Source organism: Gymnodraco acuticeps, unplaced genomic scaffold, assembly GCF_902827175.1.
Source record: "Gymnodraco acuticeps unplaced genomic scaffold, fGymAcu1.1, whole genome shotgun sequence".
NCBI classification, from domain to species: domain Eukaryota; kingdom Metazoa; phylum Chordata; class Actinopteri; order Perciformes; family Bathydraconidae; genus Gymnodraco; species Gymnodraco acuticeps.
In genome coordinates this window covers 3,198,123-3,342,301 of record NW_022992222.1, presented here as the reverse complement: position 1 = coordinate 3,342,301, position 144,179 = coordinate 3,198,123, and the positions used below count along the sequence as shown (strand labels likewise).

General features: G+C 40.0%; 8 protein-coding genes across 12 annotated transcripts; 5 read left to right on the top strand and 3 right to left on the bottom strand.

The window, feature by feature from the left end:
* Positions 1-1,730: 1,730 nt before the first annotated feature.
* Positions 1,731-4,288, bottom strand: kcnf1b (potassium voltage-gated channel, subfamily F, member 1b). Its single transcript, XM_034206026.1, has one exon. The coding sequence runs from the start codon at positions 4,286-4,288 to the stop codon at positions 2,969-2,971; it is 1,320 nt and encodes a 439-aa protein (XP_034061917.1). The 3' UTR covers positions 1,731-2,968.
* Positions 4,289-5,783: 1,495 nt separating this feature from the next.
* Positions 5,784-31,275, bottom strand: atp6v1c2 (ATPase H+ transporting V1 subunit C2). Its single transcript, XM_034206015.1, has 13 exons — positions 31,217-31,275; positions 30,786-30,983; positions 27,607-27,674; positions 26,994-27,079; positions 23,476-23,570; positions 22,892-22,979; positions 22,707-22,803; positions 22,164-22,232; positions 21,102-21,194; positions 20,923-21,010; positions 8,612-8,709; positions 8,377-8,506; positions 5,784-6,675 (listed from the first exon to the last, which is right to left on the bottom strand). Exons 2-13 carry the CDS (start codon positions 30,912-30,914, stop codon positions 6,586-6,588), a joined length of 1,131 nt encoding a protein of 376 aa, XP_034061906.1. The 5' UTR covers positions 30,915-30,983; positions 31,217-31,275; the 3' UTR covers positions 5,784-6,585.
* Positions 31,276-32,100: 825 nt separating this feature from the next.
* On the top strand, positions 32,101-56,783 carry nol10 (nucleolar protein 10). The gene is made up of 21 exons (XM_034205975.1): positions 32,101-32,328; positions 32,813-32,858; positions 32,949-33,047; positions 33,145-33,222; positions 33,309-33,346; positions 34,405-34,541; positions 34,710-34,775; positions 35,423-35,483; positions 37,343-37,428; positions 38,006-38,084; positions 40,778-40,927; positions 42,132-42,198; positions 43,500-43,552; positions 48,821-48,947; positions 51,021-51,100; positions 52,429-52,527; positions 53,673-53,765; positions 53,899-54,075; positions 54,696-55,009; positions 55,281-55,383; positions 56,055-56,783. The coding sequence occupies exons 1-21, from the start codon at positions 32,263-32,265 to the stop codon at positions 56,286-56,288; spliced, it is 2,253 nt and encodes a 750-aa protein (XP_034061866.1). The 5' UTR covers positions 32,101-32,262; the 3' UTR covers positions 56,289-56,783.
* A 14,851-nt stretch (positions 56,784-71,634) lies between these two features.
* Positions 71,635-77,262, top strand: odc1 (ornithine decarboxylase 1). Of its 2 annotated transcripts, none has more exons than XM_034206010.1 (11): positions 71,635-71,891; positions 72,801-72,950; positions 73,176-73,307; positions 73,677-73,850; positions 73,986-74,158; positions 74,254-74,470; positions 74,553-74,636; positions 74,759-74,921; positions 75,175-75,290; positions 75,391-75,605; positions 75,694-77,262. In XM_034206010.1, the coding sequence occupies exons 3-11, from the start codon at positions 73,212-73,214 to the stop codon at positions 75,830-75,832; spliced, it is 1,377 nt and encodes a 458-aa protein (XP_034061901.1). In that variant the 5' UTR covers positions 71,635-71,891; positions 72,801-72,950; positions 73,176-73,211; the 3' UTR covers positions 75,833-77,262. The 2 variants fall into 2 exon arrangements, with proteins under 2 accessions (XP_034061901.1, XP_034061903.1); XM_034206012.1 differs by lacking the exon at positions 71,635-71,891 and adding an exon at positions 72,687-72,705.
* A 1,472-nt stretch (positions 77,263-78,734) lies between these two features.
* Positions 78,735-86,274, bottom strand: LOC117539750 (G-protein coupled receptor family C group 6 member A-like). The gene is made up of 6 exons (XM_034206028.1): positions 86,206-86,274; positions 85,079-85,367; positions 84,177-84,989; positions 81,547-81,747; positions 81,345-81,462; positions 78,735-80,008 (listed from the first exon to the last, which is right to left on the bottom strand). Exons 2-6 carry the CDS (start codon positions 85,331-85,333, stop codon positions 79,083-79,085), a joined length of 2,313 nt encoding a protein of 770 aa, XP_034061919.1. The 5' UTR covers positions 85,334-85,367; positions 86,206-86,274; the 3' UTR covers positions 78,735-79,082.
* Positions 86,275-87,850: 1,576 nt separating this feature from the next.
* On the top strand, positions 87,851-103,241 carry LOC117539745 (matrilin-3-like). Of its 4 annotated transcripts, XM_034206020.1 has the most exons (15): positions 87,851-88,271; positions 89,000-89,671; positions 92,173-92,292; positions 93,258-93,377; positions 95,624-95,743; positions 95,889-96,008; positions 97,397-97,516; positions 97,733-97,852; positions 98,665-98,784; positions 99,236-99,355; positions 99,501-99,620; positions 100,108-100,233; positions 100,366-100,485; positions 101,921-102,022; positions 102,268-103,241. In XM_034206020.1, the coding sequence occupies exons 1-15, from the start codon at positions 87,938-87,940 to the stop codon at positions 102,318-102,320; spliced, it is 2,487 nt and encodes an 828-aa protein (XP_034061911.1). In that variant the 5' UTR covers positions 87,851-87,937; the 3' UTR covers positions 102,321-103,241. The 4 variants fall into 4 exon arrangements, with proteins under 4 accessions (XP_034061911.1, XP_034061912.1, XP_034061914.1 ...); XM_034206021.1 differs by lacking the exon at positions 95,624-95,743 and having other exon boundaries at positions 87,852-88,271; XM_034206023.1 differs by lacking the exons at positions 93,258-93,377; positions 95,624-95,743 and having other exon boundaries at positions 87,853-88,271; positions 89,000-89,575.
* A 450-nt stretch (positions 103,242-103,691) lies between these two features.
* Positions 103,692-126,263, top strand: wdr35 (WD repeat domain 35). The gene is made up of 28 exons (XM_034206027.1): positions 103,692-104,073; positions 104,186-104,303; positions 105,963-106,034; positions 106,241-106,333; positions 106,419-106,547; positions 106,721-106,854; positions 107,765-107,930; positions 108,026-108,171; positions 108,399-108,524; positions 109,561-109,746; positions 109,895-109,930; positions 110,020-110,080; positions 111,527-111,671; positions 113,180-113,249; positions 113,476-113,529; positions 113,618-113,727; positions 113,855-114,074; positions 114,587-114,667; positions 114,811-114,947; positions 116,372-116,575; positions 117,143-117,289; positions 118,526-118,658; positions 118,772-118,882; positions 119,866-120,030; positions 122,282-122,422; positions 122,511-122,667; positions 124,072-124,303; positions 125,930-126,263. Exons 1-28 carry the CDS (start codon positions 104,050-104,052, stop codon positions 126,078-126,080), a joined length of 3,549 nt encoding a protein of 1,182 aa, XP_034061918.1. The 5' UTR covers positions 103,692-104,049; the 3' UTR covers positions 126,081-126,263.
* Positions 126,264-128,978: 2,715 nt separating this feature from the next.
* LOC117539716 (potassium voltage-gated channel subfamily S member 3-like) lies at positions 128,979-130,307 on the top strand. Its single transcript, XM_034205979.1, has one exon. The coding sequence runs from the start codon at positions 128,979-128,981 to the stop codon at positions 130,305-130,307; it is 1,329 nt and encodes a 442-aa protein (XP_034061870.1).
* The last annotated feature ends 13,872 nt before the right edge of the window (positions 130,308-144,179 follow it).

Sequence of the window (144,179 nt, the reverse complement as noted above, 5' to 3'; positions counted from 1 at the left end):
GTCAACACCTATCCATGCTGAATGATGCTAAGATATTATTGATTGGGGTGTGGCCAAAAGTGCAATATGCTTCAAAATGTAGCTGACAGAGAGCAGTGCTTTTGTCAGAGAGCACTGTGCCCATGGATTTTATTTTATTTCAAGATTTTTAATTACGTCGCTAAACTCCTTGAAAAGGTCCTCTTCCTTTTCTCCAAGGTACACGACAAGGCAGCGGATGGCTATAGTTCTCTGCATACTTCAATTGTTTTGTGCTATTTTTGAAAAAGGAAAAAAAGAGAAATGACCTAAATGAATATATTCTGAATGGGTGACTGCCAACAACTTGCATTTCAATGACAACTCTAAATAACGATCCTATCTCAAGAAGCATGTCCTTGATCTGCTTCACCGAGATTCATTTTGAGTAAAAAGTGATATCACAATAGTAACCAAAGTATTTTTACTCTCACAGTAGCCTCTACCACTTTGTACCCTCTCATATAACTATTCACAGTTCAAAGGCTGCTAATTTTGGTCAAACAGCAATTTGCCTATACAGTGCAACTACAAGGCTATCTACTGTATTTGAATGACAAAAGATGACACTCACCTTGAAATGTCCTTTGTATATTTCTATTTGTCTTAACTGTGGGAACTTGTCCAGGCATGTTAAGTGGGAGTGGACTTGAAATCCTTAACTCAAGGTGTAGAACAGGGGTCTTCAACTAAAATTCAACGAGGTCCAGTTAGAGAAAATCTCCCCATGCAAAGGTCCGGAACATCAAAATGTCTAACTTGCTTCATGAATTAGTGTGATATATATTGAAGTGACCTGTAGCTTTATCAACGTCTGCATGTAATCAACAACTGACTGCCAATCAAATAAATAAAGTACAATTCAAAAACAACAACATTTATTGTCAATTAACATTGAACTATACAGATATACAATACTGTGGCTATGTGTAATGTTCCTCTCGGGCTGCATTTACAAATAAAATAGAGAAAATAAATAAAATAGCGTAATATACCATCTGACAAAGGCCTGCGCTATAATGCTTCAATTAACTGGCTATTCTTTATAATATACTCAGATCAATAGGAGACAGAGATGTTAAGTTATAAATCAAGGGTTTTTATTATTATTTACAGAAAGGGTGGGGAACCTTTTTCCTTTAAATTTGTACAACATCCTCCGAGGGTCGTACAAATTATTGAACTCAACTTTTGCTTAAAAAAACTAAAATCACAGCCCATTAATTTCGCCTTTCTTTCATGCTGTGCAAAGAAAAATCAACCTCTGAATCCAGATATCTCACCATGACTCACGTATGCATGCACGTGCACGGTGTGGCATGACCACCAAAACAGAAAGATATGGACACAAGATGTGTGCAAATGTATTTAGTATCTTATCCATGTGAACATGATTTAAGTGGGGGGGGACCTAACCTCCTCTAGGGGGGTCCGGGGGCATGTTTTTTTTCTGCAGGGAGAAATGTGAAGATCACGTGACATAGACGCCAGCCATTGGAATGAATGGTGAAAAAAAACGTAGGGATCTTACAATTTCAGAGGCGTTTTTGTAGAAATACTACGTCCTACGTTGTGGATCAACGTAGTTATTACACGTTTTTTTATGAGACTGGGTTGGGGGGTCACAACTAGTGATGGGAATTATGGCTCTTTGAAGGGAGCCGGATCTTATGGCTCCGTTCCTTTCAAAGAGCCGTTCAAAAGAGCCGTTTTTTAAAAGGGGGCGGGGTTACTAGGTTTATCTGCGAAATAATCACCAGGATAATGATTGATTGTATTGCCAGACCTTATGTCAATAATCTGCATTGTAAACATGACACAAGGTGGCGCCATATCCATGTCATATCCATGTCATTCATGTCAGTGAATGTACTTTGAATGTACCCTCTGTATGTGTTAAGTAAATAAAGTTGCCTTGCCTTGAATGAAATTCACGCATTTCTTAATATTAGATACTGTGTTTTTAAGTGGTGATGGAGATTATTTGTTGACCCTGCTTTAAAGGATATGTTGCCTTTACAAATGGTGCGCTTGCTGCCTGGGTTTTGGTTGAAGTGCATCCAAGTGCTGCTGCGTTTTCGCGTTTGGCTCATTTTCCATCCGAAAAACACGTCGTCTACCTGTCCTGTATACCACTTGTTATGACTTCTCTCTCGCGCATATTCCGTTAAGACCCACCCCATCTCACTCTTCGTGCTGAAACCTACCAATCAGAGTAGGGGCGGGTCTTCACAGAATACGTTTGGGGAACAAAATCAAGCTTTTTAAAAGGCGAGTGAATTTTGGCAGACAGTGAGTGCGGACCAACGATTAAACGATAACAAGAACGGCTCTCACCAAGTACGACTCGGTTCCCCTCGTTCGTACCAAAGAGCCGTTCAAAAGAATCGGCTCGTTCGAGACCGACACATCAAACGCCTTCTTGACTTTAAGAAGTGTACAACAACTTGTATAAAACATTTTTCTAAATATATACAGTTGGCTTATAACTCATGATTGCATTGCCTTTTATAAATGACATTTTATTAAATGGTTACTAAAATGGTTTCAAAAATGTTATAAGCATAGACGTGATACGGGCAAGTGAAAACCAGAACACAAACTAATCCCTCTCTGGTAAACTGCTTCGTTGTGTAGTTAAAAGGTATACAGTTACAACAAGTTAACAATTTGTCATAATAGTCATGAAAGTTTCTAAAATTAACAGGAAAACTCATCTCTGGTGCAACATTCACAAGAAATAATCAAACATTCTCAAAATCGCTCATTTTACGTAAACTTCCTGCAGTTTTAGTTTCATTATTTGTACGAACTGTACACTCTATCCTTATTCTGTAATGTTGTTAAATATATCATGAAATATCCATTGTATATGTCACTTAGTCAGTGGTCATCAGTTTACCTAAAGATGGAAAAAGGGCCCCCTTAGGAGAAAAACATTTGGGAACCACTAACTACTGCATTTTCTGCGCACGCCCCTGCCATTCTTCAGCTCCATCAGCTCCACTTCGTGCTTTGCTGCAGTCTCCAACACCCTCTGCTTATTGTAAACCACCACAAAATTATTGATGATGGGGTGGATGGGCAAGGCGATGGCTATGACTCCACATAGAAAGCTCACGGCTGCGTTGCACCTGCCCAGCGTGGTTTTGGGGTAGATGTCTCCGTAGCCCACCGTGGTCATGGTGATGATGGCCCACCAGAAAGACTGCGGGATGCTGCTGAAAAGCGTCTCCGGGTGGCTTTGCTCCATGGTGTAGGCCAGCGCTGAGAACACAAAGATGCCCACCCCCATGTACATGAGGAGCAGCCCCAGCTCCTTCAGGCTACTCTTGAGCGCGTAGGTCAGAGTCTGCAGCCCGGAGGAGTGGCGCGCCAGCTTGAAAATACGCGCGATACGCATGATGCGCAACGCCTGCACCGCCTGTTGGACGTTAGCCAGCTCCATCATGGACGCGGTGCCGAGGGAGGTGAGGGTCAGGACCACGTAGAAAGGCATGATGGCCAAAAAGTCTATGACGTTCATGAAGGAGAGCGTGAAGTGCAGCTTGTTCGGAGAGGAGGCGAGACGCAGCAAGTACTCCGCGGTGAACCATAACATGCAGGCGGTGTCGATCCCCTCCAGGGTCGGGTGCTCCACGAGTTTGTCGTCAGCATTCTTCACCTGGAGCTCCGGGATGGTGCCTATGCACATCACCAACGCCGAGACCAGGACAGACAGGAAGGATATGATAGCAATGACGCGCGCCGGCAGAGAGGACCCCGGTTTCTCCATCAGTCTCCATAAAAACCTCTGGCACCGCTGGGTGCGCGTAATGCACCGATCCACCTCCAGGTCCTCCAGAATCACTTTGACTTTGTTTGCGATCTCTGTCAGCTCCTCCTCCTTCTCGCTGAGGTAACTTTTACAACATTCATCCAAAACGCATTGGTCTATTTTCCAGAACTCCATCTCCTTGATGAAGCAAATGGGGCAGATGCCGGGTTTGATGTGGATTTCGTCTAAGTAGTAAACGTTGATGATGCACTTGAAGGCATCGGGATCTCGGTCGAAGTAAAACTCCTTTCTGCCCGGATCAAAGTCATCACAAAGCGACGATATGACTTCGTGATCTTGGGTGGCGCAGTTCAACAACTCCGCCAGTCTGCTCTCCGGGTAGCGATTTAAAACATCCCCAAAAAGCTCCACCCGTACTCCACCAATGTTGACAGCAATCTCCCCCTCGTCGCACGAACCTCTTCTATACTTTGGTTTCGGAACTGTCCACATTTTCTAAAAAAAATTGAATGAACAAGTAGGTGGAATATCATGTTAAAGTAAAGCGCAGTAACCAGGATTGATGTCCATTATATCTGCGCGTAAAGGTTTCCTCTAGTGTTTCATGCACTGTGAGCACGGCTTGAGCGGCCAGCTTTCCCTAACACTTCCCACCTCTCTCTCTCTCTCTCTCTCTCTCTCTCTCTCTCTCTCTCTCTCTCTCTCTCTCTCTCTCTCTCTCTCTCTCTCTCTCTCTCTCTCTCTCTCTCTCTCTCTCTCGCACACACATACACACTCTGTCTCACACGCACACATCCAGATGGATCTTTTTCACTTGTGGGGGATGCAATATGTAGCCTGTTTGGCTGTTAATTCAGTAATTCATTAAATCATTAGTCATCATTTTTACATTATCATTCATTATTAACAAGCACTGCACTCTTTAAAGGGCCCTATCATCATTTGGGGGAATTCTCCCTTTTCATAGTGTGTTAGGCCTATAAAGGTTTTTGTGCATGTAAATGGCTCTGCCTGAATCACCTCCATAGGACTCCTTTGTTTACTTCTGTAACATAGTGACATCACTATTTATCAGTCGCGCTTCTATTGGCTAACGCTCCAACACATTGTAAGTAACAGATTAAGGGGTGAGACATCCAGCCGAGCCAGCTAACCAATCAGAGCAGACTAGGCTCTGGTTTCAGACAGAGGGTGAAAAGAGGTGCTGCAGCACAGGCAGTATGAGAAAAATAAGGACCTTTATGAGCATTAAAGCATGTCAACATGTCACAGTAGAGGCAATAAATACAAACATAAACCTGAAAATGAGAAAAATAAGGCCCCTTTAATACTTACAAAATGTTATCCCTTCCTTATAGTGGTACGTTTTTTTCATTTGAAGGTGCATTACCAATGGAGGATTGGTAATATCCAAAAGATTCCTTACAATATCGAACATATTAAGTCATCAAATATATTTTATGAGGCCAAACTCAAGCTGTGAACATGCACAAAACACGAACAGTGCTCTCTGGTGATCAGAGACAGTATAGCATTTAGTGGTGAAGTAACCAGTGATGGACAAAGTGAACAGATCTTTTACTGAATCAAAAGTAAAAACCACATTGTAGAAATACTCTGTTACAAGTCCTGCATTCAAAAAGTTAATGTACAAAAGAGTTAGACTTCAAACTCTTATTTCATGATAAGATAATCAAAGGTTAGAGAAAAGCAAAACAAATGAAACAATTATGTGCAGCAAATATGTTTTTTTTTTTATGTGTTCCCATACCTCAAAAATCATCTCATGGTCTATAAGAATACTGCACATGTTTAGCTAACAGTGCTATAATAATTGTTGGATCATCTTTTAAATGTTTTTAAAAATCTTAAAAACAATAGTCAATGCAGCGTAACCAGAGAAATATTATTTTATTTCATACATTCTTCTTTCTGACATAACCCACAATGCAACTCAACAAATGACAATTCCGTTGACAATGTGTTATGCTACTAGCGGCTAATGTAGCTACAAGCAGAGACGAGCAACGGGCTACAGAAGTGAGCTAACTTCTTTCTAACTCCACCCGTAATTGTATTAAAGCCCAAGCCAATGCTGACTCAAGTGACATCATTATGAGGCAATTTATCGGACTTCACAGCTCCCTCTGGAGCTGCAAAAGGCTTTACTGGTTTTTTAATGCAATGACAATGGCAACTGACAATGAAAACTACCCTTGGGTTATTATATTTTCATTGAGTGACTATTGTGGTACTTAATTAACTGAGTTCTTCTTCCACCATTGAAAACATTACATTAAAAACATTCAGATTAAATACATGTTAAAATAAAAGTGATATGTACATAGTCGTTGTGCAATGTTGTATAATGTGAAACCTGCATGAAAGAGAAACACTATACCCCACCGTGATGGCTTTTTGAGGTTACTAGGAAGATAAACTCAATTAAAATGCTTTAAGCTGTACATCAACATCCAAATAACAGTGTGTATCATTGTATTATTAAATTATTCCGCAGTTCCATGTGCACAAAAAGTAGTCCATGTGCAGCTGATTTTGTATTGAAAAGAAACTCAAAATGCATCTACTGTTCAATGAGTATTTACACTTGTGGGAAGCTGGACTGTTATTTCTGCGTCCAAAGAAAGATCTTCTCGTGGATCACTGGATGTGTTTTATTCTATAGTTGAGGGTCTTTGTCTCCCCGGCTCTGATTGGCCCACTCCACCAGATGATCGACAGGACTCTCATTGCTTGGTCTTTGTGTGGCTCATCTTTTTTGATTAATGTTAGCTGAGCTCCAGCAGGTTGGTGCTGATGTAGAAGCAGATGTAGGAGAGGTACTCAGGCTGACAGAGTCCTGGGATGTCAAAGCTCACCTGCTCGGCAGAGAGAGGAGACCTCAGAAAACAGCATGTGACAAACACTTTGACCCAGAGCTACAGGAGTATGTTCATAGTTCAAATCAGGCAGTTTTTCTTTATATCATTTTTAAATTGTGCAAATCTTGGCCTTATTTGAATGTGTACATGTTTTTGCTGTAAATAGCCCTTTTTTGCCCAAATGAATAAAATAAATACAAATTTGGACAATATTTTGCTAAATTCAGAATCTGATTGATTCTTATCCATTACCGTTGAAGATAAAAAACAACAACAACATAGACATGCTTTTTTAATGGACTGCTTTTTATCAATAACCTTGGTTTAAAAAAAACAAGGTTAAAAATAAAAGAATGGATTGTCCGATCAAAGACTATAGTAGTTTGTATCTGAACATTCATTATTTTCTTGCCCATAAAACCACCAAAACTACAAACTCTTTTTTTCTAAATGTTACTATTTCTGCTGTTACTGCTCTCTGTCTTTGCCCACATTTCACTGGCAAGACAGATGTCATTTAAAGTCAGTAGGTGGTTGACATGCTCATCTCACATCAACATTTAATCTGATTTGACAAGTACTGTGACTTACTCTTGGGTCTTGGTGAACAATTATCAAAATTGTGTAATTACTACTCACCACATTTAGCTTCATTCTCACAAAACTAGATTTAACAGTGATAACACATTGTTCTTTTTACTCCACTACATGTATCTGATAACCTGGACATTACGTTGCATGTTCGGATCATTTATACATAATACATTTAACAAACAAATGATGATGTTGTATTGGAGAACAGAATGAACCCCACCTCTACCAGGTGCAACTGTAATGTGACGAGTCCTAAAACCCAGAAGTGAGTTAGCATTTTACCACTATTGGTTCCCTCGTCTCAGAGTCAATGGGATTTCTCCATAGGATTTTGGAAAAAGCTGGAAATAAGGTCTGTGTTTGACACAAATGTAAGAGACGGATCACTTTTTGTTCTACGACATTAAATACATCAGCAGTGACCCCACTGGTGATTTTTGAAGAGTTTACGTGTCTGAAAAACGATGGTTGTTAACAAGTGGTTGAATAGGACCACAGAAGTTGCCGAGGACGTTGTACTTCATTACGCCGAACTCCTCTAAGTTTGTTTGCCCCTGTTCTGCTTGAAAGCAAGTACCTGCACTCTTGCAAACTGTTAAAACAAACGCTTCAACTTGTACACTTTTTAATCTGTATTTTTGAATATGGATCTTAAGTTGGCGTGACGTTGAAGTCGAGCGACCCTGCTTATTCGGCTGTAGTTCGTTTATAGCATAACATTTCTTCTGGCGATTAGATTTATGATTCGAAAATTATAAAAGTAGGGTAGACATGTGGATATTATCCACATGAACAAAACGTGCATTTATCAAACAGGTTCGTTTTCTATAGACCTTATTTCGAGCTATTTTCCAAAATCCTATGGAGAAATCCCATTGCTTTTAAATTATCCCTGCACCTCTATTCTGGGGCATAATGAGTAATTATTTTTAAAATGTAAATGCCAATTTATTTGCACTTTTACTAAAGTAAAAATCTGAATGCAGGACTTTTACTCCATACAGATCTGAATACTTAGTCCACCATGACATTTCAACATTACATGATAGCTGAAGGAACAAGCTTAAATGAACTTGGTTTGTGAAGATGTATTTGGTCTCTTACATCAGTCTTGCTGTTAGAGGCAGTGGGGTCCAGATGTTTGAACAGTGACGCGAGATCCTCTCTGAGTTTCTTTGAACGCTTCTTGTCCGTGTGCAGCAGAAGAGCCTGATAGTTCACCGGTAGTCCATACCTAGCAGGAGACATCATCATGAGTGTACTCATAGTAAAATGATTCAAATTAAATGTTTCAAGAAGGTTAAAAGAGAAAATGAAAGTACATCTCATCAGCGCTGACCTGAGGACTGACTCCGCAAACACTCGCAGTGCTTTCAAGTGAATCCAGGCAATAAACACCTGGCTGAAATTCACCTTCAGCCAACGCACAAAGCTTCCCTATGGACAGGAAGCAATGACATTTAAAATATACATTTTACACACATCAAGTATCTAAACTAAAATTGCAGTTGTATGCCGCCATCTAGCAGTCAGGTTGCAGGTTACATCCATCCCTGTCCAAAATGTCATCACTTGTCCTCATTCTATCCTATTAGTCATGCGGGTAGTGTTGTCACTATTAGCAAATTAAAGCCAACAATTTGTCTTGCGAGGTCACAGTAACTTTGACCTTAGACCATATATTCTAATCAGTTCATCCTCGAGTGCAAGGCGAAGTTTGTGCCAACTTCTGATTACATTTCCTTTACCTTGTTCGAGTGCGCTCAAAAGAGTGTTAAAAGGTAAATGGACTGCATTTTATATGTTGCTTTTCCAGTCTTTGCGACCAGAGCACTTTTAATACACAAGTCAGCATACACATATAGGCCTACCTACATTCATATTGAGGCAGAGAATACGATGGGCCACCTGCTCAGGAATGATAAATATTCACAGACAATCAGACAATCCCCCCGCCCTCCTGTTGACAGTTCACGATCGTCGGCACACTGATCACACATTTTCTTTTTAAATGGCACTTCATATCAGAAAGGTTGCCGACCCCTGGTTTACGCCAATCAGAATGCACCAAAGTTCATGTGGCGTCGGTGTGTAGATATGCCAAAACAATGTCGGACACCGTAATTTTCTCTGGTCCCCTCCCCAATCGGATCAATGACGACATGTATAGCCGCATGTCATCATTTCAGCGCTGGTTGTCTTGGTGGTGCCCAGCAAACGATGTGGGCTTCGTAAATAATTGGACAGACTTCTGGGGAAAACCTGGTCTGATTAAGAGAGACGGCATTCATCCTACTTTGGAAGGTGCAAATCTCATTTCGGCAAACATTTCAGGGCTTTGTGGACTTAATCCATGACAAACTGGAGTTGAGACTATGGCGGAGTCGCAGTCTTACACGCTTCTCTGCGCTCTCTCCAATACAATACCCAATATTAACGGTGTGTGTGTCTGCCCAAGGACAATTTAAAGTAAAACCTAATAGAGGTGTCATACATAATAACCTAATAAAAGTAAATGTAACAACTACTACAGAGCAACAAAACAGGAAGATTAAATGTGGACTCTTAAACATAAGATCTCTAGCATCTAAAGCAGGGGTGGGGAACCTTTTTCCTCTCAAGGGCCATTTCAATGTTTTCAACATCCTCCGAGGGCCGTACAAATTATTGACCTCTGCTTAAAAATACTAAAATCACAGCCCACTCATTTCACCTTTCTTTCATGCTGTGCAAAGAAAAAGCAACCTCTTAATCCAGATATCTTGCCATGACTCACGCATGCATGCACGTGCTCGGTTGTGGCATGACCACCCAAACAGAAAGATATGGACACAAGATGTGTGCAAATCTATTTAGACTCCTATCCATGTGAACATGATTTAAGTGTGGGGGGGGGGGGGGACCTAACCCCTAAAGATTTTTTTTTTGAATGTTGAAGTTAAAAGCATCAATCTGGTGCACTTTGAGAGCAACATTAGGAGATCTATGGATACATCTCTCAACACCCATATGAAACAGAACTGTAAACAGATTTTCTTTTTCTTTATGGATATTTTACAAATCACTCCCCTTTCAAACTGTATTCTTGTTTATTAATAACAAGTTATTTTTACTGTCATATAGTATTTTATACCTGTTTACTTTATTCTCTTGTTTTTTTACAACTATAATAAAGATGTGCCTTTACCTCACTGGTTGTAGAAAAAGCTTCTTATATTCGTTAGCATAGCTAGCTAATCAGATGCTAATAACAACAAAGTTATTGACTGTATGATCAGTATGACAGATCGCCACTGGGCTTACAACTAAGACACAGCCACGCAAAAACTACGGCATGTGTACGGCTCCTTATGGGTATAGGCCATAAGGTGAACCCTGTTATCGTTTCATCCCGCTCCACAGAAGTGGAACTACACAATCTTTAGTTCATAAAAAAGAACGAGTCATGCCTATCCACCAAAAAAAAGTTCGTCGCTAAAATTCCTGTCAATTCTTCTAGGCACGTAATTATTGGCTGAACTAGTCCCTTCAAAGCGTAATAATATCTTGGTCAAAAGTAGTGCCACGGTCCGTCACGTGATCGTGCTACACCAATTGGGTAGCTGCATATACCGGTATCAAACAGATTTGGAAAAAATGGCGACCGCCATGGTTTCATCGAGTAGCGGGGACGAGGAAAACGCACCAGAAAGTCTCAAAAAGTCAAAATTATCAACAAACATTGTTACATGCATATTACGTCTGTGAAGCACGAAAAGGTTGATTATTTTACCAATACAAGATGGAATACGTACAGGACAAGCTTACAACGGTGGCATTGATTTTGAAGTTACAAATACAATATTATCATATTACAATAATAATAATAATAATAATATAATATATATATATATATTATATATATCTATAATAATAATCTATATATATATCTATAATAATAATCTATAATAATAATAATAATGTAATTCATCAAATTATTATATGATGAATGAGTAAATAAATGAATCAATGGTCATTGGTATAAGTACTGTATTTTATTGATCTAAATTACTTAACGTAACAAGTTAACCTTCTTCTTGGACGCAGCTATGTATGAAATCAAGTCATGTTTATTTTAAGAGTGCATTTAACGTGTACAGGGTAACAATAACAACAGACAGACAGACAAAAAGTCCTCAGTCTAATGGAATAATCCACGAGCTCAGCCAATGAACCTAGCGATGCGAACATGGTAGTCCAGGAATGTTGTTGTAGCTGGAGTTGGCTGATAAACGCTGCTAGCCAATGTTGATTCGATGGTCAACTCTGTTCCCAGATAGTAAAACCTCTCACAAATACCGCGTATATAACGCAAATACCTCGGACTTAGTGATGTATTAAGACATATGACAAAACATGACATAAAACAAGCATACAGCACTGTTTAGAATCCATTTGGTCTGGTTTAGCGTAACCATGGAGGCGGCCATCTTTCACTTCTGTTGACAATATGCAGCTACCCAATTGGTGTAGCACGATCACGTGACGAACCGTGGCACTACTTTTGACCAAGATATTATTACGCTTTGAAGGGACTAGTTCAGCCAATAATTACGTGCCTAGAAGAATTGACAGGAATTTTAACGACGAACTTTTCTTTGGTGGATAAGCATGACTCGTTCTTTTTTATGAACTAAAGATTATGTAGTTCCACTTCTGTGGAGCGGGATTTCTTTTATAAAGGACTTTTCGAGGTTCACCTTGCGGCCTAGTAGGCTACTCCAATTTTTGGAAGTGCCGGAGCGGAGCGGCGTTCTGGTGCTCCCCGTCAGAACTACACCCCTGTCAGACGTAGTGATGGGTCGTTCGCGAACGATTCGTTCTTTTTGAACGAATCTTTGAAGTGAACGAGATGAACTGATTCCTCCCACAAAACGATTCGTTTTTCCTTCCGCCAAAAGCTAAAGAGAAGCTGTTCGCGAACGACGAACTTAAAGAACTGGCGGAAACAGTTCAGAACTGTTTCCTACAGTGTACTGTAATCAGAGCCCTCTCACCTGAGCTCCGACACACACACACACACACACACACACACACACACACACACACACACACACACACACACACACACACACACACACACACACACACCCACACACACACACACACACACACACACACACACACACACACACACACACACACACACACACACACACACACACAGGAGCAGGACATCCTCCTCAACCTGTCCGCAATAAAGAGGACGGATACCTAAACCGTAGCGTCCAGCTAGCTTATAGCGATAAATACACACATCGTTGTATTCTCCTCCCCCTGTCGGCCCTAAAAGCTTCAGATGGTGGATACCTGAGCTCCATAGCGTCCCGCTAATGTGAAACACACACACACAGCGTTAGCGGGACATTCTTCTCCCCCTGTCGGCACTAAAAGCTTCAGAGGGCGGATAGCTGGGCTCCGTAGCTAGGGTTGCCAACCGTCCCGTATTAGCCGGGACGTCCCGTATTTTAGCCAAAAGGGGCGTGTCCCGTACGGGACTTTGTTTGTCCCGGACTCCCGTGTAAAGGGAAAAATAAAAAATATTGTTCTGTTTGCGCGCAATGCAGTGTGTCTGGCTGCGTGCCTGTGTGCTGTATGCAGGGGCGGCGCCAGGGGGGAGCTAGGGAGTGCTGAAGCACCCCCCAGGATTGCCAAAGCACCCCCTAAGCACCCCCAAGAAATATGTGTTTTTTTTAATTATTATTATTATTTTTATTAAATTAAATTAGAAAAAGTATTGATTACATCAATGCAAATGTGAAAGAAACACATTTTTGACCAAAAACATAAAGCCAACACAGGTGATATGATTAGGCCAATGGCCAGCACCCATTCGATTTTTGACCTACCCATAGGCTAAATAACTTTGTGACACTTGAGTGACTTCCTGTTAGCTAGAGCGCCACATTATTTGCTAACAGCAAAGTGAAACATTTATCGTTTTTTAGTCCTTAAACGTCCACGTGTGGACACTCAATCAAAACCGCCTGAAAGCGAGAGGGATTCTGCACATAATAGCATAGCCTCGTGAGTACAAGTAGCTTACTTCTGGGTCTCTGTGTTTAATTCAAGCTCTGCTCTGTGTGTGTGTGTGGCACGAGCCATTTTGGGTGCGTGCGCGAGCGAGAGAGCTCGCGCACCGGTGGGTATCTACTGGAGATCGTTGTGGTTAGCATCTGGTGCTAGCTAGCCAAGCTAACGGATATAAGGAGCTTTTTCAACAACAAGGTGGAGGAAGAACTATCTCCTGTCAGACTGAGAGTCTCAGATAACCTCAGCTCAGGTGAAGTAAAGAGGCGCATTCACACTGCGGTACTTTTCCCACAAAGGTTCATGTGAACTTAGTTCATGTGAACTCTTTAGTTCGCATGAACTAAGTACAGATCGCGTTCATACTGGAAAAAGTCCCTGGGGGTGGATTAGGTAAATGAAGCTGCTGACGTCACTTGTTCTTCTTCTGCTTTGGGCTTAATGGCAGGCCGCAAACCACTTCACGGCGTATACTGCCGCCCAAAGTCCCCGGCCGGAAGTCCCCGGAGTTGGGGACTGGCTTCAGTAGAAGCTGCTGGGACTCCACCCCCCACTTGTAAAAATAGCACTTTACCCCTGCTTACACCTATATGCCGTGAGCTGATTATCGAGCCTTCATTGTAACAGTCGCGGGTACACTGTGTGTGTGTGGGGAGTGTTGCAGTAGAAAATTCAACTGTAGCGCTGGTGCATTAATGGGAAACCCTTAATGTTTGAGCACCCTCTATGAAACGTCCAGCTACCCCACAGCACCCCCTAGAGAAAATCTCTGGCGCCGCCACTGGCTGTATGCGAAGGGCACTGGGACCGCTCAGTTGACAGGGCAGGCACAATGCTCGCACGTGTGTGTGTGAGATTTTCTCCGGTGGGCCGCGGGAGCGGCATCATTGTTTGTGTGGCATGTCAGCCTTTTCAGTCGTATGGGAAAATGAGCGCTGCCGGTGGAGGAGGTGATAATGAAAGAGGAGAAGAGAGAGAGGATGTGGTTCTGGGCCCTGGCCCTTCTAAAAAGAAAAGACTTGTGTCTTACAACAAACAGTGGAAGAAAAACACAGTTGGGTAAAGCCTGTGAGTGGAGATCTGTCTCGGGTCTTCTGCGTGTGTGTGTGTGTGTGTGTGTGTGTGTGTGTGTGTGTGTGTGTGTGTGTGTGTGTGTGTGTGTGTGTGTGTGTGTGTGTGTGTGTGTGTGTGTGTGTGTGTGTGTGTGTGTGTGTGTGTGTGTGTGTGTTGTGTGTGTGTGTGTGTGTGTGTGTGTGTGTGTGTGTGTGAGAGAGAGAGAGAGAGTCAGTCAGCTGATTGCTGGGGAAATGGTTGGTTGAAGGATAACATTAAGTCTAATAATAATGTACCGTGCATGTTCACATCATGTATACTTTGCATTACTTAATACCATTTTTCAAATATTTATTTTTTAACATTTTGGACAAAATATCCAATTGTACATCGAGGTGCCCATATGTCCCTAGTGCCCACCTATCCGATTTGAACATGCTGATGTACAATGTGATGTAGTAGCCTAATGCAGGTGTAAGATCATTGTGTTTGTATTGTGTTAGGTATGCATAGTTTTCTATGCATTTTGAGGGTTTTGGGGGGTTTGATTCCTCGAACCCTAGGGGGCTGGCTCCCCCAAAATAATTAAATAGCATAACCCTAACCCCGAAATAAAGTAACAACAAAAAGTAACTAAATCCGCCAGAAACCCGAAAATCTTCGCGCGCGCGGGGGACACATGCATGTGTCCCGTTTATCCATTTCTGGAAGTTGGCAACCCTATCCGTAGCGTCCAGCTAGCTTAGCCGCTAGCTTAGCGATAAATACACACAGCGTTGTATTCTCCTCCCCCTGTCGGCCCTAAAAGCTTCAGATGGTGGATACCTGAGCTCCATAGCGTCCCGCTAATGTGAAATACACACACACAGCGTTAGCGGGACATTCTCCTCCCTGTCGGCCCTAAAAGCTTCAGAGGGCGGATAGCTGGGCTCCGTAGCGTCCAGCTAGCTTAGCGATAAATACACACAGCGTTGTATTCTTCTCCCCCTGTCGGCCCTAAAAGCTTCAGATAGCGGATACCTGAGCTCCATAACGTCCCGCTAATGTGAAACACACACACAGCGTTAGGGGGACATTCTCCTCTCCCTGTCGGCCCTAAAAGCTTCAGAGGGCGGATAGCTGGGCTCCGTAGCGTCCGACTAGCTTAGCCGCTAGCTAAAGGTAAACATAGATGGGTACATACTATAGAATATGAATAAATCGTCACCGATGGAGAGGATATATTTTTGTATTCACTTTGAATTCCGCCAAATGGAGTTTAATGCTTTGGGATTTAAGTTAGGCCACATAGTACGTGCATGGGTTTGAAAGTATAACATGCTAGCCTGCTGTAATACATCGTATAGTCAGGCACACATTTATGAGAGATTTAACAATGGCCAATTATATTTCTTAAATAATATGTAGCCTATTCCCAGAGCATAATTCATGGGGCAACAAGGTGAGGTGTAAAATGTGTTTTAATATCATAAATGTTACGCCAGCAAACTTCTGGTACGGACTTCGGCAGTAGTGAGGACTCACTGAACGAATTAAGTACAAAGACTAATCGTTCGCGAACGTGCAAATCACCAGAAGTCGTTCTCGAACCGGTGAACGAATCAGTGAACGAATCTTTCAAGTGAACTGAATCAAAAGATTCGTGTCCCCGAAGGGAATCGGAATTCCCATCACTAGTCAGACGAGACATATACCACGTGATGACACGTTAGGCTTGTGTTGTGTTCAAGGACCCTGACCTTGGCCAGGAAAAACAGGCACTCACTTGTTTATTTATTTTGCGGTCTAGATTTCTTTAATTTTTTTCTTTTTTGTGTGTGTTTATAAATTACCTCGAGGGCCACACCAAATGGTCTCGCGGGCAGTATACGGCCCGGGGGCCGGAGGTTCCCCACCCCTGATCTAAAGCAATATTGGTAAATGATTTAATATCAGATTATAATATTGATTTGCTGTCTCACTGAAACTTGGTTGAGACATAAAGAATATGTCTTCATGTCTCAACCAAGTTCAGGCCTAAGTATACAAGTCACGGCTCGCCACTGGTCAGCATAAATGAGGCCACTCCACCCAGCCATATCAATACTCATATTGCCCGAGGCACAGGCCGAGGAGGTGGAGTTGCAGCAATCTTTGACTCAAGTTTACTTATCAATACTAAACCAAAATTAAATTATACCTCCTTTGAAAGCCTCGTTTTTAGTCTTACGCATCCGACCTGGAACACTTTGCAGCCAATCTTATTTGTTACAGTGTACCGTGCACCAGGTCCTTATTCAGAATTTTTATCAGAATTCTAGAAGTAATTATCGTAGGTGACTTCAATATTCATGTTGACGACGATAAAAATAGCCTTACTGTTGCATTTAACATTAGATTCTATTGGTTTCCGTCAGAGTGTAAATAAACAACCCACTGTTATAATCACACTCTCGACCTTGTTCTGATTTATGGTATTGAAATTGAGCAACTATTAGTCGAACCATAATCCTGCTTTATCCAACAATTTCTTGGTAACTTTTGATGGAAGCCTACTGTTACTTACTATACTACAAACCATTAGTCAAAAGCTCCTGCAGCAGAAACCTATCTGTTAGTGCTATAGCCAAATTTAAGGAAGAGATTCCACCAATACTTAACTCGATAGCATGTCTGCATGTAAGGGAGGAAACTTATACAAAATGTACACCACCCCAAATTGATCATGTTATTGATAGTGCTACAGATGCCCTGCGAATAAAATTAGACTCTGTTGCTCCTTTGAAAAAGAAGAAAATAAAACAACATAGATTAGGTCCATGGCACAATGCCGAAACCCCCAAAATAAAGCAAAAATCGAGACAACTTGAAAGGATATGGCGTTCAACTAAACTTGAAGAATCTTGTTTAATTTGGCATATTACTCTCAATTAATATAAGAAAGCACTGCGTAAAGCGAGAGCAGCTTACTCTTCATTAATAGATGAGAATAAGAATAATGCAAGATTTCTTTTCAGCACTGTAGCCAGGCTGACAGAGAGCCACAGCTCGATTGAGCCTTCTATTCCGATAGCACTCAGTAGTAATGATTTTATGTGCTTTTTTAATGATAAAATTGTTACTCTTAGAAACAAAATTAAAGACCTCTTGCCTTTGACCAGTATAGTGTTATCAACAGCTCCCGGAAACGTAAGTCAATTAGAATGCTTTTCAGCCATAAACCTTGAACAATTTAATTTAATGATTCTTTCTTCCAAACCATCAACGCGTATCTTAGACCCAATTCCAACTAAGCTGTTAAAGGAAGTTTTTCCATTAATTAGCACTTCTTTATTAAATATTATGATTATGTCTTTATTATCAGGCTATGTTCCACAATCATTCAAAGTAGCAGTGATAAAACCTCTTCTTAAAAAGCACAACCTCGATCCATAGGTTTGAGCCAACTATAGACCTATTTCTAATCTTCGTTCCTCTCAAAAATTCTTGAAAAAGCAGTCGCAAAACAGTTGTGTGATTACTTAAAAAACAATGATTTATTTGAAGATTTTCAGTCTGGCTTTAGAACACATCATAGCACAGAGACAGCTCTGGTTAAAGTCACAAATGACCTTCTAATAGCCTCAGACAAAGGACATGTCTCTATTCTTGTCTTGCTCGATCTCAGTGCTGCATTTGATACTATCGGCCATGATATCCTATTGCAAAGACTAGAGCACTTAGTTGGCATAAAGGGAACTGCTTTAGGCTGGTTTAGGTCCTATCTATCTGAACTCTCTCAGTTTGTACGTGTCAACGATGAATCTTCCATGCAAACCAAAGTTAGCCATGGAGTGCCACAGGGCTCAGTGCTTGGACCTATTTTGTTCACATTATATATGCTTCCGTAAGGCAATATTATAAGGAATCACTCTGTACATTTTCATTGTTATGCGGATGATACTCAACTATATTTACCCATCAAGCCTGATGAATCCAATCATCTAAATAAAATTCAAGACTGCCTCAAGGACTTAAAAACGTGGATGACCTTACATTTTTTGATGTTAAAGGTCCCATGTCATGCTTTTCTGGTTATTACCCGTCCCCTTGTGTGTTATGAAGGTTTTTATGCATGTAAACGGTCTGCAGAGTCAAAAACCCTCAAAGTACACCCTGTAGCGAGTAAAACTCTAACACAGAAAAGACCTCCCCAAAACGCCTCGTTGGAGATTTCATGTTTACTTCCTGGGTATCGCTACGTAGGGATACCCAGTAGCCACGCCCAGAGCTATGGCTGCACCCTCTGCCAACCTTTCACGAAACAAACCTTCCCAAACAAGGTATCTACCACGACTGTTTAAATGGGTAAAAGTTTTTTGGGCTACTACGTTGGGATCGCGGAGAAATGCTCTCTCTTTCATCTACGCAACATTGCAAAAATCAGGCATATCTTGCCTCAAAACGATGCAGAGAAACTAGTCCATGCATTTGTTACTTCAAAAAGTCAGTTAAATCGCTTCAGCTAATTCAAAATGCTGCAGCACGTGTACTAACCAGAGTCCGGAAAGATACCACATCATTCCAGTTTTGGCTGCCTTACACTGGCTCCCTATAGAACACAGGATATCATTTAAAATTCTTCTTCTCCCCTACAAAGCCCTTAATGGGCAGGCGCCATCTTACCTTAAAGAACTTATTATACCCTACTTTCGTACTAGGGCATTGCGTTCCAAGAATGCACGGTTGTTGGTTGTTCCTAGAGTCTCTAAAAGTACAATGGGAGCCAGAGCCTTTTCTTATCAAGCTCCACTTTTGTGGAATCAGCTTCCAGTTTGTGTTCGGGCGGCAGACAGCCTATCCGTTTTTAAGAGTACGCTTAAGACCTTCCTTTTTGATAAAGCTTATAGTTGATAAAATAATCTAATAAGAGTGCATTGAAGTAGACACGTTGTGCCTCTTCACCTATACATTTTAGTTCTTAACCAAATGACATACCATCAGTAAGGAAAAATAGTTTGTGTGTAGACGGTGGAAGCAGGGAGAGGCATATACGTGCCTTGATCCCTGCCGAGTCGACGCACAACTGTTGATTGGTGTCAGTGCCAAAAAAAAAAATTTGGAGCAATGCGCTCATGGTATAGATGTGGCGCATACATCTTAGTTCCTACTCTTTTCCCTCAACATATCCTAAGGGAGTACGTGTACGTAGACACGTTGTGCCTCTCCACCTCTGTTCCTTACTTCTTACTGGCTACCCTTTCCCTAAACCTATCCTAAGGGAGTGCATGTACGTTGTGCCTCTCCACCTCTGTTCCTTACTTCTTACTTGCTACCCCTTTCCCTCAACCTATCCTAAGGGAGTGCATGTACGTAGACACGTTAGTTTAGCTGCTATAGGCTGAGACTGTCGAGGGACACCTTACTTCTTCCTTCTGTCTGTCTGCATTGAAGTAGACACGTTGTGCCTCTTCACCTATACATTTTAGTTCTTAACCAAATGACATACCATCAGTAAGGAAAAATAGTTTGTGTGTAGACGGTGGAAGCAGGGAGAGGCATATACGTGCCTTGATCCCTGTACTCTCATGTTCCGAATAACCCAGCTACCCCCAAATTTCTTCTTGGTGTTTATCTACGCCGGGATCCTGAGTCGTGGCTGATCCTGTTGCTGCGGTCCTGTGTCCTGGATCCTGAATCATGTGTCCTGGATCCGGAGTCCTGGATCCTTAGTCCTGAGTCCTGGATCCTGTGTCCTGGATCCTCTATCCTGAGTTCTGGATTTGAGTCCTGGACTTCGAGTCGTGGCTGAACCAGGCACTGTGGTCCTGCCTGACTCTCATCATACTACTTCCCTGATGGCTCCCACAGGATTGTTGACATCCTCGTGGATTCATCCTCTTATTATAGACATGCCTTTCCAAACATTTGGTCTACCTACGCTGTAAAATGTATTATCTCTTCGATTTACACACGGCATCTATTGCACGTCTATCCGTCCTGGGAGAGGGATCCCTCCTCTATTGCTCTCCCATTTTCCCCTTTAAACTGTGGGTTTTTTCTCTGGAACTTTTTCCTTGTACGATGTGAGGGTTAAAGGACAGAGGGTGTCGTATTGTCATACTGATATTCTGTACAAACTGTGAAGTCCACTGAAACAAATGTAACATTTGTGATATTGGGCTATATAAATAAATTGATTGATTGATTATCTTTTTTCGTCTGCCTTTTATCTGTACTACCTTTGTTGCTGTAACACCATCAATGTCCCAGCTGCTGGACAAATAAAAGGAATTTTGATTCTGAATAACTACTTGTTGTCCAGGGTTTGAACACCCGGACCTTCGTATGGTGGATGACCACTCTTCCTACTGAGCCCCAGCCGCTCTCACGTCCTGAGGTTAAGTTACAGTGGTCTTGACCTTTGACCACCAAAATCTAGGTTGTTACCTCTTGAGCCAAAGTGGGCGTTTGTGCTAAATTTGAAAAAAATCCCTCAAGATGGTTCCTGAGATAGGAATGGTACAGACGGCCTGATAAAAACACTTCAGAGTATGATGTTGTACTCACGTATTGTTCCTTTTTGTGAACACTACGCTGCTGCCTCTCCTGCTGCTGCTTCGCCTCCAAATCAAAGCTGTACTCGCGGACGGTGAACCTGTGTGGATCATAGGCTACACCATGGTAAGTGACACCTACAACACAGCTTTGACATGATGCAATATTATCTGGCTATCCATCCTGCTTACTTGCTCTCCTGGGCTTTGGCTTTGAATTCACACACAGCTCTTTTGAAGAGTGTAACGGAGAAAACGCCTCCCTCTCCATCCTCGTACAGCTTCCTGATGTTCACACAAAATAAATAAACCCTGCTTTACTGTGCATCTTATTCTAAATAAGATCATACAATATAAATAAATAACATTATTCTGTATTGGAGAAGACTTAATAGAAGCAATTGAGAACATAAACTCGTCGGGAACATGTTATCTTCGCTATTAATAAAGAAAGTGATACATTGGGAAATGTTCTCATAGACTTCTACAAAACTTATTTTTGTGAAGTCGCCCGCTGCTAGTTATTAGAGAGAATGCAGGTTTACAGCACTTCCTCATATGCTCATATATTTTCAAAGCAACTATTATAGAAATAGCATAATGTCACAAAATGAATGAACTTTACAGAATAAAAAGTATAGGTTTAAGTAATAAAATAAATTACGGCCGAGTTCCATTTCACTATGTTCAAGCACCGATGAAAAGTTGTTTAAGTAAATCAGTTTGTTTTTTTTGCCATAGAAGAGTTGAAATATGAAATAGTAAATAATGATATGAAATCAGTTGCTTCACCAAAGCAAAGCAGCCACAACTTTCAAAAATCTATATAATAAGATATTCTTATATTCACTAACCAGTATTTCCTTTATCTAAAATAAAGACTGTTAATTGTGAAGTTATACAAACAAACGGACAACACTTGATCTGTGGCTAAGGAGAGCTTGTTAGGTCTTGGTATACTTGAACTGTCAGTTTACAAATAACTTTTTCTTGTAAGGCATGCCTTTCAAGTTTTGGCATTATGCCAAAAAGCATTCAACCCCAATTGAATACATTTTTTTCTCTGAAAAAAAACCCCACTTCCTTCCCTGCAACTGATCCAAGCCATGACTCTTACTTTCTGCCGGTAATGGAACACCCGTGGTTACTTAGCCTGACCTTTTGAGAACAGGTTCTTAGAGCTTTGCTGGTGCACTTACTGAAAACGAGTAGAATGGCTTGTCTCAAAGCTAAGAGTGAATAGAGACCACTCACCTGCTAGACCGTGGAACCACGAACTGTGAAAAAGATTCATATGTCCTCTCCCACTGCAAGTAGCTCCCTCTGTGATCAGAAAGACATTTACAAATGAAGAACCACACATGAGTTTGACCATACAATGAAGGTAGAACTTTGCTAACTGTCATTGTCGGTAGAAAAATCGTTAAAATGTACGTTTTATTGGCTTAACAATGTGATCGCATGATTCCTTCTGATATTATTGCAGATCTACAGTAAGCTAGCTAATTAACCTAGCTTACCTAGTCATTTCAAATATACTGAGAAAACACTTAGAATTATGAGACTAACTCTGCAAGAGTAAACGCTGCGCATGTTTAGTCAAATAGGTGAATATTTTCTAAATCCTACGCATGTGTTGCTAAATTGGTGAATATAATTCTTCATTGCATCGTGTTTGGGATCAAATGTGTTTTTTCATTTGCATTGTTTTTGAAAATGCGGTGCCATTCTCCTTATAAAAGTGTTTTTTCGAGCCCTTGTAAAGTGTTTGCCCATGTTGGCCACTGTATCACCCACCTGGTCACCACTACCAGCAGAGTAGTGAGATGCTCCGAGGTCACAAGGTCTTCCTTCCTCACTATGTCATTCAGACTGCAAGTTTGCAAACTCCCACAGGAAAGATAGACATTCAAGTTGAACATTTAATTGACAATAAAGTGATATAATTCTAACTTAATACGTCACTGAAGCCACTCACTGTAGTTTGTACTCCATGCTTTGAAGGCTCGTTTTCACGCTGCTGTACGCTGCAGCTCGGGATTTTAATTCCGTCTCCATCTGGGAAACTTCCTGACACGCATGCAAGTGTTAACAAGACATGTCAACATCAGAACAACATGTGCTGAGCTCAAAACAAGAAAAATCCATAAGCAAATTAACATTTCTCAAATTTGCTAAATTTGTAAAAGTACCTAAACTCCTTTTTTTTTATACACAATGATTAATTGATGTATCAACTTGGCTTTTAGCAAATGTGCCCACTCACACAAAGGATATTAGGATACAATTCCACAGGAAGTTAGCATTACTGCAGCATATATGCATACAGTCCATCCAAAATGTGTTGCTAAAGCTCAAATGTGTTCAAAATCTCTGTCTAGAGGTAAATATTAGACAGAAAAAAAACGAAAGAGGGGGACTTTCACAAACACATTTTGGATCATGGATGTTCCCATAGGAATGAATGGACATCTGTTTGACTCCCATACATAAACGGAGCATTTCTGTCTGTGTTCATAAATGGAAGGTTCATGGGAATATCCTTCTCCTTTCCATTGGTTAGTACCTTGGTGATGATGTCTGCAAGGCTGGAGAGAGGCAGAGCTGTGGGGTACTTGGCTTTGTCCCACTGAAACTTTGTCATGTAGCTCATCAGGTCCACTGAGAAACACACACACACAAAACAGGTAAGAAAATCACCCGAAAACAACAATCGAACAACTGTAAACACACCACACAGTGGAAAACAAGCTTCATTCACACAAGTCAGTGTCAATACATTACTGTAGAAATGCACACTTTGTATCACACAGCACTGCACTCCAGGCAGATCAAATACCCCTCAGAGAGTTGAGGTAAGCTTTCAGGGGCGACACGGTGGCAGTCTGATTCATGCTGTGGTCTGCTTGAGGAAAGTGATCAGAGACAGGGGTTAGCCTTGTTTGTGATGGGTTGTAGTTGCTTTATCTGTCTGCCTTTATGTAGGACACTAACACATTCCCTCGTTTTCACACAGTTTTGTTTAGTTTCCGTAGTTCCCCAGTGTTCAACACAAGGAAACACAGAGATTTCAATTAAGTTGATTTGTCACTTTTTCACCAACAGAAACAGGACAATTATGTAACATTTATCCAAATAAATCATTGTATATGAATGTTATAATGTAAGGCAAGGCAAGGCAAGTTTATTTATATAGCACTTTTCAACACAAGGCAATTCAAAGTGCTTTACAAAAAATGAAAGAGATTAAGAAAATGGCATTTAAAATCAGTCATTAAAAAGAAAAGCTAATAAATAAACATTAAAGAAAAAATACATGGATAAAAGTTACAGTGCAATTAAACATTAAAAGAAAAAAAAAGTACATGGATAAAAGTTACAGTGCAGTCTAAGATATGAATAGTTCAATTAAAAGCAGCGACAAAAAGAAAAGTCTTCAGCCTGGATTTAAAAGTAGTCAGAGTTGCAGCGGACCTGCAGGTTTCTGGGAGTTTGTTCCAGAGATTTGGAGAATAATAACTGAACGCTGCTTCTCCATGTTTAGTTCTGACTCTGGGGACAGAAAGCTGACCAGTCCCTGAAGACCTGAGAGATCTGGATGGTTCATAATTTAGCAGGAGGTCAGAAATGTATTTTGGGCCTAAACCATTCAGTGCTTTATAAACCAGCAGCAGTATTTTGAAATCTATTCTTTGACACACAGGAAGACAGTGTAAAGACTTCAGAACAGGAGTGATGTGATCCACTTTCTTAGTGTTAGTGAGGACTCGAGCAGCAGCGTTCTGAATTAGCTGCAGCTTTCTAATAGATTTTTTAGTGAGACCTGTGAAGACACCATTGCAGTAGTCGAGTCTACTGAAGATAAAAGCATGGACAAGTTTTTCCAAATCCTGCTGTGACATTAGTCTTTTAATCCTAGATATATTCTTTAGGTGATAGTAGGCTGATTTAGTAACTGTTTTAATGTGACTGTTGAAACTCAGGTCAGAGTCCATGACTACACCTAGATTTCTGGCTTTATCTGTTGTTTTGAACATTGCAGACTGAAGCTCAGCGCTAACTTTTATACGTTCTGACTTGGCTCCAAAAACCATTACCTCAGTTTTATCTTTGTTTAATTGGAGAAAGTTCTGACATATCCAGTCATTGATTTGTTCAATGCACTTACTCAGTGTTTGAATTGGAGCATAGTCTCCTGGTGAAATTGTTACGTAAATGTGTGTGTCATCTGCATAGCTATGGTAACTTATTTTGTTGTTCTTCATTATCTGAGCCAGTGGTAGCATGTAGATGTTAAAGAGAAGAGGCCCCAAGATGGAGCCTTGAGGAACCCCACATGTCATATTTGTCAACTCAGATGTGTATTTACCTATAGAAACAAAGTTGTTTCTGTCCTTTAAGTAGGATTCAAACCAATTTAGAACTGTTTCCGAAAGTCCCACCCAGTTTTCCAGTCGGTCTAGTAATATGCTGTGGTCAACAGTGTCAAACGCAGCACTGAGATCTAATAATACTAACACTGAAGTTCTGCCACTGTCTGTGTTTAAGTGGATGTTATTGAAGACCTTTACAAGAGCAGTCTCAGTGCTGTGGTTTGGACGAAAGCCTGACTGGAACACATCGAAACAGTTATTTAAATGCAAGAAATTACTCAACTGTTGAAAAACAACTTTTTCAATGATTTTACCTAGAAATGGGAGGTTTGATATGGGCCTGTAATTGTTCATTACTGAAGCATCTAGATTATTCTTTTTTAAGAGCGGTTTAATGACTGCAGTTTTCAGGGCCTGTGGAAAAATACCTGAGTGAAGAGATTTGTTTACTATATGAAGTAGATCTGAGGCCATGCAAGGAAAAACATTTTTGAAAAATCCTGTTGGAATAATATCAAGGCAGCAGGAGGAGGATTTCAGAAGTTGAATAATGTCCTCTAGGTTTTTATCATTAATCTGATGGAATTGTGTCATGATGTCTGAATTGGTGTTAAGTGGAGATAGGGACAACACATTTGCTGTTCCTGATGCAGAGGCACTGACTGCTTGTCTGATTTTCTGAATTTTGTCAGTGAAAAAGGAGGCAAAATCATTGCACGCCCTGGTGGATAGAAATTCAGAGGCTACTGACACTGGGGGGTTAGTTAGTCTGTCGACGGTAGCAAACAAGGCACGTGCGTTGTTTTTGTTTTTGGTAATGATGTCAGAGAAGAACGATTGTCATGCGTTTTTCAATTCCAAATTATAAAGGCCAAGTCTCTCTTTATAGATTTCAAAGTGAACCTGGAGATTTGTTTTTCGCCACCTGCGTTCAGCTTTTCGACATTCTCTTTTTTCTGTTTTCACGCTCATGGCCTTTCTCCATGGAGATATTTTCTTGACAGACACTTCCTTTAACCTAGTTGGAGCAATGGCATCTATAACATTTTGAATTTTTGAATTAAAATGATCTACTAGCTCATTTACTGAGATGTTGGCAGGGGCAAGTGTGGAAGAAAAATTCTGAGTAAACATTTCCCTAGTGTTTTCAGTTAAATATCGCTTTGTAGTCTTCCACTTGTATTTACTTCGATTCATATGTAGCTGATAACCATGTAAGAACATTTTACTCAAATTTAGAAATGTGTTTAACTAGCTGAAAAGTTTAACTTTGTTGATAAACATACACAATTTGACAAAAAGCGTAATCAAATAAATGTCACTTTTTGGCTACTTTTACATGAAATTAACATGTTAAACAAATGACCATTTTATGGATTCTTCCTGCATCTGCCACAAAAACCTAATTGAGATACATTTTGGAGAAAAAATAAATAACGCAGCAGAGATCAGGTTTCCATAGTAATGAAAAACTTCCGGTTGACTCCGATGTTCACAGAGATAAGTGGAAACAAGGTGAAAGGGATCTCTGAATGTGTGAGTGGGAGTGGATGTCATGTGTAGACATGCATATGGAGCTTGGTTTAAGTAGTTATATGTCTCATCTGCAGTGTGCATGTAGCCTGCTGGCTTCTAAGCACTTACTTATGAGTTCCTACTATGTAATAAACACCCTATGCATGTTGAGTGTGTGTGTTTGTGTGTGAATCACCTCCATTGGCTAAGGCGTTTTCCAGCACTTTGTCATCAGACTGCTCCATCACCTCCCTCATACACTGATGTGTTTTTTTAATCACACTGACCGGGCAACAGAAAAACACAACATTAAATAAAGACTTGTTTGGTCATGTTTCGTTAAATGTTGCTCATTCGGTTCAAATTTGGGAAATACATTTTTTCCAAATGCTGTTAATGACGTCTACAAAGTACTATACATGTCTAACAAGGGTTTTCCTATCCTAGGTAAGATCTATAAAGAGAGATGTAAAAAAAACTAAGGGATAATAAATAAAATACCAGACTAAATTACAAGTAGAAATCTGTGTCGTTTGAACTTGCCAGGCCAAATTTGTACGTTCATTATTGGCTATACTGGCTCTCATCCACCAACAATGAATTTTTAAAATCAGGAGGGAAACTGACCATCAGCATGCCCCTGACCATCAATGAATCATGGCGCAAACCGCACACAAGCTCAGAGTTACACCACGTCTTAACTAAAGACACATGAAGCTACAAACGTGCACGTGACCATGGAAGCAAACAGGTTTCGTGTGAATAGACATATTCTGTTTGTTTAAGCATGCTTGGAATTTTCTTTTTACCTTTCAGTTAGTGTGTCAAGCTTGGAGAGGTCATCTGATACGCTGAGCAGACTGTCCAGTATTCCCACCTGGTCACAGCATAGACAGAACAGTCAGTTTTACCGTGGCTCAAACAGTTTGGCATGTATAATGACTTATGAACATGCTGGCTTTTGAGGCGAGCCCCCCCCCCCCCCTGAGGCGAGCCCCCCTCTGAGGGTATTGGCTTTAATAACATGTCTTCCATCAGACTATAAAAATACTTTGTACTACACTTTGCAAATGTTCTCCTAAATGTACCAGCTAGCATGGGATAATGCGTTATTTGTACATTTAAACCAGTGGTCCCCAAACTAAGGCCCGCGGGCCGGGTACGGCCCGCCTCCACATTTGGCCCGGCCCCCTGAACAATACCAGAGACGCATTATGATTTTTTTATTTATTTATTTATTTATTTTTTTCAGTCTGGCCACGCAAATCCTAGACTAGCCCCTGTCAAAATGTTGTGACCTGCTCTATCGAAATCAGTCGCATTGACCCGAAGACACCTTTTGAGTTGTATACACAGTTGGAAAGAGGAGATTCCTAGCTTTCTAATGATATCAGGATTGTTTTTGTACTTCAAATATTAAGCGAAATATGTCACATTATATAATGACTGTCACCGAGTCATCATTTTGAGAAAAAGGCCTTCAAAGTTGTCTCTTCTCTGGAATCCATCGATCTGATTGATTATTAGCGGAGCAAATGATCAAAATACTACCGAGGGAAGATATTTTCGTTTGGAGGGGAAGCTCGCGAGTGTGTGCGTGTATACGTGTGTGTGTGAGTGTGTGTGCTTGTGTAATTTTGTGTTTGTGTGTATTGTGTTTGTTTCCCGGGGAAAACACTCACGAGAAACACCGGCGCTGCGGAAGAGCAGATTGCTATGACTATGCTTGCACGTCATGGTACCATAGCACCTCCAAGGCGCTAAAAATAAAACTTCAAACATCGCAAAATAAACTGGTCAGACTACTGCTTGACCTTTCATCTAGAACCCACCTCACCTCTGCCCACTTTGACAACCTAGGATGGCTTAGAGTAGACGACAGAGTACAGCTACTTGCAATGGGCCTGGTCTACAAGATACACCACACCTCTATGGTGGTACCCATGTACATGTCAAAATTCTTCCCAAAGGTCAAGGAATACCATGATCATAACACCAGAGGGAGCTCCACAAATCATGTCAAACCCAGATTTGGCACAAAAAAGGGGGAATACACGTTTCGCAATTATGCCACATCAAGGTGGAACGCTCTTCCCACAACTGTAAAGGAAAGTAAAACTATACTTACCTTCAAAACCTCTCTTAAAGAGCACCTTCGGGGGAGAGCATTGCAAAACTGGCCCCGGTAATGGTACAAATCTCAACCTGTCGTTCAATGGACAGCTTCCCCCCCCCCCCCCCATCTATGTATATACTCGCATTTTAGACTCTGTTACTAACTGTATATCTGTAGACTTGGTATGTCTTAAATGTCCGGTTAGGATGTATTAGAACGAAATCTAAAATGAAAATTGTAAACAAGCAATCTGTATGTAAAAAAACCACCTGTATGTAAATTGTAAATAAGCCATCTGTATGTCAAATATGTCTTATATGTCTTAAATGACATGATGAATTGGAAATGGGGGACCCTGATGTAAACAAGACGAAAGTCTTTCTCTGGTCTGCATCCCCTTAACAATTGTATGTTTTGAGCTGTACTGTACTGTACCCAATATACAAGCTGTTAATAAACTTTTCAATCAATCAATCAATTGCGAGTGAGAAATAAATAAATTGGAAATAAAAGTTTCATATTCTGAAAGCCAAGACTTTGTTTGTTTAAAATCAAACAAAACACCCGAACCCCGAAAAAATAGTTTTTTTTACGTAAATCCACGTTTATTTTGAGAGATTCTGCTCTGACAACTAAGCTAAACTTTTACCTGTTAAGATTGTGCACGGCACAACAGAAAGTTACAGTAATTTTCAATGGACTTTTTTTCTGTGAAGAACCCAGAGAGGGTTATTTGGTTATTATTTATTTCATAAATAGTGTTATTTATTTCATTAATAGTGTTATTATTTATTTCCTGACTTTTTTTCTGTGAAGATCCCGGAAAGGGTTATTAATATTTGGTTATGTGTGGCTTTCTAGAAAACAATAAATGTTTACGTTTAGACACCCATGCGATCGTCACACTTTTTCTGTTACAAACTGACCCGGCCCCCATCAGAGAAGGGAAAAGTTATGTAGCCCTCACAGGAAAAAGTTTGGGGACCCCTGATTTAAACTAATGATGAGTAATAGAAAAAATCATTGAATTAATTTTAGTAATCAACTGAGGAATTTTCATGGTGATATTTATTAGTTAGTTAGTTTTAAGTATCAGGGCCTTGTAGTATATTTTTTATTTTAAAACACATATTATGCTTAAAAGCCGACCTTTATAAACATGATTTTTCTTCTTGTGCTGTGCACCAGAAATCTACACTTCATATCTATATTCCGAGGGTTTCTGCAGATTTTATTTTATTCATTTCTGATTCATGGAGTGTTAAAAACAAGAATCCAAACGACCTGAGTAAAACCTTCGACTGTCAACAAAATAAAACCACTTTGCTTTATCCAATTTTTGGACATATTTCAAAAGATAAAGCGTCATTTGCATATTTAATCTTAGATTATCAGAAAACTTGTAAAATAATGTCCTCAATGTTAGTAATTTACTGGGGTTATGGTGATATCTCTTAGTTTTTTCTTTCTATCTTGTTCACCTGGGGTGTCTCCACTTAAGATTCAGCCAGGAGATGGGCACGTATAATTGTATTAATGCTTTTCAGGTTAGAACTCTTGATAGAAATTCAAAACTGCAGTTACAATATGACTTCTGGTAGCCAAGGTGAACATGGATGACATTAAGTGAATTGGGTCGGATGGAAATGTTGCCTCAAACTGTAGAGAGCAACCTGAGCCTTTAACCCTTCACCAGAGAAGGACACCAAACACCGTCATCCTCCTCACCGCACTCTACTGTACTGGGATAAACACAGAGCTAACATACAGTTATTTTTATTTGTTTAACAATGCTATACTTACACTCCCTTAGCTTGTCATAATGTTTGTATTTGATGTTGTTTCATTAGGAGAGACGATACACAGCCTCACCTTGAGTTCTGGAATGGAGAACCTGCAGCAGGAGGCCAGGTTGGTTTTGGCAAGGTTGCGCTTCAATTTCTCCACACTGGTTAAACTGGTCTTGTCCAAAGGGACCGAAATCAGCCAAAAGTCTGTCATGACTCCCAGTGTGTCACATAGAGACCTCCAGTCCAAATCCTCCAAAAATAGGCGTTGGCACCAAAAACACTGTGACCCAGGGCAAAACACAAAGAATGAGAGGAACTCCATCATAGAGACATTTATAGGCTTTCATACTAAGCTGACTTCTTAAAATCATATTTCCGTGATATAATTATTATTCTGTTTTCATTATTCGTTGAGTAATCTTGGATTATATCAACAAGTTTCCTTTGTTATTATGGCTACTAATAAAATAAACTACTAAATAGAATAGAACATTTCAAAGCAATGTTTCTTACCGTCAGGTTACCTTCATGACAGTGCTGTGTCAGTCCAACTGTGAGTGTAGGAAAGTCTGAGCAGCAGCTCCACCTGAGACTCACTGACATCCAGCCAGCCCACAAGAGGCTGTGACATCACTCTAGGTACAGCTGTCACTCTTCATGGACTCTTGGAAAAAAATATATTTCTTTTTATACATATACAGTATGTATACATGTGTGCTGTGGTTTTTGTAATAAACATGTACCACATGGGATTTGCATTTATGTATGGGAACAATATAAATAGAAAAGCCCTAGCCTGTAGCCAAAATACAACATTGTGTTTAAAAAATACAATATGGAGCTGTGTGTGGCATATATATATATATTAGCGCAGTTTAGGTTACCTTTCTTCGTATGTATTTCTGGTTTTACCACAGGTGTCGGCTTAAAAACTATTGTAATGTCATCCTTATTAATAAATAATAAATAAAAGCAGATAAATACATGTTTATTTTTATTTCATTTGAAACAGTGACAGCTAGCTAACCAACCTTATGTCTAGATAAATGTTATGCTAAACAAGTGTGCAACATAAAGATACTCCTTTTGTGGAGTTGCAGACATTTTATAAATAATATTTGTAAACTGAGTCCCTACATTCTTGTATGGATATCATTTTGTATTATTTATTTTATCATAAGGAATTTTAATTGAATACTTGAATGCGCCATAGTGTGTATGAAATAGTTTCGCACACAAGAAAACATCAAATAGAATGGTGACTTTTAGGGCTGGATGCTACTAAAGAATTAACGTGAATTCACAAGATTTCAAATATACCAATTTTGGATTTTAATCCAAAGACTCCATTATTTTTGTATTTATTATTTAAACCCAGACTAGTTTGGAGAGGAGAGGGACCATGCTCAGTCACAGTAGTTTCTAGTCGGACCTATTTCGGAAAACTCACCCTCGCTTCCTGTTTTTGCCCCGGCCGCAGCAACAACGTGGATTCAATGCTGCTTGCCGGTGTGCAGTAACAGTGTTATGTGTGACCAGAGTCTTATTCACTTTCTACAATGCAGATATCTAGTGTGAATGACGTGAAGATTTATAATTTAAGTCATGGAAAATCTCTGCCTGAGGTAAGAAGCACGAAACGCTCGAGCGCACTTAGAGGGATGAAGTTACTGCTTGGCGTTCAATTCAGGAGCTAACTGTTAGCTAACACAGGTAGCCCTGACAACTGTAGCTCTGACAATGTGCATGGACAACGTTTCACTAACGAACAATATTCAAGAAAACACTCACTTGATATAATGTGTCATATAAATAAACTGACATTTCTTGCTTTATAAAGAAAAAAAACATTTGGGAGCACTCATTTTAATTTTCATATCCCACAATGCACAGCTCATTTCAGTAAATGCTCTAACAGTGATATAGACTTAAATTAACCCAGAAGAGAGTAATAAAAAACATAGTTATAAGGTTTGAAAGCTGAAATAAAACCGGAAGAAATTCATATGAAACATAGCTATAAAGTTTGAGCTATACGTGTTCCTGTAAGTATTGTTTTATTGGTTATTTGTATGACAATTCCTAATCACATGTACCTTTTTAATGCAGTGGCTGTCAGATCGGAAGAAAAGGCAGTTACAGAAGAAAGATGTTGGTGAGTTGACCCATTCAATTTAATTATTACAGACAGGTTAATTGTATGTCTTTATTCCAACTAATGTAAGAATAATCTTATTTTTTCCAGACATTCAGCGCAGGATTGAGCTCATCCAGGACTTTGAGATGCCCACAGTGTGCACCTCCATCAAAGTGTCCAGGGATGGGCAGTTCATCCTGGCAACAGGTAAGACAAAGTGTGGACTCTAAAGTTAATGTCATGATAACATGTCATGGTGGATACGAAATAAAAAATAAACACATCTGTTTTCCTTTACTTTTAGGTACTTACAAACCCAGGATTCGCTGCTATGACACATACCAGCTGTCCCTAAAGTTTGAGCGCTGTCTGGATTCAGATGGTAAGTCAGTGGACACACCTTCTTGATTTAAGGCATTCATGTCATCTCCGTCTTAATTAATTAACTTCTTTCTCTGTTTCTCACAGTTGTGGCTTTTGACATCCTGTCTGATGACTACTCAAAGGTAAGACACTCCCCCAACGCTTTATAGACGCTGTTGTAAACGTTTCATTTTATGCATGTTTTGTGTCATGTATCATTGTCATTGTTTATGGTTTGTAAATGCATAACATTGTCTTGTGTGAGGTTATCAGAAACTAGTATTCACGCCATGGCTTGAAATTGCCAACCACTTGTTAAACATTTTATTTGATGCTTAATAAGCTAAGATAATTAGGGGAAATATATACAGCTCTGGAAAAAATAAGAGACCACTCTCATCTCTGCATGTATGGCAGCCATTCCATTCCAATGTCTGTTGAATTCCCACACAGAGAAATGTTGTCAGTATTTTATGAATACAATATAAAAAAAAATCCACTCCAACACACAGCTAGAAATAGTAAAAGCAGAGAAACTAATAATTTTGCAGTGGGCTCTTAAAGGTGGGGTAGGTAATTTTGGAGGAACCAGCTCGAGATCGCTAGAATTTGAAATTACACTACCGGAAAAAATCTGCCACTTCCTTACGGAGCCCCTCCTCCAACACACACGAACGCGCACATGACCAATGAGGGCACGAGATAAGTTTGTGCACAGATAGAAGGCTGACAGGCAGGTAGGCCATCCAGTTACTTTAGCCGGGCCGGCTCAGATGATTGGTTGTGCTTTTTACAGTAGTACGGCTTCCACAGATGACATTTTTGTATGGATTTTTTGTCAAAGCACTTCAGATATTCATTGCTATCGGGATGTTAAGAGCATTCCATGGAATATAACAAAAAGTGTATCTCGAGCCGGTTTCTCAAACTTACCTACCCCACCTTTAATTTTCTCCGGAGCTGTATATAATTTCCCAGCATCACTCATTTTCAAAAATGTGTCTGATCAAATGTAAAGGGATTTGCTGACATATTCTTACATGAGGGGGTATTTAAGGAAACATTTGTTATATCTCTGTGGTAAACAGCTGGTTATGGTTTGTATACCCTGCCTAACCTTTCTTTTGAAATGAAAATGCAATTAATAATTCTGTATTTTTGACACTTCTACCTTTTAATTTCCTACCTGTTTTCCGTACAGTTAGTGTTTTTGCACTGCGACCGCTTCGTAGAGTTCCACTCGCAGCATGGAAGCTACTACAAGACACGTATTCCAAAGTTTGGACGGGACTTCTCTTACCACTACCCCTCCTGTGACCTCTTCTTTGTGGGGACGAGGTGAGAGAGAGTTGTTGACTGTTCATACAGCTGCATAAGTTCTGTGGCGTGAGATACGCAGTATTCTACTCCTGGCATGTTTTTGTATTCCTCCTGTGCGTGCCAGAGAAATAAGCTGTTTTGGTGATACTGCTAATGTTTTTTGTTTTTGTATTTGTTCCTCTTCAGTTCTGAGGTGTTCAGACTGAATTTGGAACAAGGGCGCTTCCTTAACTCACTTCAGACCGATGCTGTGTGAGTATAACAATGTTGTTTACATGTGCATGATTCAATAACACTTGCAGATCTCATAAACCCTTAAATGTTTTCGTAATGTGTTTATCTAATAAGAAGCCTGACCTTGACTACACTGACTGTTCTCAGCACAAAGTTTGTCACCAGAGAGGTGTTTTCACATTCCTCTTATACTGAGGGAGCAGATGTCTGTGCACTTCTCTAAAATAATCATACTCAGTGTTCAGTTTTTGATGTGCAGTTATTGTATATTTAACATTGCCTTCTCAGGAACTGCCAGTTACAAAATTGCTCACCAAAGAAAAGCTAACTACCCTTACTATTCTGTCGTAACGACTAGTCACAGATTTTGGTGCCAAACAGACTCCTCATCAGAGTCAATCACGTACAGCTGAATGTCTCTGATGTTTCCTCTCACACAAGGAAATAACGGCTGCTGAAACTCATTGTGAGCGACATCAGATGCAGGATTTCTAAATGAGATATAAAAAAAAACATTTAACATATTTTTAAATGTATTCCAGATGGTGGGCTTTAACTCTAGTTGTATCCAGAGGAAAACATGTGTGATCTGTTATTAACTGACTAGCACTTAGGTGATTGCTGTCAGCTGATGTTCATGTTGCCTGTTTTTCTGGACTTCTCAGGGAAAACAACGTGTGTGACATCAACCCTGTCCATCATTTGTTCGCCACAGGATCCTCTGAGGTAAGCACCATAGCAAGCAGTTTGGGAATGAGCCACCGGTTACTAGCAGAAACAAGTAGAACTGTGCGTGTGTGGCCGTGCATTGATTGCTTATAGCAGGGGTGCCCAACCTTTTTTGAACCGAGAGCTACTTTTAAAGTTGCCAGTCTGCCGAGATCTACCAGTCCAAATAGAGAGGCGTAGCCATTACTGACAGCCTACTACCAGGTAAATACACACTTCTACTTGTATAAAACTGACCTTTGTATGATTAATACTCCATAAAATACTGCAGATCCTTTATCTTACCTGCTCTTTCTAATCTACACACATACAAGTATTTAACTGAAGTTACACAACAGTGTTGTTGATACAGAGTTGGAGTTTATTCACACGTCACACTACAGTGGGTAATGTTTTCAAGAAACATTGAACAGTGCTGCCACATATGACACAGGAAAAAAAGAAAAGACTCTGAACCCTTTCTTTGCCATTATATAAAAATAGTGTTGCTACAAAAGTATAAATTAGGCTTACTAATAAGACAACTCAGATCTGAAGCTACTCAGGAATCTGCTGCCAAAGTGCAATAAAAAAGACAAAATTAATAGAATCAAACCCTTTTTTTGTTGCATTTTAGTAGAGTATAAAAAGAAATGCCTTTTAAAATAGGATGCAAGCAACACTAGTTTCTTAACCTGAATTGATAATAGACTATAATCAATTTAAGTTTGCATTCTTATACCATTTTGTACAATAATTATAATGAATAAGTTCAAACAAACTAAAACTTACAGCTGATTAATAACGGTATCTAACTTGAGTTTTTATTATATCAAACACCTGTTGAAATGTTACTGTTATTTTTACTGTCCCCCAAAAGCGCGTCGGCACGATAAGATGCTATGGTAGCAGCCTTGCTCTTGTTGTTGGGCCTGGTGAAAATGGACTGCTGTGCATTTAGCTGTCCTTTCAGGCCCCTCCCCTTTTGGAGCGTAGGGCAGAATTAGGAGGGAATTCCGTCTCGTAGCGTTTGTGCACTGTTTTGAAATGCCGCTCCTAAATTACCCTTCTTCGGTAAAGCCACGCTCGCATTGCAGATGAGACAGATGGACTTTGAATTGGAATAGATACAAAAATAATCATCCTCCCACTCGGAGTGAAAATGATATATTTTGGGCTTTTTTGCTTCTGCCGTAATTGCGGTCTTGTGTGTGTGCGGACTGTCACTCCTGTTGACACGGACAACCTCAGCGAAATAGTGCCCACTGCCGACCAGCCACGCCCCGACACATGGGGTCTAGCCGGCCAATCACAAAGCTTTGATGCGTTCAAGTGCATTATTCTGGCACAGGAAGATTATGTTTTTGGACATTAACGATAAAACAGAATATTGTTGTTCTATTTTTAGACACATCTCGCGATCGACTGGGAATCTCCCCGGTCGATCGCGATCGACTGGTTGGGCACCCCTGGCTTATAGCATTGTAAAATATACAAAGACATAAACTACATAATAAAAACGAATAGAAACCCCTGGTAAAGCTTGAAATCTTTGGATTAAGACTTTTTATTTGTTATTGTATCGGAGTGTTCAAATAGAGAGTTCAGTTACACTGAAACAAGAAGTATCAATTCCATTGGCTGTGTTTAATAATCAAGTGGTTGATTTGAACTTATTTGTACGATTGTTCTGAAATGGGCCTGGTTAGATATTGTGTATTACAAACTATCTTGGCTGATGAACATAAGTGTGTGAAGTCATTTCTGAGTGTTAAAATTCAAGTTTTTCAAAACGTTGTATCTCACTTCCAAGGATCTAGAAACATGGGAATTGCATTTATCTGACTATCTCTGTCCTCTCGTCTGTTGATGACCAGGGGAGGGTGGAGTGCTGGGACCCTCGTGTTCGGACCAGAGTGGGCAAGCTGGACTGCGCTCTGAGCAGCCTGGCTGAGGGAGCAGAGTATGTACCATGTGTGCCACACCCAGAACATGTTTCTATTCAGCTAACGATGCACATGTAGCCACATTTCACTTTTCTCCCCCACCTGTTCCTCTGCAGCACAAAAACAAGCTGCGCATTATTACAGTACACTTTGAGATGTCCAGCTTGTATAGGATTCACAGTTTAACCCTGTGTCATATCACCAACTGTGAAGATTACCAAGTGACTTTTTACCTTTTTAGGTCAACTCTATTATATACAACCAATTGTTTAGGATTAAATTAAGCACAACATGATTAATCACAAATAATTTACATGAGCACGACATTGTTAACATATATTGCATTTCAAATGCCTCTCAAAGTACCATAATGATGCATTTACCTGAAAACGATATGCAATTGTATGTAAAATGGTGAATACACCCTCTACGGTGTGTTTTAAAACACTGCAGTGTATTATTATTTTGTTGTTTTGTTTCCCATTGTAAAGCGTCCTTGGGTCTCTTGAAAGGCGCTATTATTATTATTACCATTATTTCATTTTTTAGTATTTTGCCTCACTAGTGTTGTTCTCATTGTGTTTTTGTTGACAGAGTTCAAAGTTTGCCCTCCATTACCGCTCTGAAGTTTAACGGCTCCCTCACCATGGCAGTAGGCACCAGCACAGGACAGGTGAGCCAAAAATGTAGCATTTCTTCTTTGAAATGTCTATAAACCTACCCCATTTTATTTATTGTGTTGAGTTGTGTACTTGCATTATCGCAATGTTTTCACCAATTTTCCAACTTAGAGAAATCTCTAATTTTAATCAACGGAACGGTCAGTTTCATTTATGCCAACCACAAATCTTGGTTGTTTTTATCTTTATATTTCTCCCAGTTGAAGGATTTAAGTCATCACATGTCTGGATGTTAAGTTACCAGAGAAAAAAGCTGAAGAATCATTTGCAGCATGGTAAATGATAAATGGACTGTATTTATACAGTGCTTTTCCAGTCTGTATGACCCCTTAAAGCTCTTTCACATATTCCTACAGACACTAACATTCACACACCCTTGTCCCTGCCCAGGGATACATCAATGTGTTGACTAGATTGGAAGACGACCGCACTACTTCATAGCCACAGTCGTATCCTAACAGAATTTGAGAAACACACATTTTTACCATGAAACGTCTTTATTCAGTATTTTTACCAACTCTAAACCAGGGCTCGAGCTTAAGGACGTCCCGTCGTCCCGGGGCCGAAAAAAATAGTGTCGGGGAGGATAAAAAAGAATTTTTGGACGAATTTGGGACGAGAGTTAAAATAAAAATACCCTGCTAACTCTACTACAAACGGCGATGAAAATGAAACCGACTGCACGTTTTGTGTAGCACACGGTTATTAAACCTCCTTGTCAACATAAACACACACGCACAAAACATTTAGCAACCCGTGAAATACCCACACACACACACACACACACACACAGTACATAGCTAGTGCCCGCGAATTCCTGGCCCGCAAATTCGCGGGTCTAGCTATGTACTGAGTGTGTGTATTTCGCGGGTTGAGTGATGTACAATGGCATCGCGTGGAGGAATTCTGAAATGTTTTACCGTTACATCACAAAAACGCACAGCAGAACCAGACCCTGGAGCGCCGGCCTCTTTATTTACTTGTTCCTCTTCATCCCCTCCATCGTATTTAGTCTTTAGCAATATGCTGCGCCTCTCCCCATGTAGGGATGTGTACCGAGCCCCGGTATTAAACGGGCCTCGGGCCGGAAGACAGTGGTAACGTTAAGCTCTGACGTTATCGGACTTTTTATCGGTACGGTTTTTATATTGCTACGTACACATTATATCGCAGTTTTAGTTTCGCCAACTCCGTTTCTAATATGCAATAAGACTACAACATGCGTCTATGATGTGTTTTCGAGCTTTCCAATCCAGACGAGATCTCTCTCTCCCGTCTGTGTGCGAGGGGGCGGGGCCGTTTGTAAAGATCTCCTGACTGTGTTACAGACTGTCATCCTGGTTAGTGGTTACTCTGGGTTCTGTCTTCAGGACAGTGTTGGATTTTTTTGTTAATTGGATGGGACTTGATTGGATTCAATATTAGAGTAATTTTCTCGTGTGTTTGTTTAAATATATTTGGCCTTTGTTTATGTGATTGAATGATTTACTCAAATAAAAAGGTTGATGAAATATCATCTAATGATTTGTATGATGTTTTATTTATGTTAAAGGCCACTTTGAATGATTTTAACTAATGATAATGTAGAAAAACTAACATTTTAAATTCGGGACGGTCCACATTAATTTCGGGACGGCTTATGGCGCATTTCCACTGCAACGGGGTTCTCCCGTTTAAGCGTCCTCGCTCAGGCCTCGGGCTGCCTCGCTGGCCGTCCGTGGCGCATTCCATTACAGTTTAGGACCTGGGGTAGCAACGCAGTGTAGGCGGGGCGATCGGCTTTGTTTTTGTTCACATTTCGAGTTGTTCCGTCGAGCTCCCGCTGGATTTGATCATCCCCGATGAGATGTAGGAACGTCGTCACCTCCTCGGTCGACCACGGTGTGCTTTTCTTATTAGACGTAGCCATTTTTGTAGCTCATCCGTTTACAAAATGCTGTTTATAAAAATGCTGCAAGCTTGCTTCTAAATATATATGCGACGCTAGGGATGAACTCGCGCGCGATCTTGTGACGATTCTCTCTGACCAATCAGCAGTCGAGAGTGTTGACGTCACTAGTTCAGCCCTGGCCCTGGTCTGATAGAACCACGATTTTATGGGGCCGGAAAAAGAGGGAGAAAGTACCCGCTAGCCGGTACTAGGCTATATGGAAAGGCCACCAAAAACTGGCCTGGCCGCTTGAGGACGGTTAAGGACGCTTAAACGGGGCTACCCGCTGCAGTGGAAATGCGCCATTAGATTGTATTTCGGGACGGTTCCGGGAGGATGGTGAAAGAAGTTAGTCGAGAACCCTGCTCTAAACACTGTTTATAATATTGTTCATGGTATAACCTCCTTACCAAGATGATCCACCATGATCGCACACTACTTCACAACCAACCTCTAACTTTGGTTTTTGGTTTATATAAGATACCCATAGTAGCAGAACATTTTATATTGTGTGTTTCCTGAGATTAGTTTTCTAATAAAGTTGTGGCTGATGTCATTCAGTCTCTAAAAAGCCACACTGTTCTCAAAACAAACTCTATTTTGACTAAAAAGGTCGGGAGCAGCAAGTGCCCTGTGATGTGGCCTCTGTTAATACATGTAGCCATTACTGTTGGTTTGAATGATGGTAGCATTTTTCAGAAGGAAATGGATGCGTGAACTACAGCAGCGTTATAAACCCTTTGCTTTGTCTTGAAGGTGCTGATCTATGACCTGCGCTCCAACCAGCCGCTGCTGGTTAAAGATCACTTCTACAACCTGCCAATCAAATCAATCAACTTCCACGACCCACTGGACCTGGTAGTGTCTGCCGACTCCAAGATTATAAAAGTCTGGAGCAAAGACACTGTAAGATTCAACAACAGTCACTACAGCAGTGGTTCCCAACCTTTTTTTTCCAAGGCACACCTGAAAATATTTCTCGACCCCAAGGCACACCAACTTCTCGTAGATTTAAAAACCACTTCAGAGCTTAAACTACAAACAATAAATACACCATCAATTGGTTTTCAAATGTGTATTTAATTTAATAGAACATTTTATAGAACAAATAATCAAATATAAGTCGTCCTAAAACCATATAATCCATCATATGGAACCAGACGAAAAACCACTTGAGTTATTATTTTGGATTTCAAAAGAGGTAGGCCTATGATAACTTACAATTAATAATAATTATAACAGACTAATCAGTTTAAACAGCAAAACTAAAATAAAACTATGATAGGCACATGTTAGTGCAACACATGTGCCTGCTTTTGGGAGCAGAGTCTCTTTATGCGTGGGGGGATAGTGGACAGTGCAACGCGGAGGTCCTGCTCCACTGACGGCCGGGGGCGGGTCTTGTTTTTGACATGATATGCGAGTGAGTAAACCGCCAGCTCGCACAAGTAGGAGGTTGTAAACGGTAAAAGCACGTTGATAGCACTCTCTGAGAGGGATGGATACTTGTGTCCCACAAGCAGCCAAAAGATATCCAGAAGTAGTTCACCGTGCTTCAGTTTCAGGGAGCGGTCCATAGCTCTGCGAGTGCATCCTGAGCTCTGCTATTTAAACTAGTGGCTGATATTAATGAGAGGATTAAAGGGATCCCGCATCCAATCGAAGTCTTCATTCATAGGAGGGAAATATGACTCAAACCTCTCCTCCAGCACTCTCACTCTCATTACTCTTGTATTATTTTGGCGCGAGGATAAAAAGCTGCTCTGCACGCCGTAAACAATGACGGCTGATGTAAGTCATGAGAGTTTAAGCAGTCGGTATTTAATATTTCTAAATCTGAGCAATATATGTTTTATTAGCTTATCAGCTCCATTGTACATGTAATAAAATAAAGTTTATATGAAGTGAAGTTTAATAAGTGAGAACAAAATGTGGAACGTAAAAAGATCCTACGGCACACAAGTGTGCTGCGGCACACCGGTTGGGAACCACTGCACTACAGAACCTGACCGTTGCTTTATGTGGATGATGATCTGTTTTCATAACAACCTTATCAGGACTGGACTGTCTAGATTGCTGTTTAACTTTTATTTATTCTATCTATTCACAGGGCAAGGCTTTCTCCTCCATACAACCTCAGACCAACATCAATGATGTTTGCATCTACCCTAATTCAGGTGAGAACAGTCCGTCCAAGGATAATAAAACATAAGATCATTTATTTATATCTCTTATTTATTCTTTATTTGATCATGCTGGACAACACAAGTGTCGTTGTAGCAGTTGGATTAAATGCTTTGAAAAGTTTTTTAAACGATAGTAGCAGTTCTATTTTATTGTGGTTCTTCTAGTTGTACAAAAAAGAATGCAAATAAAACATAAAAGAAGGCTTTGAAGGCCAAACGAAAGACTAAAAAGGAGCATGCCGTTGCCTAAGCTTATTTTATGTTTACCCGTTTTACACTTTCTACCTAATATGCATCATTTAAAGTACTACATATAGGCTATACAAACACGAAGCAGGAAACCGAAAGACATTTAGAGTTTTAAGAGTTGAATCAAAGCATAATAGTCATATTTCTGTGCTATTCGTGTTAACCTTATTATTTATTTTTAATATTAAGGGATCTACATGTTCCTTATTCCTTATCACAACCATTCCATAAGTTAACAGATGCATCTATTCTTTGTTTTTGTCCTTTTTAAAGTTTTTAAATACATACGGACTATCTCTCATTTCTAATAACCTCTCCATACAGTAACAAACCTTTTTGTGCTTGAAAAACTTTCTGTGCGGTTTAAAGTTCACTAGATCCTTTTCAAGCATGTAGGGTATTAAAAAGTACATTGATTGATTTACACTACTCAAAGTTCTCCTTTTTAAGCATGAAAATCGGATTCCTAAATACATTACACTTTATAAAATTGAAGAATGGAAAAAAACGATACAAACCAACATAAATAGTGACTTAAGTGTATTGGGACTGATATGGTCCCTTTTATAAATGAGTGGTCGGGAGAAATAGAAGCAGTCTTTCACCTCCAGGGGGCGCCATCTTCCAGTAAAGTTCATACTGTTGGGAGTTTTGTCCTCATTGAAGTTATCATTGAAATCATAAATATGTTTTTTATATTGTTTTCATTCATTATACAAACTGTTGAAAAGCAGAGAGCTACAGACCCCTTCCTACATTTTATTTCACACAAATTCTTATTTATTTTTCCTTTCAGCTGCCTAACAGGTTTAACAGTTTTCTGGTAGGCAAGATTTGCACAAAGTCATTCTGCCCTTAAAAGTCCCATTTACTTCTCGGCATACCAGTAGCGTCCCAAGGCTAATGGGACATTCCGAGTGTTATTGGACCTTCAAATATTCCCGAGCGGAACTAAATTCAGTGTTTACACCACAGATGGCACTCTATTAATATCTTCCCACGTCCTCACATTGTTTTGCCTGCATCCTGTGTCCCCTCGTCAGGTATGCTCTTCACTGCCAATGAGGATCCCAAGATGAACACATTCTACATGCCGGTGAGTCAAGAGGCATCTGCACTCCACACTGTTTACTTAACAGCACGCAGGTCACACTCACATACTGTTGTTTTTTCATATGAATACCCAATTGTGCAACAATAATTGCTCTAAGCAGAACAGGACTGTTTGTATTAAGCTTATTCAGGTGTGTAAAAAGGACATGTGTGGGCGGAATCAAGCAATAGATTGTTGGCAGTTTGTTTTCACACTCAAGATTGTGGTGCTCACAAGGACGCAATATCACGAGTAAAGCTGCTGAAGCCCGTTGTTGTCAACAGACCGTCCTGTGACCCTGATATGATCTGACAGCGAGGTTATTATAGAGTAGGTGTGTGTTTACAGTATACTACAGTTTGCTTTGTGTAAATGGGTTCATTCCAGGAATGATGGACGTGGTCGTTCTGCATTTAATCACATGATATCCTGCATTAAAAGGGTCACAGGAATCATCTTCAGGCCCATGCTTGTATTTTGAGTTTTTGGGAATATGGCTGCATGCTTTAATTGTATTGTATGTCTGATTATACCCGTTTACACCCTCTGCGTTTAAGCACATGTCTCTTTGTGGCTTTGGGTTATAAATTCAGTTTGCCACAGTTCTATACAATACTGTCTTTATTGTTATTTGTTGAACTGGTCATTTGGTTTCATCAAGGGCTGGGCGATATATTGAGTAAACTAAATGAATCGCAGCCTTTTCTACGCACGATGTATGAAATTACTATATCGCGAACAATCGAGTATAAATTGTCCCGTCATTTTTTTAAGCTGCTGACCTGAGACACACAGACAGAAAAAGCTCAGGTAAACGTTACACAAACTCAACTCAATTAGGCTATTTATATAAATGTGTTGGAAATGCATGCTCCACTCACGGAAACGCTGCTGCATATCGAATGAAGCATTACCTGAACTTACAGCCAGACTTCAGCCAGCATTGGAGAGGGTTTATAAAAATAAAAAAAACAGCTCTAACCACCGAGTTATCTGGCAGCCCGAGAGCTTTTGACTTTTAGCGAGCCGTCATTTCACCTCCTTGACCGGAAACAGTTTCTCGTTTGATGAAACTGGGGTTGTGGTCGTATTGTAAAGAAATTAGCCTTTTCCTAACCTCGATGGGGTCAAAGAAAGATGATAGGAGAATTCATTAGGACTTCCGGGCTTTATAAACGTAAAACAATGAAAAATATATTTTTCTTTACTACGGTTGGAATTTAAATAAAAAAGTAAAGTGAACCTTGTAAAAAATCATAATCTTGATTATTTGAGTCAATAATTGATATCACGATTATTAAAAACGATTATCCATTTACTTTGAAAACATCCATTTATTGAAAAAAATGTTTTGAATAGTATGTTTTTAACTGTTGATTACCCAGAACTTTAAGTATAATTCAAATGAAAAACCAATAAAAAAAATTAAATAAATAATAGTTTTATTTCGATGTTGTTTTCATAATCGTTGCAAGCCAAAATCGTAATTGCGATTAAAATACGATTAATTGAGCAGCCCTAGTTGCTTGCACACACCCTCCGGTCCACGCGTATGATTCGACATGAATCCCAATCCGGATATTTAAAAAGATGTGTGTATGATAACTTGATATTATAAGACGTAAATTAATTCCAGTTAAATGTAACTATTCTATAATTCTTATATTTGATACAGATGCATAGGAGTGGTAAGGTTAGGCCGGGGTATCATGAATAGCTCTAAATGTCTTAATATAAAAACCCTCTTACTGGTGTGATAGGTATGGAAAGGGATTATAAAATATCGCCATATCATGTCACCCAGCTCTAGTTTCAACATAACCTTATAAACCTTCGAAAATCAAATGTTTCAAAATCCTTTATCAATTAGGAAATGCTGTTAACAATATGTGGAATAGGCCGTTTGGCTTGGGCATGTTAAGATACAACATATTACTGCATTCTCTGAGAAATGAAGCATATGTGTAGCTATGCGATGAGTCGAGACATTTTGTAATTTGCCAAGTGCTTCATATCCTGAGGGGACTTTTATGTTATTGTTTATAATCTCAGATATCAATTTTCTTGGAAAAAGCCAGGACTAGACAAGCCTGTGCATTTAGGCGTGTGAACAACCTGACATTATGCTTCTGTAATGTTTCTACGTAGAAGAACTGCTCTCACTCACAGCTCTGATTGTGTCTGTTGCACAGCTTATCAGCTGGAAGCAAAGCAGTGATTAAACTAAAGAATGGCCAGGTGCTGGAGGCTAGACTTTGTCCCCAATGTTTGACTTCACATGACGTCAGCATGGTAAAGCATGACTACTCAACTTGACTCTCTCTGTTTGGTTTTATGTAAGCAAAAGTAAGGAAAGTGGCTGGTTTTGTGTAAATAGCTAAACACTTATGGTGTAGCTATTTTCAGCCGGGTGCAAAAAAAAAACCCAGATTATATTAAATGGCAGCCTCCAAAGCTACGATGGAATGCCAGAAAATACTTACATTTCACCCTAAAATTGCAACAAATCGAGGCCTTACTCTGTTTGACTGCCAACTAAGTTATTAAACAAGTGTCCTGTTGATCCCAGAACTACAGCGATCTGCTCAGATCCCGCCTACATTCAGGTGGTGCTATAATGATGGTATTCTGAATGTATCTGAGTTTTGATTATCTCATCAACCCTCGAACCGATCTACTTTAAATTTCACAAGATTGTTGCTGAGGACCAGTTTGAATACACTGCAACGCGGGAAGTTATTTAAATCAGCAGTTCTGTAGAAAACACGGTCAGCCCAGACGGAATTTGGTTCACGAAAAATGCAACATGGCCCTGTCCACTGCAGCACTTTTCAGTGTGTTTTCTTTCGCAAAAAATAAATGCCATTGTGTTACCGGGATAGAAACATGACACACTATTAATGTTGTGATTTTTTTGGGTGAAATGTAGTGTCTTTCATGCCATTGTAAGACACTCGCACTCAACTAGGGCTGAACGATTAATCGATTTTAAATCGAAATCGCGATTTTAAATGATGCGATTATCAAATCGCAAAGCATGCGATTAAAAAAAAAAAATCACACCAATCAGAAGTGCTGTGCTCCACATGTACCAGCCATTGTTAATCAATCAGAAGTAGCCCATAGTAGAAGGTGATAGACAGATTGATCCAATCACCTGCCAAGTGCTTTTGAAAGTGCCTGCCCTTTCCAAATGGCTTCCAATGGAGCTTTCCTATATGGTTTCTGAGTCAGGTTAGTAATGCTCCATCACATGTTTCTATTACAGGGTGAATCTTAAACTGAAGCTTGACTTTAAAGCAACCCAACGGAAGTTTCATGTAAGTTTAGTTTTTTCACTCGTAGCTCGGGCTGCTGGGGTGCTAGAGACGGGAGCACGTTAATACAACCTTCCTAGCCGGAGATATAGCCGCATTTTACAATAAACTTCCGTTGGGTCGCTTAAAAACAAATATCGCAATTCGAATCGCAATATTTGTCAGAAAAATCGCAATTAGATTTATTTATTTTTCAAAATCGTTTAGCCCTACCTGAGTTTCCAGTTAATGTCAAATCCAAAAAGAAACGGAAGTAGTGCCCCTTTTTTAAAGGATAAGATCAAAACCTTTGGAAGTCCATTTTAATTCAACAATGATTCGTTTTTGCACATTGAAAAGGTTATGGCGCACTGTAATCCTCCTTTTTTCAAAGTGACCCCATAATAAGGATTCTAATGTAGGAGATCGGAAACAAAACAATTTGTTCTCCCTGAACAGCATTTCCTTGGTGAGACACAAGTCTCATGTATGTCTGCTGCCGGGACAAAAACTCTCGATCTCAATCGTTAAACCTACGAACAACTAATTGACCAAGATAGCCATTGATTGTAGCTTACTCAGACTTCCCAAGCAGCATAAAAGCTGGACTTTAGCATGCATTTTTACACAGAACAAAGGTGGAGGATTTTACACACTCACTTACAGAGCTGCCCCTTCTCAAGGGTATGTCCTAACATCCAATATGGATATGAGGGATAACTAGAGCGACAAGTGATTCACATTTTCATCTTAAGTGAACATTAACAGCCATTATTTAAAATTGCAGCAACTGTAAGGTGCACGTTTTATCCTGATAAAAGTGTTTACATTAAAAGTAAAACCCATGTCCCGATGATGACGATGATAAGCATCTGGAGGCAGCGGTCAAGTTCGGTACTAGCCAGCGGATATCTGGGCCAAGACTACCTTTTCTGTGAAGCACTCGTTGTTTACAGTCCGATGAAGATGTGTGGCGTTTGAGTTGCAAGACGACAGATCTACAAATAGATTTTTTAACAAGCTAATTTTAAGTAACTAAAACTAAATCATGGCCAGAAGTTGGCCAATGGGTTCTGATTCTGCATACTGACCAATGTGTTTCTGCTCTTTTGCTCTCCTCGTGGACGGTTAAACCGAAGCCTGCTCGAAACTTGTCCCGTCAACAAATTCTGCATTCACAATCTGTTTATAACAAACTAAAATTAGAAAATGTAATCATACTTAAACTTTAGGCACTTTATTGCTATTCAACAAATGGCTGGACACATTTTTAATATCATATGTGTATCAAATAATGCTACACAACCTCCAGGCTCCATTAGAGAATAAATTAGATTAAACTAAAATCAATCTATCTTTCTTGGATCATAACAAATCATCCGTAGCCATTCAATAGCTGATAACAAGCAAACACATTTACCGTTATTTTCTTTTAACATAGTAAAAAGCATATCATAGCTACTTGTTAACTTGTTACTGTCATGCCTTTTTTTTTTTTTTGCCCCGTGAATTTAAAGCCCACAAATAAATTAGATTTACACCCAAAGACAGGTGGATGGTGCGTATAATCTTCTAACCTTAACGTATGCATGTAGGTTTTATTTAAAGGTCTAACAATTTTAAACAAAGGTACTTGTGGTATCAATTTTATTGAAGTTGTTACAAATTGCAAATGTTCCCTCTGTGGGACTAATAAAGGTATTCTGATTCTGAAATGGAGTTCCTTCTTGATTTGCTCGGCCTGAGTGACACTCTGCTGTGCCAGTGCTTTTGCTCTATTAGTTTCGGGTAACGTCAGCACAATTCCAAGCTTCTTTGAAAATAGTTCTGTAATACCTAACTGGAATGGAAACCAGAGCTTGTACAGTGAGTCTATTTCTGTTTCAACAAATACACGACAGGTTTCGTACTTACTCAACAGTCTAAATCTGAACCAGTGGTATGTGTGTGCTTGTGTGTGTGTGTGTGTGTTTAGGCGCTTGGCCCTGCACCTCGGTGGTGCTCCTTCCTGGACAACTTGACAGAGGAGCTGGAGGAGAGTCCGGAGAGCACAGTGTACGATGACTACAAGTTTGTGACCAGGAAGGACCTGGAAAATCTTGGTGAGACCTTGCTGCCTTCATTTCTCCTGAAAAGCTCACTGCTTGTGGAAACAAAACTCAAAAGTTGTGCACCTAATTCCCTACGTTCCGAAAACCAAGCAACCCCAATTGGTTCATTTAACTTTTGTATTTTAAAAGAGGGTAAAAAATAAACAGATTCCTGGATAAAAAGGGCCCTCAAACGCAAAAGCTATAAATCAATCTGCCACCATAGGTTTCCACAGTCGGCTTGTCTACCTAACTAGAGGCCTAAAGACAGATTGAGAGGTTTTAGGTAAGAAGTGTGTGGGGATGGGAGGAAGGAGGGTCGGGGGAGATACTGAAAGGGTTGAATGAACATTGGAATGCAGGCTCAGCAGTAAAGAGATCAAATGACAAGAAGCAGAAAGGTGGTTGGCTGCTGTGGAATAAAAGGAGATGAGGGGGCAGGGAGGCGAGCAGCAGTGTTGATTTACAGAAGCTGTGTGATGTGGCCCTGTTATGTAACCTGGAGGCAGCCGGCGCAGAACTCACTGACAGGAGATCTTAGGGAAGAGCAATAAGTCAGCATTCTTTGTGACACTCTACACGCTCTCACATGCATCAGGCTTTTAAGCTATCAGAATGCTTTCTAACAATCACCTGGGCGTGCGACTGCTCCCATTCATATCTGGGGGAAAGATATGAGGCAATGCATTTACTCATACTGTACAATCAGAAAGAAAAGAAAAAAATCACAAACTTTTTTTGTTTTTTGAATATAATAATTCTTAGCTAAAGCCTTAAAACAACAAGACTCAAGCTTGGTGAATAAATGACAAAGAAATGTCAAATACAATGTCTTTTACGGTGAAAGACAACAGCTAAAAGAGTATATTCGACATGTGCTGCCTTTGGCTAATGTTAAAGAGGTTGGCCATCTTAGTTCAGAATATGAAGCGTCCATGCTTTTTGTAGTGTTTATATATCGTGACACATCCATGTAACGTGATTGGATGATGCATTCATTCGCTGCATGTAGCTGTAGGGTTGCAAATGGGCGGAAAGTTTCCGGTAAATTTCCGGAAAGTTTCCATGGGAAGTTAAGCTGGGGAATTTTGGAAATATTCGATGCAAAATTAAACAAAAAACATGACATTTCAACAGATTTTTTTTTACATTATTTTTCTAAGTAGAACAGAACAAGTTTTAATTATTTAATTGAACAATTATTTGTTTAATTGAAGAACGAAAACAGGAATGTTGAGTTAAATATTAACCCCACTCATTAAAGAATGAACAAAAATGCACCCCCATCCAAAAATTTCCCACAAAGTCCCATTCAAAAATGTTAAATGAAAAGAGCCCTTCTCCCTCCAAAAAGTCCCATTTAAACATCTTCCTTCAAGCAATCCTCTGCATTTTTGCTAAACCCTTTCAGTCAATGGGCTCTTCCTGGGCCTCATCAACATCACACTCTTCCTCTTCCTCTGCAGTGTCACTGTCCAGCCTTGTTGAGGATGGCTCTGTGTCAGGCTCAAAGAGCCTTAGGTTTGCACGAATGCCAACCAGTTTTTCCACTCTCACATTTGTGAGCCTGTTGCGAACCTTTGTGTGGTCTCAATAGCCATGCAGTAAGCAGTGTGCTATGGCATGGATATTCAAGTGTACTTGAATGGCATCTGTTTGTTTTAGTCAAGATTATGCTAAAATATACTTTCCCCAACTATATTTAAGTTCCCTATGAAGAGCCAACCTTCAATTTTGAAAATTCCCAGTTTATTCCCATAAATTCCCGTTTATTCCCGTTAATTCCCATGGAAAGTTTCCATCTTTGAACATTCCCGGAATTTTGCAACCCTATGTAGCTGACTAAAATTATCCTTGTTTTGTCAATTATGCAGTTATGTCGCCTCGTAAAATATCATGTTCTATATGAAAGTATTTGTGACAAAGAATACGTTCATTTTTTTTAATACAGAATACAAGAATTTCTGATTAAATTGAATTGTTTTCCTTTAATAGCTTTATTGAATAACTTTGTTATTTTGTATTAATCTATTTAGCCAACTAAAGATAATCATGCTGATCTTGTGTTGTCTTTATGTGCGTCAGGTTTGTCTCACCTGGTGGGATCCTCTCTCCTGAGAGCCTACATGCACGGCTACTTCATGGACATCAGGCTTTATCACAAGGTAAGGCGCCATTCTTGCTTGCTGCCATATTGGACAGGTCTCCCTTGAAAAAGAGATCGATGATCTCAATGGGACCTGGTTAAATAAAGGTTTGAATTAATTCATAGTTTGTGTTAACGTATCTTAAAGGGGACCTATCATGCAAAATGCACTTTTGTACGTCTTTTATACATGAATATGTGTCCCCGGTGTTCCAGGGAACTCACCAAGTGTCAGAAAACACAACCCTCTCTATTTTCATCCATACCCAAATCTCTAAAAAAGGGGCTGCAACGGATCTGATACAGACTGATCCAGATTTGAACACTTTACTGACGTCAGTAAAGTGGCGCTACGGCTATTGGTCAATTCTCCACCTATCAGGGGAATGAGAGGTTGGGCCACGGCCGGCCATTGCTGCTCGAAAGCGCTGGAGACGCTGTAGTACATATGCCAGGCCTGTAAGTGGCGCTGTAGTCTGCCACAAAAGCAGCGAAGAAGACCTTCTGTTTATTCTCCGCTGTGGCTCTTTTTCTCCCTCCCCGAGGCAAGCTTTTGCGCCTCCTGCTTTAAAACAAATGAATAATGACTCTATATAATCATATGTAAGGGATAATGTGCGGCGGCGCGGTCATTATGGGGAAAAGAACACCGACAGGCTGATCAGGAGTCCGACGCGAAGCGGAAGGATCGAGATCGGCCTGAAGGCACATTATGCAATGTGCACATTATCCCGCTTATTACATGGCCACATTCTCAACAAAGTAACGATATGACTCCCAATATTAATTTAAATGCTTTTATGGATTTAGAAAAGGATTTTATTGATTTAAAAAATAGTTGTATGTATTGATTTAAATTGACATGCATCCGCTAAGAAAAATAGTCCGTTGTTACCGTTTGAACTAACGTAGCAACAGCAGGAACTGCTTCGATAGCGTTTTTTAGGAGCTTTTTGATTAGAGATTTGAAAACATCGTTGCTTGCTTTAAAGAGGGAGATCTCTTTTTCTCCCCCTCAGCCTAGCAGCTGATCTCAGAGCACGCTCCCCTCTCCTGCAGGGGGGCGTGGTCAGCTGCAGCTCACAGAATCAGCCCCCTGCAAAAACAGCGCTGGAAAGAGCAAATAGAGCGAAATGAGGCATGGCTAAAATGCAGGATCTTTTTGGTATTTAAAAAAAAAAAAAAAAAAACTATATTTATGTACTTTATATAGGTATGGCCCTACAATATATTGTTCAAATATAGCATGATAGGTGTCCTTTTTTAAATGGTGTTGAATATGCATCGATGATACATCAGATGAAACATTCTGTTTAAGTGTCTGTTTGCTGTTTGTCTTGGCCGCAGGTGAAAACCATGGCAAATCCTTTCGCATACGACGAGTATCGCAAGGATAAGATCCGCCAGAAGATCGAGGAGTCCAGGACGCAGAGAGTGCAGATTAAGGTGAGCGGTCCTGACATAAAGTCAATACTTTCCACTAGTGGTTATAGCTAGTGACATAAGTTGGTGTAAGGGAGAAAATCCTGCAGATTACAATCTTTCTAGTATTGTTTTTCATATACATTTTCGTGGCAACATACATTCATGATGTGAACATTCATCAGATCCACTTTTCTTTTTAAACTGGTTTGGCCTACCTGGATAATTTATGAAGTCTTTTCCCATGTTAACACTTAGCACGTTTGGCTTTGCTTGTCATTTCACGCTATGGCAGTATAAACCTAAAGCCCTGGACTTTGGCTTTTTTACGATGACCACATAACTTACACTGAACAAAACGCAACACTTTTGTTTTTGCTCCCATTTTTCATGAGATGAACTCAAAGATCTAAAACATTTTCTATATACACAAAATAACCATTTATCTCAAATATTGTTCACAAATCTGTAGGGTTAGGGTAAGGGTGTGAATCGAGTGCCCTGTGTTCGTCGTCCATAACATACGCCTGCCCATACCATAACCCCACCACCACCATGGGCCACTCGATTCACAACATTACCCTAACCCTCACACCAGATACTCATTTGACTCAAACACATACCTATAAATAGTAAAACCAGAGAAATTGATAATTTTGTGTAATTCTGTATAAATATAAATACAAATATGAACCTAAAAGAAAAGGGCATTATATGGCCCCTTTATTTATCTAATGGCACATTTCCACTGCAGGGCCTTGCACGGCTTAGTACGGTATAGTTAGGCCTTGGTAGGCCAGGCTCACTTTTTGGCACGGCACGCTTAAACCGTGCTACGTGCTGCAGTGGAAATGCGCCATAAGACTCTTTTTCAGACCCTGACCAAAACAACTAGTTTTTATAAAATAAAAAAATGTAAACACACTCATAAAACTGTGACTCCACGTCTGTTTGTGAAGAGTTGGAGATGAGAACATGCGTTAAGTGACACAGGAAATATTGCCAAAGGTGGCGTGCAAAGCACATTCTGTCACTCTTCTTCAAGCGAATAAAACCAATAACCTTAAGCTTACTAAAAATGTATATGTTGGCTCAAGGATTAAGCGGATTATACTGTCTGTTTTTTTATGTGTGTGTAATCAAATGCCCAATATGTTTTTCTGAGACAGAAGTTACCCAAGGTGAACAAAGAGCTGGCTCTCAAGCTGATGGAGGAGGGTGATGACGAAGCAGAGCTGACTAATAGGAAAAAAAAGGGCAAGGTAGGAGGACATATATTTCACCATGAGCACTTCCCAAGTCTTTGAATGTATTTACTCTTAATATACTATATGCAAGAGAAAAAACACCAACTCTAATCTCTTCCCCCTCCCCATGTCACTATCGAACTTGCAGGCTCTCCCCAGCGTCCTGGGAGACGACCGCTTCAAGGTGATGTTCGAGAACCCCGAGTACCAGGTGGACGAGCGGAGCGAAGAGTTCCGCCTCCTCAACCCCATCGTCTCCAAGGTGGGACAGAAGAGGAAGAAGAAGCTGCGTCTGATGGCTCAGCAGGCCGCCGACGCCCAACAGGTAACGCTGAACCTGGCTCTCACTCACATTTCTTGCACAGGTAGGAAAACATACAGCTACTGCAGCAGAGTGGGGCAATATGGTTTCCACCAGGGAAGGTCTTGTTGCGTGGTCTTGTTATTTCAACCCATTTCTTAATTTAATTTACAGACTGAATAAGGTATTGTTATACCGTTACCATGATATTAAAAAAATATTTTCCATGATAGAAGAATTTCGCCATATCGCCCACACATAGTCTCCAGACATTTAGAGTACAATTTCTTGTCTTTGACCATGTTATATACTTATATATAACATTGAATATTGCCCAGCCCTAATTTACAAATGCAAGTGTCTGAGCGTAGGACATCCGGCTTTCTAAATTTGGAGCTGCTCCCACGTGAGGGGATATTAATTGGTTCTTGCCAGAAGGGAGCGTAATAAATATATAAAAATAAATACCATGTACTGGATTAAAATATTAGATATTATCTTGCGGCACTCCTCAATCCCCCAAGACACAGTCATCTGTTTTTCTCTTGGTTGCAAACTGTATATTTAGACATGGTATCAGAGGAGGCTTCAGGCGTATTTTGGTGCCAAAAAACAATATCACATGAATGGTTTTCTCCATCCAGGCGGGTGAGGACGACGAGGAGCCCGAGGGTCGGGCCAGCTCCGAGGAGGAGAGCTCCGACGACGACGACAAGAGCTGGGTGGAGGAGGTGCGGGAGCAGCGGAGGTTGCTCTGGGAGGAGGGCCGGGACCGCCGGCGGCTGGAGAGGAAGGAAGCGGACCGTAACACTGTGCTGCAGAAGGAGCAAAACGGAGCAGAGGAAACCTCCAACACGGCCGAGAGCAAGAAGGCACGCCAGCCTCAGTATTATCAGATCAAAGCCGGGGAGGAGTTCAGAAGCTTTAACGACATGGCCCGCAAGCAGAAACTACAGAAGTATGTGGAAATGTATCAAATGGGAAGTGTTGGAGGCTTATTGTGCGGGACATTTTTGAAACCCAGACTAGTATTCAGGCTCTTGCTTCAGGGTTTTCAGCTGTTTATAATGAGGGATAACCTTACCTGTCCAGTTGTCAATTCATTAGAATATTAATTATAATAAATAAAGCGGTGCTCGAGTTTGGTGTGGAATTGATAACTTGTACCCTGACTGCGCTGTGATACTGTTTGGTACATCGTTTCTGAGGAATTTGTGTTTTTCTGCCAGGGCTTCTTTGGAGGACCGCCTGAAGTTAGAGGAGCACTCTGGAACCGGCACTATGGCCGACACAGCAGTAGGCAGCAAGCAGCTGACCTTCAGTCTCAAAAAGGTAAACCAACCTGGTGCACCATCCTCCGTCTGTCCTGTAACTCGCTCCCGTCACTCTGTTCAACTTCTTCAATCTAACCAATTGTCAAAGGTGGAGAGGATGCATTGGCCTGGAGAATTTTCAACTTCATACAGTCACTCAAGAAACATTCTTTCCAGCGCTTGCATACTGTAGACACTCATGGTCGAATTTTTGGTTAAACAAAAGGCGTTTCACATAAAGCCAGCTTCACTTGCCACTAACAACATGCTTAAAACGATAAACTAAGAGAAATGTTGTCGTAACCCAAACAAGAACTAAATATGAACAACCGCTAAATATAAGAGAGCATAATAATTTATAAGAAAATACATTTAAAATAATCACAGGCTGTGTGAAAATAGTAAGTTATACACAATAAGGTATAAGATATAACATTTGCACAATAAAGCTAGATCTTTGTTAAAAAAAAAATGTATGTGAACTTATATCAGCCAACATTAATAATAAAAAAATCTCTTTTATTCAAGGTAACAGTCCATTTGTTCTTTGGTCTTCTGTAATGGTTCACTCTGCTCTTTCCCCAAAGTATAAATGTACAATTTGTTCACTCCATGAAGGCACAGGTGGTGGAAACACACAGCAGGATACTTTTATTTATTTAACGTGCCTTTTCCTTTTCTCATTTGCAGTCAGATCAGCAGAGGAAGCAGCAGCAGGCAGAGAGGGATCACCACGAGGAGAGGAGGAAGCTGAGGCGCTCGGCCGGACACCTAAGCAGCGACCGCGGCAGAGGCTGGGGGGGTGGTAGGGGAAGAGGTGGAGAGAGGGGGAGAGGAGGAGGAGGAGGAGGAGGAGGAGGAGGAGGGAGAGGAGGAGGGGAGAGGAGGAGGGGGAGAAAGGGGGAGAGGGGGAGGAAGGGGTAGAGCAAGAGGCCAGTACTGAGGAGGAAAGCCTACTCGGCTCACATCAAGGTTTTGAGGCAGCTTTAATTAACTCAACTTCAAGTGTTGAAGATTTTAAGCTCTAGAGACATACTGGAGACTGGGGATTGTGCACAAGTGGCAAAGACTGACATTGATGAAGAGACATGCCTCTCCCCACCCTGCTCCTGGGTGGTCTGTGCCATGTGTTTTACGTGCTTTCTGCCAATTTAGAGCATATTATAAAAGATTACCCTTGTCTCTGCCTGACTGTATGCATATCATTTTTATGCCATTATCTAAAGTACCTTGTCTTCATACTTTTTAAGCAGGCAGACAGAGTTAAACTACTGCTCCTCAGCCTACTACTTGCAGTAAATTGTGGGGTAGGAAATGTAAAAAGATATGTATTTTTAATGCCTTTTTGTTATTACTGAATATTGTTAAGCTAACACTGGGTTAACAACTCTTGTGCTGTATATTATATTTGGTACAACACTTTGTCTACATTGTTTTTATTGCTCAAAATGTGCAAATGCTCAAACTACGCCATGCTTCCAGCTCACTACCTTCATGCGTCACAGCTAAGAGGAGGGGAGGAGGAAATGTTAGTGCGGGACGTTTTTTTCTCTTTTCCCCGCCAACAACTGCAGTTCTTGGAAATGGAAGGTCTGTCTGGGTGTCCTACCCATCCCCCCAGTGTGCTGATGGTGTGAACCCCCTCTGCTCCAGCATTGGTCAAATTCAAATGTGAGGGAGGTGCATTCCAGCCCCCAGCGTGCCAACTCTGGCCCCCAGGCTCATTTGAACTCATTTGATGTCACCATGCTTTTTCACCGTGACCCATCTGTCAGGTTTTGTGACAACATTAACAACACCTCATTGAGGAGGACTCCAATAAATCAGCATGTTAGACAACACAAAACACATTTCACCCTCGACATTTGCGCTGAGCCACAATTTTACATTTGTAACCTTTTAGAAGAATAGTTTGACGGTTTGGAGAAAAACACTTATTTGGCTTTCTTGCTGAGATTTACATGAGAGGATTGATAGCAAACATGCTTGTCCAGTCAATAACAAACTTAAGCTAGCAACTAGCTAAGTTAGCTTAGCATGAAGACTTGAAAGGGCTAGCCTGACTATCTGTAACCTGTAGGGAATTTAAAGGTGTTTTTTGGCACATTGTTAGCTTTTTACCTAGCCAGACAAGCTTTTTCCCCTTAGTTTTTAGTCTTTGTGCTGAAGGTTGTTGGCTCCAGCAACATATTCAACATGTAGACAGAGTGGTATCGATTTTCTAATGTGACTCAGAATCAACAAGAACAAAAGTTTTTCCCAAACCCTTTAATTTAATTGTGTCACTTGTTACAACTAGCCAGTTATTCAGAATTGATATTTGTCTGAGGCCAAGGCGTGGCTGGAAATGAAGACTATAGAAGCTAAGCTTTCCCTAAATGATTGTTCCCTTTACTATTGTGAACACAGATCTTCCTTAAACGTTTCTTATACAGGCTATTGCTATGATATATTCAGCAACTCCAAATGTCAGCCTGTAGGATCAGGCTACGTTGTTTTTTTAAATAGTCAATGACTACATTTGATGATCAGATAACTATAAAGAACTTGGATTTATGTTACGTTTGTTTGAGCCTCAACCACCGCCTACGTGACAGGGCTCCAGCTTAGTTCACTCCTTTGTGTTGGGACCATTAAGGGACTCACCATTAACTTTTTAACTGTAGAAACACCAAATAAACACCGTTTAGCAAAATGTCATCAGGTAAAGTTCTTTAATCTGTGCTCCAGGCAAATCACCCCCCTTTTCTTTCAGTATGCTTTGGCTTCACCATGACAACTGAAAATCAGGCCACAGGAAATGGGTCAACCAAAGCTGGCACAAAGAGTTAAAGGAAACTGAATCCCCACAAAGGCAAGGAAGTGCTATTTGATATATTTAACCTTGTATGCCGAACCATTACATAGAACTGCAAGGACACCTGTGGTTTGAGATTTCTGAGGATTTCTGTTAAATCAATAAAGTATGCGCAGTCATCTTTCTTCTCTCATCCATTTATTCAGGGGCATGACCCAGCATGGCTGTACTGCGTAATCAACATGAGACATAGAGCGCTCCGCGCTTATGCTTATGACGTCACAAAAGGGACGTACCATTAAACATGGAGTAAGGGTGCTATTACAAAGTAATACTTAACACTCCCACTCAACCTTAACTCTATTGGTTACATCAAAACAAACAACATAATAAGGCTTCTCTTTTGCCTTAACAATGTGAATATACACTCGTGCACTTTTAAGTGCCAAACATGTCTTGAGCAAACCTCTTTAGTTGTAGCTGGCTTGGTCATGACATCAGCAATCATTAACTCAGTAGGGCAGTACTCCAAAGTTAACTTTCCGTTATTTACAGTTTCCCTAATGAAATGGTACTTAATATCAATGTGTTTTCTCCTTTGCCTGTTTACTGTTTTTTTGGCAAGGGCTATAGTACCTTGGTTGTCCTCGTACACCTTTGTTTGGGCATACTGGTATGTGTCTATACGTCTATACCTTTGAGTAGCTGATCTAAATAGATACATTCTTGTATAGCTGATGCTAAAGACATGTATTCTGCCTCATAATGCCACTGTTGGTTGTTTCTTTGTTTCCCATGACACCAGAGAGCTTCCTTTACTTAGACTGACACAATATCCTGATGTGCTACGCCTGTCTGTTGCATCTGATGCCCAGTCAGCATCACAGTACACTTTTAGACCTAGTGCCTCTCTGTTATTTCTCTTAAAGCATAACTCCTGTTCTGTTGTGCCTTTTAGATATCTGAACACATGTTTTACTCTGTTCCAATGTTCCTCTGTTGGTTCAGCCAAGTGCTGAGATAGTTTACTGACCACGAAACCTATATCTGGTCTAGTGCATGTGGACAAGTAAATTAAACTTCCCACTGCCTCTCTATATTTTGTTGGGTCTGTCCATTTTTCAGAATCATATGTTTGTTCAAGTTTTGGCTCACATGGGGTCCCCCTGGCCTTGCAATCCAGCATTTCGAACCTCTAGGATTTTGCCTATATATTTATTCTATTTCTTCATAGCCTTCCGGTTGCTCCATATAGATTTTACAATCAATGGGTGCATGCAAATAGGCCATTAACGTCCATCTGGTGTAAAATGAGTCCCTCTTGTGCTGCTTTCTGCATGAGTACTCTTACACTTGTCACATCAGCTGTAGGTGAAAATGTGTCTTTAGTCAGTTCCTGGTTTTTGACTGTAGCCTTTTGCTACAAATCTTGCCTTGTATTTATCTGATCCATCAATGTCACTTTTGAGTGCATAGACCCATTTTCCCCCCACTGCCTTTTCACCTGGTGGCAACTGTGTGAGCTGGAAGGTCTCGTTCTCCTCCAGAGATCGCATCTCCTTGTCCATGGCATTCTTCCACTGCCTTGACTTTGCAGACACTATGGCATCGTTGTAGGTTTGAGGGATATCACAGACTACTCTGTAGCAAAAGTCCATGCATGTTTGTGCTTTGTCCTCAAAATCCTGTAGATGAGGTCTCTTTTTGTTTCTCTGTGGATACCTTTTGGTTAGTCTCTGTCAGGGTAACTAAAAAGTCCGGCGCAAGCAAGAGGGGGCCCCAAGCGACATTTCTCTGTGTTGTGGTTGACATGATGATGACTGTTAGGAGTTAAAGATCAAATGCAAAGCTTTTTGTATAATTGCCAGTACAATCGAAATCATATAGCTACAACACTATCTAAGATATTGCAGTATTAAAATCGGAGATAATATGAGTCTGGCAATGCGCAATATTAATTTTGTTCAACCCCCAACACCAAGTCCGACGATTTATTTTCTCCGCCGCTCCTCCGCAAGATGGCGGCGCGTGACGTCAGATGTGCCAAACATATTTCCACCAAACATATTTCCACCTGGCTTATCAATCACAGCGGCTTCCGCCGATAGTACAACTAGTTTCGTCTATCATGTCTGATTCTGAGTAGACTATAGACTAAAAGCTTTAGGAATCCAAACTATAACATATAATAAGTACCCTGTATCAAGATTGATGCAAAACAAGTGAAATTTGACCTTTTTAGAGAGGTTTAGAAAAATAAAGTCCAGGCGCTCTGAGTGAGCCTCTGAATTAGCCCCGAGCGAAAAATGCTCGCAGCGGCTTCCGCCGATAGTACAACTTAGTTTCGTCTATCATGTCTGATTCTAAGTCGGAGGCCACCCAATATCTGGAGTATGTTGTCGACATCCAACCATATCTATACGAGCCTCTGATGTCGAAGAGGAAATACAAGGAAACGTCACCTGATATCACCGATGAAAGTGCTGATGGCGATGATTCAAGTTCGCCATCTGAGGAAGAGGCCGAGGGTGCTGAGAATTGGTGTAGATGTGGAAACTGCCAGACCATGCCTACAAGCCGAGAAAACAAGTGCTGCCACAACTATGGGAAAGTTAAGGAAGAGATGGGAGAAGAAGTCTGCATCACCGACTGTAGGACGTTCGACATTTTCCGTTATGAGTGGAGGAGCGATGAATGAGCTGCAGATAAACTACATTGCTAACAGTGAATTAGCCCCGAGCGAAAAATGCTAACCTATCACTCCTAGCGCCCTTATTACTTATCCTAGCTCCACATCCAACACATTGTTTATGATCGTAAAGACTTTGTGCCTTTTATAGTCTGTGTCCAATATTGTGTATTTGTATATATTGTATATATATCCTATATATAGGCTCCTATTCTAAGGTCCTGCTGCTGCCACGATAGCAGTCATTTCGTGCGCATATGTAATTAAACCCATGATATCAAAATCTCACTCCAGCCAGGTACCCAAAGTTGGCAACCCTGCTTATTAGCTCAGCATAGCAATCAACATTCTTTTTCCTGTCTTCTGCTAGCTGTTCAGGACTATTTCCAGTGGGTTCATGGAGAATAGTTCCTTTTAATTTCAGGATATGTAGGCAGCCTAAGAATCTTGTTTCCCAAAGGTCATAGGCTACTTATCGTCGGTTCCATCGAACAAAAGCTGTGGCGCGAAAACTCCCGTTGCTCTGCTTGCTATCTTGTTAGCACGGCGATTAGCTTGCTAAACTAGCTTGTTAGCATTGGGTTCTCACGTAATACGTCGCGTGTAAAATCTTCCGCCACTTCTTTACTTATTGGTCCACATAGTTTGTAGAAGTTCCGTGTAATACTTTGCGTTAAACGTATTCCGGAAAACTAAAATGAGTCCAACTTTGCCTGGGCCCATAACCTGTTAGATCAATAAAGTATGCGCAATAATCTTTCTTCTCTCATCCATTTATTCAGGAACATGAACCAGCATGGCTGTGCTGCGTAATCAACAGGAGACAGAGCGCTCCGCGCTTATCATGCTTATGACGTCACAAACGGGACGTACCATTAAACATGGAGTAAGGGTGCTAATATAAAGTAATACTTAACCATTTCAATGCATTATTCACTTATTAATGATCTAAGATGATGCTAACTCCAATCAATGCAAATCAGAGCTTGATTGCAGTAGGCCAATGGGGTGTAATAGCCACTCAAGTTCATTTAAAATCCAAAAAGAAGAAAACCAGGGATTCTTTACCTGAATCAAACTGAATCTGATCAAGGTTAGTTGATCTATCATGGTTGTTGAGAAGTTTAATGAGGCAGTGTGTCCATTATTACTGTAGCTTGTCCACAAAAAACTAAAATGTTTCTTAGGGGCTATTTCCCAGGAAGATGGTATTGCCATTGAAAAGTGTTCTTTTCAAGTACATGGATTCTCCAGATTTCCTGGAAAAATACTTAGTTTTACGACCAAATACCTTCCACATTGGGCCTTTTTTGTTAGTACTAGTAATGTTAACATGCTATCATTCTAAATGTGTAGGCTATAATATCTTTGCACTATAGCTAATTTGTGCCTAAACACAGCCCCACGTAATGGTGTGCATGACTTATTGATGTTGTGAGCACCACAAACTTAGAATTTGTATTGTACACACTTACATTGCAGGTAATTTATTTGATAACTTATTGTTTCTTTGTAGGGATCCTGATTTCATGTAGAACATATTCAATGCTTTTCTTCTACCCATTTCATCCTAATTTCACAGAGCAAATATAATTGTGCCATGACATGACACCTTCAATAAGATGCAGTGAGCCTTCTCTTCAGTCCGTGCCTTTCTCCCCTAAAGGATCAAAAGGGGTGAAATGTGCTGACGCAGCCTGTTCACCGAGCTTCAGGCCAGCCCAGGAAAAGCACAAAAGATCCAGTGAAAATATCATCACATTTTTCTTTTTTTTGCCTCTGTCTCCACAGTTCATGGCGAACTAACTCTGGGAAGCTCAACCTTGAAAGAAGAAGAAATGATGAGTCAGCAGAGAGCCAGATTAAACAACTCTCCTCTCATCACTCCAGGGACAGAGCTGACAAGTGGGCAAATGGGGCAGCCGGCCTGCATGGTTAAAAATCATTATTACAACCTTTTATTTTAACTAGGCTTTAATGCAATAATAGTTGTTGGATATGCACATTTCATTATATTTGAACATTTGTGTTACATTAAGGAATATAATTAAAAAAGGTTTGAGGTGTTACTTTTGATGTACTGTTCTTATTCTGAAAAAGTCAGCATTTTGAAAAAACTGACATTTTATGAAATAACTACTTGTCCTATAGTTTTATAAAGTGCATGAAATGCACACACAAAACCTACTATAACCATCTAGCTTTATTTATATTCACACACTGAATCTTTATTCTCTTCCTGTGTCTCAAAATCAATTAATATGACAAGGGTAAAATATAAGATGCAGGCTTGTATTTTGAAAAGAAGGTAAAACAATAAGTACTTCAAAGGGGCCTGAAACAACCTTCAACATTGCTAGGTTGTTGGAAATATGTCATTCTGACCTTCGGATTGAATACACAATGATACAAGACACAGGAGGTGCATGGTATCTTAACTTCATCTCCATGACATTTTAGAGAATATGCAGCTCACATATTTTCATGTAGCGATATACAGAAATCAACTGGAGCTAGCAACAGCAACTAGAAATCATTTCTGTTCATTAACTTGGCAGCGAGGAATCGCAAGTTTAATGTTGTTATCCTGCATCACAAACATTCCTACTTAATGGTATTAACATTCACTAAAGCTCAGGCTCATAATATCATTAATTTTGCAGGTTTTCGGGTCAAGTTGTTGGAAATTGGTATAGATAAAAAGGCAGATGATCCCCAAAGGTATTACAAGTCATCTGTAACAGGGCATTGGTGATTTTACCAAAAGTCCAATGATGATCCATCCAATAGTTGTTGAATTATTTCATCAAAAAACAAAAATAGTAGTGGCGCTGGAGGAAAAGTTACAGGATAACCTAAGTTGTTAAGATTCTTCCTATGGGAGAATGGCCATCTTTATTGTTAGTTTATCCATAGATAATATAATTTCCTATAATTTATTTATGTGTCCCTTATAATAATAGTTCCAATGTTTTAGTAGGGGCTGCCCCTTGTCCTAAGGCCAGCTATTCCAAAACCAAATAGTTAAAAAATATGTACTAAAATTGAAACAGAATGTAGTAAAAAAATGTATATAATCCAACTTGATTCTTCCAAAATCTTGCAGATTAATTTCAGTTAACTGAGACAAATATTCAATCATTGAAGAAGAAAAAATGGGATGCAGTTCACATGACTCCGGTCTGTGAACTTGTTGATTATTTGATTAGGCTTATTCCAAAGCGGCATGAACCAGAAAAACACATCAAGTTTGAAACCTTCCTCAGAAAGTTGCCGCTGGGTCTAGAAATAAAATAGTAAACCTTTATACACACAACTTTGCTCACGACAAAATGCTCAGAGTTTTTTCGTGCTACAAACCTACTAAGATGTCATGTGTTTATACCCATACGGTCCAGTACGGAAGACCATTAGGGCCAAACGGGAAACATTTATTTGAGTTTGGACTTGAAAGTCTTCCATCTGAGAATTAAAGTCTGAGTTTAATGTCAGAATTGCATTTTTTTTTAAGTTATAACATTGAACTTGAGAATTGGTCTATGAGTATAAAGAGGAATTCAGGTTTTAAATAGGTCATTTATTTTTACAACTTTACTTTCAAAATATATTCTTAGTCTCACAAATCTGAATTTATCATCAAAATCCTGACTTTAAACTTGGGATTCAAATACCTTTTTCAAACGTGGCCCTCATCCCTTTCCATTGCATATATATTACAGAAGTCCAGAAGGGGTAGTGTTACTGTGACCTCAGCCGTGTGAATGAACTATGGATGAGCCCAGTCAGCAGAGACCCACAAGACCAAACCTTCAATTCACTTTTTTTTTTGCGGTACCAAGCCAGACACTACAGTTCGACCTAAATTACAAGCTGACCAATGTCTGTATTTTCGGAAATACAGATCTCGAAATTCGCCTCCACTCTTTCCTCGGAATGTCTTTGTCACAGTAGTCCTTTTGTTTCTTTTTTAAAATGTTGTGTATTAACTTTTCCAGTCTTAACCACGCCAATATTGAATATTCTACACTGTAAATCCCTCCAACCCCTCTTTCCCCAACTAATAAACTCTTAATCTTGATAGCTTAATCATGGACAGATAAAAAAACAAACAAACAAAAAACCGTAAATACAAGACCGTTAAAGCTATAGCAAAAACACACAGGCCAAGAGCTTCAACTTTGTTTACCAAATGTACACATACATGTATCTTATCCTATAATTAATACAAATTGGGACATTCCAGACAATAGTCCCGAGCTATACCAGTTTTGGTACACTGGTTAGATTACCAAAGAAAACTAAGAAAATACATCAGGATGTTCTTATCTTAATTCCCCCTTAAGGTGAATTGTACCATCTTCACTTTACAATGAAACAGTAGATCCTTGATTAATCTGAAATTTGATGTTTTTTTTTATCTCTCTGTAAACATATTATGGGCAGACCCATACAAATGACAATAAGTCATTCTTGATTTAAATGTTGTATCTTCCTCCTTTTTTTCTCAGTTTTTTTTAATCTAAATTCAACAATCACTATGCTACGGAGCCCCCTAGGGGACATGGAGAAGAAACAAAAAATTATTTGAATAAAAATAATATGTGCGAGATCTCGCAAAAAACTTTGCGAGATATCGCAAAACCTTTGCGAAATCTCGCAAAACCCCTTTGCGAGATCTCGCAATAATTTTGCGAGATCTCGCTAAACCCCGTTGCAGTTTGTAGACGGTCCCTAAGCACTCCTCTCCCTCCTCCAGCTGCAGATTGTGACCAATTATTGATGTTTAGCTCGGATGACGGCGCGAACTGTTCTGATAAAAACGACTCTGTAGCTCGTTGTCTACCTTGCTATGATTGTAAAGTCATGTTGTTTGTATTTTTACAACGTTATGTTCATGAGTTATTGATCCGCGAAATTCGAATCTGTCAATAACGTGCATGTCCCCTCGCTCTGGTGTTCTCTTGAGGTGTCTTCACTTATGTGAAACCCTTTATATATACAGTCTGTGTGAAACCCGTACCTATTGCCAAGCACTGATGTTATATCTTTATATTTAAGGCCAAGCTCAAAGTAAAATCGATGAACCACTCCATTGTTGTGGTTTCTGTGTTGCCGTAGCAGCCGAACTGACCAGGAAGTACTAAATGAAAAGTATTGCGAGATCTCGCAAAGGGGTTTTGCGAGATCTCGCAAAAGTATTGCGAGATCTCGCAAAACATTTTGTTTTTTTGTGTGCTCAAATTATTTATTTTTTCTTCTCCATGTCCCCTAGGGGGCTCCGTACTATGCAATTTAAAACTGTGTGAGATGCGCTGGTTTTTACTCTGTCTGGGTGGAGTCAATGGCGAATAATAGGAGTTTACAGTAGATTAAGCTATCTTGGTGTCATCATGTTCGCCCCTACAAAGTCCCACTGACCAGAGTCAAAAGAGTAAAGCAACAGCTCAGGTACAATCTGCTTGGAGGGTCTGGAGACATGCAGAGAAACACTAAGACCTCCGTGCCTTAAGCAGCTTTCTGACAGAAACGCTCAGGTATGTCCAGGTTAAGCCAAACCTGTTAAGCCCCAAGGTCCCCGCCGGCGGGTACTTTTTTTTCTTTCTTTCACGACACTGTGTCTCAGGGGATCTTAATATTTAAGAACCTATTAATGTGTTATACCAGATTAACGGGAATAATCTCAGCTAACTGACGATACAAACCATTTTTACCAAAACAAAACACAAGTCTCATAAGAAGCATCTAAGTGACCCCTGAGCGAAAAATGCTAACGCACTTTGGCACAGAACTCAAGATAAAAGATACCCTTATTACTTATCATAGCTTAAATAATATTTTGAAACCACTTTTTCTACAACTTTATATACATTTTGTCTCAAGACAAGTATGTTTAACACAACAAGTGCATGTTTTAGCTTTTTGGGCATGGATTATTAGATGTTTTATATCATACTTGTTTTAACTACCACAGAAGATGCTATCATGTTTACAACAGCAATGATATGCACAGACCAACAATAACGCACAGCACAGGAGCTACAGGGGCTGGATGTTCATAGCAGGTGATGAATTGAAAAAAAGAAATAAGAAATTCAGATTATTTATAATAGCTTTCTAGGCTAAAGAAAGACAATATACAACAATGCTTACGTTATGTGATTTAAATACAAGTTACTAATTGTTTAGCTTACAACGCAAACGCAACACATTTCATGAATTTACATAAAAACATCAAATGCATACACAATGTTTATTACGTGGCTGTGGTCCTGGATCATAGGTCCTGGATGGATATCCTCGTGGATTCATCTTCCTATTATACACACATGCATTTCCAAACATTTGGACTACCTATGTTGCAAATGTATTATCTTTTCAATTTACACACGGCATCTATTGCACGTCTGTCCGTCCTGGGAGAGGGATCCCTCCTCTGTTGCTCTCCCTGAGGTTTCTCCCATTTTTCCCTTTAAACTGTGGGTTTTCTCCGGAAGTTTTTCCTTGTACGATGTGAGGGTCTAAGGACAGAGGGTGTCGTATTGTCATACTGATATTTTGTACAAACTGTAAAGTCCACTGAGACAAATGTAACATTTGTGATATTGGGCTATATAAATAAACATTGATTGATTGATTGATTGATTACAAAAAGCGCAAACTAACAAGCAAAATCTAAATCACAGAAAGTATCTGTGGACTTACTCAATTATGTTGCTGTGAGCCAAAACAATGGTAATGCAGAAACTTCACCCATTACTATGCAAACAAACATCAACAGTATGCACATAAATACATATTTAGATACACCCTGCTAGCTTTTTTCTTGAGGCACAATGCACATGACAGAACTTAAAAAGTATGTGTACGTAGAGCCGAGCGGCACTAACTGACAGTACAGATGCAGCTTGTGAGACAAACACACGTTTCTTTCCCAGTGCTGTTTGTTGTGAGTACCATTAAGTTAGTGCAACACACAATACGATAGTAATAGGACTGCCCCTGATGATGACAATACTCATTAGTACAGGTTATACTATTGTCCTATCCAGATGTGATGGAAGGAAACCTGTATTGCTGTGTGTTAATCCCAGAGATTCTCACTTACGCTGTCTGCCTCTAACTGACAGCATGGCCTCAATAAAGTGATGGCAGTCTGCTCAGTGTAATTTGTGACCTGATTAACAGGATCACTAGATGACTCATGCCCCGGCCACACGAGGACGAAAACGGTCGTTTGCGTTACTGTTTAGTGTCATATAGACCGTTCGGCCACACGAGGACGACCGAATACGGCACTAAACGACTGCGGAAACGATAACGGGTCCCAAGGTGGATAGAACGGCATACGCAACGCTCTGGGGGGTCCAGCGGCTCCGTGTGTACGCCCTATACAATCATTTTCTGATAATGATGAGGCAATAGCCCCGCCTCTCCCCACCTCTGCTGCTCACCCCCGCGTCAAAGTAAACTGCACACTGAATTCAGATTATTTATCTTTCTCTCGATATGGACATAAACGCGAGTGAAGTCTAATCTGACAGGACGGAGACACGCAGCTCTGCTCACCTGCAGCTCCTCCCGCTCTGATGCAGCAGTGAACGAAGCAAAACACACACTTCAAGTCAGATCATCACCCTTAGCTATTTTATAAATATGTTTATTTTTACTGTCGGCCGGGTCACTGACTGGATCAGCTGCTGCATGAGACAGACACTGACACTGTCAGAAGAGAGGGAGGAAACAGAGAGGCTCCGTGTATTTTATTATTATATTATATAGAGTCGTTATTCATTTGTTTTAAAGCTCAATAAATAACAAAGAAGACCTTTGACCGGCACTTTTATAATTTTGTCCGGAAGATTTAAACTTTAATACACGTTGACTGGCGAAAAACTCTGCCCGGTTCCCTCGGCCCCCACCGCGGAGAATAAACAGAAGGGCAACCATGACAACCATGCTTCTTCGCTGCTTTTGTGGAGGAAGTTACAGCGCCACGTACAGGCTCCTGCATATGTACTGCAGCTTCTCCAGCGGTTGGAGCTAAACGGAGCGGTCTCGTGTGGACAGATACTATCCGAATGACTATTGCGTGTGGACGGAAGCTTTTTTGCGATTGCGTTTGCGTTAATCCTATAAATTTAGCCGTTTTCGTCCTCGTGTGGCCGGGGCATCAATCATGAGGTGTTGTCAACTCACACACATATGTCACAAAAGCGCTCCAACTGCCATGTTCACAGATACACTTTTTATGTTAGGCCTATATCTATATCCTTTTCTACGTTTGAGACAACAAATACAAAAACAGATGACCCTGCAAGCTACTGAGAATGGTGGGAAGGGCTCCAATGGTGTGTCTACTCCTAAATGTTTTTTCATTCCCAGCCCTAAAATTCTTGCCCCCAGACATTTCCCCCCCTTACCACAGTTTAATCAGTCCAAAGGTTGCTTTCATAGACATTTGGTCTGCGTGCAGACATTACCAAATGGAGGAAAAGAAGATTTTGGTTAGTGTGACCTAAAAGTACATGTGGAAATGTTGCACAAGCACCGGTTCCAGGACACTAACAGTAAACTTTAGGGCTTCATGAGGACCGCATATCTGTGGGTTTGACTTAATATCTTTTCCAGGTCTTGAGTCTACAATCAAGATGGCAGTCAAATTTCTTGCACGATGGGGTTTCCATTCAGATCTTTTGCAGGCTCGGTGAATGAAGTCATGTTTTCCAATAATTTTAATGATCAAAAACGAAAAAGCCTAGCCCTTCCCGAATCGGTCAAAAAAGTTGTAATTAGTTTAAGCGCCAAATACGTATGATGACATAAATATGATCGTTTTCATACGTCGTAGTTTTCCCTATGGTCCTGCCCTGAATCTGAACTTGTTCTAGCAGGCGTCGCTTCCTTTGCAGACCTGTCAGTCAGGAAGTGAGCCCACACTTGGGGGCTAATTCATTTTCAACAGATGTTTATCAGCTTGTTCAAAATCACAAGATCCCAAAACACTTGCATGTATTACATAAAATACCCGAATTAGATTGTTCCTCTTGACTCCAGTCATTTCCTTTTGTTTAATGTGTTGTCTCTGTTCCACCAAATGTCTGTTTCCACCCTTTCCTTCACCCCTCTCCTTCTCCTCCATTTGTCATGTCTATCTTTCGCTATGTGTAGACTTTCTGTTATCATTACTGTGGGCCATTGTGGCCTAACCCCCACATTTACAAGGCTTCACAAAAGGACAAGGATAATGATTGTTATTGGTCACCCACAAGATACAGTGCAGTGTACGGGCCTTGGTGACTTTGTGTCATGTGTATCACTGCATCTGGCTATTTCTCTTCCCTTCTTCCCATAAGGAAATGCCACGGTCAGTTTTACTGTTTCATCAACTTATGTTCCTGTACTGTGCAGTTCAGTGTGCACAACACGTCTTGAGACAGGCATTAGCACAAACCACAACTTTCCCTGACTTTTCTCAAGCAAATAAACTACACTTGATTTGAACATGATCAAAGCTAATGGACAATTAACACCAAGATGTTCTTAACAATTCAAGGTTCAAGGCTTTTATTTGTCATACGTACATAGCTACAGTGTATGTTATGTCGATGAAAATCTTAGGTCCCAGGCTCCATTATGACCTAACACCAAAAACCAACATGTGACATTGTAGGGTCTACATTTATATTCCCTTTTTATCTTAGGTTCTTTATCTCTGCACATTGCAAATTCTTTTTGCACTTCCTACTTTGAACCTTGGCAGAGTCCTTGGACAATCTTGCAAAACTCAGCACGTAACTAACACTTGTAAATGGGCACGGCTCTTCCACTTTTACAGATACATATATTTAATTTGGTTTTTTATGTATCTTGTAACGGCAGTTATCGGGTCTGTCTTTGTGTTTTAAAAGAGTGTGGCACTCTAACCCACTCAACCCTGTTACTCATATTATCAGAATAAAGCATATTAATTTCAAAGTTAACTTTCTTTCATTAAATATCCAAGTTTGTCCTTGCCTTGAAAGTAGCATTACATGCTACATCTAGCATTAATTCCTGAGGTTAAAGCTCAAATTAGCATTGATTTTCAACCCTGTTACTTTCAACCCTGTTAATATAATAGGGGTCATTCTTGGAAAATATACATGTGATGCCTTAGCTGGGCAAATCACTTTTTTTGATGGTTTATTATCTGTTTTTCCTAAATACACAAAAAATAAAAGGTTAATTTTTCAAAAATGTTGGTGTCTAAATTGTCCTCCAATTCTGGAATGACCCAGTTAGTGAGATATTAGCCTTACCTATCCTGAGCCACACCCGCTGTCGGGTGGTCATCATCATAAAGTGAAGGTAGTTCTTAGCATACAAATACTTGTTAAGGCGGTGACTAGTGATTTTTCTACTAATTTGATTGAACGTGGCACCTGAGAATGTTAAAAATGTATGCTTTAAAAATGAATGAAATGTGGAATCTATAATCAGTTAAACGGTTTCAAGTATTTTAATGTCAATTTGGAACATATTTCTCTACATACTCTCAGCCTGGCAAGAGCCATAACCTGGAAAAAGGATCACACAAGTTTTCAGATGAGAAGTAGGATACACTGGGGCTAGACCTGGGCTAGCCAGAGGTTACGAGATAGCCGGCTGTATATCTGGTCTCACCACGATGCAATGAATAGCCCTGAAGGTTTTTTTATTCGTATTATTTATTTACGTAGATGCATGTTCGGTTTAACTCGCTGTGTTACCTTAAGCTATCTTCCGCGTGTAGGCTACGCAGTAACTGTTGTACAGCAGTCTGTCTTTCTTCCCCACCATGTGGATGAGGTGACGAGCCTAAACCGGTTCATACGTGGATAGGGGGCCGGTTTCAGCTGGCTGCGTTGTCGTAGTAACCAGCTCTCTATAAATACTGGCTGACTCCTTTGCCGGCTTCCACTCCAGTTTCAGTCCTGACAGAGGCGGCACCTTCAGTACGGCTTAATTTTTTTATCCCAGCATTCTGGTCTAATGGACACACTCTTTGTAAATGCTTTTTAAGGTAAGTGAAAGATTTTCGATGTTTAACAACGTGAAATGTGAAATTTCATTCGCTTTTTAACTAACGGTAGCACACGTTAACTAACAGGCTAAGGTTATGGCGGCTTAAACAAGGACAATGAAAAATTGTCTTCCTAGGCGTAACGGTGTTGGTATTTTTGGTTTATCAAGTAACAATTTATTTAAATTGAATTGCTGCTGAGTTTAGTTGTAAATGTTACTTACCATTACGACGTGGACAGTGTGACAGGCGGCCTTTTGGCGGACGTTATCTAGGAATAGTTATCTACTTTGGTGTTAATCTTGCTATCTAACCGGTTCGACATGTGTCTGTTATTTCGAACTTTTACTGCTTCGGTGTCTTCACTATACATTAAATATGTTTTAACATTGGCTGCGTTGACTTTGCGAAACCACGTTTAGTAGTAACTTTCATGCTAAATTACCTCATGGCAAGCAGAGCTCTAAACGGAACCGGCATGCCGACGTCAGCGTTAGTTGTAAGTCACTGATTGGTCAATTTTCGTGCCATTCTTTTACGTTGAAGGCAGATCTTCTTTATGATAGGATTACATCTGAAACTGGGCGGGGTTTAAACACTTTCAATTACTTCTGTGCAGATGGTGTCGTAGTACGGTTAGTCATGACGTTGTCGTAAAATAGTGTATGTCTTGGCTATAAATTAGGTTCGTTTTATAGAATAATACGTAACTTTGATGTTTTTAATTCATAACTATAATTAAAATTCAGTAGTAAGGATAAGATTACATTTATATTGTAATTTGAGGTTTATTTTAGTCTTTAACAAACAAAATGTGAGTCCATAGAAAGCAACGTTTTTACTTTCCAGGCGTATTCCCATCAGAAAATGTTTTGTATGTTAAAATCCTGTCAAATGCTCTTGTTACAGAATAATCAGTCTTGTAAGACACACACTGGCTCCTCAGCAGGCCCTGGCCTTGAGTCTTATTTGAAGGGATTTAACTTCACCGGTGAACCGCCTTGGCTGCTCTGTACCTGAATAACTGCACCAATCAAATTTCATCTCTTTCATATCCAAGTAAGTATCTAACTGTCAGCTGTTTGAACTCTATAAAATACTGCTTTGTATCAGATAATACAGAAACAAAAGTGTCTTTCAGTCAAATTCCATGCTTTGAGAATCACTTACACTTTTTTGAGTTGTGAGTGAGGAACAAATAGTCTTTTGCAATCAAGGACACAAAATACACTTTGTCCTCAAAGCTGAGTGTAATCTCAATATGTTCTCCGCTCCCTCTTTCAGTTTCCTCGTGACTAATCAAAAGGATTTATTGTGAGCATGGAAACTGCCACCGAGTTTGACTTCTCTTTCCTTGAGGAGGGCTTCTCTGCACGGGATATCGTCGAGCAGAAGATCAATGGGTCATCCATGACGGTGAGTGTCCTGTGTTGACTTGTTCGGGGGATATGCAGATGGCCTCATTTGTTAAGTGATGAATGTGAACAGGATGCAACAGTGTTGCATCCTGTTCACATTCACCACTTAATTTTGACATTCCAACACCAGTCACCTTGTTCAGGTGACTGGTGTTGGAATGTCAAAATTGTATTCCCTTTACACAATTCTAAAGAACACAGGGGTGTTAATAGGCATGGGACAATAGGATATTGCCATGTGGCGATTATCTTGTCATAAAATGTGTATCACATTTTATTTTAGCATGTGTTTGTTTAGGTGTTGTGTAATATTCAATTTTTTGAAATAGTTTTTGTTGAACACATTTTTTCATCTGTTCCATCGCAGGATGACAGGGATGCCTTCTACGTCTGCGACTTGGGGGATGTCTTCAAGAAGCACCTGCGCTGGGTGAGGGCCCTGCCACGCGTCACTCCCTTCTACGCCGTCAAATGCAACGACAGTCAGGCTGTAGTCATGGTACTGGCCTCCCTGGGAGCTGGCTTCGACTGTGCAAGCAAGGTGTGTGTTGTAATCTTCCATAGATGTTCTCTACTGTTCAAAGCTCTCTTGATGATAAGCTGAAATAGCATTGGCAGCTTGAGTTTTTAAATTGCCACTTATTTTTTGCTGACTGTTGGCATTGTCCCCCTCTAGACGGAGATTCATATGGTTCAGTCTCTGGGAGTGGATCCAAGCAGAATCATCTATGCCAACCCCTGCAAGCAAGTTTCCCAGATCAAGTACGCATCTGCCCACGGGGTCCGGATGATGACCTTTGATAGCGAGGTGGAACTCATGAAAGTGGCCCGCTGTCATGAAAATGCCAAGTGAGATTTCTTTCCATTTTAAATATAAAGACTGAACAGGCATTTTGATTTTCTATATCCAATATTTATTCCTCTAACTCTATTTTTGTGCCCAGGCTGGTGCTGCGTATTGCCACAGATGACTCTAAGGCTGTGTGTCGCCTGAGCGTGAAGTTTGGTGTGACACTCAAAGCGTGTCGAGGCCTCCTGGAGAAAGCTAAGGAACTGGGGCTGGATGTGATTGGCGTCAGCTTCCATGTTGGCAGTGGCTGCACCGATGCCCAGACCTACTCTCAGGCGATCGCTGATGCCCGTTATGTCTTCGATATAGGGGTGAGTTGTGACAACTGCTTTAAAAAATATTTAATTTTGTACCCATCAAAGTTGTCTTAAACTGAATTTTGTTACCATCTAGGCTGAGGTGGGCTTCAACATGGACCTGCTCGACATCGGAGGTGGATTTCCTGGTTCAGATGATACTGAACTCAAATTCGAAGAGGTATCTTGAATTGTATTTGTCTTCTTTGGACATTAGGCTGCAACATCAGTAGAACTAGCACAAGATAATCCTTTTTACATTATAATAATCAATGGACACTTCCCCCCCCCCCCCCTTGCTAGATCACTGCAGTCATCAGCCCAGCCCTGGATAAGTATTTCCCCGCTGACACTGGCATTAAGATCATTTCTGAGCCAGGACGATTTTATGTGGCTTCTGCTTACACACTGGTTGTCAACATCATCGCCAAGAAGGTCATCATGGACGAGGAATCTGCCTCTGACGGTAACAGCCTTCATTTAGTATACTCGTTTATTCTGTTATAGAGCTGCAAACCGTTAGGCAACTAATCTATAAGTCGACTATTTTGATAAATAAAGGATGGACATTTTTCCTGACATTTTATAGACCAAGCATTTAAATCAAGAAAACAATTAATAGAAGGATTAATAACGATAATAATGCTCAACTGCACAAATATTGTTAAGGCAGATTGGTAACATTTCTCAGTACTTAAATTATTTCTACTTTTCTACAGAGGAAGACGAGGGGACCACAGATAGGACCCTGATGTACTACGTAAACGATGGCGTTTATGGATCCTTCAATTGTATACTCTATGACCATGCTCACTGTTTGCCAACACTACATAAGGTAAGTGACTCAAGATTTGAAAACGTGGCAAATTATCAGCATAACTATGAGTAATTGAAAAGTGGATACTAATGATTTGTGTCCACCCCCTTCTCAATAGAAGCCAAAGCCAGATCAGGTCAGATACCCCTGCAGTATCTGGGGCCCGACATGTGATGGACTTGATCGCATCGTCGAGCAGTGCTACCTGCCTGACCTGCAGGTAGGCGACTGGCTGATCTTTGATAACATGGGGGCCTACACCGTGGCCGCTGCCTCCACCTTCAATGGCTTCCAGCGACCCGACATTTATTACGTCATGTCTCGCACTGCCTGGTGAGTAGTCCCCAAAGCTCCTGATGGAACACTTGTCTCATTGTGAGGAAGAAGGCAATATAACTTTTCTCTGTTTCGTCTCCTACAGGCAACACGTGCAGCAGATCTGTTCCCAGGGCATGCCAGCTCCTGCGGAGGAGTCCTCCCTGTTGGAGGTGCCGGCCTGCTGTGGACGAGAGAGCAGCTTGGAGATGCCCACTAAGCCCTGCCAGGCCCCTGTGGTGTAAACGCATACCGTACATCACAGCCATGTTCTCCTGATCTAGCATCTCTTTGTTATTATTAATTATTGGAGAAGTTTCTGTCTTTTCTTTTTCTTTCTTCTCCCCATATGTCATGATATATTTTGAAGGCCAGTTACTTGACAGGAGAACGAGAGGGGCATGTTGTTGCACAAACATCTGTGTTCTGTACAGAAGTGAGGATCAACCCCAGATAAAATGAGGCTGAATCACAGTGTCTCTGTGTATTCCAGGCAGAGTCACAGGACTACTCTGTACTCAGAAATTGTTGCTGCAGTATTCCGCCCTTCATTTTGGGAAAGTGACTTAAGAACTTCAGTACTGTTAGTTTATGAATAAACTATTAGTGGAACTGATATTGTGTAAGGACTCGCAACACTTGAAACTGTAGCCAAAGTCCAAGAGGTAAGGGGTCGCTAATGCTATTAATTTAAAGTGGACCTATCATGCTATATTTGAAACATATTGTAGGGCCATACCTATATAAAACATGTCTGTGAAGTTTTTTATGCATTTTAGCCATGCCTCATTTTGCTCTTTTCCAGCCCTGTTTTTGCAGGGGCTGATTCTGCTTTTGTGGCAGACTACAGCGCCACTTACAGGCCTGGCATATGTACTACAGCGCTTTTGAGCGGTCGCTCTTTCCCCTGATAGGTGGAGAGTTGCCCATATAGGCGGGGCCCCCCTTTTCTGACATCAGAAAAATTCAAATAATAATCAGCTCCGTTGCAGCCCCGTTTTTAGAGATTTGGGTATGGAGGAAAAGAGAGGGTTGTGTTTTCTGACACTTGGTGAGTTCCCTGGAACACCGGGGACACATTCATGTATAAAAGACGTACAAAAGAGCATTTTGCATGATAGGTCCCCTTTAAGACTTCAAAATTGTAACTTGCAAAGAGGTGGTTGGAGGGGCAATTTAAATCCTCATTAAATGGCTGCTTTGTTTATATTTATCCTTTCCATGATCTCTAGTTCTGTACAGAACCTATCAAGTGTTAATCCTGAAGATATTAACATGTAAAGTAACCTTTTGTTTACTTTTAGGTACACACAGAGCATTATAGACTCATAACATTTCACCTACCTTTGTCAAAGGTCGCTTCTCATTTGTCGTGGTCACCCAACACTCACAGGTGCCACCAAATGCACATCTTCAAGATGAACACTTAAAACACAGGGACTCAAGAAGCATACTGAACCTCTTCTCCTTATTTTATTTTCAGTTTTATTTTTTTGTTGTAACCTGTAGGCGTGAAGAAGTCTGTTAATTATATGAATAAGAACCAGTGTTAAAGAATACATTTGAGAAATGGATACGAAAGAGACGGGATTGCATATTCATAGCGCTTTCCTATGGAAACTTTTTCAAGTTTTGTATTTTTTTAATAAATAAAAACATTGGATGCAGAGCCAAATGAGTTGTGTGTTTTTCTACATGTGGGACAAAATAAATCAGAACTACTTTTATGAATCCTAAAACATTCTTCAGAGGATGTTTCAAGAGCTCCATCTAGTGTTTGCAGCAGGAACTGTGATGTTTCATCTGGCCAAACTTCTAATAACAGCTGTTTCATAATATAATACATGTTATTTATATAGAGCTTTTCCTGATGCCCACAGCGACTCATTAGTCGTTTTTCTTTTCAAATCCTAAAAAAATAATTGTACTTTGTTCCAGAAAGTTAGCCTAAAGGGGAGTTGGTTACCTTCTAAGTAACATGAGGATACATGCATATATAATTATACTTTCACTAGTTATATTAGACATAGAATTACCTTTACAACATGTTTACTAGAAACAAATTTAAATAAACAATTTATGAGTGACATTACACACCCATAACTATAATTGACACAACTAAATACATTATGTTTAGCACTGCACCATAGCCCATTCAGGCTTTTTCATTCCAACTGGGATTTTGTTATGTGGTTGAATATGATTTGTATTCTGTAGCTGATACCTTTGTCTGAAGTGTTTCGGGGAAACTTCTGGAATATCGGTGCTTAAATCTTTGTGTTTGTCTTCCATGTTGGTGCCGGACCATTCTGCACAGTACATATTACATTGAGACATTTTCAAGCTACAAAAGTGTGACAGTGTTCCGAAATAAGTTCATTTATTCACAGTATACAGCACTTCATGACGAAACATTGCTCAAAAAGTGTAACAGACATTAACAATCTCATGTTCACTACTCATACCTAAATGACAATATTAACAAGAGTATAAACAACATTTTATTTAAATATAGTAGGCTACGTTATAGGTACATGTAATACATTTAACTTGTTTAAAAAAATATATGAATCTTAGTGTGGAAAAAAGTTTAACTGGGATGATTTAAAGCTCTATAGCAGACAGCTGCTATAGGGATAGCAGAACGTTGCTAAGGACAATCTGATCAAGGGACCATATGCACTCATGTATATCTGCATCAAAAAACACATTGTTGTTGAATTGTTTCTGTCCGTTCGCTCCATCGGAAAAATCCATTGAATATGTATTTTTTTTAAATCATTTTTATATTTTAAGGAGAGCACACAACTTTGGATTCATGGTTCCTAAAGTGTCCAAAGTGAAGAACAGAACAAAAAACAATTCAAGGAAATAGGTTAAAAGATAAAAGGACAGAGAAATCAACAATAAAGAGAACAGCAGAAGAACACCGACAGGAATTAAACACTAGGCGAATAGCAGAAAAAGACAGGAAGTCAACACCAAGGGAACAGCAGAAGAAGACAGACAGGAATCAAACACTAAGGGAACAGCAGAAGAAGAAAAAGTAAACACAAAGGGGAACAACAGAAAAAGACAGACAAGAAGTAAACACTAAGGGAACAGCAGAAGAAGAAAGACAGGAAGTAAACACTAAGGGAACAGCAGAAGAAGAAAGACAGGAAGTAAACACTAAGGGAACAGCAGAAGAAAACAGTCAGGAAGTAAACACTTAAGGGAACAACGGTGTGGGCTCTCGCAGTGTTTGAGTCGGTTTATAGAAGGAAAATGTAAATGGACTTGCTCAAAATGTTGCTAGAATAATGGAACATTTTATCATAGCAGAAGCAATGCAAACATTATTTATTTAATTAAACATGTTTTAATCAATACTTTGGGTCAAACTATTGATTTATATGTTAAGCAGCCGTCTGATAGGCTACATATTAAAACGATGCTATGATTTCACCACAGGAAGCTGTATTCTTGTGAACCAAATCATTTATGGATGGACGATCATGAGGTCACCACAGGCATGTTTGTCTGCTCGTAATGATTCCTGATGTACTCAGTAATTGCTTTCTCATTATTAATTTCTTTCCTGAACAACATAATGTAACATTTTGGGGCCAAGTGACAGCCGAGGATGCCGTAGCAAGAAATCAGAATGGCTATGCTTTCAATGGCTTGTGTGTAACTCCCGATCAAATTGATATAAATGGGGATGAAGAAAATCCAAACGATTAAAAATAGCAGCATACTGATGCTGATTAAATTTGCATTTGTATACAGATCTGGCAACTTTTTACCTTTGAAAGCAAACAGGAAACAACTAAGTGCCAAGAAGGCATTGTATCCTACCGTGGTAATGAAGAATGCATTGGAGCCCTTGTCACAATAAGTGAGGATGGTATTGCTTAATATGATTTCTTTAGGATGTGGGCCATAACAGATCATCCATATTACACACTGGATGACCTGGAACCCAGAGACGATTGTCACAACAGCCAGTGGCTGATTGACATTCTTTATCCAGGACCTCTTCTTCAGGTCAAAGTTAAAGCCCACTAAGATTTGGAGCAGGTTTGCCAGGATGCACGAGATGCAGAGGGAGGAAGCAATGCCGAAGACTGGCAGTCGCACCTTACAGAAAGTGTGATTTGTTTTTCCCGTAAAGCTTAATGAAAGGCAGAAACAGGCCAGCAAGGAAAAAAGCTCCACGAAACTCAAGTAACCCCCGACCGCCTTCACAATGGGAGTTTTCCGATAGATTGTAAACACAACAGCAAAACCAATGGTGACAATTATACCAAATAATTCCAATACACTCAAAAAGACAATGAAAGGGTGTGACCGCTTTAGGAAATCATTATTTTTCAACAAACACTTATCCCTATTCTCAGATGAATATTCCTTTGTCCTGCAGCATTTACATTCCTCTCCTAAAGAAGGTAAAAAAAAATAATAAATGCAAATGTATTTGCATGAGGAAAGAATAGTATCATTATGATGAAAACACTCCATTGAAAAGGGTTATGTGAGAGGTTCTTGAAAACAAATTGTTTTGCTTTACATAAATGAATAAATGGCAAACCCCAGCATCTGTATCCCTTTACCGTGCAACAGTGTGACAGAAGAGTTTGGAATATTTGCAAATTCATGCAAATTCTTGCAAAATTGTCTTCAGACATTTGGGAAAACAAAACATTGACATGATATTATTTAATTGAGTTCCTGTTAAAAGAGTTTAAATTGTGCACTTTTTAGTTTTAATCCATTTTGAATGCAGAATGTAATAATTAAACTCTTTTTCAGATTATAACTTAAACAAAAAATATTTGTTTCCTAAAAAGCTTATTAAAAGTTATTAAAACATTTTTCAAGGAAGATCGAAGAACTGAGATTCTTATCAGACTTGAATATTTCGAGTTGTAGATGCAGAAAAGGCATGTATCTTTACATTAAAACGTTCAGTTCTTGTAAACCAACAATGGTATTTTATTTGCAATTGTAAAGACCTAAGAACTGGACTGATCCTTAGTCTTGTTGGGGACTCTAACAGCCACAGTCTGCACGTTTTTTACATTCTCCCGAAACAGAAGTCCTTTAATAATTCATATTTTCTTAATATTAAAGTAGGTCTAAGTCCATTATTACACCAATATTTCAGACCAGGTGTGTGGTCTGTAACCTCAGAGAATAAGGCTGAGCAATGACTATTAATCATTCTTTAATCTTTTTAGTTTTATCTTTATTCACTGGAGAACAAAAGAAGACATTTATGTATCCTTTCTGAGTAACCCATTGGCTTGTGAGTTTGTCAATTTGGCCATTGCCATCTTAGTTTTTGAGTTGTTGCCATTTTAGTGTTTGGAACCAGAAGTGACACCAAAGGGTGGAGCTAAATAAAAACAAAAGCTAAACAAGACAGTTTTAGGCGACACACACAATATTTTCAGAACTAAGGGGAAGTACATTTTAAGCTTTATATTCATGCAGCCTACATTTCAACATAGCATGAAGAACCGAGGGGCTCTAAATGCAATTAACAAACCATTTTACAAATGAATTATTCCAAATGAAATTCAATCTACCACTAACAAATGCAGAGCAGAGTAGAACACAGTTGGTATGTGTAAGAAAGGAAAGTAATATCAAACTGTGTTTCTGGAAATGCGATTATATCCTCAGTTATTTATCCATAATTAGGGTCCTCTTAGCGGATAAACATTTAAACATCTGAGCTTGGGGTTATTTCATACAAGAAGAAACACTTACCATCAGAATACTCTCCGTCTGCACATGGAACGCAGTCATTGCAGCACACTTTGCCTTTGTTCTGCTTTTTCAACTCCTGCCCCGGTTTACAAGTTTTAGAGCAATTGAAGGCTGTTACCTGTAAACGGAAAAACCCAATTAGTGCAAAAATCATAACCAATTTTGGGGAAAAAAATTATAATGACATTCTGACCTTACCGACCTTATTTCTAACAAGATAATGTGGGACTGTGATATTTCCTTCTGGCTCGTATTCTCCAATTTTTGTTATGCGTGTGCTCTCCTTGGATTGAGTCATGTTCCAATATAGAATGTCATATCCTAAAAAAGGGTCTCCATTGGAGTCAAATTGAATATGTGTGCCGTTCACAGTGAAGTTAACTTTCTTGATTTCCATAAGAAGCTGTAGAGATAAACATAAACAGAACTACATTGATGTTACATAAAATACACAAGTTTGTTATTTCCTCTATGACTACACATAATAAAACAGGAAATAATTCATATAGGAGACCATTTCCAAAATATTTCGAAAGGTATATAAAAAAAGAATGAGTCCTTAACCTCGGAAATTAGTTCGCATTTTTTTTTCACTTCTGGTCCCCGAAGGGGATTACATTCCTAAAATGAGGTCTTTGGTTAACATAACCTTAAAGGAGTTTACAGTTTGTTCCAAGGCAGAAAATATATCACTTTTCTTGTAAGTTTTGAAACTTTCACTAGTGTTGAAAAAATTGGTTGCTAACAAGTGTCTAAATTAGATTACCAATGATGTGTCGGCAAACACAGGGAAACGCAATAACCCAGTGATGGTGACGTTAAATCCATTCAATCATATAGTTTGTTTTTAGGCCATTAGCAATCTGGCGTTTCGTCTGCTTTTTGTAGAGGGAACCAACGTAATGCTATCTTTAGAGTTGGTGTACAAAATCACGTCCTTCATCCAGAACTCTATAAGGCTACCATCAGCAAACAATCTATTTTGTTTAGTGTAGGAAATGGAGACCCGAGGAAACTGCTAGCATTTCTCAGTCAAACTGAAACAAAATCTGTCTGCAGCCACTCTAAAGCCAATACAATATTTCACATTAGTGTAATCAAGACTAAGTTACATTAAGTGTACAATACATTATGGTTTTACAGGGGAATTATATGCAGACATTTATTGGCCAGGGGTAACTTCCTGAAGTTTCTATTGTTATCCTTCTACTGTTCTCAACCTGATAAATAATGACAAAAACTATAAACAAGTTTTTTAATGTAGGGATTAAACAAAGGTGATGTAACCTGTTAATCAGTGAAATGTAGAAGTGCTATTGGGATGATCTTGTTTGGAGAGCCAGGCTAGCTTTTCCTTGTGTTTCCAGTCTCTATGCTAGGCTAAGCTAACTAGCAAGAGTTGGCTGTATCCTTTAACCCAGTGGTTCTCAACTGATCAGGCCTCTGGACCCACTTTTTCCTTTGTCAATAAATCGCGACCCGAAATTTTGAACCACTCAAATCTATTCAACAAAAAATAGTGCTGTAATACGCTTTTCAGCATACATTATTAATTAAAGTGAAACTGTATAACATAAAAAGGCACACATGCTGAAAACCCAACCCCAGAAGGGGGGTCTGGGGGGATTCTCCCCCACAGGAGATTTCTAGAAATACTAACATATAAACTACGCATTCTGGTACACTCTGAGAAGAAAATAAAGAAATCTATTGCTACCCGACATATGAATAACATGTTATGCCATTGTTTGTTTTTCACTTTGTTCTGACAGCTGAACTTGCCGGTGTGACTAAAGACCGAAGGGCGCCGGAGGGCGCCGGAGGGCGCGCTGGATGGACGTAATCGGCACTTGGGGTCCATGAGCCCTCCCCTCACTGCACAGGTAATCACTCTGCATCGTGACCCACAGCAAAACAGTCCCACCCTCGCATTCCCACAACACCCCCTCATGCTCCCAGTTGGCTTGAGAGCTGCTTCACCAGACCCTAAAGTGAGATAGGTATCTCTAGATAGCTTTGGGCACATGTCATCAATTACCTACTAGCAATTGATACTCCATGTATAGTCTTGGAAGGTATATTGCGCATAATCAGCGCAATCATCCCGCATAATCAGGGATGTATATATGCATATGTAAAGATTGGTATCATCCTCCGGCCCCATCCAGCCCCATCCAGCGCCCTCCGGCGCCTTCCGGCGCGCCCTTCGGTCTTTAGTCACACCCGAACTTGCTGCTCCTTACAGAGAGAAGAGCAAAGAGGAGAGAGTCTGAATTACTTTAAATTGTGGATAAGGGTAGATCTATGGGGTAGATAGCTCCCATTGTTCTGTGACCTGCCAATCATCAAACCGGGGGTCATATTTCATTATGTGTTCATTTGTATCTGAAGTTGTACCCATGGATGTATAAAGAATAGTTGACTTCCGGCAACAATCTTGATTCTGATTGTCCAGAAGACTCGAAAAAACATCAGCAAAGATGTTTAATTGAGAAGATGATCACTACGTGACAGAAGTTTTCAAAACCGTTTATGGTCTCCGCCCGGTACTTCCAGTCCAACGCCGACTGCATGCACAGCGTTAGAAAATCGGGCCTTCAAAATAAAAGTTTGACTTTTTTCCCAATAACAAAAAATCTTTTTTTCAAGTTTTTTCTTCTTCACTCACACATCTGCGACCCAGTCGAAACGACCCACCAGTTGAGAACCACTGCTTTAAAAACGCATAGATTGGTTTAAATCTTCTCATTAAGCTCTGCAAGTAATCATCTTTATAGACATAATGTACATTTGCAATGCAAAAATATATAAGCAAAAATAACTCTACTGTACCTCCAAGGCTGTAAAGTTAGTGCTTCTTTTACACTGGCGGTGGTCACACTTTAGCAGGCTCCTTAGACCCTCAACAATGACTTCAACAGCTAAGTAAGTATTGTATGATGCATCCTGGTCAATGTAATTGGTCAAGTCCATTGGGTCCAGACACTTGAGGATCTTTTTGGCTGTTTTCTTTAGGGGGAAGTTGCTTTCTCTGTTCTCCTCAGACTTAGTGGGACAAAATTGAGTCATGTAATTATTGAGGATGGCGTTAGTGGTCCCGTTGAACATTGACGAAATGACATAGTCTTTAAACCCAGGCACCTCATTCCTTTTCGAGATGAATCCAAAAACTTCCCCTGCCTTCTCAATGCCTGACAGTGAAGAGAGTTTTTCAGAGGTAGACCATGTATCAGAGGCAATCCAAGTTCTGTTGAGAGAGTATTTAACAGCGGCCCCAATGATGGCAGCGACGTTGGATTGCTTGGTGAACAAGATGATGGCCTCAGCTGTGGAATTGTTGATTTTTCTCACCAGCTCATCCAGACAGTCATTGGCCTTTGAATTGTTCTGGGAAAAGTAGCCAGGCAGGATGTCACTGAATTCAATGCAGATATCCTTCATTTCATCGAAAATATCCTTGAGGGTATCACTACCATACTTCCCATACTCATCATCACTTCCCACAATACCCACCGTTTTCCAATTAAACTTCTTCACCAGCTCAGCAATGGCCTTTGTCTGATGTTTATCACTAGGAATCGTTCGCAGAAAAGTGGGGAACTTCAACTTCCTGCTGAGAAGCTCGCTTGTGGCAGAGTAGCTAATCTGTGACAAACAGGAATACATCTGGTTGAAATTGTACTGCATTACTCATCAGTAATCTTGAAAATGTCAAAAGTACAGCAAAGACAAACCTGAGCAACTGATGACAGAGCAAGAACACGTGCAACAGCTATTGATACTTCAGAACTTCCTGCTCCTATCACTGCCTTTGTTTTGGGTTCAGCTAGCAAACAGCTGTGAGGGTCTGAATGGTTCTTCAGCAACTCGTGCGTCGCTCTGATGGCAAAGCTCACATCTGCACAAGTGTCATAGATGTCAAATCCTATGGTGTAGTTGGGTAGAGGCCTTGGTGTGCGCTTGTTTATTTCTCTGATGGCGTATATCATCACTTGTGTGCGAAGAAACTGTCGGATTTCATATCTGCAACAATTGACAAAGGATAAATAGAATTTCCTAAATGGTTCATTTATACTACAGTCATGTAAATCAGTGGATGCCCAACTTTCTTTCAGACATACCCTGACAGAAGAGCCCTATCATCAAGACCACGCATCAGCTTACTAACGTGTTCATTTGGTTTTTAACAATAACTGGATATAATTAAACACTTTAACTCCAAGACACTTCGCAAAAATATTTCCGTACAATTTTTAAAGAATTTTACACAACTGTTACAATATATTATTCATATAATTCAAGTGGCAATGTTTGGATTGGTTTAGTCAAGTTACCATTTGAACTGCTAGTAAAAGAAGCAATACATTTTACCATTTTAACCATTTATCTATACCCTAAAATGTGCTAAATACATGTACAAGCTATTGTTGTTGTATTATTTTGGATGTACACTTTCTAATCAAATCGTCATTACATATTTTTCAAATCCTTTCAATCTTCAGCTGCACATTTCCGAAATAACATACATTATATTATTGAATTACAGCTGGTAAAACAGGAGCTTATTTTAATTTGACTATACTGCTGGATAGCTTGTTAATTTCAGAAAGCTATCAATAATATCAATATGATTGTGAAGTTTTATCTTAAACTATAATTATACATGACAACATTTTCATTGATTATATTAAAAGAGAGTAAAAAGTACAATATTCATCTTGGAATTGTATTGGTGTAGAAATATAACGAACCAGGAAATAGTGCGTTAAAATTGTACTTTAGTACAGTACTTGAGTTAATGTACCTAGTTACTTTCAGAATCACAGATGTAAATGGACTAATATCATAAGAGCATACTTACTGAGTACAAGAGAGTGGTCCAGGCGCTGTGCTCCTATTGGTTTTCACATGAATAGGGAAAAGTCCTCCGATGATTATATCCCCAGGAGATTCTGCATGTAGAACACTAGGCTCTCCTGACCAAGGGAGAAATACACAGACGATACTCGCTAATAACCATAATAAAAACATTGTGGATACACAGGGCTTAAACACATGACATTATCTGTTCCTCTCTCTGGACTATTAAAGGGTTTCTGGACAACAGATGTAATGTAACTGAGTCTTGTAGGACGTCAGTATGGATTATTTGCATTGTCAGATGGAATCTGCAACTTCATGCAAAATACTTACTTAGAAAAAGGTTGGTATAACAACAACAAGGTGGTTTACTCGTAACCCGAGATAAAACAGGTTCTGTATTTGACTACTCTTTGAATAGTGGAATGGCTCTTGTATTTAGGTCACGCACCCAAACTGTGGTGCAGTTTGCTAAAGAATCCAAGAGAGGGCAACATGCTACATGGTGATTATGCTTTCTGAGTATCAGCTGCCCTAGAATTAATCAAGTTTGTCTTTATAGTTCTATGGTATTTGTTCAGGTCCCACTGCGAGAGTAATATCGAGATAATACTTTATATAAATCCTTTTTATTTAATATATTATTACTTATTTTTGCAAATGTATTCAGGTCCACATATTATTATAATCCACATTTATTATTGTCCTAACAGTCCTGAAAATGTTATCTCTGCAGTGTCAAAGGTCAATAATGAAATTCCTAGCTTCTTGTTAACAACAAAATAATAATAATAATAATAATAATAATAATAATAACAATAAAAGCTTTTTCATACATATGATGCAGCTCAATTATGTCAGCAGAGGTCACAATTGCAACACTTATAAGAAAATATTAGAAAACATGCTGTATGTTTGGAATACTGTAGTATCTGTTTAACCTCTGAAAGACACTAAATGCATGCAACATTAATATCTTCTCATGAAAAATGATTACAAACAGTGGTAGAATTACCAATATATTGAAAGTAAAGTTACGCCACACTATAAAAATACTCATGCATGCTTTTATAATTTTACACAAGTAGGAGCACAAACGTTTTAGCAGAACTCGTACTAATATTGAATTTAACTATTACTGAAAGGTCAATGACTAACCAGCTAACCTCTTTATACTATACTTAATATTTATGTCAACAATTTAAATGCAGCTGAAAACATATTTATTCAATTTGGCTTATAATGAAAGCAGATAGTATGGTAAGTTTATGTTTAGGGTTTCTTTTTAGTTTTTGTTCTGTTATAACGCCTTGTGCGGAATGCTTTGGCAATACTATGTTTAAAATGTGGTGATCAATAAAGCCCCTTTGTATTGTATTGTATTGTATAGTACTTTTGACATGTAGCCTACCTGTTCTTGTACTGTTGATAGTTACATTCCACCACTTAGCAGAAAGGTTATGTGTAATTAAAGTTGTAATGGTTATTATAAAATGTCTGTAGAGATTACTGCTGCTTTGAGACCTCCCTCTTCCTTCACTTCCCCCAAATGCCTACTACTCCCCACGCCTTGTGGGCAGTGTGTACAGCATAATATAAATAGAATGCAGTCAGCTGTGGAAGTAGAGACAGAGGTGCATCTAGATCATAGATTTATAGATAGATTTATACATCGACTGTATAAATCAAGATCCAGACCAGAGGCGAAGGGAACACAACTGTGTGCAGGCAACATGACCTCGTTAACCTGGAGACTGCTTTGTTTCATTTGCCTCCTGGCGCCTGGAACTGTGGGAACTTCCACACAGTTTGGGTCACGCAGCCGGCAGATCCACTCAATACGTCCTTCAATCCCACGAGTATCCTTGCAGGTCTCTCCAAGAGTCCATCAGCGCTTTGAAGAGATCAAATCTATTGAACCGAGATTTGAAGAAGATCCGATTGCTGAAAGTTTCCTAGAGGTCCAGCAGCCGGGTGCTCAGTCAGCACGAAGGTCCCAGCAGCAGCAGGGGGCCCGGGCCGGGGCCAACAGCTACCTGCAGGAGAGACAGGGAGCAGACAATGGAGGTGGGTTGGTGCTATAGATGTTATGTTTTATCCTGCTGTGCATGCGTGCTATACCCTCACATTTGCTCACCATGCATTTGTCATGTTTTGGACAAATTTGTTCAAATTTGGTGTGAAACCTTTAAACAAACTGACAATACCAGCTAGTATATACATATTATTTAGCACATTTAAAATGCTGTTATGGACTTATAAATAGTGGATTTCTATTAGTCTGTAAGCTCAAATAACTAGTAATCCTTGAATAACCAAGTGGTTTGTTAAACAACAGTTCCTTTTCTAACCATATGAATACAAATAATAAAAAATGCATTACTATCACTTTAACTAAGTTGAAATATTTTCATTTATGCTTGAAGGATATACCAACAATAAATCATTCCATTTCAATTAACAAATGAATAAAGATCATTAGCGACATCAGATACTTTAATGAAGATTTCCTTGTCGTGCCATTATTTATATCTCCCTTTGCTGAGTTTCCGTAAAGCACTTGCAAGACTATCAGTTAGTATTACATTTTGATGGAATTTTTAAGAAGACAGTATTTCAAATTGACATTTTAGGTGATAAGATATTCTAGTATGTTTCTTTACGTTATTTTGTCGTTGGAAAATAATTGTTCCATTCTCGCAAATTAGGAGTTTTAGCACTGTATCTTCAATGCACATACGTTGGAAAATACACGCTTTGACATTTAAAAGCATTTGTTTTCTTTCTTTTTGCAGCAACAAGTTCCAACTGCAAAAATCGTCCTATAGACCTGGTCTTCATTATAGACAGCTCCCGCAGTGTACGCCCTTCTGAGTTTGAAAAGGCCAAGGAGTTCCTGCAACACATGGTGGAGAGCATGGCGATCGGCTCAGATGCCACACGAGTCGGCCTTGTCAATTATGCCAGCACGGTGAAGATCGAGTTTCTTCTGAAGACGTATTTTTCGAAGTCAGCCATGAAGCAGGCACTGGCACAAGTCGAGCCTCTCGCTTCAGGCACCATGACAGGATTAGCCATCAAGACTACCATGGAGAAAGCTTTCACTGTGGAAGCAGGAGCCCGAACTGGCTCCGCGAACATCGCCAAAGTAGCCATTATCGTGACGGATGGGAGGCCCCAGGATAAGGTGGAGGAAATATCAGCCGCAGCTCGGGCATCTGGGATTGAGATCTATGCAGTGGGAGTAGACAGAGCCGATATGATGTCCCTGCGCCTCATGGCTAGCCAGCCACACGATGACCATGTATTCTACGTGGAGACCTATGGTGTCATTGAGAAGCTCACTTTAAAATTTAGGGAAACCTTGTGTGGTAAGGATGATAATGATGGGAGTGCGGATATACCAGTAGATGACCTAATTGATGATTATGGACTAGGTGGCAGGAAAGACGGTAAAGGAAACAAGGGTATGTCAGATCCGTTCTTTAAATTTCACCTGTGATTATATGGGCAGCACCATAGAGGGAATCTCCATTCTAAAGTCAATGGCCTTCTTCTTTAGTCTTACAAACAAGGGCAGTAACTAGGGATTTACCGCCGCTTGTTGTGTTTGGGTTTACAACAAAAGGTTGTTCACTAACAAATGTTGATTATAAGTGTGCAGGCAACATTTAACATGTCCTATTAGTCATGTACTAACTGACTTAAAGAAGAAGACACAGCTCTGAGCACTGGTTGATCGGCCAATTCAGATACAATTCTACAACCTTGAACACTTTTAAAATGGTTGAAACCTGATATGATGCTGCCTATACTTCACATGGAGCGCGGCTGCTATTTGCACTGCATCTTGTGCCTTATGCCATTTGCCCTGCATAGTTTCCTGAAGACATGCTAAGCTACCACAGGTCCACAATTAGGGCTTTTGCTAAATGTGACAGAAAATTAACGGCCACTCATCCTGCAAGGCAGAAACTACACTGAACAAAAATATAAACGCAACACTTTTGTTTTTGCTCCCATTTTTCATGAGATGAACTCAAAGATCTAAAACATTTTCTATTTACACAAAATAACCATTTCTCTCAAATATTGTTCACAAATCTGAAAAAATCTGTGATAGTGAGCACTTCTCCTTTGCCGAGATAATCCATCCCACCTCACAGGTGTGGCATATCAAGATGCTGATTAGACAGCATGATTATTGCACAGGTGTGCCTTAGGCTGGCCACAACAAAAGGCCACTCTGAAACGGGCAGTTTTGCTTTATTGGGGGGGTCTGGGGGGGTCCGAAAACCAGTCAGTATCTGGTGTGAGGGGTAGGGTTAGGGTTAGGGTAATGTTGTGAATTGAGTGGCCCATGGTGGTGGTGGGGTTATGGTATGGGCAGGTGTATGTTATGGATGACGAACACAGGCCACTCGATTCACAACATTACCCTAACTCTAACCCTAACCCTACCCCTAACCCTAATCCTACCCCTCACACCAGATACTGACTGGTTTTTGGACCCCCCCAGACCCCCCCAATAAAGCAAAATTGCGCGTTTCAGAGTGGCCTTTTATTGTGGCCAGCCTAAGGCACACCTGTGCAATAATCATGCTGTCTAATCAGCATCTTGATATGCCACACCTGTGAGGTGGGATGGATTATCTCGGCAAAGGAGAAGTGCTCACTATCACAGATTCACACCCTTACCCTAACTCTACAGATTTGTGAACAATATTTGAGAGAAATGGTTATTTTGTGTAAATAGAAAATGTTTTAGATCTTTGAGTTCATCTCATGAAAAATGGGAGCAAAAACAAAAGTGTTGCATTTATATTTTTGTTCAGTGTAAGTTAGCTTGCGCTACATTTTACTTTGAATGTATTTGAATGGACACATTAATATTTGAGTACATTTCTCAGTCAACCTAAGTTTTCACATTATTTTATCTTTAAATATGCTAATCAAAAAAAGAAGATTAAATATTGTTTAAACAAATAGTTTGACATTTTAGGAAAATACTTTTTATGCAGGGAATATTGATACCACTCATAAATGTAACAGTTCAACATGAGTAGCCGGTTAACATAGCTTAGCATAAACGTTGAGTGACACATTTTGGACTAGGCAAAGAACAGTGATAACATTATTACAAGGACAAAATGTCAGTCTTCTTCTTTTAACTTGTGTCTGTCAGCAAATATTCAGTATATGTTAGCAATGGGACAATATAGTTGTTTTTGAAGCACTCCGGATACCGTAGTATTGATTGAGCAAAAGAGGCATAACGCATTGGCCGAAATGCAAACTCTTTACCCATCAGCTATTGTCTGATGATGATTTAGCTTAAAGTTAGCTTAAAATTTGCTTAAAATTGGCTTGTATACTATACTATACTGGCTACTTTGTCTCTCAACCCCTACAGCTGAAACACGCAGCTCAAGTAAACATAGAAATATCCACAATCTTAGCCCTTAGCCCAGCTCTTTCATCAATTTCCCAACCCACTAGCTAGCATATTACAAAAAATTGATAAAAAATGTCAGCTTTTATTTGTCTCATAACTTTTGGTATCACCCAAACTAGCAAGGTAACGGCTAAGGTTACCTGCTAGGCATGCAAACTTCTCCTTCAACCTGTGGAGTAAGTTCAGCCACCCTATGTGATTTTGTGTTTGCAAGGTTTGAAATGCATGCAAATAAAGATGGTCAGGTGTCTAAAAGTCTAAAGCCAGTAAAACATTGTGGAATTGACAAATGACAACGTCTCTTCCTTTCTTCACAAATAACAGGATTTTACAACAAGAAATTCATATATTATACTTGTATTTTGGAGCACAGAGATCAAGCAAGCTAATCTGCATCTAGCTATGTAGATAACAAAATGCATGATTAATACATACTAACAAATGACTAACAGAGATATAAAGCAAAATGATTGATTTCATAAGCCAATCAGACTTTGGAGTGTTTTTTTTCAGGTTTGGATGCATGTGCTCAGGGAAACAATTGCCAACATCTGTGTGTCAACAATGGCAACTCGTACAACTGCAAGTGTCGCGAGGGCTACGTCTTGAACCCGGACAAGAAAACATGCGCACGTAAGAATCTTTATATCTGTCTTAATGTTTCAGTGTCACAAAATCTCATTGTGTTTTAGCTCTATTTAAAAAAGAAAATGGTAAAATGCTCATATGAGAACTTTGACAGAACCTTGGAATTCTGAGTTATAAGCTTTGTAGCTCCTTTTGGATTTATTACAGTTATCACAGAACTTTTTGCTGTGAACACACTCACTAGAGGTACATACTCTAAAAGTTAATAACGAGTAGTAGATCCTCTTCTCTTCCCAGTCAGAGGGACTGCATATCACAGTTTAGTAGGTTAGCTCCACCAACTTTAGGTGTTTTAAACCTGGAATTAGGCTTGCTGCCAAGGTATGCACTTTAGAGCCAAAAAGAATCAAAATAAGCTGTAAGCAGTTGTATAAACCTCATGGCTGGAAAGTTGACAACTCAGCTTCCATTCCACAGCCACCAACTCTTTCTGACATTAACAATGAACATTAAAGACTTAAGGATCTTATGGAGGACATAGAAAACCTTTAAAACTCGTCAAAAATGTGGTGGTCAAAGCAAAGCGAAAGACAATTTAAAGGGGGATGAGACATGTTTGAAATCGAACTGACTCATGGTACCTCATGTAGTAAGACTTAGTTGTTTAGATTTGGAATAGTCTCTTTTTAGGTTTAGATACATGTGCCCAAGGACATGACTGCAGCAATGATCCTTCATAGCTTTGCAACTGTCGTAGGGAAGATGTGTTGAATGCAGAATAGAAGACATGTTTACGTTAGAAGCTGAATATCTTTCATGCCTCTGTTGTTTGTTCCGATGACTGAAAGTAGCTGGTGAGGCACATGGTACAGTGGGAACCACTTAGCTCGACTAAACAGGAGAAACTTTAGTTTATGTAAACTGTAACAATTATAACTACGAAGCAAAGGCTCTACAATAGCTTTCCTAAATAAGGGTTTTGTGTCAGACGTGGGAGTTTTTCTTTTCAGATATGGATTCATGTTCCCAAAGACATGACTGCGAACACATTTGTGTCAGCACTGATGATTCCTACATCTGCAAATGTGAAATGGGATATATTTTGAATGCAGACCAGAAAACATGTTCACGTAAGCACCTTTTAATTGATTTGGAATATCACATCCACATCTGTAAGCATTAATTGGATAGTAAATGCCTTTTTTCCCTGCATAGAAACATCATTTAACTATGGTTGTTGAGGTACTTTGTACAAACTTGTGATTAATATCACAATTTCTGCTTAGCATTTTCTCATTAAGTTGTTGAGCGCCACCTGAATACCTAAGAGACTTGGGAGACTGATTGATGTAGAAAGAGGAGTGGAGCGTATAACCACATAGTGGAAGAAGCAATTGTCAGACTGAGGTACCAACAGTACTGGCTTTCCTGGACTGATATGATGATTTTTCAGTTATGAGCCATGTGCAAATGGACGTGATTGCCAGCCCATTTGTGAAAACAATGATGAATCGTACATCTGCAAATGTCAAGTGGGATACAAGTTAAATGCAGAACAAAAAACATGCTCACGTAAGAACCTGGCCCTTATGATATGCATGTCTTAGTGCACTTAGAAGAGAACTTGAACAATTGTTTCAATTTGCTTGGTAATTAATAATTGGTTCAAGGTTCAAAGCATTTGGCAACACCATTGTATTGTGTTTCTATTAATGCTGGCTTTTCCTGATAGCATAACCGTTAGCTCCGGAAGTTTCTTTTCAGGTTTCGATACATGTGACCAGGGACATGACTGCCAGCATACTTGTGAGACAAATGGTGATTCATACATTTGCAAGTGTCGTGAGGGATATTTTTTGAATGCAGACCAAAAAACTTGCTCACGTAAGAACCTCATTCTTACCAAATAATGTTATCACATGTCAGGGGGCAGTGTCTTGGATCTACCTTGATGTAGCTGAAACATGCTTGAAGTGTTGGTGTGTCTCTCCAAGTTTGATTTGGACAGAAACTTAAAGTTGAAGCACTGTGCTGTGGACAAATGTACATGAGATATTGTAGATTGTTTCAAATGACTAGGAAGTCAAGTTTGAATACTTTTTGAATGGGCAGAAAGTTTGGAGACTTGAGAAACTGATGCACCCCAAACTGTAAATCGATTGGTGCCACTTTAAAAGCCCCACTATGTACTTGTAGGTGGCTATAATTTAATGAAGTCATTTACAACTTTGAGTGTGTCTTTTCAGGTTCAGATACTTGTACCCAAGGACATGACTGCCAACATATTTGCATTAACAATGGTTCATCGTACATCTGCAAATGTCAAGTGGGATACGTGTTGAATGCAGATCAGAAAACATGCTCACGTAAGAACTTGTGATTTTTGACTTGATATGCATGTCCTTGACTGTGGTCGACTACAACCTTTTTGTTATTATTGTATATGCTTTAGATTAAATGCAGAAAAGGCATACATCTTTTGGCCATGGACTTGATAGATATCTGTTTTAAATGTTGGCCAATTGTAAGCTTTACCCAGGAGGTTTGCTGTTGATGTTAGCTGTGTAGGTGTCTCTTTTCTCATGCTCATGTAGAAAGAGGACCTTGAGATATGTCTGACTTAATTCAGTAACTATGGATTATTACACATTGCATAAATGTAAATGCTTATAAAGTCAGAATAATCCAGAGAAAAATCCAGTGGAACCTGTTTAAAACCTGTTGATCCATCTAAGAGACCACAGCAGACAGTATAAGACTTTGTAAGCTATGTTTGTTAGCTGTTAGCTTTCTTCTCAGGTTCGAATACATGTGCCCAGGGACATGACTGCCAGCATATTTGTGTCAAAAATGGTGATTCTCACCTTTGCACATGTCATGATGGATATGTTTTGAATGGGGACCAGAAAACGTGCTCAAGTAAGAACTTGAATTTAACTTTAACATTTGAAATGCATGTTGTGGTGCTTTGTTTCAATTTTCCCTTATAATCCATTATTTAGGTGCATGACTAAATATTGCAGAAGCCATTGTCTGTAGGGTTGAAATGTAATATATGCTAATGGTGTTTGCCAGAAACCACCACCATTGCTAACCAGTGAAAGAGTTAGGGTAAGGGTTAGGGTTGAATTTCAAGTGCTTGCTCAAGTACAATGTGTCATGTTCCCTTCAAAGTTCTTCTTAGTACATCCGCATCGCAATATTTTATTCATTTGGGTTATTGGCTTTTAGCAGCAAGAGCTAATGAAGCACAGATCAGGTCTAGGGAGATCATCAATTGAAACCATCTTTAGACATAAAGGGTCAACTGTCAAAGGCCTTCTTGAATGATTATCTGAGCTGTCATATCACATGTATGCGATATGTCTCTTTTCAGGTTCTGATCCATGTGCTAATGGTCATGATTGCCAGCACTTATGTGTAAACAGTGATAAGTCATATATCTGCATGTGTCTGGTGGGATATGTCTTGAATCCAGACAAGAAAACATGCTCACGTAAGAACCCCAGACTTAAGTTTTACGAGTTGATGGACTGTCTTAGAGTTTATTATTCTGACCCATCCTAGATTCCATTGCTTTCTAATGGATCCTTGATTAATGTAAATTGAGCCCATTAAGATGTCTAAGTGTTTCATTTTAGGTTCAGACACATGTGCCCAGGGACATGACTGCCAGCATGTTTGTGTCAGCACTGATGACTCGTTTGTCTGCAAGTGTCGAATGGGATATGTGTTGAACGCAGACCAGAAAACATGCTCACGTAAGAACTCTGACCTTTATAAAAGACATGATGTTTTTGCCACAGTGTTTTAGATTTCCCTAGAATGTTATTTTCTACTTTGTACATGGTCAGACACATTTCATATCACCTCTTGTAAGTGTTGATACTTAAAGGGCAGTTAGCTCATTGGGAACAAACTCTTCCCATTGTGGAATTCTAAAGTCAAGACCTTCTTGACTAATGTTCAGCTAAGTAAGATGTGGAAGTGTTTCTTTTCAGGATCAGATACATGTTCCCAGGGACATGATTGCCAACAGATTTGTGTCAACAGTGATGACTCGTTTGTCTGCAAATGTCATGTGGATTATGTATTGAATGCAGACCAGAAAACATGCTCACGATAAGCACCTGATTTGTTTCAATATGCTTATTTGTCTGTGGTGTGATCCAGCATCTCAAATAATCCACAAAACGCCTTGAAGCTTCAAAAACAGGGTTCATCAGAGCTGTTGTGGCAGTTTTCAATTCTTGTAGAATAGAATCAAATTGTGAGAGATGAAACCCTCTTTAATGGTCACACATGCAGAGCACACAGCACACACAGTGAAATGTGTTCTCTGCTGTTAACCCATCCTAGTACCAGGAGTCTAGTACTAGGAGCAGTGGGCAGCTATTGTACAGCGCCCGGGGAGCAATGGGAGTGCATAGGGTTAGAGAGGAAACATGTTAATAATCATTTAAAGTATATACTCACACATATAAGACGTAAAAGAAAATCACAACAGACAATATGCAAATCAATTACAACTGTTTTTCAGTCTCTCATTCCTTAAATCAAGAGCACAGCACACTTATGTCTTATTAACTGTGTTGTTAATGACTGGATCAGTAGAAGTAGTGCTTATCGTTGGACATTGGCTTTAGTTGCAGTCAACTGGCTGGCTTTTCCTGATACATGTGACCAGGGACATGACTGCCAGCATACTTGTGAGACAAATGGTGATTCATACATTTGCAAGTGTCGTGAGGGATATTTGTTGAATGCAGACCAAAAAACTTGCTCACGTAAGAACCTCATTCTTACCAAATAATGTTATCACATGTCAGGGGGCAGTGTCTTGGATCTACCTTGATGTAGCTGAAACATGCTTGAAGTGTTGGTGTGTCTCTCCAAGTTTGATTTGGACAGAAACTTAAAGTTGAAGCACTGTGCTGTGGACAAATGTACATGAGATATTGTAGATTGTTTCAAATGACAAGGAAGTCAAGTTTGAATACTTTTTGAATGGGCAGAAAGTTTGGAGACTTGAGAAACTGATGCACCCCAAACTGTAAATCGATTGGTGCCACTTTAAAAGCCCCACTATGTACTGGTAGGTGGCTATAATTTAATGAAGTCATTTACAACTTTGAGTGTGTCTTTTCAGGTTTAGATACTTGTACCCAAGGACATGACTGCCAACATATTTGCATTAACAATGGTTCATCGTACATCTGCAAATGTCAAGTGAGATACGTGTTGAATGCAGATCAGAAAACATGCTCACGTAAGAACTTGTGATTTTTGACTTGATATGCATGTCCTTGACTGTGGTCCACTACAACCTTTTTGTTATTATTGTATATGCTTTAGATTAAATGCAGAAAAGGCATAAATCTTTTGGCCATGGACTTGATAGATATCTGTTTTAAATGTTGGCCAATTGTAAGCTTTACCCAGGAGGTTTGCTGTTGATGTTAGCTGTGTAGGTGTCTCTTTTCAGGTTCTGATGCATGTACCCAGGGACATGAGTGCCAACATATTTGTTTGAAAAATGGCGATTCTTACTATTGCATGTGTCATGAGGGATATGTGTTGAACGCAGACCAGAACACCTGCTCACGTAAGAACTTGAATTTTAATTTTGAACTGTCTTTGACATGACTTGCATAATAGTAAATCTGCTCATGTAGAAAGAGGACCTTGAGATATGTCTGACTTAATTCAGTAACTATGGATTATTACACATTGCATAAATGCTTATAAAGTCAGAATAATCCAGAGAAAAATCCAGTGGAACCTGTTTAAAACCTGTTGATCCATCTAAGAGACCACAGCAGACAGTGTAAGACTTTGCAAGCTATGTTTGTTAGCTGTTAGCTTTCTTCTCAGTAGTATAGTAGTATTCGTTTATTAGTCCCCAAGGGGAAAATGGGTTGCAGCACATCACAGAGGCATTTCAAAAAGTTAAGACAATACATCACTGACAACAACATAGACACAGATAAAAACAAACAGACATAAGAAAACCAGATATCGGCAGACATGACAAGGGGCCTATAGGCCCTCATTTGCGAAATAGGGGGGACAGGGCCAGACCAGCTGGGTAAACAGTGCGTCCTAGCCATCATTTATTCAGGAGTTTGATGGCTTGTGGGACGAAAGACAGCCTAGATCTGTTCTTTTTGAAATAAGGGGCACGATATCTCCGCCCGGATGGCAACAATTCAAAGTAAGAGGCAAGAGGGTGCCTCAGGTCACTCACAATATTGTGTGCCAGTTTTAAAACTCTGTCCTTATATAAGCATTCTATATTAGCCAATGAGATTCCTGTCAATTTACTGGACAGTGTTATGGCCCTCCTGACTGACTTTTTCTGTGCCTCAGTTGCGTTGCCGAACCAGCATATAATGCCGAATGAGAGCACACTCTCAGGTTCGAATACATGTGCCCAGGGACATGACTGCCAGCATATTTGTGTCAAAAATGGTGATTCTCACCTTTGCACATGTCATGATGGATATGTTTTGAATGGGGACCAGAAAACGTGCTCAAGTAAGAACTTGAATTTAACTTTAACATTTGAAATGCATGTTGTGGTGCTTTGTTTCAATTTCCCCTTATAATCCATTATTTAGGTGCATGACTAAATATTGCAGAAGCCATTGTCTGTAGGGTTGAAATGTAATATATGCTAATGGTGTTTGCCAGAAACCACCACCATTGCTAACCAGTGAAAGAGTTAGGGTAAGGGTTAGGGTTGAATTTCAAGTGCTTGCTCACGTACAATGTGTCATGTTCCCTTCAAAGTTCTTCTTAGTACATCGCAATATTTTATTCATTTGGGTTATTGGCTTTTAGCAGCAAGAGCTAATGAAGCACAGATCAGGTCTAGGGAGATCATCAATTGAAACCATCTTTAGACATAAAGGGTCAACTGTCAAAGGCCTTCTTGAATGATTATCTGAGCTGTCATATCACATGTATGCGATATGTCTCTTTTCAGGTTCTGATCCATGTGCTAATGGTCATGATTGCCAGCACTTATGTGTAAACAGTGATAAGTCATATATCTGCATGTGTCTGGTGGGATATGTCTTGAATCCAGACAAGAAAACATGCTCACGTAAGAAACCCAGACTTAAGTTTTACGAGTTGATGGACTGTCTTAGAGTTTATTATTCTGACCCATCCTAGATTCCATTGGTTTCTAATGGCTCCTTGATTAATGTAAATTGAGCCCATTAAGATGTCTAAGTGTTTCATTTTAGGTTCAGACACATGTGCCCAGGGACATGACTGCCAACATGTTTGTGTCAGCACTGATGACTCGTTTGTCTGCAAGTGTCGAATGGGATATGTGTTGAACGCAGACCAGAAAACATGCTCACGTAAGAACTCTGACCTTTATAAAATACATGATGTTTTTGCCACAGTGTTTTAGATTTCCCTAGAATGTTATTTTCTGCAGTTTTGCAGTTTTCAATTCTTGTAGAATAGAATCAAATTGGGAGGGATGAAACCCTCTTTAATGGTCACACATGCAGAGCACACAGCACACACAGTGAAATGTGTGTTCTGCTTTTAACCCATCCTAGTACCAGGAGTCTAGTACTAGGAGCAATGGGCAGCTATTGTACAGCAATGGGGGTGGGGGGGTTGTCCGGTGCCTTGCTCAAGTGCACCACGGCTATTTGTTTGCAGTTTTAAGGTTAGCTTTTAAAACCCTGAGATATTGAGACTGGGAATGTTGTAAATTATTGGTCACATGGCTGATGCATCCATTTCTTTTGAAGGGAACTGTGACCAAATGATCTTCAAACAGCTAAGTGATTGTTATTGATGTCATAAAACTGAGGTGTGAGCTTCTCTTTTCAGGTTCATCTTCGGATGCATGTCCCCAGGGACACAATTGCCAGCACATTTGTGCCAAAAATGGGAACTCTTACATCTGCAAGTGTCGGGTTGGGTACATCTTGAACATGGATCAGAAAACATGCTCACGTAAGAAACGTTTTCATTTTCCCTAAACATTGGTCCAATACTTCAAGATGATTGACATTATTCCATAGTAGCTCGAAAGACTGTTTCTGCACGACACCACAAACTAACTTCAATGGGAATGTCTCTTTCCAGGTTCAGATGCATGTGCTCAGGGGCATGACTGCCAGCAGATCTGCATCAACAATGGTTCCTCTTACAACTGCAAGTGTGAAGTGGGATACGTAATGAATTCTGACCAGAAAACATGCTCACGTAAGAACCTGGATTCACTGTTGAACATACATAATGCTGTCTGTGTATTTAAACCATTCAACAGATTTCCCATTACTTGGATTAGATCTATTTTGAACAATGTTTCACCCACCTGTCTATTGCCTTGTAAGCTGTCTTGTGTAGCTAGTGTTGAGCTTGGCATGAGAACATTTGCCAATATGGCACCAATACGCCATAAAGTTTGGCGTACCTGGACATAGTTTGGAGTCCCCAGTGTCAACAGCTTGCTGTGGGCTCCTTGAAATCGGTATAAAACCTGAAGGCTTTATTAAAGATGGGTTGGACAATGTGCTTGACTTGACAAGAGCCACCTTGAACTATGCAAGACAATTTAAGGTGAGAGGGTGAGGTTGGAGTCATTTCTTTTTCAATTGCTATACATCCAAAATTGATTTATTTGATATTGTGTCATATTTCAACCCGAATTTGCTCTCCTAAAAGGTCTATAGGCTTGACTATTTTCCCACTAGTATTACTGAAATCGGCCTATCCTTTTGTGGATGCTAGTCTGTGAACACGGACATTTTCTAATTTGGTCTTCACTTGAAAAACATCTACCAATAATGAACAGACCTGGTTAGAGAAATTAGAGGGAAGAAGCAGTCCAATCAGACATTTCTTAAAGTGGTACAACAAACAGCCCTGAGGTGTGGTTATACATTTCACATGTTGGGGAGGTGAACACTGGTGTCTAGCAATTTTGCATCCATGTTCACATTAAGGGTTTAGCTTGTATGGCCATAAGTCTCTAAACCTGTAAACAAACTTACAAAAATCGCTGACAATTTGTGAATGCAGACCCGATATAGAGTCCTTTACAAGCTCTTACCAATCGTCTATGCTCACACATGTACATTTCACTGCACAGCTTGAGGTAGGAAATTGGTCAAGCCTATAGCACTAATAGGGGGCTTTATATGTTTTATTATATTGCATGAACTTGGGTTTAAATAGTTTTTATACATCTTGTGTCTGTCTTTTTACATTCTTTAGCTATGGAGACGTCTGCAGTTGGCTGGAACTAAAACCACTGTCCAACGATAAGCACTACTTCTACTGATCCAGTCATTAACAACACAGTTAATAAGACATAAGTGTGCTGTGCTCTTGATTTAAGGAATGAGAGACTGAAAAACAGTTGTAATTGATTTGCATATTGTCTGTTGTGATTTAAAGTATATACTTTAAATGATTATTAACATGTTTCCTCTCTAACCCTATGCACTCCCAGGTTGTGATTATCTAGATTGAATAAAAATGTTCTTTAAATAATCTCATGCACAAAAGCAAATTCACAAAAGTAAAAACCTTGTTGTTTTAGAGCTCTGGAGTATACCAAAGAAACTTCACTGAACATTGTGAAACACCTCTTGCATGCTTTGACCTTCTCCATATTGTTTTCTCATGCTTTCAGAGGAAATGAGAGGTGAGATAACTCAAGATGCCTGCATGTGTGAAGCTCAGATTTTGTTCCAGAAAAAAGTGCAGTCCACCATTCAGGAGCTGAGCAGAAAACATATCCTTTTGCATGAAAGGCTTTGAAGAATCACATTTTTGAAATTGTGAATATTATGTGAAAGAAAATGCTTTGTGCCTCTTGAAATGTTAGACATTTGCACTAGCTTGAGTTGCTGGCTGCTATAGTCGTTTTGTCTTATTAATACTTTTATTAATGAGTATACATGAGATTTTAATCTATAGTTTAAGTTTTCAAGATTTCAAGTACAATTTTCAATTATATTTCCTTGACAGCCTGTCCACTTGATGAACTTTCAGACAAAGTAACCCTGATTGAGGGCGAGCAGCAGTATTGAGAACAGCGGTGAAGACATGTTCAAGACTAGCAATGAATCCAATAATTTTTAACCTGCAGAAATCCTCTGTAACCCTTACAAAATGTCTTAAGATGCTTTATATTATAAACATTTATTTTGCATTCACAATGCTGTCTGGTTCTACTTCTGTAAAGTATGTCATAACTGGTGTAAATGTTTAAATATCCATGTATATTTTTGAGAAAGCTACAATTCCTCATGGCAGTGTAAGCCAGTGAGTTGAGACTTAAACCAAGATATTTAGGGAAGTAATAGTTTAAAGTTTCCTTTCATTATGAATAGTAGGATGGTGTTTTTTGTTGAAATGTTTAGTGTGGTGTATCAACTCCTCTGAGAAAATGTCTTGGTAGAACAAACTATAATGTTAACACAACAACTAATCTCTCATACAACAAGAGTATTGTTGTTACCCCTCTGATTGCAGCATTATTATACAAAGAATAAATCCTTATCCAATTGGATCGTGGCATTGTTAGATCACATTAAATTACTAAAATACTTTTCGTAGAACCTGAAATGTTGCAACTATTGTGCGGTGTTAATTGGTTATTAGTGTTTTGTTTGTAACAGACAGGATTAATTGTTTAATGGGGAGACGGAACACTGTTCATGGAGTTCAAATGTTTTCTGGCTGCTTCAAAACTTTGCACCCTTGACAAGTTGGCAGTGAGCTGTCCTGGAGATTTAAGTCAAGCTCCATTTCACATCCAACTAAAAGATTAATTCACTGCTCAATTTCTTCATCATAAAAACATGTGAAACAAATTGAAGAGATTATTTGTGTAGCAAGCCACTTTGTGTACATTGACAGTTAGGTATGTTATGGTGTTTTTGTGACAACATGTCTATATAAGTGCCTGCACATGGAAATTAAATATTCTGAAATAATCGACCCCGTAACTCTCTTGTATTGTGTTTTTACTCTTAGTAACCAAGCTTGAAAAAAATCAAGCTTTCTTGGGAGTGACTATGATATATGTATTACAATTTTAAAACAATTAGTCAATATAATAACATGCACCGTTGTATGAAAATGACTTTTTAACGTTTTCATTTGCTAATTTATTTAAATTATGTATGGTGGTCAAGTGAAGACCATGGTCGACCTACTAGGCCACAGTTTTAGCCCACAGTAGGCTATGCTAAAGTAATTACAATACATCCAGGCTAAGCCAAATAAAGTACTGTTGGCTTTTCTTCAAAAACTAAAACATATAGTTCCCGAAGAAACAACAAATGAACAGCTTATTTTAGTAATAGAGTCAAAGAAACGGCTTGTTATTCAGAAGAGGGGTTAAAAACTACAATTACCAGAAAAACTAGGTCAACCTTCTTCCGGTTTACGGTTACCACGGGAGACCGAGGGAAGCTGTAGTCCTCCACACAAGCAATGAGACTTTGAATTTGAATCGTTTATTTAATGAATATGCGTTCGTTATAAACTACAGCAGTAGTCGGTCTTTAAGGTTGTGAGGCTACATTTAACGTTAGCCGTCTTTGGTAGTAGGTATGCTAACTCTGTCGCGTTTGACAGGAGATAACTAGCAAAGCTAACGGTATATGCTAACGTTACATCGACTACATCGAGGCCTCATGATGTAGCATAGCTAGGTTAAAATAAGTGAACTAACTTTAGCAGTCAGGCATTGTTAGTGTTCTAATATAACTACGCCGTGAGCAATTAGCAGAGGTCTGTTATCAACCTGCCATGTTTATCTACCTCAGCAAGAAGGTGAGTCTCTCCAAGCCTCCTGTGCTCTGCAGACTATTGTACTTTACAACAATTAGTGTATCAATTAATACAAAGGCTTTGGTTAACAGCGTGGCTTTTTCCGTGTTTATAGATTGCTATCCCCAACAATATCCATCTGAAATGTGTCTCCTGGAACAAAGATCAAGGCTTCATTGCCTGTGGAGGAGACGATGGTCTCCTCAGGGTGCTTAAGCTTGAGAGTCAGACAGGTAAATTACGCTTGCTAACAGTCCTGCTAATTGTTATAATACTTAACTATGTATATTTTCGAACGTTAAATTCATTTTTTTAGGCGAAAATGGCAGAGAATGTTGCTTTTAGTCTCTTATGTTATTGTCCTGCATTCTTCTGTGAATATCTTTGGTTTTTGGACTAACAAAACAATACATTCAAAACACTTTGGACTGGTATGGACAATTTTCACTATTTTTAAGCATTTTATAGGCCCAAAAATTAATCAAGAAAAAATAAGCAGATTAATAAATAAATTAAACACTTGATAGTAAATTCCATCCTTCATTTCCATACCTTAACTGGGCTAATACATTAGCAAATAAACCGTTTTTTTGCATCGAAAGTACAATTTTAATCCTAAAGGAAATGTACAAAAATAACAAACACACAGGCTTCTATAAACAATTGACATGTGAAATGCTTTACAGTTTATGGGATGTGCTGGATTAAAAAGATAAATAAAATCTAGCCAAATTGACTTTGGTTACTGCCAATTATGTCACTAGATAAAATCCCTTTTCTATTTTCAATGATTGGTAAGACTTGATGTTGTATTTATAGTAATGAGCATAATATTAATAAATAGATAGATATATTCTAGCCCAAGGCCAAGATTCAAGATGTTTCATTTTTTTTTTGGTGCAATTTATAGGTCTAGGACAGGGGTGTCAAACTCAATTTCATCGCGGGCCACATCAGCATTATGGTTGCACTCAAAGGGCCGGTTGTAACTTTCAATCTCAATCTTTATTTATTTATATAGCACATTTAAAACCACCTCAGTTGACTAAAGTGCTGTACAGGGAACAAATATAAAATAACACAATAGGAGTAAAATAATAAAACAATAATTAAAAACAAGATAAAAAGCACAATAACTAGAAACATATAAAACACATACAAATATCAAAATTGTATGTTCAACTAGTATTAAAAGCCAGTGCAAAACTTTAAGACTATATATAAATATTTAATATATATAAAATAATGTATTATATTACATTATTGCCTCTGCATTGGATTATTATCTGATACGGTAATAACTTCATAATTAACTAAGTCTGAAAGCAGAAGTCTAGGGCAAATAATTGCAAGTCTCTTCAGTGCGTCACAAAATGAGATGCATTGTGGGACATGTAGTTAGCGGCATTCAATCGTATAATAAACATGTTATATTGTTTGCAAGCTCTAGCGGGCCACATCAAATGAAGTCGCGGGCCGCATATGGCCCACGGGCCTTGAGTTTGACAAAAGGATCAAATAAAAGTTGTCTGGTAAAAAACTGATAGATCATTTCCCCAACATTCTGCTTTGTGTGAACGTTCTCAGAGTCAAGGCAATCATGTTATACTCATGTGATTGAGATTTGAACAGCATGTAATACATCTTTTGAAAATGTAATCCACTGTTCTGGTGGTAAAATAGGTGCCACCTTGTCCACTCCGTCTGTGAGTCAGATGATGTTGTTCAAAGCCACTTACAATAAAGAGAAAAAAGTATTTAAACTCTTTGCTGGAATTTAGCTAGAGACTACTTATCCAATGCTGTAGTTCTGGTTTTTAAACAGTTATTTTCAACAACTCCTTCACTGAGAATCATTATTTTTCTGATCTCTCTTTCTGCTTCCTGAACAGATGATGCCAAACTTAAAGGTCTTGCTGCACCCTCTAATCTGTCCATGAACCAGACTCTAGACGGACACAGTGGTAAGTGATATTCAGTTGTCGCCAAACATACAAATTATCGCATTATAAAATAACAACCATTGTTAGGAGGTGCAAGGCTACGGAAGAGGATTAGGGCCTCGTGTGCATTTTTTTTGTGATTATAGCAAAAGGTAATTTATTTGTAGTCATGAGAAAAATGTCATAATTCCAATTTCTTTCTCAGAATGTTCTCTTTTTTTGTGCAGGCGCAGTACAAGTGGTCACGTGGAACGAACAGTATGAAAAGCTGACAACCAGTGACCAGAATGGGCTCATTATTGTATGGATGCTCTACAAAGGTGATTACTACAATAAGATAAAAAGTGCATGTTGTCATGTAATAAATGTGGCTTTTAAAGAGGTCCATCTTGGCCTTTCCCAAAGGTGCGTGGTACGAGGAGATGATCAACAACCGGAACAAGTCGGTGGTGAGGAGCATGAGCTGGAACGCTGACGGTCAGAAGATCTGCATTGTGTATGAAGATGGAGCGGTCATTGTTGGATCAGTAGATGGTAAAAACAGATGTTTAGCTAAAAATCGAACAAACAGTCATCAATCATGAACATTTTCCAAACAGATTTAGCCTCAAATCCATTAGGCGCCCATGACAAGGTTTGCTTTGTTCACATACTGAGGGAATGAGTGCCATTAAGTGCATTAGGATGAATGCGTTTTGTTGTTGTAGGAAACCGGATTTGGGGAAAGGAGCTAAAGGGAAATCAGCTTGCTCATGTGGCATGGTCCCCAGACAGCAAGATCCTCCTGTTCGGCATGGCCAACGGGGAAGTGCAGATCTATGACAATCAAGGAAACTTCATAGTGAGTGCATGAGCTTAAGTAAATAAGACATTTTAGCATTAACCCATGTAGAAGTACCTGGCTTCCTGACTCATAGGATGCTAATTTTCTGACCATAAATCCAGGAACATATCTGCATGTTTAGGAAGAGTCTACTAGCATACAGTATCAGAGGGCTATTTTTTGTTGTGTCCTTGCATTATCCTAAATGCTTCTTACAATTTTAAAACCTAGAAATATCCTTAATTATAGTCATGGTAGCATTTCTTTAAATGTATTTTCTTTGGCGTTGTGTGCCAGAAGATGTCATCAACTAGCATTTTATCCAGTTTTATGCCACTTTTTTCAGATAATGTTGATCTTAGCTATATATTTCAACTGGATGAAAAACTCTTGTCATAGAATGCCCAAGTTAACAGAGAAAACGCTGAGCAAAGTTAGCAGTTAGCTTGGAGCTATCATCCTATATCCGCTGAACTAAATTGGAAAAACACAAATATTTAACGTGAGACTGCTTTATTCTGGGTTTTAATGAATTGAGTAATTTGTTTCGGGAAGGCGAAGATCTCTTATAAATAATTGAGGGAATCCTTACCGAGTGAAACTACAACAAAAACTCCTCTGATCCAGCTCTACTTCACTACACCACCAAACTTTGCCTTTGTTATTGTTTTTATTGAGAAACCAATAGTGGCAGAACATTACATATTGTGCTTCAAAGTTTATATTAAAGGAAATGATCCTAATAAAGTTCCATAAAATGTTGTTTAAAGCCCCTTAGTGTAGGACTTTGTCTAAGGGACTCCTAGTTATATCAAAAAGACTTGATCTGCATAGCACACCACAAACTCCATTGCTTGCTTCTAACTACATGTGCTTGGTGTATCTGCATAAAATGAATATAAAATAATAATTTGACATTATGATTCAGGTGAAAATGACCATCAGCTGCCTCAGCAATGCGACCGGAGCGATCAGTATAGCAGGTATCCACTGGTATTCAGGCACCGGGGGATACGTTGAACCCGACTGTCCCTGTCTCGCCATCTGTTTTGACAATGGGAGATGCCAGATCATGCGCTACGAGAACGATGAAAGTAAGGGAAACAAAAACCCTCAAAGACTGCAGTATATTCTCCGGCTTACACTTGAATGAAATGTTTACCAATGGTGATGAGTCTCTTCTCCTCAGACCCCGTGTGTATTGACACCTTGATGAATGTGGTCAGTATCCAGTGGAATCATTGTGGCAGTGTGCTGGCAGTGGCGGGTTCTCTCAGAGCCGCAAATCAGGACAAAGAGTTCAATGTTGTGCAGTTCTACACCCCGTTTGGAGAGGTGAGGGTGATCACTCTGTTCCCTTACTGACACCTTACAGAGTTTAATACATGACATATGCAGTACGAATACAATGCAATGTCATTTACATACAGTTCATGAATTCCAAATACTAGTGACAGTTCTTCGTTCATTGATATTGTAATTCCTTGCATTAACCGTAACCCCAAGACTGGAAGATGTAAAAAATGCGGGTTTTTTTGTTGAGATTTTTCTTTTTTGAACAGCATCTAAGAACCCTCAAAGTGCCGGGGAAGCAGATGACGGGAGTTGGCTGGGAGGGAGGAGGGCTGCGGATCGGCCTGGCTGTGGACTCCTACATCTACTTTGCCAACATTAGACCAGACTACAAGGTACATGGCAACACTTTCGGCTTGCTTTTTATTCATTTTTTCTAAACTCATTATATTATGGTAAAAAACGTTCTCATCGACCACGAGAACTTATAATAAAATACCTAATCTGGCCATTTGCACAGCATTTATCAAGTCAGATAAGGTGACCGTGTTTTCAATATTTTGGTGTCTAATCGACTAATGTCATTGTTTGGGACATTCTCCAACTTCAATATACGTCCATTTTGAATGTCACTATTTTCCACAAATAGTGACATTCACAAATACAGACAGTGACAATAATGAAGTGACACATGCTCAAGTCAATGAAGTATTCATATGTAAATTACAGGCTCAGATTCTAAATGTCGGAAAACATTATTGAAAGGAACATACAGCGAAACTAAATGTTTTTCTTTGCCTTTTGCTTAATACTGTCTGTTAGTAGGTCTTCAAGAAGTCTCAAAGACTTTGACTATCTTCTGGCAAATAAGTTACATGACAAACAGATTGGATCAAGCGAAAGTTTACGTCACCTTTTATTCCTCTGTAGGGTAGGGTATTATTGTCTGACACATATAATAACAAGCTGAGCCTTTCTGTGGCCAAACAGCTCCTTTATTAGACATACATTGACCATTGATTTTCTCTTTTTACATGGAGAGTGTATGTCCAATAAAACATTACTGCAACAACAACACCCTGTCACAAAGCTTTTTCTATTCTCATTGAAAAGGACCATGCGGTGTATTCTTTTTTTTTTTATAAATGGGGTGAAATGTGTCATAGTAGAGTGTTAATATGTAATCAGTTGGCCTATAAAGCATTATGATTATTCTCTATCGTCTGTTAAAGCTACGGTTTGGCATTGATAGTATAACGCCATGCTTCCACATTTTGAATAAGAAGTACAGGTTATTACTTCACTTCCTGAAAAACAAATACATGGGGGAAATGATTACTGCTAATGACAGGGTTGTTTGAAGGAACGTTTCTCGTGTTTGATCATATCTCTTTCCTATTTCTCACTTCTTCACCTGGATGCCTCTTACAGTGGGGCTACTGTTGCAGCACAGTGGTGTACGCCTACACAAAGCCAGAGCGGCAGGAGTACTGTGTGGTGTTCTGGGACACCAAAAACAACGAGAAGTTTGTCAAATATGTCAAGAGCTTGATGTCCATCACAACTTCCGGGGACTTCTGCATCCTGGCCAGCAAAGCGGATGACACCCAGCCTCAGGTAAAGACCGGAGAGTAAAAAATGTAAAATAAATTACTTTGAATGAGCCATAAAACATTTCAGGTTGGTAAATACACTAGTAGCATGCTGTATTACTCAGAGCCTATCCATTGTCTTGCTTCCTGTTTTCTGATTCGCTGCCACACAGGAGGATGCTGAGTTAGAGTCTGGGAGTCATGCCAGGGTAATGTACAAATAAAACACACTCAAAGAAGTAGTATTTGTTTTGGTAAAGAATTATGTAGAATAACGTCAAAATACTTTGTCTTTCAGTACGTCCTGATTCTGTGCAACTCCATTGGGACTCCACTGGACTCCAAATACATCGACATTGGTGAGTTCCTATCTAATGTCTAATGTCTGTTATGTTAATGCTTCATAACAATAATAATAACATTTAAAAAGCATATTTATAATGTCTTGTAAGGTAAAGTATCTAATACATTATAACTGCTGTTCACTCATTGGCTCTTTGTTTCCAATGACGATAATGTATTATAATTCCCATAGTTGTCTTACATTATATTATATTTCCATACTTCATTATAATTACTAGAACAATTCATTTGTATGTGTCAACAAATAAATAAACGAAAACTAAGAGAAAGCATAATGAATACTTATGAGTACAAAACTCTATAATTATACAGTGCTATAAGCAGATTAAAGTATCTAGAGATTATAGAAAGTGACATTTGAATATTGATATCAACAAGATCATTTGTTGCCGTGGTCTCTTAATTCTTTTCAACATCATAAAAATGTGAGTCTTTTGTTATATTTGTCCATCTTAGTCAGGAGCTATATAGGCGTGCATGCAGTGTCCTGACAGAAGGGACTCATACTCATCTTCTGATGGGACGACAGAGGTTTGATCAAAGTCCTTATTTACCATAAGGCTGGTGTATTGCTTCAATGTGAGACATCACACCCAGCGTATAGAGAGAAGGTGCTTGGCGTTCTTCCACCTGCCGCCCACAGATACGTTTTTCATGGGCCAGTATCCTATAGCAAACAGACAGTTAGCATCTTTACGGCTTCAAAATATTTAGCATTCTGTCTCTGCTTTACGAGGCCGAATGTTTGTTGAGAAGCGACGGCCAAGAGCGTTCAGAGTCTGCAGATTTGAACGGCTCAGTGGGTCTGAGTGGGTTTCAGACGGTGACTTCAAGTGACTTCTGGAGATTTCTCCTCATTTGCCCTCATGATGGATAGTCAAAGGGAATCTGCAGGCTTTATCCACACAGAAAAGTAAAGAGTTGTTCCTCTTTAAAAAGTTAAAGATTTACATTGATTTATTTTAAAGCAGTTTGGTACAAGTAACTGCAAGAGAATTCATTTTATTTTTTAACCTTGCAAGTTATTATTAATATTATGATTTTCTTTTTATTATTATTTATGTATTCTTTTGATGTATAATTATTGTTTTTAAAATATGCTTATTTCTATTATTTCCACATTTATTCTTCTAATATATTGTAGTATTATGTAAACCATTTTACATATACTTATGTCTATATTTCTAATATTCTTTTCTTAGTTTTTTTCTTTATATAAATATTTATATTTTCATCCCAGAATGCGATCAACTTTTCCCAGGGTTGTCAATAAAGTATTATTGATTCTGAAATAAAATGTGAATACCTAATTGCTAATTATTTATATACAATGAAATCAAATGGTTTGACAAAAACAAAAAATCCTGTTAATTGATTCCTACATATTATATATATCTAACTATATGTGTCTCCTGTCTCCTGTCTCCTGTCTCCTCGGTCAGATCCACTATTCGTCACTATGACCAAGACTCATGTGATCGCTGCATCCAAAGAGGCGTTCTACCTGTGGCAGTACAGAGTGGCAAAGAAACTGACCGCGCTGGAGATCAACCAGGTGACCAGAACCAAGAAGGAGGGGAGAGAGAGGTGAGCTGTTTCCTGACATTTACTATTCAACGGAGCTCAGTCTAAGCCTGATGTAATAAGATGATTATTTAATAAAACCAGGAAGTGGATAGGCACAAAATAGATCGCCCATGTCTAAGTTTCACCATCAAGTTTATTTGACCCCGATCCCAATCCAAGTCATTTAATACTGAGCATCTACCGTTATCTATTTCCTGTGTAAAACTAGATTTTTCCTGATAGTTTTACAGAGCACACTTTAAGTGCTTTAGACTAATACAATTAATCAACATTTATACTTGATAATCGAAAGAAGCCTGCATCCAAGCTGTTTTTATTTATTGATTCAACAACGTTTCAAATGAATAATATTAGTATCTGATCATATTTCAGATTCAGAATACTCACCAACAACACTCACCATCCACAGTGGCAGTCTTAATAAAAGTGCTGAGTGGTTTGTTCTTCCACTGGCTTGGGCTCATTCAAATATCTGATGTATTAAAAAAATATATATATACTATATAATAAAATGAAGTGATGGTGTTGGTGGCAGAATATCCTAAGAAGGATCCTTGAGGCTTGGAAAGGGGGGCTCAAGTTTAAGTCAAGCTGCGCGTGTGTGTGTGTGTGTGTGTGTGTGTGTGTGTGTGTGTGTGTGTGTGTGTGTGTGTGTGTGTGTGTGTGTGTGTGTGTGTGTGTGTGTGTGTGTGTGTGTGTGTGTGTGTGTGTGTGTGTGTGTGTGTGTGTGTGTGTGTGTGTGTGTGTGTGTGTGTGTGTGTGTGTGTGTGTGTGGATATTTAGGATGTACATTTTGATATTCTTATCACAATTCAACTAAGTGCAGAATCGGTTCACAAGGTTCTTTTTTAAATAAATAACACAATTATGCAATCATTGTACCACCACACCAAAGTCCATTCCCAAATGTAACTTGAAAATCACTTCAAATATTTATTGGTCATTTTTTTTAAATGTTATTGTTAATGAGATTCATTTTTCAATATCCAGTCTTCGCATCAACATAAATAAGATCACTGCCAGTGCTTCCTAAATGATCATATTACCATTTCACATGTCTGGCAAAGGGTTTGCTCCACATAACAGGCTAGACATCTTTCAGTAGAAGAAACAATGGCACAACAGCATCACTCAATAAGTAATGGCCCCGATACTAGTTTATCTGGACGCTCGTACCAACATTATAACATACAGTACTCAAAATGCAGATTGTGGAAAGTTACAGGGAGGCAAGATAACCACAAGGTCTGTGAATCAGTGGATGACACCTTGGGTTTATTGGCTCAGTGTTTCCGTGTAGGGTTGTGACCTTTGATTCAGATGAATGTAAAGGATTCATTCATCTGAATCAAATGCCTCTGAGGTTCCAGGCGGCCTGGGTGGGACATGGTGTTCTGCCAGAGCTATGCTAGCACCTGGACAGCAGTTCACCTCGGTGCACAGGGCAACAGTTTGTCTGTCTGTCTGACTCGTCATCCTCATTTGTTCTCACTCTCTGTCTTCTCCAGGGTTTACCACATTGACAGCAATCCTTCAGGAGCCAATGAGGGCAGTCCAGACTTGGCAAAAGCTTTCACAGTAAGGAAGATTACATTTTTCCAGTTGCACAGGTTTTGTTAAATTCTAACGTTAATCTCGGAATTCTGACTTTTTTCCACATAATTCGGACTTTAATCTCAGAACTCAACATTGTTTTTTACTTTTGGTCATTTCCAAAAAAGAATTATGCATGTGGAAACTAATCCTCTTCCGTACATTGGAAATGTTACATTTTGGGATAAAATACATTTGCGTTTTGTTTCAGGCAACTCGCGATCCCATTTGTTCTATTACAGCAACAGATAAGACTCTGATTGTGGTATGTACATATCTGTTTTGATTATACACATTTTTTATCATTCAATGAAAATAAATGAAAATGAGTGTGTTTGTGTGTACGTTTACAGGGCCGTGAGTCTGGCACCATCCACAGATACAGCCTCCCAAATGTTGTTCTGCTCCACAAATACACTCTGAACAACAGAGCCTACTACCTGTCTTTGAACTGCAACTCCAGGCAAGCCTTGAACGTTTTTACGCAGATTCAACTTGTTGCTCTTCATATCTATTATTAACCAGCTCGGCACACTCAAATCTGAAAGCTGTTGAATGTTTTATAAAGTTGTAATCATTATTTTCTCCAGTCGTCTGGCCATAATCGACATTGCAGGCGTTCTGACTCTGTTGGACCTGGATGTTCGGACCTCTGGGGACGACGGCACGGGGAACCAGGCGTCCGCAGGAGACCCGTCCAAGTTTGAGCGTAAGGATGTTTGGGACATGAAGTGGGCGAAGGATAACCCTGACCTGTTTGCCATGATGGAGAAGACCAGGATGTACGTCTTCAGAAATCTAGACCCAGAGGTGAGTGCTAAGATGTTTGTGTGATAGTCAGCTGCATGGCCTTATTGTTACTTAAAGGGGCCCTATTCCGCTCATTTGCAGGTTCTTATTTGTACTTTGTGTCTCTAATGTGACATGTCTCCATGCTTTAATGTTCAAAAAGCTCTTTGTTTTTCTCATACTGCCTGTGCTGCAGCACCTCTTTTCACCCTCTGTCTGAAACCAGAACCCAGTCTGCTCTGATTGGTTAGCTGGCTCTGTTGTGATTGGTCAACCGTTTAGACATGTCCTGTCTCTTAGCCTATCACGTACAATGTGTTGGAGCGCTAGCCATAGAAGCGCAAGTGTTACATAGTGATGTCACTATGTTATGGATGTAAACACAGGGATTTTCTCCTTTGCAGACCATTTACATGCAACATCCTATATAACACACTACAGGAGAGGGAGAACCCCCACCAGCATAATAGAGCCTTTTTAATAAACATTTAGCAACTTTTACCTTCATGTATTTTATTTCTAACTCAAAACAGGAACCCATCCAAACGTCTGGATACATCTGCAACTTTGAAGACCTGGAGATCAAATCGGTCCTGCTGGATGAAATTATGAAGGTGAATATAATCAAATTTCAAGATATGTTTTCTCATTGTATGTGAGTTTCTTCTCTTTTTTGCCTCATAAAGAAGGTGTTTTTTAAATAGTTTTCCTTACTGATTTTCATTAAATTGCTTTGTTCTGGGATTTTGTTCCACAGGATCCAGAGAGACCAAACAAAGACAACCTCATCAACTTTGAAATCCGCTCCCTGAGGGACAGTCGTGCCTTGATAGAGAAAGTCGGGATAGAAGATGCCTCGCAGTTCATTGAAGACAATCCTCACCCAAGAGTCTGGTAAATGAACTGAATTGAATTTCATAATTCTTTCATCCCTTTTCAATCATGCAAACTCAACAGGAAAGTGGTCTGTCTCGAAGCACACGGGACATTTCAGTTCATGTATGAGCAGCACTGCAAAGTGTGGAAGGGTTAGGTGAGGACAAATATAATAATATAAGTAGATTAAAAGGTTTAGTTATAAACACATTCTGAATTTAAAAAATAACAAAATAAGTTTGCGCCCAAAATGGATGAGTTTTGATTATCTGATGTCTCCCATAAAAAAGGCAGGATATAGGATAGGGTAGTTTTAATGGACACTCCTGATGTGTGTAGGGGTGTGTGTTGCCATGCAGAAACCTGGGGTCCTTTAAATGTAATTTGAATCTAAACATGGAAAAAGTGATAAGAAGTAACAACATTCATTGACTCTTAAAATCTATTCCTCAATTGTCTGCACAAAAGACATTTGAACTTTGTTGTCAGGTCATATAATCTGTGCTGCTGTGGGAGGATTAATGCAGAGTATAGGAGATGTATGGTAAGTCTTTTTAAGCAGCTGTGTGACTCTGGAGCTCATGTGTTTTCTCTGGCTAGTGTGTCAATTCTTGCATCTTCCCTCAAACTCTGGCCACATCAAATAAAATGGGAGTTGGTTGAGTCATTTCCAGTCTGTGACTTAAACGTATAGTTCAAATGTTTGGAAGTAGGGTTATATGAGGTACTTGTCCATACATGGTACGCCCAAAGGTTTGGAGAAACAGACAGGATCACCAGCACTGAGGCTAGACAGTGAACTGCTTCGGGACAGGGGGTGCAGCAAAACTTGTTTTATCCACCTCAATATACAGCTTCAGTGCACGCTGTATTAGGAAAAGCTTGGCCTCTTGTTTTGAGACGGCCCTTTAAACTGCCCTTGTCAAATGCACCAGTCCACTTTTATTTGAACCTATAAAATCACAGTGGTGCTGGTCTACCGCTGCTTAGATTGGTTCATTTATTGGAGTAATTGTGTAACTTTAGTTAGTTCAAATTCACCAAAGTCACACAATAAATTAACCAATAGAGACAGTGATTGGCCAGCTCTATGTTCTGCAAGGTAAAGTACTATTGGTCAATGGCTGGTGTCTTAGCAGGAGCAGATAAGAGTGTTAACGGCATTAACATGAGCTGATATTGTTTTATGTGCAAATCAGTTCATTCCTTATCTTCTGTTCCTAAACTCCTGTCTGTTACACCAAACTGGGGGCCTGTCCTGTATATACTAGCTATGGATCCACACCTCATACAACCCCATCTGAACTATCCCTTTAAGGAGTACTCCTCTTATTGAGTTACAACCATAGAATCCTATTGATACACTTTCATTGATTACAGACAAACACATAGATTTAGATTCACGATGAACCTCTCCACCCTCCCTGTGATGAACCTTCCAGGCGTCTTCTGGCAGAGGCGGCCCTCCAGAAGCTGGATCTGAAGACGGCTGAGCAGGCCTTTGTGCGCTGCAAAGACTTCCAGGGCATCGAGTTCGTCAAACGGCTGGGCAACCTGCAGAGCGAGCCCATGAAACAGGCCGAGGTGGCCGCCTACTTCAGCAGGTTCGAGGAAGCCGAGCGCATGTATCTGGATATGGATCGCAGGTACCTTTTTCTTTTGTATTTTCCCTCTTTATTGGCAACATAGCAGCTTTGCAAGCCGTTCATTGCATCATACAAAATACAGAAGTGTGCTTGATGTTCATTTTTTTACACTCCTCTTCCCTGAAAAAATAAAATATATACAAAACAACAGTAAAAAAAGACAATGAAATGAAGAGTAAAACACCACATAAAACCGAAATTAATAATAATTAAATGAATAAATAACAGTACAGACAAACTAATTATAACAAACAATAACTGTCTTTTCAAACTTACTTTCCAAAATACATCTTGACATGAACTAAATGCACGTAAAAATGTAGAGGTACGTGTTAGTCACAGGCTAGCTGTCTATAACGGCTCTATATCCTATTTGATTTTAAAAGAATACACAGTCGTTGAGTTTTAATTTATGTTAGAAATAGTTGCCATGTCCTTTTTAAATGTACCCGTGGAACCACCCATGGCACTTATTCATTTAGTTATTTTTTGTGCTTTCTTATAAAATGTCACAAAACCTGTTTCACCGGAGCTTTATGTTTGATCGCTGGTGTTTCCTGTCCGTAGGGACCTTGCGATCAGCCTGAGGATGAAGCTGGGGGACTGGTTCCGGGTGCTCCAGCTGCTCAAATCGGGCTCCGGGGACTGTGACGACGCTCTGCTGGAGCAGGCGTACAATGCTATCGGGGACTACTTTGCTGACAGACAGAAGTGGTATTTAAATGACGTTTTCCCTTTGTTTTTCTTGTCGTTTAATGTATTAGTGGATTTAGCACAGAAGCAGTGAATACACGTCATAGGTATGATTTCATATTCTTAAGGGCTGCATTTTGATAAATGTTGAGATTTACATCATTTATCCCAATTCATCTTTTCTCAAGCTTCTTTGGACTGATTCTAAACATCTAAACTCTGTCAAGTTCATTACATTGCAGGATTCTAAAATTGTGATTGCGATTTATACTCGGTTAATTCTGCTGCATCAAACGCTTTAATGTTTTGTCAACTTATATTTGCGTCACATTCTTCTATGTCTACGGCCTGATGCATATTCCTGGCTGTGGTTAATCCTGAGTTTAAGAACGTAGGACTTGGAAAACTAAACAGGGATAACTCAAAATAAAAAAAAGTCACATATTAGTTATTATTATTATTTTATTTCTGCAGATAGAGACAAATGCTAGCTTACCTGTTTGCTTGATATATTGTGAGAAATGATCAAACCACAGAAAATGCTATCTTGAAAGGCATTTCCAGAACAAGCACACAGCATTTGCTGCTTCTCGTTTATCATGTTAAGGGAAAAACAGCAATAGACCTTAGGCATATATCTTTACAAACAAACAGGTTTATATGGCATAACTATATATAAAACTTTATAAGCTGTGTTATCAAATATGTGTTGCGGCTCCAGATAAAACTTGAGAGGGCAAAATGGCTCTTTCGATAGTAAAGGTTGCTCAATCGATACAAATTGATACATTGGTACCTACCTTAACCAATGAGGTTATTTCTTCCTTACCCGAGTCCACTTTAAGTGATGATGGGATGCATTCTGACCATCAGCTGAAGATAATAGTCATAGTGAGATCAAGTGGGTATATTACCAAGGTACAGTCATTTGAGTGCAATATTCCATGCCAAGCTGTTAAGGATTAAACAAAAAGAGTGGATTTTTTACAAAACGCCTCTAAACTCCTTAATAATATATCAATGGCGTTTTCCAACTTCAAAATACTGAACCCTCATATATGCTTTTTCTAAACACAAGTTGGCATTCGTGCACAGTTCTGTCCCTCATCACGTTTGTAACAGCATTCCCCACAGCAAGGGTGTACAGTTATAGTAACTAAGGCAACCTACATCCCTTTCAGTTTAGTTATAGCCATGTGAGTATTGTTTTTGGACAAAGGAAACATTGCCTCAATATAAATCATTTTTTATTTCAAGGGTCAACGCGGTGCAGTACTACCTTCAAGGTCGTAACCAGGAGAGGCTGGCAGAGTGCTACTACATGCTGGAGGACTATCAGGGCCTAGAGAAGCTGAGCACTCTGCTGCCAGAGAACCACAAGCTATTACCCGTGAGCCAAAAACATTCAAATCCGACCCGAAATAACTCTTTGATATCTTCTTTATTACCTGCAATTGTCCACACATCAATGGCTCCTTTATTATCCCCATGTGTGTGTTTCAGGAAACCGGACAGATGTTTGCCACTGTGGGCATGTGTGAGCAGGCTGTGAAGGCTTACCTGAAGTGCAGCCAGCCCAAAGCTGCCGTGGACACCTGCGTCCATCTGAACCAGGTGAGAGACGGACAGAAATCCTGCGGCGCCGCGGTTTCTAAGGGACAGCGTGAACACATCGAGCATTCCCGGCGCGGCGTCACACTTGCTTTGTACCGCAACAGTCGCCGTGGCACCCGCTGTCCTCCCTCTGCCATCCTCTCCCCCAGAGATATTTAGCCAGGAAGTGTGAACGCTGCTCTCTAGCTTTGCTCTTCCAATGTCAAGTTTCACACTTGACTCAAGATGGATGTTTCACCGTCCTCTGCTCAGGTTTTGACCCTGCCTCGCTCCGGGATCCCAATGATGTGTTTTATTGACTGGGTCGTTACACTCACATTGATTGAAGAAATGATCGTATTGCTCGCGTTTAGAATAAGTAGTCCCTTCCACTGCATACCAACTCTACACATAATAAATAAACTAAATAAATATTAAAAACGTTTTCCACTTTGTTTTCTGACAGAGGAAAACTAATGGGGTTTCAATTGACCGGACTTCTTTCTGCGGATTGATATGAGTGCACATAGACCCTTGATCAGATCATCGTCCTTAGCAACGTTATGCGAGAGAAAAAGAGCAGAGTGCAGAATATTGAAAATGGACCAATCACCATTGAGTTATGTTTAATTTGGGCTGTATTTGACCCTTTTTCAAGAAGAAGGTGACGTTAGTAGCAGTCCTTACCATCTCTACTGCTGTGTTAATGCTGTGTTTTGGGAAATGAAATGAATAGGCTGTTATTTTTCCTATTTCATTGACTTTCCTGTTCCGGTTTAACCCCTAGAAATCCTGAAACATAGTGGGTTTTCATACCAAGGGTCATTGTAAGGAAGGTTTGAGAAAGGGAAGCCAGAGAGTGATTTTTATTTCCAAAAAGATTTGAATGAAAGCCAGAATCTAGTATGTGTTGCATTTACATCACTGACTTCTATACTTTAGCTAAAAGGAAAAAGTAATGGTTTCTGGATTTAGTTTTAAATGATTGTTTCATTTTCTTACAGTGGAACGAAGCAGTGGAACTGGCCAGGACTCACAACATGAAGGAGATCAAATCTCTTCTCTCCAAGTACGCTTCACATCTTCTGGAGAAGAGTAAAACTTTAGAGGTGGTGGAGCTCTATCGGAAAGCCCACTATTTTCTCGATGCAGCCAAACTCATGTTTAAGGTAGGCTCATGTTTGAAGCTACTTTTAAGTAAAGATGTATTTTTACAGACCCTGAAACTGTATGACACATAGATCACCATTGTCTGTGCCTTTTCTGGGATATTTTCCCTTCACACTAACATAGTAACTGTTGGACATTGTCAGTGTGTTACCATGGAAACATAGAATGTTGAGAGTAACTGTTTACAACATTTTTCTTGTTAAACCTTAAGCTGTGTAAATAAACGACACACACGTTGTCTAGTCTTAAGACGGAAGTCTGTTTTCTCACAAATTCTACAATATTATATTTATATAGATACTAAATAAATGTATATATTAGGGCTGTCAGTCGATTAAAATATTTAATCGCGATTAATCGCATGATTGTCCATAGTTAATCGCGATTAATCGCAAATTAATCGCACATTTTTTATCTGTTCTAAATGTACCTTAGAGGAATATTTTTCAAGTTTTTAATACTCTTATCAACATATGAGTGGACAAATATGCTTTATGCTAATGTTTATTATCATTTGAACAATGACAAATATTCCCATGAATATTAAACACAACAACTTCTGAACATTATAAATATTCGCCTCAATTCAACCTGGAACCTAATACAATACAAATTGTGTGTGTGTGTGTGTGGTGTGTGTGTGTGTGTGTGTGGTGTGTGTGTGTGTGGTGTGTGTGTGTGTGTGTGTGTGGTGTGTGTGTGTGTGTGTGTGTGTGTGTGTGTGGTGTGTGTGTGTGTGTGTGGTGTGTGTGTGTGTGTGTGTGTGTGTGTGTGTGTGTGTGTGTGTGTGTGTGTGTGTGTGTGTGTGTGTGTGTGTGTGTGTGTGTGTGTGTGTGTGTGTGTGTGTGTGTGTGTGTGTGTGTGTGTGTGTGTGTGTGTGTGTGTGTGTGTGTGTGTGTGTGTGTGTGTGTGTGTGTGATGGATCGTTGGCGCTATGTGCAACTCAAGGCATATGCTCGAATGGGAGCTGCCTGGACGCTGCAATCATGTTGCACTATCCGTGCTGAGTGTGCTGACTTTTCGTACAATGTCCCACTGTCTGGCTTCCTGCATAAAGTCAAGTGCTCGGCGCAGTTGTCGGCGAAATGTCGCTCCTCTGTTTTCATGTAAACAGCTCCTTATATCCGTTAGCGCAGCAAGCTAGCACCAGATGCTAACAACAACAATGCACGGAAGGTCTCTCTCTCGCTCGCTCGGGCCACACATACACACACCCTCCCGGTCCTCCCAATAGCCAGTCGGTGCCTGCCGGTGAGCGTGGAAGTGTGGTCTGCCACAAGCGGGCGGCAGGAGCGAGGCTGTCAGCATCAGCTTGTAGATGGTATTTTAAACTCGATGCGCTCTGAAACTACGGGGCGGCCGAGGAAAAAAAATACACATGCGTTAATCGCGTTAAAATAATTAGTGGCGTTAATTTTTTTTTGCGTTAACGCGTTATTAACGCGTTAACTTGACAGCCCTAATATATATATACTTTTAGTTTAAGTATGCGGTTTCTACATTACTATAAAAATAATAATAATTAAACTAAATGTAGCTTAAATTACCTTGTGTTTTCAGCTTCCGTCAGCACCTTTAGATTAGTATTTTAAGGCCACGTTTGACCTTTTGGCAAGAAGATACCAGCAGCTGTGTTTTGCATGTATATTTAGCTAATCAATTTGATTTCATCTGACCAGAGGTGGGAGAAGTACTCAGATCTTGTAATTGAGTACAAGTAAAAGTACCAGAGTGTACTCTGTCACAAGTAACGGTTTTGCATTCAGAATGTTACTCAAGTAAAAGTACACAAAAGTACACAAGTATGAGTGTCAAAATATAAATAAATATATAAAATATAAAGTACCAAAAGTGAAGTACTCATTCTCCAGGTTTGCCCATTTCAGAATAATATATATATGATGTGTTTTGTAATGATTGATCATGAAAGTGTTCTCAAAGCTGGTAAAGGTGCAGCTAGTTTGAATGACTTTGTATTCTGCAGGGTAGCTGGTGGATTTACTCCAGGTGGAACTAAAGTCTGATTTAACACTTGATTATATTTCACATCAGTAATCCAAATCTGTAAAGGAACTAAATGTACAAAATAAATGTAGTGAAGTAAAAGTACTCGATTTACCTCTGAATTGTAGTGAAGTAGAAGTACAAAGTAGAATAAAATGTATCTCAAAAGTTGACTTAAGTACAGTACTTGAGTAAATCTACTTAGTTACTTCCCAGCTCTGAATCTGACTGTTGCTCCCCTCACAGATAGCAGACGAGGAGGCGAAGAAAGGGACGCGCCCCCTGCGGGTGAAGAAGCTCTACGTGCTCGCAGCGCATCTCGTAGAGAGTTACCACGAGCAGGTGAAGACGTCCCAGCAGAGCAAAGCCAAAGGGAAGAAGTCTGAGGTCATCTATCACTACTAACACATATATTCTAGAAATTGATATGTTGTCTATTTTTCTCCTAATGAAAGATTTAAAAAACTGTATTTAGGCAACAACTGCACTTGCCGGGCTGCTTGAGGAAGATGCCTCCTCTTCAGATAATCGTATCGTGGACAATGCGTGGCGCGGAGCCGAGGCCTACCACTTCTTCCTGCTCGCTCAGAGGCAGCTCTACGACGGCTACCTGCCCAACGCCATGACCACAGGTACCAAAATAATATCATGTAATCACACAATAACAAGACGTGTTCATTGAGCTATTATTTAGTTTGCATAGTGCATTTTCTCCTTTTAGAATTTGAGTAAGAATCTGATTGGCTTTGATTATAAACACAAAGTCATACATTTTTTCTCCTCATACCATTTGTTTTCAGTGGAACGATGTATCTTTTCTCGAGTTGTGTACTTATATAATCCCAAATGATTCCAAAATTGTAATCACCTGTAATAGTGTTGTATCGCCATTGAGCTTGTGTGCTGTCATAAAAAAACCTTTTATCCAATGCTATGGCACATTTTGACCATACAGATAAAGATATGTAGTCATCAGGTATCAGAGAATGGATCAGAGAAACCAACTGAGCAAACCTAAGTGGCATTCCTTACAATGTCTAATAAACACTTTACGTATAAAATATGAAGTCTTTTTACCAGCTTTATTCAACATTTGTTTTGGAGAAGAGCAGCCCTATACGAATAAATCGGCCATCGGTAAAACAGTTCTTAACTCCTGGTTCTAAAGTAATCAGAGAAAAAGATTGGCAACAAATGTGTTGCAACTCTGCTCGCAGCCCCTCCAAGATTTCTTTAAAACAGAAAGAGAGACTTTTATGAATCCCTGATTGTAAATTCAGGGTTCGCTCTGGTGTTATTTACATACACACATAGTTGATATACACGTGCACAAACATGCAGTAACGGAGAGATGGCAGAGCGAAGGGCTGTCGACTGGCACCAGGGACCAGTTAGGCGCCTTGCTCAAGGGCGCCTGGGCATGGCCCAGGAGGTGAACTGGTATTCGAGTGTGATCAGGATTAGAGCCGGGGAAGTTCCCTAGCCAAGTCCCTACAGACGAAGCTACTGCCCCCCCCCCCCCCATTGGTTCATCATAATAAAGTCAGGGTTTTGCCAGTTTGAATCACTGTTGTGTTTGATTTGGAGAGGAGGAGAACCCTGCCAATGATTTTCAGCTCACTCCAAAGATCACAGTGACTACTTCTTCCTCCTTGGTTACTGTTTGGATTTTAGAGACCCCTGGTGGCATAGCGCTGCACAATTTGGACAAAATGTCTAATTGTGATTATTTTGACTGATTTTGCAATACCAATATGACTACGATACTGGAGGGTTTTTCTATCATAATTCTTGTAAGCATTGAATTAATAAACATTAAATGATTAAAGTGTAATTATAGAGCATCTGCACCTAACAAATAATGTTGTTACGTCTGTAGAATAATGTGTAGGCCGGGCCATCTCTGCAGCTCTACAACACTTCATTCAACTGCCATTTGAATGTTGCACTTGTTAAACTTTGGGAATTGCTTACATATAACAGATATAACCTGTAATATGATTGTAAGTTGAATCTCTGTTTCTCTGTGTTGGAAGCCCTTCACCTGCGTGAGTATGAGGACATCATCCCGGCGGTGGAGATCTACTCGCTGCTGGCCATTTGCTGCACGGCCAACCGGAGCTTCGGACAGTGCTCGCAGGCCTTCATCAAGCTGGAGTCCCTGGAGAGCCTGGGCCCCGTGCAGCGGCAGCAGTACGAGGACCTGGCCCTGGAGATCTTCACCAAGCACAACAGCAGCGGGGCGGAGCTGTTCCCGTCCTCCGAGGGGTGAGGGGCCGAGGCCACAGCAGCGTCTGACTGAGCAGCTTCCTACAGTGCAGGGCTGCATCATAACATCAGATTTAAAATACTGTAGCTGCAACTCAGAAATATTCTAATAATATAATCATTTTTGGTTTATTATATCTAGTAGTGCACATTCATAATTTAAACTTCCTATTGTTTATATGAATATTTTAATAATGTTCTTCTTTGTTTATTATGTATTAGTGCACATTGTTATTATAATTTCTCAGGTTTATATTATATATATATATATACGGTATATATGAGTTCTATTACATTTTTATTTTTTGCGGACATTTAACTTTTATTCTGTTTTGTTTTATAATGTATGCACATTCTTACTCTAGCTTCTTTTATTTATATAAACATTTATTTTATTTTGATTGGACATTTTCCATTTACTTCTTATATTAATATACATATTCTCATTGTATTTTATAATTCATTTTGATTTTATTGCACATTCTTACTCTAGCTTCTTTTATATATATACATATCTTAAATCTATTTTATAATTATTTTATTTACATTGTCCAATTTTTATTAGACATTTGACTTTAACTTCTAATGTTTTTTTATTTTCTCTTTATTTGCAGACTTAATTGAACCTCTTTCTAATTTATTTTTGAAAGATATTTGACTATAGCTTCTTCTAATTATAGAGATCTTTGTATAAATGAGTTGCTCTCTAGAGTGAAACACTATTCATATTAGGGCTGCACGATATTGTAAAAAACTGACATTGCGATATTTTCTTCCCCTGCGATATATATATTGCGATATGAAAACATACAGGAATTGAAGAAAAGGCAGTTTTTTTCCCCGCAAACCATCCTTTCTTCAACATTAATGCTATACAATTGGTATTTTATTAACGATATTTAACCGGATGAAGGATTTTAGTCACGGACGTCTGGATCTTAAGTTATCAGAGCAACAAGCTGAGCTAGCTCGGTTAGCAGCGCCGAACTGCCCTGGAGAAACACATGAAACCACTTTATTCAGTGTTTTTACCTTTAATCACCGGGTCAGTTTGCTTTGGAGATTTGATTGTGATTGGTGGTTTGCTGTCACTCACTCAAGTACCCCTGACATGAGAGTTTTCCTTTTGTAGCAAGCAGCAAAAGAATTGTAACATGACGTCTGTTCATTAGGGTTAGCAATACTTGAGCATTACATTTCTTACAGGTTACATTTCAAGCACCTTTTAATACCACTATTTCCCTCAAAAGACACGTCTATGCATCATCATGTTCCACATTGAGCTTACTCGAGGTTAATAGAGGCATAATAGCTTGTTTTGGATAAGCTACAGTTAAAAAGGGTTGTAGTGCATTTGCTTACATGCAGTGAAATGGAGACGTCTCTGAGACAGAAGAAGCCAAGGACCATATTCAGGATTGCCAAAAATATACCTATGAATAATTAAGAGCCTAAATACAACCACTTTGGCCTTTGCACATTACAATGATCTGCCGTTAAACAACAAAGTTGGACAATCCCTAAAAGCACTTTAGAGCTGTTTGACTTCCTTGAGCATTTTTACGGACTTCTCTTTGCCTTACATCACAGTATTTCCTGACTCATGCTATTCTTTTCCTCTTTCAGGGCAGATGGAAAATTACCCACCTGCATTGTGACGGGGCTCCCGATCCAGGAGTACCAGTTCTGGATGTGCAGTGTGTGTAAACACTGCGCTCAAGGGCAGGAGATCACCAAGTATAACTGCTGCCCCCTGTGTCACAGTGCTACAGCGTGAAGCTCCAACTGAGGAGCAAAATGTGTTTTATGTTAAGTGAGCTTCACTACATCTTTTAGAATCCACTCAGATGTATTTCTTCTATCTTAAATTATGTAAAATACTTAAATGAACAAACCTACATTGTTTACTTTTTTATACGAAAGTACTGCGAATAAACTGTCACATTCATACAACTCAAAATGTTCCTTGGATTTCATTTTGCTCACCTTTTTTACGTCATGTTGCGTTCTTGATCACTGTACATGATGATGTAAAGGTTGTAATGCAAAGGACAAAACACTTTCAAACCAGTGAAACTAACTAGTCCAATTGGAAACTAGTTAAGACCACTAGTTTCACTACTTTAAGTGGGATATGCCCTTCATTCTTCAGAGGTCAGTATGGTAGATAATGAGCACATGGTTTAAAAGGAAAAGCCATTTGCCAGTGTGCAAGTTTTTAGTCTTATATTGCTTTTTGAGACTAAAATGATTTCCTGAATTTAAATGCTTTTTAAAAGATTTGACCCGGACATTGATTGCATGGTAATTATAAGGGATGCTCTGATTTATTGACCTATATCCTATTGTTGACGGCCATCAGCCTATCGGCAAAGAAGGTGACATTCAGCGATGGCAGTGGCCAATTTGTATCTGTTGTCTTGCATTCATTTTGTCCTGGCTGTGACGCAAAAGGGCAACAGGTGTTTAGGTTTCACAACAATAATTGCTTTTTTGCACTATGTAAGTACTGAACATATCTTCTCACTCAGCAAGTAGTTGTATAGCAGGCTAAAAGGGCTGTGTAGCAATGCTTTTTTCGAAACAGTAAAAAAAAGTATATTTTTCATATGGAAGAAGGTACAAAAAAAGTTGTTTCAGAATGAATTTCAAAATAGTTCTAAAGGTCCGATTTACTTTAAAACAGTCCAATTATGATTTCTTAGCGTGAAGATGAATTGTTTTAACTAGCACAAAAGGGGTACAAACGTCTACATAGACAAAATGTTCATAAAATCAGGGAAAATGACTGCATGGCTCCATCAGTGTGAACTGCACTGAAGTGGCTCTTTCTGTTAGGTATCATGATGTCAGGGACCCATGGTGATCTGCCTCTGATAGAATCTCCTTCTGCCATCTACTGTCAGCAAACGGCATTAGTGAGTAGCAGGCCGAGACTTCATAAAGCAGTACTTATTTAAGGTTGAATTATTCTCATCTGACTCCGTCCTCTGTTCAACTAAATTTAAGATGATTTCCTTTATTTGGAGTGCCTCGCAGAAGGGGATCTTATTGTTGACATACAGTATAATAATGTAATAAATACTCAATCTTGTGTGGGCCCCAATGATTTTTTAAATGACACTGGCGTTACTGTTTTATCCCTAGCATTTGAAATGTTACGACAAATGTTTTATGGGGGGTTTTCTTATTAGTTTGAGCAATTTTTTTACATTTTACATATTAAAATGAATTATCTGACAAATGGTGAAGGCCATGAAGACGTGCTAACAAAAGTGGAAACAAGTGCTAAACAGTGCTAAAAAAGTTCTTAACAGTGCACAAGTGATCCATTGACTATTACTCTGTGGGGATTGTTTCTTTTGCACATAAGATTTGCAAACATCGAATGTACTACCTCGGATGTTAACTAATAGTTTTACTTTTATTTTACAAAAAAGTGTCACGTTTTTTAAGACAAAATGTCACAGCACAGCAAAGCCCAAATGACCTAGAAACTATTCACAACAAAATGAAAAAAAAAGAGGTAGCCCTCAAAGAATGAAGTGAGCACTCGGCCAAAATAATCATAAAATATTAACAGTGATAAATGTGGCACACCTTAAATGAGCAGACGCGCCCTGGATTCCGGTAGTACATGACACATTAAAGTTTAAAGTAGTGTAAAACAGCCTGATAGTGAGGAATAATGTGCCAGCTGTGATCGATGTCCCGTTTCCGCTCTGCGCTGTACTCTCCACCACAACACGGCGGAGAACAACACGGTCACACCGGACTCCAAGTGAAGCAGCCGCAGGACAGCATCGGAACTCAGGTGAGATGCTGTTATATTTCCTCCAGTTTTAAGTTTGTGCAGAGATGTTAAACACTTTAAATAACTCCCTTGTTTAACCGTTGACATTATTTGTATTTACTTGTGCACCGTTTTTTGATTATTTTGTGCGTAAAATCCAATTTCCTTGAATTTCTTTCCGGTTTTCTTTCACTTTACTATTTTACTTTTCATGTCTCTCCGTTGATTTTTTTTCTAGAGTCTATAAACTACTTTTAATGCTGCAGAAACGCCAAATCTGACCTTGGTTTGCCATTTCCCTGTAATTTGAAGCTATCGTTCGTAACACAATACAAAAGTGATACTGGCTTCAGGGCTGCAAGCAGGAATGACAGCTGGTATTGATAACTGTTGACCGGATACCAATTTGACGTTATGTAAGATGTTGACGTAGTTATGTTCAAATATGGTCAACACTAGTGTATTCTGAGCCATTGGTAGAGAAAAAAAAACATATAATTGAGCTCACCAATTGTTATGTTAAGTTATAGTCTATGCATTTTACACAACTAACGTAAAAATTTGAATAAATGTTGATCATTGCTTGCAAAAAAGTTTCATATAAAGTCATGCTACTTAAGTGTAACTAGTGTATTTCATTTTTTGGAAACTTTTAATCTTTTGTAACTCAAATGCCAAGTGATGTTTAACCTTCCATTACAGGGTGCAACAGAAACCCAGATGCAACTTGATGCTTGACGCTCTGCTGTAATACATCAATGTGATCAAATGACATCGAAGAAAGTGTAAGGTTCTCTAGTTACACTGTCTTCGTCTGCCGGCAGCTAAGCCCCTGAGATTGTCACCGAGAATAGTCGACTGCCACCTAAAATCTTGGTCAGGATGTACGGACAAATCCTTCATCCGCACAGCCCCGATGATTGCTTTATTAATGTCAATGTTGGTGGTTTCAAACAGCGAATGAAGCACGGCGTTCTGAATCGATTCCCACAGACACGTTTGGGTCGCCTCCTGTGTTGCAGCACCAAAGAAGCAGTCCTGGAGCTCTGCGATGACTTCACTCCCTCGGAAATGGAGTACTACTTTGACCGCAATCCGCGTTTCTTCTGCTACGTTATCAACTTTTACCTCACAGGCAAAATCCATCTGGTGGAAGGGTTGTGCGTGGTGTCGTTCGTCCAAGAGATTGAGTATTGGGGCATCAAGGAGCGCCACCTGGACTACTGCTGCAGCAACAAATTCTATGAACTGATGCAGCTTGCTGAAGATAAGAGCTGGGATCAGAGAAGTGATGAGTTGCAAAGTTCAGGCTCATCTATTGAGGAGCTGTCAGTTTTGAAGGATGACATAGAAATGTTTGAAGGCTCCTGGTGTGCTGATGTTCGCAGGAATATCTGGATTCGACTTGAGGATCCAGCCTACTCTACTTCAGCCAAAGTGATGGCTGTAGCATCCCTGAGTGCGGTCATTGTCTCAATTGTTGCCATGTGCGTCCACAGCATGCCGGACTTCAATCAAGTGGATCACAATGAGAGGGAGATTGAAAACCCCATTCTGAATTTCTTTGAGAACCTCTGTGTTCTGTTCTTCTCTGGAGAGTTTCTTCTTCGTCTGGCTGTTGCACCGTCAGCCAGGAAGTTCTTGTGCAGCCCTCTCAATATCATCGACCTAATGTCAATTATGCCCTTCTATTTCACTTTAGCTTGTGATTTACTGGCTGATAGTGAGAACACAGACCTCGAGAATGTTGGAAAAGTGGTGCAGATCTTTAGGTTGATGCGAGTGTTTCGCATCCTAAAACTGGCTCGCCACTCATCGGGCCTTCGCTCTCTCGGCGCTACACTGCGAAACAGCTCCAGTGAAGTAGGGCAGCTGGTGCTTTTCTTGTCTGTGGGCATTTCAATGTTTTCTGCTCTCATTTACTATGTGGAGAATGAATCTCAAGAGTCAGAGCTGCAGACTATGCCTATTGGCTGGTGGTGGGCCACCATTAGCATGACTACAGTGGGCTACGGGGACACTTTCCCTGTTACACCAGCTGGGAAGCTGGTAGGATCCGTGTGCATCCTCTGTGGGCTGCTGATCGTGGCTCTGCCCATTACCAACATCTTCAATAAATTCTCCAAGTTCTATGAGAGGCAAAAACTGATAGAAGCTAAAGCTGAACCCTCTACAGCAAGTACAGGAGTGTTACCAAGCAGTGAGTCTTAAGTTGGGTCTGTGGCACTCAGTCAGGGGTCCGTTAATACGTTTGGCCAAGGAAAAGAGATTAGCAGAGGGATTTTACTGTGATAAATGGCTTAGAATTCAAAGGTCAAGCAAGTGTTTTTCTTGTGTAGTGGCAAATATCTTCATGGACAAAGGACGTTTTTGACATTTTGGGATTTTTGCTTAATCATTTTCTTGTTTTCAGTTAAATAAAAAGATTGATACAACATTTGAACTTCCCAACCATGTACAGTAAATAAGAGATGACATTTTTTATTAGGCCAACCCGGGAGATTAGCATCACACTAGTTCCCTCCCTGAAAAAACATTGGAATTTTCCATTGAATTTTTGCAATATTGTGAGCTCTCTAACAAAGTTAATGAAACGTACACGTGCTGTTCAGCCTGATAATCTTCACAAATGACACCACAGTCACATGACATTGTGTCATTGCTTTTAAGCCTAATGTGAGCTATAGTGTTCAGTGTGCTGAGGTTTAAAAGCCATATTTAGCACTTGATAGAAAAAAAGGGTGGGAGGGGGGGTTATTGATTCAAGGTATTTCTATTGTAGGAAAAAACTGTAAAATACCTTAAGCTTGTATTAAAACTACAGAGTTTATTTCAGGCATAACATTTAAAAAAAATGTACAGTCTCGTCAAAGGAACTGATCTGAAAAAATGTAACTGGCACCACTAGCCTGTCACCCTATTTTAAGCCTAATAAGATTAGAAACAGGTGAAAATGGCTGAAGCTTTGTCCAAACGTAAGAAATCTCAACCCAGTCTCACAAAAAAACGTGTAATAACTACGTTGGTCCACAACTTGGGACGTAGTATTTCTATAAAAACGCCTCTGAAATTGTAAGATCCCTACGGTTTTTTTCACCATTCATTTCCAATGGCTGGCGTCTATGTCAAGTGATCTTCAAATGTCTCCCTGCAGAAAAAAAAACATGGCCGACATTCGTTTTATTCTCGGTGGTAAATGCCTATTTTAAGGTTAGTTTGGCCATTCAAATGCGTTTTGATGTCATTTGATGCGAGAAATATGAGTTGTTATTTCAGATTATGTGTGCAGTGGATGTACATGATCTTTAGTTTGCTAGTTATTACGAAGATTACTTCAGGAAATTGTGTCCATTCAACGTTTTCATTGTTACCAAGGTGGTTGCTTGGGACGCTGCTATCGATATTATTTCTGTTATGTTGCGTAACTGTTTAATGGTGTTATCTTTATTGCTACCCCCTTCCCCGTCAATGTATAGTGTTGGTCCACAGCGCAAACATATTAGTGTAACAAAATCCGCATCTAAAATTGTGGCATAGATATGTTATTTTTGAACAGCACTTGAAATGGGATGGAACCACGGCAGACTGTCCAAAACTGGATTTGAACGGGTCCACATAGTATTAAACTGTGTACATCCCTGGAGGTTAAGGGGATAGAAACACTCAAATTTAAAACATATAATTAATAAATGGGTGAAAATAGCTTATGCCCATAATGGGCAGCATTAATATATACCCACATGCCAGCTAAGGTCAGAAGAGCTTTATTTAACAGCTGGTCTTATGTCTGTGACCCCTCCTGTTGTTAATTGATGAGCCTGAAACATGCACTTGTCAAGGTTCAGAGGCACATTTTGCAAATCTGGCAGTAGCCATCGATCATCTTAAGATAAGATATACTTTATTGATCCCAAGTTGGAAACATTTGCGTTACATCAGCATGTGTAACAGTTGTAAATATGCAGTGGTGTTTATTTGTAAATCATTTAGTATAATCACACAAATTCTGTGTTTTATATAATTCTATGTTCTTTATTTATTGAATGTTCAATACCTGACAAGGTCGGAGATGAAAAACTTGGGTCGCAGGTTCCTCAACAGTGCATTACAAGTGTACCTGTGTATACCTCCACCATTAAACTGTCCTATTCTGCACATTTCTTATACTATCTACATACATCTTATAAGAGTATAATGTATAATATCAGTTAAAATAAGTGCTTCAACATAGTTAACATAGGTATACACACATATTGATAGATGTGTTGTAATGCACTGTTGAGGAACCTGCGACCCAAGTTTTTCATTCATTGCATAACTACACCGTAGTTGTGTAGGCCTATATGATATGTCAATAAACCTTAGAAAATCTTGAAATCTTGAAAGGGATGTGCAAAATAGTCATTATATACAGTCTTTAATTAACTATTAGTAGAGAATAACGAGTAATGAATATACTTTATAGGGATCCTATTAATATCTAATAATAAAATAATGAAATTCAATAACATGCTTTAACCACTAGGTGTCCCTTTATATCAGCTGTGCACCTTTATGGTGTAAATACAGCCTATCTACCAATTGGATCAAATATAAAAGTCAGCCGAATTAGTGTTGATACTGCAAGGAGACGTATTGTGTGAAAAGAAATGTAAGATGCTGTTTAATGGCTGATATATTTATGATCCATCTAGAGAACTACGGCAGATATGTAATATTTAATGCAGCCGAACCGTGTATTACAATGCCGTTATGTGATGACTTTCAAAGAGAAAAGCAAGCACACTCGGAATAAAGTATTATTTTATTTTGAAAAAATGTTTTCGGTCTGTTTCCGGTATTTGTTTATGACGATATGGTGTGAGATGTGAGATGTGAGACTGGGTTGGAGAATTGCACAGGGGGAAATAACGTTTCTATGACACAATTTTAGATGCAGATTTTGTTAAACTAATACGTTTGCGCTGTGGACCAACACTATACATTGACGGGGAAGGGGGTAGCAATAAATATAACACCATTAAACAGTTACACAACATAACAGAAATAATATCGATAGCAGCGTCCCTAGCAACCACCTTGGTAACAATGAAAATGTTGTATGGACACAACTTCCTGAAGTAATCTTCGTAATAACTAGCAAACTAAAGATCATGTACATCCACTGCACACATAATCTGAAATAACAACTCATATTTCTCGCATCAAATGACATCAAAACGCATTTGAATGGCCAAACTAACCTTAAAATAGGCATTTACCACCGAGAATATAACAAATGTCGTCCATGTTTTTTTTTTCTGCAGGGAGAAATTTGAAGATCACGTGACATAGCCATTGGAAATGAATGGTGAAAAAAAACGTAAGGATCTTACAATTTCATAGGCGTTTTTGTAGAAATGCTACGTCCCAAGTTGTGGACCAACGTAGTTACTACACGTTTTTTTGTGAGACTGGGTTGGAAATCCAACTACCAGCATATTTCTTGGCCAGCGGACACTCCAGGTAGTAACTGGCCCTTGCCAGGAAATAGTCTGGCATATTTCCCCTGTTAATCAGCACAATAGATCAGATTAATAAAATATATTAAGTTCAAATAAATAAAATACATGTCAGTTAGTAAACTTTATAGGTTAATGTGGCTAAATATTTTTGCCGGATGCTGGCTGAGCATAGCAAAGCTAACAGGGTGCTAGCTCCAGCTATGCACAGTTATTGTCAGAAAGGGGAGTTGTATCAATCTAATCATCTGACATAGTCTTAGTCTGTTACAATTTGATAATGCATTTAATGGCTTTAAACTTTGCATTGCATTTGGGTTAAATTGTCCATACTCTCAAATAGTCTATGTCACATTCTTGTATTTACGGCGAGTTTACAAAACTCTGATTGTGTGCGCACCAAAAAGACATGATGCAGCATTCTGTAGTTGTTCAAGTCCTTTGTCCATAAATGCCTGTCTCCATTTCAGTTCTCATCTGCTATTGATCCACGTGTCTTTTTCTTGTCTCTGTTGTATTTAGTTTTAATTGCATAATTGCATAATCCAACAAGAGGCTTCTCTTTTGCTGAGTCATCAGTGTAATTAGTCCTTAATCAATGTATACGTCAATAAAAATCCTTTCAAGTTGCTGAATTCACAATTCATCCCATGATGAGCATTGAAAAAAATAAAAAGGTCAATAAAGTTATGTGCTTGGGTTTGTATTTCTTCTGTGTAGCTGTTATATTTCACATTTTTGTTGAATGCATGGTGCTGTGGTCTGATGCGCTGCTTTTTGCCGCAGTTACCTTCATCGGCATCACATATGGATCTGTGTTTTATCTGATGCCTCTTCCACAGATAAGAATGTGTCAGTCAATAAAAACAGACCAAATATACAAGTTGCCCTCCACAGTGTCAACACTTTAGAAACCTTCATCTCAATCCAACTGATCTTTAGTGAGATTATCTCTACTGCCCGCTGATGATTACAAAATGATAATGTTTTGCAGCTGTCAGAAAATTGATAAGTAGCTTCAGCCCTTTTGAAAACATCCTGTCAGCACTCAGGGGTACGTCACCTTGTAAGCCTCGGTACCTCCTCCTCCGTCCTTCTTTCAGGCACAAAGTCAAACAGTATTGCACTCTGATTTAGTTCATTGCTTCATTCTTTATAAGTGAACGTCTCCGTCAGCAATATCCGTGGTCAAGGACAGCCAGGTGTCTTCTACACGGGAACACATAGAAAGTGTGCTGTTAGAAGCCTAGGGACACCCACCCCCCAATATTTCACTTACCCTTCCCTACTATGATTTTTAACCACTCTACATTTGTTGTCAATTGCATATAGCATGTAAAGAAATGTAGATTAAAAAGTAAAAGAATGGCAATAAAAAATATGTAATAACTCAAAGTATATCTTGTTTTATTAAGGTCACAGTATAGTATTTTGAAAAACATAATTAGAGAAGTCGAAGAAAAAAAGTGATAGTGTAGTCATATTATAGTAGCTATGGCATAAATGTCGATAACAAAATCACAATAAATAAACCATTCAAAAGTCCTGAAGAAACAAATCTTAGCACAGTATGTCATGAAAAGTATTTGCATCATATATCATAGTTTGTTATTCAAAAATCATTTTAAAAGTATGTTAATACAACTCTGAACAATTTCACAGTATAGTATTCCCTAAATATATCATGGGAAAGACTTCCCAAGTGTTTGATGTTCTAAAAGTAAGATCCTACCAAAACATTGTGCGGCCTCAACCAGAACAGCAGTTTGCTGTTGTTTCAATATGTTTCATGATGATTAGCCTATTTGTAGCCATTTAATGCTTTGCTAGTTTCACAGTGGCTTCACAAGACTCAAATCAGTTTCATTTTAATTGCTTACTCAGCACAATCATATTCACTCACAATGAACAAATTGGTCGAGATCTCATTGATTTATCCAAGTAGTCAATGATTGACGCAGGAAAGAAGGGTAGAAGATCAATCTGTACAGGTTACAGCTGTATGTAGTATGTAGCCTACTCAATAGCACACAATACGGATCAGAGAAGTGTGTATAGGCAGGGGTGTCCAAACTACGGCCTGGGGGCCAACTGCGTCCTCCTGTCTATTATGAAATGGCCCTCAGTTATTTCTAAAAGTATAATGGAATATGGCCCAAACGAGTATGCTTGACTTATATTGTAATTTTCTAAGAAATCTTAGTTGATCAAAAAAAGCCCAATAACTTATTTGCATAACAAGCTTGAAATGTACCCTTCCTATTTCCCCTTATTATAAGCAATCTGAGGCTTCTATTTTAAGGGATGAGCTGAAAACACTTTTTGTAACAAAATGAAAATAATAAAACCCTGTTAATGGAAAGCTGTGATGTAAGCTGTTTTTTTCTTAAAGCATTTTCAATTATAAAGAATAATGTACCTATACGTTTGATTGATTTAGCTAACTTAACGAGTGAGTGGCCCAGCCCTTCGTATGTTGTGTGGATCCAAAAGTTTGGACATCCCTGTGCCATAGGGATATGGGGCTCGTATTATAGCATTTCATGTGATGAAGAAAAACTGATGAACTTACTGTGCAGTGCAGTTTATTAAATGCTCTCAGTTTTCTTTGCAAACTAAGAAGTAGTCATTTGTTGTGATTAAATAACACAATGTCTCTTTCAAACTCCCTGACTCAGCCGCAGCAAGCGGAAATATCCCAGAAAGCAGTGTTTCATTTCAGGGAAAGCTTCCACGCTAAGATTTCATTTATTGATGTCTGAGGGCCACCAGTCCACAAACGCATCATACTGTATTACCAATAATTACGCTTGCACATTGTGATTTCCATCCGACTCAGAGGATCTTCAGGTGGAGAAACACTCCCAGTTTTGTTTGTTGCAGGTCTGCCGTCCTGATAAAGGCCTACAGTAGGCCTATGTGTGGTGTAGGATGGAAACTCATAAGGGGTAGAAGTTTAATTTATTCTCAACATTACAACCTAATTCTCTGATAGATATTGGAATATTAAACTTGAAGGAATTCTTTTGATTAATTAATCTTCTAATATATATACTGTCTTTTTTTGAATAATTCGACAGACTATATTATGTCGTTTTTTTCCCTCATATATTTGATATATATTTGGTGATCCCAAGAATGGCTAATCACTGTCCCGATAATCTTTTTTCTTGGGATAGTGATAAACAGAATTTCGATTTCCCTTTCTGTCCCCCACTCTCTGCGCCTCAAAGAGAAAAGTATGGTATATGGAAGCCCATTTCTTACACGAGGAAGAAAAAATGGTAAGTAATTATGACTCTTTAAAATGTATGACATAACATCTTAAAAAAAAGGACCCTTCTCATTGGTTTGACTTTTTTTACCATGTCATTAGGAATTAGCCTACCACCATTTTTTGACTTAGTATCTCACCTTGCCAACCTCTTATTTTGAATTCCTTATGACCTAATATCATTTACTGAGTGATAAGGTCGTAGGGGAGAAGGGGGTAAATTGAGCCAGTGGGTAAATTGAACCACCCCCTGTAACCAGGCAACGCCTGATAGTTGTAATCAAGTGACCAGAAATTAGCAAGCTCCACCCTTTTGTAATTGCCTGTGAAAGAGAGATACTCATTGTGGTCTGGTAAGTAAACATTTTTACAAAAAAACGTTTTTTGCTTGTCAAAGTACATTTTCTAGATGTCAGCTATATCGGCTGTCATGTCAAAAAAAAGTATCCAGGTTTAAACACATATTGTATATGTTGATGTGTTGGCAGCGTATTAAACCATGTGAATCATTAAGCTACAGATGTAGCACTCTAGAACAGACTCCAGCCAACAGCTTCCTGCCAAAGACCCAACGGATCCCAGCGGCTGGGAATGTTAAGCCCTCCGACTATTTTCCAAGAGGGCGTTGCCAGATTTTCAATTTCAGGATTTAACCATGAGATGGGGCTTCATTCACAAATACAGAAAGACAAGTTTCATGGACTTTCAGTACTTCAGTTGTGTTTTGAAGAGCATTTGAACACATATTTGTTATGGTTTTCACAGGCTATTACAGTATAACAAAGAAACATCAATATTTTAGATCAAATAAAGTATATCTAATCTTGTAATTCAATAGTCTTTATATATTAAATAATCATAATTATAATGTAAATGTTTACACTTCTTTATTTGTTATGCTCATACTTTTACCTTTACAATCGTTTGCTTTAATATGCAGTATATTTTTTGTAATGTTTGTTTGGTGTTTGCTTCCTCCTGCTCCCTTTCGGACACATACTGTATGATTTATTATTAATATGAAGATATTATTAAGATAAGATGTTATTTTATTGATTGAACATTTTTGTTTAGAGTTCTCTGGCTCACATTCCGACCATTATTTAAAACAATAGGCGCTTTCACACCGTCTACAGTTTGATTTGTACAGAGAGAGCTGTGGCTGAATGGCCGGCGATTAGGTGTGGCGCATTTATCATTAGGTGATCAGGGGCCTCATTTATAAAGGGATATACGCTCAAAAGATGGCGTACGCTAGTTTCTACGCAATGTTTGCGATTTATAAAATACTAACTTGACGGGAAAATGTGCGGTCCTCCACGCAAACTCTAACCCATGCGTGCGCACTAAGCACAACAACGGGAGAGACGAGAAACTGCGACACCGTTGGCAGAAGGAAGAATGGAGAGAAATATGTGGAAATAATACCATAAACAAAATGTTACCTCTCATTTATCATATGAAGAATTCATTTTCAAACATTGATTAAAGCGAATCTTAAAATGATTAAACAAACGCCTGTTTGAAACTCCTCAGTGCACACAAAAACATAACTTGGAGAAATAAATAGCCTAAATACGGATATGTTATTTAAAACCACCTCGAATATGTTCTGTTAATGTTATGAAATGTTTTCTCATAAATGATGCGGTTTTGCATTTCTATAGGTTGTACGAGCATGGTTTTATATACTACTGTAGTGCCGTGAAAAGAGAGTCGGAGGCGGTGTATTAAGAATGGAGTTCCAATCTTTATTATCCATTACTTTCAGAGAGGTTAACACATGCACTGCTCTGCCTGATGAGCTAGCAGGAATGGCAGCTAAAGCTACAGGTGTTCCCCACTAAAGGGTCCGTGTGGCAACACAATAAGCAAGGTGAATTATGTCCAATAACGTGTCACCACACAAGCCCCCCCAGAATTCACACATAAACAAAATCAGCATGGCGGGGAGGAACGACACGCCGAGCCCCACGACTCCTGAGCACGGGAGTCGGAAAAGTGACTCCCGCCTGTGCGGCCCCCGGAAGGGGAGGGACCGGAACAACAGGTCTTAAATCCGTGACAGGGGACGAGGCCGGGGGGCGGCCCCGTCGCGGAGGTCGAGCCAGCACCACAGGCTGGTCCAAGTCCAGGTGAGCAGCCTTCACCCGGTCCACCGAGACGTGCTCGGCCTTGCCACCCAGGTCGACCACCAGGTGCTTGTCCCCGTGCTCCAAGACCCGGAAAGGCCCATCATAAGGGGGCTGCAGGGGACCTCTGTGCGCATCGTGCCGGATGAACACGTGCTCCGCCGAGCGGAGCTCTGCGGGAACCTGGGACACCTGAGTACCGTGCTGAGTAGTAGGGATCGGAGCAAAGGCCTCAGCGGCGTCACGCAGGAAAGCCCGATGGGCCGACGCCGATCAGGGAGCCGAGGAAATCCCCCGGAACTCTCAGCGGCTGACCGTAGACCATCTCCGCTGTAGAACACTGCAGATCTTCCTTAGGTGCGGTCCTCAGGCCCAGCATCACCCAGGGCAGCTTGTCGACCCAGTTACCGTCCGTAAGGCCGGCCTTGAGGGCCGCCTTCATGGAGCGATGAAAGCGCTCGCAGAGGCCGTTAGCCTGAGGGTGGTAAGCGGTAGTCCTGTGCAGCTTAACCCCCAAACCGCCTGCCACAGCGTTCCAGAGCTCGGACGTGAACTGAGAGCCCCTGTCTGAGGAAATGTCTGACGGGGTGCCAAAACAACACACCCACGTTGCAATGAAGGCCCGGGCAACGTCTGCGGCTGATGTCGAAACGAGCGGAACCGCCTCCGGCCAACGGGTCGTTCTGTCCACCATGGTGAGGAGGTAGGAAAACCCCTGAGAGGAAGGCAACAGACCAACCAGGTCAATGTTGACGTGATCAAACCTCCTCTCAGGCACCAGGAAACGCTCCAACGGGGCCTTCGTGTGGCGGTGCACCTTAGCGCGTTGACAAGCCACGCACTCCCTGGCCCAAGTCCTCACGTCCCTTTTCAGTCCTTGCCATACGAACTTCGCCGCTACCAAACGCACCGAAGGTTTAACGCCGGGGTGTGACAGGCCGTGCACAGCCTCGAACACAGGACGCCTCCAGCTGGCAGGGACGACAGGCCGCGCCAGGCCCGTAGAGACGTCACACAGGAGAGTAATGCCCGCGTCGCCGAACACCACGTCCTCCAAGCGCAGCCCCGCGCTCTCCACCTTCAGGACCTGGACGCCGGGATCTGTGACCTGGTCTTCCGCCATGCGAGTATAGTCCAGGCCCAACTGGACGGCACCGATGACGACCCTGGAGAGGCAATCAGCAACCAGGTTCGACTTGCCAGCCACGTGCTTAATGTCCGTAGTGAACTCCGATATGTAGGACAGCTGCCGCTGCTGACGTGCCGACCAAGGCTCCGCCACTTTTTACATGGCGAAGGTGAGCGGCTTGTGGTTGACAAACGCCGTAAATTCACGGCCTTCCAGCATGAAACGGAAGTGCCGCACGGCCAAATAAAGTCCGAGGAGCTCCCGGTCAAAGGCGCTGTATTTGCGTTCTCTAGGTGTCAGCTGGCGGCTGAAAAAGGCGAGCGGCTGCCAAGCGCCCTCCACCCACTGCTCGTGCACTGCGCCGACCGCGTAGTCTGACACGTCCGTGGTGATGGAGATGGGAGCCGTAGATGATGGGTGTGCCAGCAAAGCCGCCTGAGCCAACGCGGTCTTGACCTCAGCAAAAGCGCCGTCCGCCTCTGCTGTCCAGTCGATCTCCTGGACAGGGGTCTTGCCTTTCAACGCTTCATACAGCGGCCGCATGATGTGTGCGGCCCGGGCGATGAAACGGTGGTAGAAAGTCACCATCCCCAGAAACTCACGGAGCGACCGGGCTGTGAGCGGGCGAGGAAACGCTGCAACAGCCTCCACCTTCGCTGGCAGAGGTGTCGCACCGCCCTTGGTGACGCGGTGCCCCAGGAAATCGATGTCCGACACCCCGAACTGGCACTTTGCAGGATTGATGATTAATCCGTGTTCGTTGAGCCGTGTGAAAAGGGCTCGGAGGTGGGACAGGTGCTCCTGCACTGAAGCGCTGGCGACGAGTATGTCGTTGAGGTAAACAAACACAAACGGCAGGTCCCGCAGCACCGAATCCATCAGGCGCTGGAACGTCTGAGCGGCATTCTTGAGTCCAAAAGGCATCCGCAGGAACTCAAAAAGTCCAAAAGGCATTATCACTGCTGTCTTGGGAATGTCCAGGGGGTGCATGGGCACCTGGTGGTATCCACGCACCAGGTCCACCTTGGAAAACACCTCCGTACCGGCCAGATGCGCCGAAAAGTCCTGAATGTGCGGCACCGGATAGCGGTCAGGCGTAGTGGCGTCGTTGAGTCGGCGGTAATCCCCGCACGGGCGGAACCCGCCGTTCGATTTGGGAACGACGTGCAGGGGGGAAGCCCAAGGACTGTCGGAGCGGCGGACAATGCCCAGGCGCTCCATGGTTGCGAACTCCGCCCTCGCTACAGCCAGCTTAGGGTTCAACCGCCGGGCCCTGGCGTAGACAGGAGGCCCCCCGGTAGTGACGTGGTGTTCCACGCCATGCTTAGTGGTAAGCGCAGAGAAGGTGGGTAGCGACAGGTCTGGAAACTCGGCCAACAGTCTGAGAAACGTGTCTGCACCTGACAGCGAGCCTGACAGCCCGTCGCGCTGCCAAGTGTGCACACGAGGGAAGAAAACGTTAAGGCATCAACCAAACGCCTATTCTTAACGTCCACTAACGGCCCGTCCACACTACAGCGTCTGCAGCGTCGACAGCGTCGACAGCTTCAATCTGCCCATTCACTTTGAATGGGGTGACGTCACGTTGCCGCTTTTTTTCGCCGAACTGAATTGTGGGTAGCAGAGCGGTCCGTCTCCGGCGTCTCAGGCGTCAGAAGTTGAACAATGTTCAACTTCTGACTTCTGACTAGAGCACTTAGTTGGCATACAGGGAACTGCTTTAGACTGGTTTAGGTCCTATCTATCTGAACGCTCTCAGTTTGTACGTGTCAACGATGAATCTTCCACGCAAACCAAAGTTAGCCATGGAGTGCCACAGGGCTCAGTGCTCGGACCTATTTTGTTCACATTATATATGCTTCCGTTAGGCAATATTATAAGGAATCATTCTGTACATTTTCATTGTTATGCGGATGATACTCAACTATATTTATCAATCAAGCCTGATGAAATTAATCATCTAAATAAAATTCAAGACTGCCTTAAGGACTTAAAAACGTGGATGACCTTAAACTTTTTGATGTTAAACACGACCAAAACTGAAGTTATTGTACTTGGCCCGAAGAATCTACGAAACAAATTATCTAAGGATATATTAACCATGGATGGCATTAATTTGGCCTCCAGTGAGACTGTAAGGAATCTTGGTGTTATATTTGATCAGGATTTATCCTTTAACGCCCACATAAAATCAATTTCAAGGACCGCCTACTTCCATCTACGTAACATTGCAAAAATCAGACATATCTTGCCTCAAAACGATGCAGAGAAACTAGTCCATGCATTTGTTACTTCAAGGCTGGATTATTGTAACTCTTTATTATCAGGGTGTACCAAGAAGTCAGTCAAGTCGCTTCAGCTGATTCAAAATGCTGCAGCTCGTGTACTAACCAGAGTTAGGAAAAGGGACCACATTACTCCTGTTCTGGCTGCCTTACACTGGCTCCCTATAGAACACAGGATAGAATTTAAAATTCTTCTTCTCGCCTACAAAGCCCTTAATGGGCAGGCGCCATCTTACCTTAAAGAACTTATTATACCCTACTGTCCTACAAGGGCATTGCGTTCCAAGAATGCAGGGTTGTTGGTTGTTCCTAGAGTCTCTAAAAGTACAATGGGAGCCAGAGCCTTTTCTTATCAAGCTCCACATTTGTGGAATCAGCTTCCAGTTTGTGTTCGGGCGGCAGACACCCTATCCGTTTTTAAGAGTGCGCTTAAGACCTTCCTTTTTGATAAAGCTTATAGTTAGGGCTGATTAGATTCAGCCCCTAGTTTTGCTGATATAGGCTTAGTTTGTCGGGGGACATCTTACTTCTTCCTTTTCTCTGTCTATACCTGTGTACTCTCATGTTCCGATTAACCCAGCTTCCCCAAATGTCTTTCTTTTTGGTGTCTGTATACGCCGGGATCCGGAGTCATGGATGATCCTGCGCTCCTCTGTCCTGGATCTTGAGTCGTGGCTGTGGTCCTGGATCATAGGTCCTGGATGGATATCCTCGTGGATTCATCTTCCTATTATACACACATGCATTTCCAAACATTTGGACTACCTATGTTGCAAATGTATTATCTTTTCAATTTACACACGGCATCTATTGCACGTCTGTCCATCCTGGGAGAGGGATCCCTCCTCTGTTGCTCTCCCTGAGGTTTCTCCCATTTTTCCCTTTAAACTGTGGGTTTTCTTCGGAAGTTTTTCCTTGTACGATGTGAGGGTCTAAGGACAGAGGGTGTCGTATTGTCATACTGATATTTTGTACAAACTGTAAAGTCCACTGAGACAAATGTAACATTTGTGATATTGGGCTATATAAATAAACATTGATTGATTGATTGACGGCGGAGACGCCGGAATAGCCAGCGCCAGCCAATCAAATCCCGTTTCGGAAAATCTGACAGCTCAAGCCGTAGCCAATCAAACCGCGTCTAAGCTGGGAGAGATATCCCGCCGTTCATTTCTATATTTCAAAAAAAGATGAAGGAGAAACTAATTATCGCCGTAGCGAATCACCCGGTTTTGTATGACCAGACCCTCTTCACCTACCGGGATACAAACCGGAGGAACCAGGCATGGAGGGAGGTGGCAGAGACAGTGGGTGAAACTGGTAGGTTTTCGCCTGTTTGGGGAGTTTATATATATATTGCTCCCATAAAATCCCCGGGTGTTTTTGCTTTGTATGTCGGGGGCGGGAGATTCATGTGATTGGTTGTTGGTCGTGTTGCTTGAATAACATCCCCAAGCTTCAGACACGCCCAGCTCCAAGCTTTTTTTGAAGCTGTAGTGTGGACGCTCCGTAAGAGTCCATGAGCACACAAAAAATCCGCTCCGAGGAGGGGAAAAGAAATGTCCGCTGTCACAAAATCCCAGCTGAAACGCTGTCCTCCGATGCACAAACACATAGGCCTCACGCCGTACGTGCGAATGGGACTGCCGTTAGCCGTCGTCAATCGCGGTCCGTGACCCCCACGGGCGACGTCTTCACTCGACGCTGGAACTACGCTCCGTTGAGCGCCCGTGTCACACAGAAACAAGCTCCCCGAAACGCT

Excerpts from the sequence above, each read along its gene's own strand:
- wdr35 (XM_034206027.1), top strand. The coding sequence starts at position 104,050 with ATGTTTATCTACCTCAGCAAGAAG. Across the intron at positions 104,074-104,185 it reads TTATCTACCTCAGCAAGAAG|ATTGCTATCCCCAACAATAT; the intron begins GTGAGTCTCTCC and ends CCGTGTTTATAG. Across the intron at positions 122,668-124,071 it reads GCCCAACGCCATGACCACAG|CCCTTCACCTGCGTGAGTAT; the intron begins GTACCAAAATAA and ends CTGTGTTGGAAG.
- LOC117539750 (XM_034206028.1), bottom strand. The coding sequence starts at position 85,333 with ATGATATACGCCATCAGAGAAATAAACAAGCGCACACCAAGGCCTCTA. Across the intron at positions 81,748-84,176 it reads CTAACTTTACAGCCTTGGAG|CTTCTTATGGAAATCAAGAA; the intron begins GTACAGTAGAGT and ends TTATCTCTACAG. Across the intron at positions 80,009-81,344 it reads AGACGGAGAGTATTCTGATG|GAGAGGAATGTAAATGCTGC; the intron begins GTAAGTGTTTCT and ends TACCTTCTTTAG.
- odc1 (XM_034206010.1), top strand. The coding sequence starts at position 73,212 with ATGGAAACTGCCACCGAGTTTGACTTCTCTTTCCTTGAGGAGGGCTTC. Across the intron at positions 74,922-75,174 it reads CGAGGAATCTGCCTCTGACG|AGGAAGACGAGGGGACCACA; the intron begins GTAACAGCCTTC and ends ACTTTTCTACAG. Across the intron at positions 75,606-75,693 it reads GTCATGTCTCGCACTGCCTG|GCAACACGTGCAGCAGATCT; the intron begins GTGAGTAGTCCC and ends CGTCTCCTACAG.
- LOC117539745 (XM_034206020.1), top strand. The coding sequence starts at position 87,938 with ATGACCTCGTTAACCTGGAGACTGCTTTGTTTCATTTGCCTCCTGGCG. Across the intron at positions 99,621-100,107 it reads AGACCAGAAAACATGCTCAC|GTTCATCTTCGGATGCATGT; the intron begins GTAAGAACTCTG and ends TTCTCTTTTCAG. Across the intron at positions 100,486-101,920 it reads TGACCAGAAAACATGCTCAC|AGGAAATGAGAGGTGAGATA; the intron begins GTAAGAACCTGG and ends TCATGCTTTCAG.
- atp6v1c2 (XM_034206015.1), bottom strand. The coding sequence starts at position 30,914 with ATGACAGACTTTTGGCTGATTTCGGTCCCTTTGGACAAGACCAGTTTA. Across the intron at positions 22,980-23,475 it reads TTGCAGACATCATCACCAAG|GAAGTTTCCCAGATGGAGAC; the intron begins GTACTAACCAAT and ends CATGCGTGTCAG. Across the intron at positions 6,676-8,376 it reads CCTCTAACAGCAAGACTGAT|GTGAGCTTTGACATCCCAGG; the intron begins GTAAGAGACCAA and ends TCTGCCGAGCAG.
- nol10 (XM_034205975.1), top strand. The coding sequence starts at position 32,263 with ATGCAGATATCTAGTGTGAATGACGTGAAGATTTATAATTTAAGTCAT. Across the intron at positions 43,553-48,820 it reads TGAACACATTCTACATGCCG|GCGCTTGGCCCTGCACCTCG; the intron begins GTGAGTCAAGAG and ends GTGTGTGTTTAG. Across the intron at positions 55,384-56,054 it reads TGACCTTCAGTCTCAAAAAG|TCAGATCAGCAGAGGAAGCA; the intron begins GTAAACCAACCT and ends TCTCATTTGCAG.
- kcnf1b (XM_034206026.1), bottom strand. The coding sequence starts at position 4,288 with ATGTGGACAGTTCCGAAACCAAAGTATAGAAGAGGTTCGTGCGACGAG.
- LOC117539716 (XM_034205979.1), top strand. The coding sequence starts at position 128,979 with ATGTACGGACAAATCCTTCATCCGCACAGCCCCGATGATTGCTTTATT.